Source organism: Oncorhynchus mykiss, chromosome 12, assembly GCF_013265735.2.
Source record: "Oncorhynchus mykiss isolate Arlee chromosome 12, USDA_OmykA_1.1, whole genome shotgun sequence".
NCBI classification, from domain to species: Eukaryota; Metazoa; Chordata; class Actinopteri; order Salmoniformes; family Salmonidae; genus Oncorhynchus; species Oncorhynchus mykiss.
Window position 1 is genome coordinate 67,813,744 of NC_048576.1, and position 127,337 is coordinate 67,941,080.

Below are 127,337 nucleotides of genomic sequence, written 5' to 3' on the forward strand. Positions count from 1 at the left end.
CTTTTATATAGACGCATAGAAAATGACTCAGGCTGTCACAATTGTAGTGTGCAAGGGAGTGTAAAGTGTGAGGGTGCTCCTCTCCTCTCTTTCTATCTTCTTTGTTTACCCCTTTCCCAACACAGAAATATATATTTGAAAAAACAAGTCAACTAAGTTTTTACGTCTTTTATGAAGCCGTAGGTCTGTGTTTCGGTAGGTAGATCATTTGATGACCCCTCTTGAACATCTAAGTCCCGTTTGAGCCAATGTAGGTATGATCTGAAGTCTAGTGTTGTGACACTGAATAGGCCTCAAGATGACTCGCCGACTGCCAGTTTTATTATTTATTTCACCTTTATTTAACCAGGTAGGCCAGTTGAGAAGAAGTTCTCATTTACAACTGCGACCTGGCCAAGATAAAGCAAAGCGGTGCGAAACAAACAACAACATAGAGTTACACATGGGATAAACAAGCGTACAGTCAACAACACAATAGAAAAAGTCTATATAGAGTGTACACAATATATATTTTTTAAAGTAGCAGTAGCAGTAACCCTATGGCGTGTGAGTATACAGATGTAAGATATTAATTTGAACCCTCTTTTGCTGCTGAGAATTTTCCTGCATAGAAGGAAATGCAGACTTGAATAAGTGTATTCAAGGATTAAAAAGGCTTCAAAAGTTTGCAATTTCCACTTTAAAATGTCAGACTTGGTTTGCAAAGGTTGAAAAATGTATCAACACTTACAAAAATTTGCCATGAATTATAATTCACATAATTCACATTTCCTGTTGTATAAAACTGGCTCAAATTAAGATCCTACACTTAGAAAAAAAGGTTTCCAAAAGGTTTCTTCAGCTGTCCCCATAGGAGAACCATTTTTGGTTCCAGGTAGAACCGTTTTGGTTCCAGGTTGAACTCTTTTGGTTTCCATGTAGAACCCTCTTTCTAAAGGGTTCTACATGGAACTCAAAAGGGATCTAACTGGAACCAAAAAAGGTTATTCAAAGGGTACCACTATAGGGACAGCCAAAGAACCATTTTAGATTCTATATAGCACCGGTAAAGAAAGATGAGAGTAATAAAGAGAGATGAGTAACAACTCGTTAGGCTACTCGAGCAGTATGTGTGAGTTTATTCACTGTTGAAGGACTCTGAATATGACTCATCTTAGCCGGGCTGAAATCATCAGATGCAATTCAAAACAGCAGAGCCATAACGATGGCACATTCTGTCTGTTCTTGCGACCGAGACAGAACATTTAGCAGCTCTCAACTAAATATGCAGCATCAGATAGACTTCTGGAGTGCATGTGTGGGTGGATGTGAAGGGATGGATGAAGGGGTGCGATGGGTGTTGAGAATGAAAAGTGAAAGCCCCGTATATCAGAGTGCTTGAAGGGGGAGTCTGCCTGTTTGAGGAGTTAAGGATCATCTTTTGTGGAACGGCCCCAGAGGGCCCCAGCCTCCCTCCTCCCAGATACCCAGAGGAGAGCCAGCTGATCTCCATCCTCAGACACACTCAGGTGACCGGCCTCATTTATCTCTCAGCGGGGCGTGGCTCCCTCCTGGCTTTGTTTGTGTGTGTAGCCCCTGGAGCCCTGAGGGGGAGGGGTGTGTGTGTGTGTGTGTGTGTGTGTAGCCCCTGAGGGGGGAGGGGTGTGTGTGTGTATTTCACTGTGTTACTGTATATTCTGTGTGTGTATATCACTGTGTTACTTAATGCTGGATGCAGTGTTTATCTACGACAGTATGTCCATGTCTGTCAAATTAAATCAAATTGTATTGGTCGCATACACATTCTTTCAAATCAAATGTTATTGTGTGCACTTGTCTATGTATGGTGTGTGTGTGTGTGTGTGTGTGTGTGTGTGTGTGTGGAGAAAGGGGTTCGCACATGGCATAAGGACAGCATTGTGCCAGCGGTATGGGGGATAGAGGGATGACGGCCGGCCGGACGGGGGGTGGAAAAGAGGACGGGGGATTGTCCAGATGAGTCATCGCAGATGTGCGCCTCCCTCCCTCCAACTATGTCCGCCCATCAGTAGAGCAGAGAGTGGAGTGGAGCGAGTGCGTTAGGCACGCTAGGTCATTTGTCATCTTGTTGGATGACACATTGTAGAGGAAAGGCACAGCACCGCTGAGACTCACATTCAATGCAGTCCCTGACTGATAGGGTCACGCAATCGCCACGGCAACATCTGTCCTGATGTTGTTCAGCCACAGGGAATATCAATTCAATATCTTTTCATGTCCTGAGGTACAAAGCAAATGTGCCACTATAACCACATTGGTTGAGACAACAACCAAGCAATTATGGATTCTAAGGGGATTCCAGTCATTAATACAAAACAGAATGATATAAATATTGATCCAGTTGAACACAAGTGATAGTTTGTTTTTAAATGTTTTTTTGACCACACCAAACAGACCATCCACAGTAAAGGACATTAGGTGGATCTCAAAACCTATAGTTCTGGCAACTGCGTGTCAATTAAAGTCTATATGTGACCCCCGTGACCTTGCTGACCTCAGCTCCATATAAAACCATTCACCATCGGAAGGGCAGTGCTCCCATAACAGCTAATCTGGTGATCATACTAGAACCTCCATGTGACATTTTCCACCAGTGTGTGGAAAGTGGAAATGACGGTTATGACCAGTAACCTCATGGTTGACCCGGCCCCTTTCCGCTCCTCTCCCTCCCAGCCTGTTCATTCACCTTTTAGCTCCTCTGTGCTTCCCTTAAAGACGTTTGATTGGTTTCCTCCATAGTACGGTAATAAAGTGTAAAGCACAAACGCTTACTTTTGGGAGTGCAGGGGATTCCTTCGTGGAAACACCCAGTGGTCTCACAGACCAGGCAGTTACAGAGAAAGCAGAAGTGGAGAAGGAGGATGGAGAGAAGAAACAGAAAGTCAGGGCCGAGGGGGATGTGAACGTACAGTAACATGATAACCGTATCCTCATTTAGTAGCATGGCAGACCTTGTGACTGAGGGCAATGCTTGCAATCACCACTACGCAACATAGCTCTGAGTCATAGATTTGTGGTCAAACCTTGTTTCCATAGTTACCAAGGGGAGTTATTGTTTGGTGGGATTTTTTTTAAATCAGGGTATTTCCAGAAATAGAGCAGTAAGAAAATGTATGTTGTTATTAAGAAAAGTCTTTCAAAAAACTTAGAGGAACAAATCCGGATGCGGCCAATCGTTCTCTTTCAAATAAAAGGCTGGAATTTCCCGATAGAATGCAAAACTCCAAGGTCAGTCAAGGTGAAGAGAGTCATTTTAGGTATCTGACAATATGTTACAGTTGACAGTATTGGTGTAACTTGAAGCTAGCTACCTTATACATTCCCTGAGCTATCCATTGCAGCCATACCTCTTTCAAGCACTCCTGAGGTATCAGATAACAACTTGAGCTGCACCTGCTAGCTAAATCGGTGGATTTTTGACAGCAGCAAAGTTTCTGGAGGGACAAGTTAGGAATTAGCCCACTGGGCACAGACGTCAATTCAACATCTATTCCACATTTGGTTCCACGTCATTTCATTGAAATTGCCCAGTGGGAGGTTACCTGTCATAGCCAGACAAATGTAAGGCAGCAAAGGGGGAACAGCAGTGCAGGCGGCGTAGGACAAGATGATGTGACATTTCCAGGCTATCTGGTTATTCAAGATCCGCACACCATTCACAGCGGTGGTTGTGAGGCTTTTGGTCAGCGATGATTCACTCTCTCTTTGCATCTTGTGAATAGTATTAAATGTTCGTGTGAATTAGAAACGTCCATGTATTCAGACTGGACCAGTGCATTAGTGACGCATCAATATGACGATTCAATACGACTTCAATAAAACTACACAACAGACTAGTATGAAACGTCCCACCTACACACTCTATGTACAATCAAAAGTATTGTGAAAAATGCACTTATATGTGAATTAAAGTAGTACAAAGTTAAGTATTTGGTCCCGTATTCATAGCACGCACTGAGTACATCAAGCTTGTGACTCTACAAACTTGTTGGATGCATTTGCTGTTTATTTTGGCTGTGTTTCAGGATACTTTGTGCCCAATAGAAATGAATGGTAAATAATGTATTGTCATTTTGGGAGTCACTTTTATGGTACATAAGAATAGAATATGTTTCTAAACACTTCTACATTAATGTGAATGCTACCATGATTACGTATATTTGTGAATGACTCGTGAATAGTGAGAAAGTTACAGATGCACAAATATCATACCCCACTCCACCTCCTGTGGAGAAGGAGGATGGAGAGAAGAAACAGAAAGCCAGGGCTGAATGGATGTGGAAGTCACAGGAGGTTGGTTGCACCTTAATTGGGGAGGATAGGCTCGTGGTAATGGCTGGAGCGGAACAGGTGGAATGGTATCAAATACATCAAATACAAATACAACACATGGTTTCCATGGTTTCCAGGTGTTTGATACTATTCCATTCGCTCTGTTCCACCCATTATTATGAGCCGTCCTCCTCTCAGCAGTGGAAGTACAGTACAGTATCATGAAAAAAACGTATCCTCATTAGGTAACATGACCTTGTGACTGAGGGCAATGCTTGTAATCACTACTACGCAACATAGCTCTGCATCATAGTTTTGTGGTCAGACCTAGTCTCCATAGTTGCCGACAGGAGTTATTGTTTGGTGTGAATCATTATTAATTCAGGGCATTTCTGGAAATAGAGAAGTAAGAAAATGTATGTGTTATTGAGAAAAGCCCCAAATAAACTTAGAGGAACAAAGTCTTAAAGAGGACGAGCCCGTCCTTCTCTTTTAAAGAAAAGACATGGAATTGTACGATAGAATGCAAAACTCCAAGGTCAGTCAATTGTGTCTATTCCACGATGGTTTAATGTAATTTCATTGAAATGACTTGGAAACTGTTGATTCAAACAGTATGTGCCCAGTTGAGAGAGAGAGAAGAGAGAGAGAGAAGAGAGAGAGAGAGAGAGAGAGAGAGAGAGAGAGAGAGAGAGAGAGAGAGAGAGAGAGAGAGAGAGAGAGAGAGAGAGAGAGAGAGAGAGAGAGAGAGAGAGAGAGAGAGAGAGAGAGAGAGAGAGAGAGAGAGAGAGAGAGAGAGAGAGAGAGAGAGAGAGAGAGAGAGAGAGAGAGAGAGAGAGAGAGAGAGAGAGAGAGAGAGAGAGAGAGAGTGTGTGTGAGTGTGTGAGTGAGTGAGTAGGGGACTCCACTCCTGTGTCAGTGATGTGAGGCGGAGGGGTTTCCCTGAGACAAGTCACACAGTACACATGTTCCCCATCCCTTCCCCCATCGACATCCCTACAGCTCTGGGACAGACGTCGCTGAGCCTGGCATATTGCCAGCGGTGACGGAAGGCTGTGGCCTCTGTGTGTAAGCGCTCCTGTCACTCGCAGACAGGAGCTAGGGAGCTAGTGCCTTGTGTCAATGGAGACAGCTAGTGGGGTTGCGCTGAAGGAACCAGAGACAAGGATGAGGTCATTCCTCAAGGAGACCAGACAATCAGAACTATTGTCTCAGGGGGCTTGCAAATCCATGCACGATCCCACAACTAAAAAAACTCAACTGCATTGTGGTTGGTTGTGTGCGAGGTAGGCTTCACTACTACTGCCAGGCACTGCTTGCCGTTCGCTGCAAAGAAATGAACTGATACGTTTGGCAGCTATTAAGATATTTCTACATTGCCTCAATGTCCAGGCAACAGCCTGAAGGAGTTAGTATGTAGTAGGTTGCGAGAGAAACGATGCCCCAAGTACATGTTATTGAGAAGAGAAGCCATGCTTTTCAATATCCCCCGCCATGAGTTCTCTTACTCTGACATGTGTTGTGTGGCACCTGTGTGCTCGCTGTTTGGAAAGACCTCTTGCATAGGCATGGAGCCTGATCAGTCAGCCGTGGGTGGCTGGAATCGGATCCCGCATTTTTACTCTGAAACGAAGTATTGAGTATGCGGCAGCTCAGAGTGAGTATACAGTTTCCTCCTGCAGTCGGGATGGTGACGAAACCATAAGCGACACCTGATAAGGTTCCATTTCATCATGAGTGCCTCGGCTGCCGGTTGCTGTTTAAGCCTCACGCTCTGTTGTTCTCTCTTCATAGCTCCACTCATTTTCCTATACAAACATGATTTAATAAGTTAATGTGTGGCATCGAATTGGCTACCACAATCAATATTACTCAAGTGGGAATTCCAAAAATACATCCTGAATGATTTTCAATCACCAGCCACAAGTCCTGGAGTGATGAAGTCACACGCAACACCAGTGGTAATCAATGGCACTACTACACAGGCCTACTACCACTGACCTTTATTTTCCAATCTTCTAGCGATCCTATGTTCTAGTAGAATCAATATAGTGCTTTCACTACTACTATTCAAAATGGCCGACGTAGGTTTAAACAAAGCAAATTCAATTTGAATGAAACTTAACTAAGAAAAGGCTATCTCTAAAATAAGGTCAAATAAATTGTGCTTAGATTAATAATTAATCCATCCCTGAGTTATTTATTCAATGAACTACTAAATCCAATAAGTGAATGGTGATTTTAATAATTGATTAATTGGCTTCCATCCAACCCCTGACTTCTTCACAAACAGTCTGTTAGGCAATGCTCTTTCTTTGACGCCTCAGCCCTTGCAATATGAATTTATTCAATTCATTCAATTCTTTAACATAACAGCATGTTTGTTATATAGACAGCACCCATCCACCCACAATTAACAATGGGCCATTTGAGCAAATAGGTATATCCACAACAAAATAGGAGATAGAGCAAGACGACAGCACAACTGACTTATTCAGAACTGTCTTGTTCTACAACTGACTTATAGAACTGTCTTGTTCTACAACTGACTTATAGAACTGTCTTGTTCTACAACTGACTTATAGAACTGTCTTGTTCTACAACTGACTTATAGAACTGTCTTGTTCTACAACTGACTTATAGAACTGTCTTGTTCTACAACTGACTTATAGAACTGTCTTGTTCTACAACTGACTTATAGAACTGTCTTGTTTTACAACTGACTTATAGAACTGTCTTGTTCTACAACTGACTTATAGAACTGTCTTGTTCTACAACTGACTTATAGAACTGTCTTGTTTTACAACTGACTTATAGAACTGTCTTGTTCTACAACTGACTTCTAGAACTGTCTTGTTCTACAACTGACTTATAGAACTGTCTTGTTCTACAACGGACTTATAGAACTGTCTTGTTCTACAACTGACTTATAGAACTGTCTTGTTTTACAACTGACTTATAGAACTGTCTTGTTCTACAACTGACTTCTAGAACTGTCTTGTTCTACAACTGACTTCTAGAACTGTCTTGTTCTACAACTGACTTATAGAACTGTCTTGTTCTACAACTGACTTATAGAACTGTCTTGTTCTACAACTGACTTCTAGAACTGTCTTGTTCTACAACTGACTTCTAGAACTGTCTTGTTCTACAACTGACTTATAGAACTGTCTTGTTCTACAACTGACTTATATAACTGTCTTGTTCTTGACCGGTGTGTATAAAGGGTTAACCTGCCACACACGTGTGTTTTCAGCAGGGCTCTAGCCTTTTGACCCTAGGGACCCTAGGGAAGATTTGATTTGAAGGCCCCCCTCAACTCATGGGCAAAACATTTTAGTGGCCCCCCTTTTGACGGCAGAGAGAAATAATTTACTGCAATTCTAGACATTTTGCCATGGGTGGAGAAGGTTTTTCAGTTTTAAAGCTAATACCATTCAATTCTACACATTTTGCCATGGGTGGAGAAGGTTTTTCAGTTTTAAAGCTAATACCATTCAATTCTACACATTTTGCCATGGGTGGAGAAGGTTTTTCAGTTTTAAAGCTAATACCATTCAATTCTACACATTTTGCCATGGGTGGAGAAGGTTTTTCAGTTTTAAAGCTAATACCATTCAATTCTACACATTTTGCCATGTTTGTTTAAAAAATATATTTTTGGTGCTTTTTTCACAAGTATGTGGTGAATTTTCAAAACTAAGTAGAAACTCTAAACCCTATCGTATGTTCCGAACCTTTGATTGAGCATTCATTGGATTTCACACATCGTTCATGTGAAATCAAAGTTGTCAGTAAAATACCATCAGAACATTTAGTGTAGTGACCCATACATCCAATCTTGGTGGGGCAAACTCCACAGAAATGTTTTATATGCATGCCAGCAAACCCACAACACAACATTAAACAATACATTAATTGCACTATAACGATGACAAACAATGACCACAAACTGTTAAAAACATAGCTGATATGGCAGACTTGCTTAAACAAATGTGGTTTCTACTGAAAATTGAGATGTACAAACAATGGCGTAAGGGACGACGAGCGGATAAGAGGCAATCCGTCATTCCGATTAAGACATTAACGAGCGAGCTAGCTAGCTTTTGAAATGTACAATGACAGAATTCAGAACATGGGCCGTTCTTACCCTGTACACCCAAGTCACCCTGTACACCCAAGTCACCCAAGTCAGAACCATATGATAAATAAAGGGGGCATATAAACAGACAATGAAAGCTCTTACAATATTTCTCTAAAACAGACTATAGGCTACATGTGCACCACCAAGTCAAAACAGTAGGCTAAGTTATGAGGGGGAAAGGGACCAAATTATTAGGGTAAGGCACACGGGCTACTAACGGCTTACTACACAACATACACTTAGTCTTACTTTCTTAGCTATAGTATATTTATCTCCCTGGCATAGTACATAATTTATGCAGCAGCATACAACACATTTTTGGACTCATCTTGTTGTGATGTGCTTACTTGAACTGGAAGGTGGGCAGCGGTCCTTCGTGGGCAAATTATGTCATCAAAGTCTGGCATTCTCAGGATTTATGGTGCTTTCAAGACAACTGGGAAATAGGAAAAAAACAAGGTTGAATCATGACGTCTGTGATCTTCAGGTCGGAGCTCTAAAAAGAGGCCAGAGTTCCAGAGTTGGAATTCACGAGTTAGAGGACTGTTCAAAATGTATTTTCCAAGTCAGAGCTCGTTTTTTGAGTTCCTAGTTGTCTTGAACTCAGTGAAGTCTGAGATTTTCCAGGCCCGAGTTTCCAGCAGAAGTCATGCTGGATTGACAGCATGGCCAATGTATTCAACCTTTTCTGGCTCATGGCATGTGAATATTTATCCATTAAAACTTAGAAAAGAGACCCATAAACACAGATTTGGACCACACATCCACTCCACTGAATAGCAGGCTAGTGATTGCTTTGCAACGCTTGCAGTTAGCCATTGATTCCTTCCAAACCACTCATTGTTATATTTGCGATTTCCAACTTGTACAATGTTTATGGCCAATGAGCACTGATACATTTTATCTGTAATTTCTCTTCATATGACAAGGATTGAAAATAATTTGCCAGCAGATTGTTGACTTGATGGCTGAGATTTTGAAAGTATAATGTTGACATGATCAGTCCAATCAAAGCTACAGTAGATATGTGATTTGACATAATTTTATCTGTGGCCAATGACCTTGAGCCTTCTTGGATTGGCACTTCCAATGTAACTATGGCAGCACCCAAGGGGCTTGAATTTTCTAGCACACCCTGTAGATTTTGCGGCCCATGAGTGACAGAACACAGAGCCAATCACGGCGCAACTAGAGCACATTACCAACCCCTATGCAATGTATTTTCAGCTTGCTGCCCCACCACCACAGAAAGCACTGAGCTAGACTGACACCTGCATGTTGGAGCTGCCTTACTCAAGAAAGCAAAAAAGAGATAATGTTTGTTTTTGACTTTGTTTGCAAACTGATATGTGACACGTATTAATGCCAAAATAACAATAATATATAGTTTTTTTTTGCTAAAAAGGTGGGCTCCTCCATTTAGTTATTTTAACAACCATTTAATCCAACAGTAAAAAATACAAGGTACATATTTCAAAGCATATTTTTTTTTAAGCACTGAATGGAACAAATAGAAGATGGTAAACATACACCGAGTATACAAAACATTAGGAACATCGTCCCAATATTGAGGTGCACCCCCTTTTGCCCTCCGAACAGCCTCAATTTGTCGGGGCATGGACTCTACAAGGTGTCGAAAGTGTTCCACAGGGACGCTGGCCCAAGTTGACTCCAATGCTTTCCACAGTTGTGTCAAGTTGGCTGGAATTCCTTTGGGTGGTGGACCATTCTTGATACACACGGGAAAATGTTGAGCGTGAAAATCGCAGCAGCGTTGCATTTCTTGACACACTCGGACGTGTGCTCCTGGCACCTACTACCATATCCTCTCGAAGGCACTTCAATATTTTCTTGCCCATTTACCCTCTGAGTGGCACACATACACAATCCATGTCTTAATTATTTTTTTTAAATCCTTCCTTAACCTGTCTCCTCCCAACTGTCTACACTAGTTATAGTGTATTTAACAGGTGACAACAATGAGGGATCCTAGCTTCCAACCAGATTCACCTGGTTAGTCTATTTCATGGAAAGAGCAGGTGTTCCTAATGATTTGTGCACTCAGTGTAATTTTCCATACAGTATTTGACTAACTTGACATGCACCATAAAACATTTTTTGTATCCAATGGCAGGTTGTGAGCATGTTGAGAAATATGTCAATCTTACAGTTCCATTGTCCTTATACAGTACGTAGGACAAATCATCAGAAATAGAGGTATTGTAAAGTAGCTATTGTAAAAATGTAGCACGGTATTGTTGTATGCCATTTCTGCTCCATGCGGCATTGTACAAGATCACCGTTTCTATGTGACTTGTCAACTGATACAGTATCACCTGTTTCTCTGCTTGAAAGTACACTTAGTGCCAGGTTGGTAATTCAGCCATGATTACTACAAGTTTAGATAGCTGTGTAAACTAACTTATCAATCAAAACATTTTTAGCTGACATGGGCTAATTTGAGTGATTGTCAGTGACTGACATAACTAGAGGAAGACTGCTGATGTACAACAACATTTCGAAATTGCCCCTTGTGTATATTACTATTCTAAAGCTAAACAGTAAGTTAAGACCCCCCTCCCCCAAAAAATGTACGTTTATTTTTGTTGGTCGTGTCCCCCTAGCGGCCGGTGGCATTAGGCGACCTCCTATATCGCTTATGCCTAGAGCCGGCCCTGGTGAGCAGCTGCCATTCAGCGGGCACTTAGGAGCACTGACGGTAACTGCAGATGAAGGAAGGGAGTGGGCCAGTTAATATAGCAGCGGTCCCTTATTCAGCACATACACACACCCGCGAAGAGTTTGAGTGAACGAGAGAGAGGGAGGGAGTGTGTGTTTGTCCACACAGAGCTCGAACAACTGCATTCAAACGGAGAAGGGGAGAGGGAAACGGCTGCTACTTATCTGAACAAGCTTCCACACATACGGAGGAGCCGAGGCCATTCCCACTGGCGATATTGCTGCAGTAGATTGCATTGACGCCAGCAGCAAGAGATACCTCATGCGGGCATAGACGCGTCGCATTTTGTCGGTGGTAAAAAGCTACTGGGGCGCCTATTTACCAACCCCCGCTGTTATCCTTATTTTGTTTCGGTTTATCTCATTGTACTCTGCTGAGAGTGTGTTTATTCGGCACCTTGCGTTCGTCATCCAGTGTATTTTGGCCGCTGCTTGAAACTGACAAACACTGTTCCTTGACGCGCCCGAAACGTCTGCAGAGGTGGAGGAGACGCCAGGGAGCGGTTGTTGTGGAGCAGGTTGGGATATTTTGCGATAAAAGCTACTCAACCAGAACGTGCAGTCGTGTGTGAGCACGCTTTCGCCCATGTCGATAGACTGCTGCTTCACAAATCTGATTTTTACACTGCTCTTTTAAAATCATGATTTGACAAATGGGTTAATTATCGCCATGCAAGAGTTTACTACGAAGACCGGTCAATAGAATTACGCATGGATGCTTGTATAATGTAGTCACAACGTTAGTTCCTGCAGAGGTATTCAGTTAATATCAATCACCATCGAAAAAAGCCTTATTGCGGTATTGTATCAAAATGCCTGCGGGAATGAAGCCCCTGGAAAAGTTTTTGAAGAAACAGACAACGGCGCTCACTCGAGCTGGTGGCTTTGGTGAGAAGGCGACTGGCACTGGCACTTCTCGGCGGCGAGCCAGCCTGTCTCGGGTAGTTCCGTTTTTCAGGGAAACTTCTCCAGAGAGCGGTCCGGCCAGGGAGGTGTTCAGCCCGGACACTGAGGAAGCACCGTGCTGGCCCTCGGCCACTGCGGACATTAGGAGCCCGTCGTTGTCTAGCGATGAGCAAAGCTCCGAGGCGAGTCTGGACACGAGCTGGACCCCGCTGCCTGCGGACACACCGGACAACCTGGCGCTGGCGCTCCTGGACAGTGTGGCGGGCAAACGATATGGCAACTGCACAGGTAAATTGACCTTGTCAGTCAACAGCATTTATACAACACAGTGCATCCACCTATTGGCCTGTGAATCATCACACTCAGTGGTTTGACTAATGCCTCAACTGTTTCACACCAAGTCATGGTGTTCTTGCGTTTCACTTTTGCAAATTAGCCAAGCAATTCACTTGTCAAATGAATGTAGCCCATCCAGGAACCCCAAACTACAATTTGGTCCTTGCTTAGGCTATATCCTAGTCTATAGGCCAACATATGCTATTGAAAATAACTACGATTTTGCCCATTTTCTAATTTTTCTCCAAACAATAACATAAACCCCAAATACTCAGTCAGTGATCTATTCCAGGCTGTAGAATTAGTGATTAGGCGGTGGTTCCGTCCCATCATTGCCTTGTTATATTATCTGATTCAATGGTTACATAAGAACGTCTGGCCTCATTAAGAAAAATAAAAGTATGTTATTAAAAGGCATGGTCCAGATGTTTCTCACACCTCAGAAAATAATACCTCGCCAAATGAATCATATTTACGCTTTACATTTGTGACACACCAAAAACGAAACTCGTCCAAATTCTAACGTATAGCCTCTAGGGTTCAGCTTATTCAACAAAAACATTTTGATTGAGCTCATTTGCACTTGCCCTTTACAGTAGCAGCATGTCTTTCGTATGAAAACTGGCTGCTTCACTATCAGTCATGGAGGAAAGCGATGGTCTTCGCACATTGGCTGCTGAGTTTGTGTACTTATTTATTTATTTCTAAAAACGAGGTCATGATTCTCATCCTAAAAGACAATGTTTCTGTTGGCAGCTAAAGAGCAGACGATACAATGTGTTTTATTCTGGAGTGGGCCTTGCGTGGAGCGTCTCAAATAGAAGCAAATTCTACTTTAGCGCTTGCCTACGCAGACGCTCGTTCACGCACGTGAGCTGTGTGGGTGAAATGATGAAATAACATGTATGTGTACATTTTTATTCTGCAACGCTCGCTCACGCAATGTAGCCAGTGAGGTTTGCATGTAATGCCTCTAAAGGGAAAAGTAATCTTAAACTGAGTCAGATTACGTTACTGAGTTTGGGTAATCCAAAATTTAGGATACAGATTACAATTTTGAACAGGTAACTGTAACGGATTACAATTAGAAAGCAACCTACAGCAACGCGGGAGCCCACATTTGTATACATTGTAATATAGCAACCATAAACATATGTATGTGAGGGAGCTGGTGATGGGTTCTTGGAATGGTGCCAGAGAAGATTCCCAAGCTGTTGATGCTGTTGAATTGAAGTAGGTTAGTGGTTATAATGTGATTTATTCCTATCCTGTGGGGGATGGTTGGTGAGTGATACACTGCATTAGATGACACCACCACTGTCAATATCTACCTTTTGAGCGAAGCCTCCAGTATGTCCATTTTTACTATGCATCTCATTGTGAGTTTTTTTCCCTCCACTGCTTATCTCAACAAGTCATGCAGTAACAGTATTTAACTGAGTTTTCCAAGGTAGATTGCCAAGGCTTCCTGTGTAACATGCAGATTTTCCTCTCGGCCAATCCTTGAATTCTGTTCAGTTTATCTGTTGTGTTGGTTGGTGCATGATGTGGGTTTCACACACTGTAACACGATTAACAGATCTCTCTGGAGAATCCAACAGATTTATGAAGTACGACTGTGATGTGCTGGTCAGGCGTTATTACAGGCAACAATGAACAGATCAATAGCATATGATCAGGAAACGTCTCAGAATGAACACCTGCAATTAACTGTGTGGAGGACACATTGAGACCTACTGTTTTAGTGATAATCCACATCAGTTCCTGTTGTTCTGTTGCAGGAGGAATCTGCTCTACCTAGGTTCATATAGTGCATAAGGGTTCATTGTACCTCCAGTAAATTATCTTAGAACTATTCTGCTTGCGGGCAACCATCCCCCATTATGCATTGCAAAGCCAGTGTATCTCCTGTCCTATGACCCCTTGACCTCGCTGACCTGCTCCCCGGGTCATCCTGTATGTTCCTGTTAAACTAACTGAGCATGCTTGAATTCCCCTCTCTCGCGCTGTTGTTTCTCTGTCAATTTCCCCCTACAGCATTTTACAGGAAAATACATATCTCCACTGCATCATTCCTAAGAAGAGAGAAGTGGCGTCGTAGTGCTAGAGATGGAATTGGCTCTGTATAGCAGCCAACAGTCATGTTTTAAACAGCAGATGTGATTCCAGAATGTATATCTGATTCCGAATGAATCAAAATGGGAGATTTTAGTGATACATGGGTTGATGTTAAACCTGATTTATGTATGCTTTTAGTTTGACAAATACACTGGGAAGTTGGTTGGCGTACGGCTGAAAAGGGTTCATGAGAGTTCATCTGGTCCATCCCAAAAGGTCACTATTCTGTTTGACTTTTATTTGTCCGACTCATTTTTGCTCTTTGACTTAATTCACTCCGGCGGACTGTGTTGGTGTTATAAACACTTAGTGAACTACAACCCAGATGGTTTAAATATGTTTAATCTCGTTTAACCTGTTTCTTGGAGGGCCAAGCTCGCTGCTGTTTGGATGGTGATGTTCTAGAATATGTCAAAAATGCGTGGCTAATCCAGGATTGGTTAACAAAAGCGGACCTGCCCACCCTTTCATGTGGAGCAGAAATTAATCTTTGGATTATGGATCTAGGTTGGATCTTGATCCTGCCTTTATAGTCAAAATATTTCTAATTAGGAAGTGTGTGTGTGTGTGTGTGTGTCTGTTGGATGCAAATGTGTTTATGTTGAAACAATGTCAACAAGGTCCACTACGACTTGAACACTGCATGCTCCCCGACCTTATGACCCCCTGTCTCACACACTCCTATATGACATTCTACCTGACAGACTTGAGTACACCACACCGTATAACATTTTACCACAGTGCTCTCACTGAGATACTATGCACCAGGCTGTCCATATCAGCAGTCCCAGATCAGTGTTGGCTGAGTGGCCCTCCAGATGAACACCATAAACCCTCTGAGTCACTGCCCTCTGCGTGTGTGTGTGTGTGTGTGTGTGTGAGAGAGAGAGAGACACAGTGCCGCAGGTAAAGAACAGATTATAAGCATTTTGACAGCCCCTAAAAAGTCCCGTCCTTTTCGAGGTCAACGGCAACGCTCTTATGTAACCCTGTTTACCTTGTGGTTTCATTTCTCGTCCACCCACGCTATTGGTTCTAGGACCATGCGTGTTGAGGCAAGGGTTAGGCCATTTTTAGCGGTGTACATGTCTCGCAGGGTTACAGTGGAAGTAAAGATGAAAACAGTCTGTTAATGAAGCCATGTCTGACTCGTAATGTGTGATACAACTTAGGAAACCACACGTCTACAGTCCATTCCCACTGTTATTGTCTGATAAATAGTCCAAATGAAAACAGATGGATAAGACCAGCATCATAATAACAAAGAGGGTCATTTGCCCCTCCCCACCCTGTGTATTTGGACAGTACACATTCTTAGTATACAATAGTATTACATGTAAAAGCACGGAACTAAACAAGTCGTAGAGGTTTAGACCAGTCACCCATGGGTACAATAATGGGTTAAAATAGCTATGGTCGATACAGACGAGGGTGTCAGGGCACTGGAGATGCTGCAGCAGTTGCTTACAGTGCAGAACAGTACATGGCTGGTTTGTCTTGCAGAGTGACGAGGACTTGGGGGTTTGATGTTGGCTTTTGAAACACTTGCAATGCAGAGGGGGGAACATGTCTCGTATCAAGCTCCACATCAGTTATTCACAAAGCCAAGCGGGATGTTATAAACTAGACTTTGGCTGTGCTTGACGCTCTCATTGCTTTGCATTCCACATCCAGCGATACACTCCTTAGGCGGCAGCTCTGAGACTCTGAGCCACGCAGCTGAAAAGTCTTGTGGAACGAAAGGGAGCGGGAGGAAAAGGGACAGAGTGCAGAGAGAAAATGTGATTTGCGTTGGGCTGTGTGGGAGGGATTCTGATGATTCTTTTATGGAAAGAAAGTGGGATTAAAAGAGATGAGGCTGCCTAGTGCCCACTCCTTTTGGATGCTTTTACATAAGGAGAGGAGGGACGGCGGACTCTCCCCTGCCTCCTTGCTCTCTACATGCCTGCACTCTCCTATCAAGCCCACGCACCTTGACCACTGAGGAGAGTAGAGCACGATGGGGCCCCCCAGGGATGATTGACTTGCCTTACTTACTGTGTGTGTGTGTTTGAATCTCTGTTATTTTTGCGTGTGCATGTGTGTGCGCTTGGATGCATGCGTTTGCATTTCTGTACTTTTTCACTTGGATGGATGTGTGCATTGATGTGATTGCATAAGAGTGTGTGCTTGGATGTGTGTGAGAGTGGGTTGGAGCCTGTCTATCTGTGGGCCCGGCGTGGAAAAGAGGCTCTCCAGCACAGCACCTGTTCACATGGCAACCAGCACTTCCAGGGAAGCAGCAGGAGGAGGAGTGGGGGGGAATAGAAACAGAGGGAATGCAGGAAGGAAGGAGATGACTGTTTGAGAACATGAGACTTGGGAGAGACTCAATAGAGGTTTCATAAACTATATGGACAGTGTGCCAGCCAGTGGGAGGAAGAGGGGGACGGAGAGACTGAGCAAAATACTCTTGTTAACTGGCTTCTCATCTAATCATCACTTCTTTTATCTACTAGCTTATCCAGGTGGCATGATGACAAGTAGATCAGTGCAGTGGCTTCTTTCTCTCAGTTGGCAGTTTGGTACCAACTAGTTTTGACCATCCAGAGGGAGTCGGGTTGCAGCAGCCTTGCCAGCCGGGTAGTGACTATGACTTACCCTGATGAACTCCTTCGCCACTTGACATCCTTTGATGTGACCGGAGCGGTGGTTCTTATCTCTGCCATGCTGTGTGCAACATTAGGCACACACGCTCGCGCACAGATGGCCCCGAGCACATTGGGGGAAACGCCGCTAGCCAGCGGCAGTAATATCAACCCTTCTTCCTCCCTTCCCCTGTAGAACTGAATACTGACCCAGGGATAGGCCTAATCGCAGGGGATGGTAGACCAATCAACTTGGCAGGCTTAGGAATCTGATTTGGGAACAGTTGTATGAGAGAGAGAGAATTGACTAGCATGGGAACTGTCAGGTTACATTTAAGGGACACACACTCAATCCAAGACCAAGAACCATACTCTCTCCAGAATGGTCCCCAGCATAAGGGCCAGAGGAAGATGTACATGCTACATGATGATAAACTGAGAGGGTTTGGAGAAGGCATGAAGCCACTATGGCAGGTGTATTGTTAATTCTTTTATTTTTGTCTATTTTATTTCACCTTTATTTAACCAGGTAGGCCAGTCGAGAACAAGTTCTCATTTACAAATGCGACTTGGCCAAGATATGGCAAAGCAGTGCGACACAAACAACAACACAGAGTTACACATGGAATAAACAAAGGTACAGTCAATAACACAATAGAAAAAGTCTATATACAGTGTGTGCAAATGGCATGAGGAGGTAAGGCAATAAGTAGGCCATAGTAGCGGAGTAATTGCAATTGAGCAAATTAACACTGGAGTGATAGACGTGCAGATGATGATGTGCAAGTAGAAATACTGGTGTGCAAAAAAGTAAATAAAATGGGGATGAGGTAGGTAGATTGGATGGGCTATTTACAGATGGGCTGTGTACATCTGCAGCGATCGGTTAGCTGCTCAGATAGCTGATGCTTGAAGTTAGTGATGGGTAATATAAGTCCCCAACTTCAGCTATTTTCTTTTCAATTCGTTCCAGTCATTGGCAGCAGAGCACTGGAAGGAAAGGTGGCCAAAGGAGGTGTTGGCTTTGGGGATGACCAGTGAGATATACCTGCTGGAGCGCGTGGAGCCAGTGGGTCTGGCGACGAATATGTAGCGAGGGCCAGCCGACGAGAGCATACAGGTCGCAGTGGTGGGTGGTATATGGGGCTTTGGTGACAAATCGGATGGCACTGTGATAGACTGCATCCAGTTTGCTAAGTAGAGTGTTGGAGGCTATTTTGTAAATGACATCGCCAAAGTCGAGGATTGGTAGGATAGTCAGTTTTACGAGGGTATGTTTGGCAGCGTGAGTAAAGGAGGCTTTGTTGCGAAATAGGACGCCAATTCCAGATTTTTATTTTGGATTGGAGATGTTTAATATGAGTCTGGAAGGAGAGTTTACAGTCTAGCCAGACACCTAGGTATTTGTAGTTGTCCACATATTCTAAGTCAGAACCGTCCAGAGTAGTGATGCTAGACGGGCGGGCGGATGCGGGCAGCGAACAGTTGAAAAGAATGCATTTATTTTGACTAGCGTTTAAGAGCAGTTGGAGGCCACAGAAGGAGTGTTGTATGGCATTGAAGCTCGTCTGGAGGTTTGTTAACAGTGTCCAAAGAAGGGCCAGATGTATACAGAATGGTGTCGTCTGCGTAGAGGTGGATCAGGGAATCAACCGCAGCAAGAGCGACATCGTTGATATATACAGAGAAAAGATTAGGCCCGGGAATTGAACCCTGTGGTACCCCATAGAGACTGCCAGAAGTCCGGACAACAGGCCCTCCAACTTGACACACTGAACTGTATCTGAGAAGTAGTTAGTGAACCAGGCGAGGCAGTCATTTGATAATTCAAGGCTGTTGAGTCTGCCGATAAGAATACAGTGATTGACAGAGTCGAAAGCCTTGGCCAGGTCGATGAAGACGGCTGCACAGTACTGTCTTTTATCGATGGCAGTTATGATATCGTTTAGTACATTGAGCGTGGCTGAGGTGCACCCGTGACCAGCTCAGAAACCGGATTGCACAGCAGAGAAGGTACGGTGAGATTCAAAATGGTCAGTGATCTGTTTGTTAATTTGGCTTTCCGAAGACTTTAGAAAGGCAGGGCAGGATGGATATAGGTCTATAACAGTTTGGTTCTAGAGTGTCAGCCACTTTGAAGAGGGAGATGACTGCGGCAGCTTTCCAATCTTTAAGGATCTCGGACAATACGAAAGAGAGGTTGAACAGACTGGTAATAGGGGTGGCAACAATGGCGGCAGATAATTTTAGAGGGCCCAGATTGTCTATCCCAGCTGATTTGTATGTGTCCAGGTTATGCAGCTCTTTCCGAACATCTGCTATCTGGATTTGGGTGAAGGAGAAGCTGGGGAGGCTTTGGCAAGTAGCTGAGAGTATGCTCTGACCACACAGTGTGTAGAGCAAACTGTTAGTAGTTCAACATTTCCAACAAAAGCGTTGTGCGGTTGGAGGAAGGGGGAAAGGCATATGTTTGCAGTAGCCAATCCCAACCTTCAGTTCCAACATGGTCTTTAAACGTGTGAAAAGCAGCCAAAAGGTCACAGCAGCTGCATTGAAGGGCAAAGACGAAAACTGAGGAAAAACATTGTCTTTTTCATTGTTGGTGTAGTCTGTTGATTTAAGGGTGTTTCCTGTGGCAGCCATGTGTGTTTGTACATGTGCACTTATTTTATAGCTCTGTCACAAGGGTGTACTAGAGAGAGAGATGCCATGCGGGCATATTGCTTTACGCCCCTTTGGGTCCCCGGGACCAGGATTGAGAACCAGTGGCTTAGACATCTGGGGTGTGACCCCTAGTGTTGTTTGGTGGGAGTGTCTAGTAAACATTGTGGACATATAATAAACATTTGAGCAGTGTTTCCAAATCCGGATATATATATACACACACAATTACCAGTCAAAAGTTTGGACACCTACTCATTTCAGGGTTTTTCTTTATTTGTACTATTTTCTACATTGTAGAATAATAGTGAAGACAAAACTATGAAATAACATATATAGAATCATGTAGTAACCAAAACAAATCAAAATATATTTGAGATTCTTCAAAGTAGCCACCCTTTGCCTTGATGACAGCGTTGCACACTCTTGGCATTCTCTCAACCAGCTTCATGAGGAATGCTTTTCCAACAGTCTTGAAGGAGTTCCCACATATGCTGAGCACTTGTTGGCTGCTTTTCCTACACTCTGCGGTCCGACTCATCCCAAACCATCTCATTTGGGTTGAGGTCGGGTAATTGTGGAGGTCAGGTCATCTGATGCAGCGCTCCATCACTCTCCTTCTTGGTCAAATAGTCCTTACACAGCCTGGAGGTGTGTTTAGGGTCATTGTCCTGTTGAAAAACTATTTGTAGTCCCACTAAGCGCAAACCAGATAGGATGGCGTATCACTGCAGAATGCTGTGGTAGCCATGCCTGATTCACGCAGTTTCCTCTGAATAGTTGATGTTGATGTGTCTGTTACTTGAACTCTGTGATGCATTTATTTGGGCTGCAATTTCTGAGGCTGGTAACTCTAATGAACTTGGGTCTTCCTTTCCTTTGGCAGTCTTCATGAGAGCCAGTTTCATCATTAGCGCTTGATGGTTTTTGCGACTGCATTTGAAGAAACTTTAAAAGTTCTTTATTTTCATAATTTACTGACCATGTCTTAAAATAATGATGGACTGTTGTTTCTCTTTGCTTATTTGAGCTGTTCTCGCCAGAATATGGACTTGGCCCTATTTGGTGAAATACCGTCTTCTATATGCCACCCCTACCTTGTCATAACACAACTGATGGATTGGCTCAAACGCATTAAGAAGGAAAGAAATTGCACAAATGAACTTTTAACAAAGTAACACTGGAATGAGTAGGTGTCCAAACTTTTGACTGGTACTGTATGAATGTGCCCTATAGCATTAGCCACTGGTGGGAAAGTCAAATCAAATCAAAGTTTATTTGTCACGTGCGGCAAATACAACAGTGAAATGCTTACTTACAGGCTCTAACCAACAGTGCAATTTCAACAACAAAAAGGTATTAGGTGACCAATAGTTAAGTCAAGAAATAAAAACAACAGTAAAAAGGTATTAGGTGACCAATAGTTAAGTCAAGAAATAAAAACAACAGTAAAAAGACAGTACAAAAAAAACACAATCTTCAAGTATGTGACTGGCAAAGGCATTGCCTCGACTTGGATGCCCTTGGGTGCATATTTGAGCCTTGCTGCAAGCTCACTGGAGCGAGTGGCCAGACAAGTCTCTCCACTGCCCAAAATGGAAGGTTGCGGTTGGGGAGGGAATGCCGCAGAGTAGCTACTGGGTGCAGTTTGAATTAGGTTACCATGAACAGCAGGGAACCACTGCTGTGTGTCTGTGTTTGTCACCATTTGGTTTCGGGTTACTTATAAAATCCAGATTGTCCATGCATATATGTGTGTGTGAGAATTTTTCCTCTGCCATATCGACACAGGATTGTGTATGTGTTTTTATATTTGCCCTGGTGTTCATTTGCATCTCAACGGCTGTGTGTTTTGGAGGTGGAGAATGGGAATTGGCGTGGAGAAGATGCACCAGATTAGTGGAACAAGCGCCAACAGGCAGATGCAGAGTACACACACTCGCCCACACACACTCTCTACCTCTCCATCTGACCGCTTCATGCTGAAACCCAAACACTTAAGAGAGAGCTGAGAGGGTGTGTGTTTTTGTATGCGCATAGTAAGGTAGAGTACAGTCAAAGAGATAAGGTCACCATAGAAACGGGATACGCATCACAGTTTATATAACTGCATACCAGACTAGTTCGGTTCGGCTGGTAGCTAGGGATGGGCTGAAATCTGCCTTTCTGTCTCTCCAATATCAAATTGATTTATAAAGCCTTTTTTTTTTTACATCAGCAGATGTCACGAAGTGCTGTACAGAAACCCAGCCTAAAACCCCAAACAGCAAGCCATACAGATGTAGAAGCACGGTGGCTAGGAAAAACTCTCTAGAACGGCTGGACCATAGGAAGAAACCTCGAGAGGAACCAGGCTCTGAGGGGGGGCCTGTCTTCTGGCTGTGCTGGGTGGAGATTGTAAGAGTACATGGGCCATTAAGGACAGATTGCTCATCAAGGTGTTCAAATGTTCATAGATGACTAGCAAGGGTCACAGTGGTTGTAGAGGCTTCTACCGGTCAGCACCTCGGGAGTAAATGTCTTTTTTTTTTTTTATCAGTCCCACTGGTTCAGATCCAAACCACATGTACAGCTTCTGCTTTATGAATGGTCTCCAGACCTTGTGTTGTCATGAGGCTGAATCTCCTCCCCCCTTCCACCCTGGTATAAGGTGGCCCACAGCTGTGACTTGAACCACAACCTCCTTCTATCTCTCCATCCTGCCATTTTCCACCCCTGAAGGTAGTGTGCACTCCTCTCCTCCCAGCCTTTATGCTTCCTGCAGGGAAAGAGAGAAAGGGGGATGAAGGACAGGGTGTACTTCAAGGCTGTATGCTTTGCCCACTTCACCCCCCCCCCCCCTCCTCCCACACACACACACACACACACATCACCACAGCCCTCTTGCCGTTTGGATTCAGGCACAGACCGTGGGAGGTGGGCAGTAGTGGGAGGTGGGCTTTGATCCTGAGATCAGGGGCATTGCAGGGAGGGAGTGTTTTGTTTGTTTTTCTATTCATGCACAAGTGTTTGAATGAGAGAGTCTGTCATCTGTAAATTAGTTGAGTTTGTGTAAGTGCCTGTATGTGTCGTGTCCATTTGGAATCATCTACCTCTGTATGAATGTGCACGCACGTTTATGTGTACATGTACAACGTGTGCGTGGGGGTGCACATGTTTGAGATTCTGGGGCGTATGTGTTTTGTGTCTGTGTTTATGTGGGAGTTGGATTTGTGCTCCTCTCTCCCACTCCTGTCATGTGGAGCGGTGTGCTCACTTCTAATCTGAGCCAGAGATTTTCTGCACTTTTAAGCTTCAGCATAATACGTGGCGGGAGGAGAGAAAGTGAGAGAACAGGCTTTGGAGAGAGGGAAACCATCTCCCCACCCTGTTACATGCACCGATCCATCTTCGTGACATGCTATTTTTCTCTCTTGTCGCGGGGGTTGGACACACTATTAGTTTGACAGTGGAGCAGGGAGATTATCAGTGGCCATCTCTCTCTGTTACCACTGTGTGGATCCAAGAGCCTGTCACAATGGGTCTTCCCCCACGTCTAGAAGGTGAATGACCTGAACAGACCTCACCAATGAAACACAGTGGCAACCTGCCCGAGAGCCCGGCAGCCATATTGGATGAGTCAAACAGGATGACTTCTCTCACATTCTAGTCTATGAGACTTTATTATGTAAGCTACACATGAAACAAACAGGGAATGTGTCCTCTCTATGCTATTAGTTTCTATGGTCTCCTTTGCCATACTGTACTTCATAGCTAGCTCTGTAGCGCCCTGCTGTTCCTTTGCAGGTATAGTTGAAAGGATGTGCTATTTTCCTGTGGTCACACACAGAGCTCCAGGGGAATAATGATGGGGAAGGTGATTGAGACCCGTGGCCTTCACCACTCTTCCTCGCCCACTCACTCACTTCTTTCTCTTATTCTCTCTTTCTCATGCACTCTCCTCTCTTTCCTCTGGTTCTCTCTCTTTTGCATCCCATTTGTTTCTCCCCCGCCACCCACGTTCTCGCTCTCTCTTTCCTCTCCTCTCTCTCTGTGCTTTGCCTGTCTTCTGACTTTCATACTCTTTCTTTTTTTTTATTGTTTTGTTTACTTCCTCTGCTCATCTTTTGCCGCTCTCTCTCTCGCTCTCTGGGCTCAGTCTCACTGCAGCCACTCAACGTGGCATCTCCCAGGCAACTGTGGGAAACCAGTACTGCCAAGAGGTCGACGATGCGTGGACTCACTCGCTGCAGCACGCAACGACTACAGATACCCACATTAGCCCACAAACGAGCACGTTTTAACACACACACAGCCACACACTAGCATGCACACAGTCGAACCTGCAAAATACCACACAAGCACACATATTTAAATGTCATCCACACACGGACACCGACAAATATATTACATTCATTGGAAGTGCCTAATTACCATATGTAGTGGATACTTTAGGAAGGGAGTGGATCAGAAGCCTCTATTACAATCAAGCAATAGAATCACATGCAGAGAATTGGTTCTGTAGTTTTCGCAGTATCCAATGTCACACAGTATTTGTCTTTCTTTCCTGTTGAAATATAGTTAGAGTAGCCAGGAAGACGAGCGGTCTGAACAGGTCTTAATCTAGTAGTGATTGAACAGCAACGCCTCCATGCTTTCTACGCTTTATGAATTCAGAGCAGGTATTGCCATTCCACTGTCCCAGCCCCGCTCCAACGTGTGCCAAATTCTGTCACACACACACACACACCCTCCCTCAGAGGTCAATGGATTCCGTTTGTGACGGTCTGTCTGGGATTGAGCATGGGGGCAGTTTGATTAGCACGGCTAGTGAGTGCTCTCTTAATGATGCACTCTGGGTAATGGAATGTGGGGCACCCCTTTTTGTGCCGCAGCTTCTAGTAATTTCCATCAAAACCTTTGTTTTTTTTGTTGTTGTTGTTACATATCCCGAACACACGTCTGCAGGCCTATATTGTCAACATCTTCACACCCCTAGTGTGCGCGTGGTGTCTTGTTGATGGTCAGTGTGTTAAAATCTGTCTGTAAAATACAACACTCTTTAACTCATATGTCTGACCCTGTGAGGTTAAGTATCCACTAGCCTGCTTATCCCCATAACACCAGCAGTAAACTAGGGAAAGTATATCCTGTCACCGGGAACAATCCCTCCACACTCCGTCTACTGCTTTTCCAGAATAACAACTTCCCCCTAACCAGAGAGGAAATAGGCCTACACTTTCCAATTTCATCCGTCTCGTTTGTTGCCATTTTGAAATAATAATAATAATAATAATAATAATAATAATAATAATAATAATAATAATAATAATAATAACAACACCGCACGAGTCATTGAAATCTCATCTGATTTAGTGGGATTGGAGCGATTTAACCGCAGTACAGCCGGTCCGAGACTCCTAGTCAGGGTTTATAAATATGCCTCCCCTCTGGTGTGTATAGCTATAGACTGCAGACTGAATTGGAGCACAGAGGACCAGGTGGCGGTTTCACTGAGACAGGATTTATCTTAGCCCAGTAGCAGAAGCCCCTGCGCTGCGCCAGGGCCAGGGATTTAACAGCAGACAAAGGTGACGTTAAGGGATTTCAGACACCCATTTTTTTTATCTCTCTCTGACACCATAATCAAATTTGAGCTTTTGGGGCACGACCGGTTGAACAAGTACAGTGGAGATACAGCTGCACCGGCTGTAGAAGCACAGCCATGCATAATTAACATGCTTTTCTCTCTCTCTCTCTCCCGCTCTCTCTTCCTCTCCTATCTCCCAATATCCCCTCTTCATAATCCCTTTTTCTTACACTCTTTTCCTGCCCATTTTCTTCTCCCTCTCCCTTTCCTCCATTCTCTATCCTTTCTCCCTCTGTCTCCCTCCCTCTTTCTCTCTCTCGTTTCCACAGAAACCCTCCTGGATGACTTCATGTTGACACACCCCATCTTCCTGGCCTCAGACAGGTTCCAGCAGGTCCTACTCCAGCAGTATCCTTTACCTTCCCTTTCCTTCCTGGCCTAGCCTGACCTGGGAGCCCCAATGTGTAAACATACACACACCTACACACCCTTCCCAGACATCCCCAGGAAGAATTGGGATGCAGGAAGGCTCGGTCCGAGCACTCCCATCCGCTGTGCAAGGCGAGGGTGGCCCACTTCTGGTTTCCTGTCCGAGTGCTCGTTAGCGCCAAGATAATGTTGTTTTGTTCAACGCCGCTACTTCGCTAGGCTAATATAAACAATGGCACTGAACTAGCCTTGACACCGAATTTGGACATGGACAATGTTTTTTTTTTTTTTTTTTGCTTTAGAAAAGGTTCTCTGTCTTTTTGGTGCAACATGTTAAGTAGCCTAGCATATGATGTCCGCTGTGTTAAAAGCAAGGGCTGTTTTTCATGGAACATGCACACAGTGTTCAAGTAAAAGCTCTTGCTTATTAGCCGATTTAAAAAAAAAAAATAAAAAAAAAAATAAATAAAAAAATTATAATAATAATAATAAAATTAAATTTTTATGAATATTTATATTTTCTACATTATCAAAGCTATATTAGGCTACTCAGTCAGGCCGGTGCTCAATTTGAGTAAGATTATCCAGTGCTGTTGCTCGTAACTTGGCAGGAGCGCTCGACCAAAGGTTTAAGAACCCAAAACTCCTTAGTAACAACAACGCCTCTGGCTCCCGTCTGCACCAAGCCAAGGAACGGTGTTTCTGTTTTGGCACCACCACAGGGGGTTCAGTAAAGTTGAGCAACATTCCCTGACGCAGAGCTGGGATTTGGGTCGCAGTAGTAGTGCATTCATTGGCAATGAGCCACACTGCTACTTAACGTCTGCCTCGTGGCTAACTCCCTTTCTCATATTATTACACTGCAGTTGACCAAGAGATAGGCAGAAGCCTCATATCATATCTAGAGTTAACATATTTATAGCAATGATATTATCCTGCCTACCTCTGGCTTTAGAATCATAATTTTCCTCCATTATGATAGCTTGCTTTTTTTAGTGATGAGACGGTATGTATTCCACTAGATATTATGTGTGTCTGTGTGCATTTGTGAGCCTGTCGGTGCATGTCTGTGTGTAAGGGATAGTGGTCTACGTTTGTGCGTTTGTCAGAGTCTGGACGGACACTACACCCCCTTTTCTCCCAGAACCCCCGTTCAGTGTGTCTGACCTCCATTCCCTCACTGAAGACCCTGGCTGTGTGTGTTTTAGAGGCCTGAGCGGCCCTCCAGACGACAATGGGACTCTCGACGGAGACTGCAACACAAAGGCATTCTGGGAAAGACCGTCCGCATGCCTCGCTGCCCCTAATGCAGCTTGTCTGGGCCCTAGTGAGACACCCCAGTGGGTGGGGGGGGGGGGGGGGGGTGTTCTTACACATGATCAATGATCCAGCCTGTTCTCCATTGTACCTCTTAACCCTTTCCCCTCTCCTCCTCCCTCCCGCTGTCTTTCTTTCCCACCTATTCTTTTTCTCTTCTCCCTCTCTCCATCCACACCTCTCCCTCAATCTCGCTGGCCCTAATCAAATCTTCTGTTGTGGAAACACGTTTGGCTTCCTTCTGGAAATGAAAACAAATGCTACCTCCCATTCCATTAGGAACACTGAGAATTCCTCCCTTTACGTCTCTCTCCCTGAGTAACTAATCCCAGACCCTTCACACACACACACACACACACACACACACACACACACTACACTTGTAGTGGCTGAGCGATCAAAGCCCAGAACCCCGGCTATGTTGAAGAGCTTTGGAGGGACTCCAAGCCACTGTGGAAGCTGGGGCCAAACTCTCACACCAGCAATGGAACTCAACCCAATAGAACAAAACCGAGAGAATGAGATACTGCAGTGCAATATAAACCCAGCAGCTGGCCTTAGGGTTAGGTTGCGGTTTCTGGAGCTGGGAGAAGCAGGTGAACAGGGGATCATAGCTATAGGATGACTAGATCTGGAATGTCATCCAAGGCATTGATAAATACTGTTCAGTGTGTGAGTTTGTAGGTCACAGGTCTGTGGTGGACTTGGATTGGGGTCTGAAATAGAGGAGGGTGTCAGGGATAGTCCCCTTCAGTGTAGCCGTGGAGTCCGGTGGGTAGTCCCTTCTTTATATTTAGGATAGGATGGCAGGTTTCCCCATGCGTGTCAGCATGCGTGCGCACGTATGACTCCTCTTTGGTGGCGAGTCCAACATAGACGCATGATGGTATACCTCAAGTCACCGGATGAAAAATATCCCAATATCACATAAATTCTGGTGCTGCACCGTGTAGAGCTCTTCAAACTCTTTACTTCTCTATTTGCTAAGATGCTCCCCTCTCTTCCTGCTGTGGCTGGGAGCTGGAGGGAAAAGGAGTGTGTGTGTGTGTGTGTGTGTGTGTGTGTGCGTGCAATGGATGGGTGTGTCTGAGCCTTCACCACACAGCTCTCTGCTCTCCTCTGGCTAAACTGTAATTACGAGTTGCTTGTTTGACTCTGAACACCGCACTGAAATACTGTGTTTTTCCATCTGCGTGTCTGGTGACCATGGTTCTACAGCTGTGTGTTTCAGTGAGTTTATTAGAGTTTCTACAGGGTGTTTTTGAGTGCCTGCATGTGCTTGTGTGAGTGGTAATTTAATGTGTGCCTTCTGTCAGTGTGGTGTGTGCGTGAAGGTACTCGTAACCAACGTTGTGCAACTATGATAGAATTACAAAGTGTGTGTGTATCCTTTGCTAGTGTGGCATATACATCATTTTGGTATGGATAGTAAACAAGTACTAGAAAATAGCTTTCTCCAAATGATTCCATATCTTCCCCAACTTCAATATTAATCTCCTCATGACAGTGATCAGTAGATATTCTCTCGGTCTCTGTGGCGTTTTTCCCCCTTGACTCTGGGTTCAGATTCGGTGTGGAGGGGAAGGCAGGGGAGGGCTGGCCCAGCTGGGACGGAGCAGAGAGGAAGCAGGCTGTGCTGAGTGTTGCTTTCCGCTACCTGGACACATACAGAGAACTGCTGCAGGAAGAGGGCGAGAGGTCCAACAGCTTCCCCAAGGTACTGGTCCAGCACACATTCATGGAGCACGCGCGCACATGTACATACGTGTGCGCACACACGCGCGCGCGCGCACATGTACATAGATGTGCGCACATACACACACGCGCACATACACACAGATACACCACGCACGCACGCACACACAAACAGACATCCAGCAGGACGATGGTGTGAGATCTAACAACTCGTCAGTGTTAAACACGCACTTTACAAGCACACACACACACACCTGCTCTTCCATCCAAGCAGCCTGGCATCAAGGCCGTGTGCTGTGGCGTTCTCTCTGGGTGGGAGCTGTGTGTGGAGTGTTGATTCTGGCAGCAGCCTGTTAGGGCCGCCCCGGTTGTCATGGTGACGGAAATGACTCAGCTGAACACACCTTGGGAAATGAGGCTTTTGGCCTCTTCGATCTTTCCTTCTATATTCACATTAAAAACACATCTGTCGGTTTCCTTCATGGCCTCTAACACTGCTCCGTTCTGTCGCCACTGTCGTCTACCTATCGCTCTGTAGTGTTCTGTCTCGCTTTCTTTTTCTCTCGCTCCTTTCTCTCAGAATACTGTAGATGCAGTCTGTCTAGCAGCACATCTTGTGACAAACTGCAACTGCCCACACAGTGCTGGTAGACACACAGACAGAGGCACAAAGTGCACTCGCTCTCTGAAAGTAATTTCTCTCCTCTGCCTCAGGAGCTATATTTGTGTGCAGTCCAACAACTCAGTCAGTTCCCTGAGCTCGTGGAAGACGTGCTGAAGCTTCAGCGCTGGACCGAGATCCTCCAATGCCCGTAAGTCACACATCCACCCCAGCCAGATACACACGCATTCACGCACGTATACACACACACACACCGAGCCCGCAGCCTCTTCTTTTAGCACTAGTCTGCTAGCGTTTCTGGTATTCTGGGGCTGTGAAAGACATTGCAGCGGGATGTTGCTGTGTCGCACCTCTTGGTTTAGTCAAAGCCTTTATTGCACAATCACTGTTAATTAGTGTAATAGGTTGTTTTGAATGGCCTTGGTTTCTCCTATAGCCTCCTAGCTCACACTGGCTTTTCTTGCACTGCAACTATTGTGGTGCCTTCCCCTATAAATAGGGCTAGGAGTTTACCTTGACCTTGTAAGGAAGAACTCTGGCCCCTATTAATTACAATCTACTTGCTTACAGGCGACGGTACATACAGACCTTTTGGATCCATCCCACTGTAGCACACAAGCCACCACAGCCAAATACAAACTAGCTGGCTTTGAAAGGATGCATAGACTGACAGACCGTCTACTGTGTTTTCCTAAGCAGCTCCGAGGAGGACAAGGAGATTCGGAAGAAGCAGGTGCGTCCTCTTTTCCGCCACTTCCGCCGCATCGACGCCTGTCTGCAGCCCAGAGAGGCCTTCCGGGGATCAGACGAGAGTGAGTGAGACAGGATGTGATGCAAAACGCATGACACTGTGACACTGTCTGTATTTTGAAAGTTCTATATCTTGAAAATGTAATTTCTCACATGCAAAAAAAAATTGGGACCGTATCAACAGTGGACAAAAACATTTTTTAAGCCAAAAATATTGTTTATTGAGTGGTATTTTCCTTTAAGGTCTCCAGATACAGGCCAACAGATATGAGGATATGGGACAGATGTTGTACACGCTAGAGCCATGTGGGTGAAGTTTTTAAAAGGGTGTGTGTGCGCACGCACAGTCTTTTGCAGGGTGTACACGCCGGACCACTCGTACGTGACGATCCGCAGCCGTCTGTCGTGCCGCGTGGGGGAGATCCTGGCGCTGGTCAGGGAGAAGCTGCAGTACAGCGAAGACCAGCCAACCCAACCTGGCAACCTGCTGCTGGTGGCTGTCACCTCCGCTGGGGGTAGGACCACACACACACACACACACACACACACACTGGCCCACACACACACAGATACTGTATACATTAAACCTACGATTACTTCTCGCCATGCCTACTGTTTGATTTGCGTTGTGCAGGGGAAAAACACTTCAACAACCAAAAGACCCAATCAGACAACGCAAGCTTTGACATGATTGTTTGAACAGCGACGCTTACGTCCACAAAGGAGGTTTAGATTTAAATCCACAAATGACTACCCACCACTGCTTGGAGCTAAGCTGCCAAAAGTGATTTGACTCTATGGAGATGAAAACAGTTTGTTGATGTTCTGGCATGTCTCTGTGTGCTTTTTGTTATGTGTTCGCTGGAATCTCTACTAATCCATTGCGTGTCTGCTGATGTGTGAGCTCATCTGTGTTGTTGTTGTTCTCAGAGAAGGCCGCTTTCCGGCCTAGCGACGAGGCCGTCTTCACCACCCTGGGAGTCAACACTCACCTGTTTGCCTGCGAGCCCTCCGAGCTGGAGAGCCTGGTGAGTCCTAGAGCACGAGTTATCACTTAACAATGGAGAGGAATGAAAAGCCCTGGCTGGTGGCCATTTTGGATAGCACTAAACATTGTTTACATTTGATTCATTTATAGTTCTCAAAGTTACCAATATAAAAAAATATGCCAAGAAGATGAAACAACAATGTTTTAGTCCAAAGCTTCTCTGTTAAGACGCCTCAATTTTGTTGTTTCTCTTTAGCTTCCCTTACCTGAGGAGATCCACTGGTCGCCCGGCGACAGTAAACTACATGACATGAGTGCTGAGGAGGTAGCCACTCAGCTGGTGGTGTTTGACTGGGAGCTCTTCAGCTGCGTGCATGAGGTCCGTGATTGGTGGAGCTGAGAGAACTGGGCAGAACCTCTGCTAAATAATTGCAACAAAAAGTTAGCAGCGACGAGAACTTTTTATGCCGTGTGTGTGTGGTCTACCTACATTTTCCATGCTCTAGACTTATTGTACGTTTCTACATTGTTATGTCCAGGTGGAGTTTGTGTGCTACGTGTTCCACGGCGAGCAGGCTCGCTGGCGCCCCCTCAACCTTGAGCTGGTACTGCAGCGATGCAGCGAGGTGCAGCATTGGGTCGCCACCGAGATCCTGCAGTGCCAGTCGCTGCCCAAGAGGGTGCAGCTCCTCCGCAAGTTCATCAAGATCGCAGCTCTGTGAGTTCCGGGTGTCTTGTCAGTCCTATTGAATTATGTGCCAATTTGATGATATATGTTTAAATAGTGTGTATGGCCACGACAATAGTTTAGATTAGTGCCAAGTAGTGTTATTTGGTCATTCCTAACAGTGTGTTTTATGGTGTTAGTTTATGGTGAAGTGTGTGTTATTGTCTAGTCATATCTAATGTGTGTGTGTATGTACTCCAGGTGTAAGCAGCAGCAGGACCTGCTGTCCTTCCTAGCTGTGGTCCTGGGGCTGGACAACCCTGCAGTCAGCCGCCTTCGCCTCACCTGGGAGGTAAAACACACACACACACACACACACACACCAGTGGAGGCTGCTGAGGGGAGGATGGCTCATAATAATGGCTGAAACGGAGTGAATGGAATGGCATCAACCACATGGCAACCATGTGTTTGATGTATTTGATACCATTCCACTGATTCTGCTCCTGCAATTACCACAAGCCCGTTCTCTCCAGTTACGGTGCCACCAACTTCCTGTGATACACACCACTCCATGCACACACAGTCAACATACACGTCAGCAAACACACTGGCGTAGGGATTTGTTTATAACTCTGGGGACTATTTGTCTGTGGTTTGTGGCAGGGCCTCCCTGGGAAGTTCAGGAAGCAGTTCCAGCAGTTTGAGAGCATTGCGGTGAGTGGCTGTTTGGGGTCTCCAAGGGGACAGTTAAGGGAGTCCTTATAATATGGGCTTACTGTGTATCAGGGTTGGGCTAAGTTCCATTTCAGTCAGTCAAGATTCATAAGAGGTCTTCTGACCTCAAAAAGTAAATTACCCCAATCTGTATGTGGCTATGGGTTCATTTATAAGGCACATTTAGTGAAGGGTGAGTGAGCGTGTTGTTGTTTTTCAGGATCCATCCAGGAACCACAAGTCCTACAGAGACCTGATGGGCAGCCTCCGACCCCCCCTCATCCCCTTCACACCACTGCTGCTCAAAGGTGACACACACACACACACACCAGTGGAGGCTGCTAAGGGGAGGATGGCTCATAATAATGTATTTTAAAATGGAATGGCATCAACCACATGGAAACCGTGTTTAATGGATTTGATACCATTCCACCAATTCCGTTCCAGCCAGTACCACGAGCCCGTCCTCCCCAATTAAGGTGCCACCAACCTCCTGTGACACACACTATACACACATCAAGTAAATACACACAAACACTGTAGTTCTCTCTCCACTACCCAAATGCATATGCCCCCCATCCACACAGGCTGCCATTGGCTCAAACCACAGACTAAATAAGTGACGTCGGGCCGCTACTCAAGGCCTCTCTCTGGCCATGGACACGCATACAAAAACACAGCTGAGGAAACACTACACTGTGTTGGTGTGTGGTGCTGAAAACAGGGGCACAAACATCTACACCCCCCCCCCCCCCCCCCCCCCAAACACAGCGCACCCCCCCAGATGTTGTCCAGATGTGAGCTCATAATATCTCCGAGACACACAAACACACACACGATGCTGTGTAGTGTGATTAGAAGGCAGCCGTTGAGCCCTGCCTTGCTAATTAACACCCATAGTTAATCTCTCCCTCAACCCTAGCCTGGGTACCAGTCTCTTTTAGCTAACGTTCAACTCCTTGCTACTCCTTGTCATTTGGAATGGCAGTGGAATGTTAGCCGAAGAGAATGGTACTCAGGCTACCTCAACCCTGCACAAACACAAAGCTCAGCATGCTGTCTCCCTGCTGGGCAAAACAAGTATGCGACGATCATACTTGTTTCATGTTAGATGCAGCCGATACTGGAGTCTACATGTAAACGTACTTCTACATCCTCTTGAGGAATGAATAAAGACTGCGGTACATTCACAGTCGTACACTTACATACACAGACATACAAAGACATCCAGCATATTCACACACATACACTCATGAGCACATACTTGAGGCACACATCGGCATTGAGGCACTTCATAACCTACCGCTCCGACTTAACAAAAGTCCCTCATTATCGAAGAAAGGCACGTTTTCTCTCGCTTTCGTTTCCTTTCTCTCCCGCTCTCACACCCTCTTAACTCAACATGGGACCCTGTCTATAAACATAACCATGTGACATTCATCTCTCTACTTTGAGAACACACACCTCCTCCACAGGTGATCAGCTCCATAATGAGCTCTACCCCACCCTGACCTCCCTCCCCCTCCACCCTGACCTCCCTCCTCCTCCACCCTGACCTCCCTCCTCCTCCACCCTGACCTCCCTCCCCCTCCACCCTGACCTCCCTCCCCCTCCACCCTGACCTCCCTCCCCATCCACCCTGACCTCCCTCCCCATCCACCCTGACCTCCCTCCCCCTCCACCCTGACCTCCCTCCTCCTCCACCCTGACCTCCCTCCTCCTCCACCCTGACCTCCCTCCCCCTCCACCCTGACCTCCCTCCCCCTCCACCCTGACCTCCCTCCCCATCCACCCTGACCTCCCTCCCCATCCACCCTGACCTCCCTCCCCCTCCACCCTGACCTCCCTCCCCCTCCACCCTGACCTCCCTCCCCCTCCACCCTGACCTCCCTCCTCCTCCACCCTGACCTCCCTCCTCCATTGCCACGTGCCCCGCTTTGTGTGTCAACTCTTTTCTCTCTCTCTCTCTCCATTCCTCACTCTTTCAAATCTAATCATTTCAAGGGAGTTCTCATATTTTTTTTTAGATCAACAAAGAATTGGATCTGTTCAGAAATTGGATCAACAAAATACCGCTGCCGTTATTCTACAGGCCAGCCTTATTCATCACTGTGATAATAGATTGGTTATAGACTACATACAATATATACTTACATTATTCTACACCATAACACTGTGTGTGCAACTTCCTTAATGTGTGGTATATTCCACTTAGTGTGTGCTTGTCTCGTTGTCGCTCCCTCTCGTTATCTCGCTCTCTTTGTCCATTTCTCCTCCCCCTTGGGTATGAAATCTCTTGTCAATGTCACTTAGACACCAAAAACGTGTGGAATGTTTTCCATTTGAAAGCTGTGTATACCAGGCTCTAATATAATGTACGTAGTCATTTAGCGCGTCTGCCAAATGACTAAAATGTTAATGCAAAATAGTAAGGCTTACAGTCAATAGTAAGCAACTTAGAGTCATGTGTGCGTACACTTTTTATGTTTGGGTGGTCCCGGGAATCGAACCCTCAACCAACTGAGCTACAAAGGACCATAAACTTAAACAGGACAAATGTTCAACACGATGTACATACTGTAAAAACCAACTCCTATGGGCTACCAGGTCGACTGCTTTCACAGCTAGATGCTTCCACTTTTTCATAATATGACCATAGAGAATGATAGAGGACTCATCTTTGTATCTGGCCCATTATGGCGTCTGTGAGCGCACGGGCAGCGCCATTGAGGCCGTCTCCATTTTGTTGTCGTCAATTTTCTTGTACTGTTTTCATGAGTTGGTAAACAAACTGAAAGGGTCCATACTCCCATCTGGAATGTGTTGTTTGAACAGGTATAAAACCAAGGTTGGCTTTTTATTGCCACCTGCAGTTATGGAATGTTTGCGCACAAGTATAATTAATTGGCTGATCCATCCTGATGACCTGGTGAGAATTATGGGTTCCTCCCTTAAAGGGATAGTTCACCCAAATAACACATTGGTTTCCTTTCCCTGTAAGCAAGGTACAGCAATCCATGAACTATCCCTCTAAACCATAGCAAGTCCCACCCAGTTGACTACAAAAAGGTGAAAGTCCCCAATGGCGCTGCCAATGCTAAAACAGGCTTTTGGGCACTAGAGTACTCCATCATTCTCTATGGATAGGACACATAACTGCTGGATAGCAGCTTAGCGTACTGCATAAGCATTGCTATTTGTATTGCTCAATGTTTCTCAATTGTGCAACATATAGGATAAAAAAAAAAAAAAATCTGCATCAGAAAATGTCCATAAAATGTCTGCAGCAATAGTGGAATGATTTGTGTTTCACAGTAACTTACCCACCAGTGTTGGGATTTTCTGTGATATTCATCTATTGATTTCTCCTGCAGGAGCTGCGTCTGTTGTCAAAACGGGAAAGGTTATTTTGGCTGTGTTTTATCTAGTGGAAACCAGGTCAAGTGGCCATGTAGAAATTGCTCTGTCATGTCCTGGTTAATAATATTCTACACTGTTCGCCCAATTTCAGTTTGAGAAAACAAGCGCTGAATACTGTAGGGAATCATTGTACTATCTAAATCGCTGTGAAAAATCTTTTCAATAATAAAAAACAGTTTTTACAGCTGTTTGAACCTGGTGGACCAAAACCAAAGTAAATGACTTTGGGGAGATTGGTTTTGAATGCAGCCTATTGCTGTTGCAATTCACCTAGCTTCCACATAGGGGAGACATTCTGCGGAATTCTAGGTGTACCACCTTTTAAATGTTTGTACAACCTCTCATCCGTCTCCGTGATATTTCACTCTGACCTGGGTGACAAGGTGAAGTATTTTCAAAATGTTATGGATGTTATGTTCTAGCAGGAGTGTATTATCGTGCGTAACCTAACAGCCCAGTTAGGGCTTCCTGGTACCCTGCTCGCTAGTTCCGAATGCTAGCCGTTAATCTCTGGTTAAATAACTGTTCAAGCAGGCGTGTGTGTGTGTGTTGAAGAGTAAGGTGCATCTGACTTCTCTGTGTGTGTGTGGGTGGTGGGGGAGTGCGGGATGAATATGCATACGCTTGCTGTGTGATAGAGAGTTGGTTAGCAAAGTGCATCTGCTCTGTGTGTGTGTGTTTAAATATGTGTGTCGGTTTGGAAGAGAAGGTGTGTGTGTTCGGGAAGAGAAGGTGTGCCTGCTGTCCAGTGTGCAGCTCATAAAGCTCCGCTCATAGCATCTTTAGTCCAGGGGTGAAAAAAGTCACATTAGCGTATCGCCTCACCTCCTCCCTCCCTCGCCCCCTCCTCCACACACCCTCCCTCCCCATGTCTAGCGCCATTAGCAGCATTCAGAACATTCCTCCTGACTCGATTAAACATGCCCCCCTCCCCTTCACCCGCAAATTCCAGTTCCTATTGAGGGATCACAGATGAACTCTTTGGCTCATCTCTCTCGGTCCTACCTCTCCTCCGTCTGTGGGCTAAAGCACCGGTAGACGGGGGCAGCCGCTGGGGCGAGTGTCGACAAGCCATTACTTAATTGTTCCCTGCCTTCACTGTGTTTACCTTTCTCTCTCTCTCTCTCGTTCTCTTTTTTAATTTTTTTTTTTATCTCTCAGATCTGACCTTCCTCCACGAGAGTTGCAAGTCGTTTCATGGGGAGCTTGTCAATTTTGAGAAGATGGTGAGTATACGTTCAGCCCCTGACAGAATAGCCAAAGAAATGCATGCATTTTCTATTTGGCACAATCAGCGTGATTCCCTGACTACTGTCTTACTACACGCGTCTCCTGTCTCTTCCAGCATAAAGTTGCGGAGATGGTGAGGAGCATCAGACGATACAGGAGCTCTCAACTGGGTAAACATTAATGGCCACACCTCCCTCCACAGGCACACCTGTCTGTTAAGAATAGTCTTGAAGGTGCCGAGCTCCACCCTGCCATCTGTTTAGAACAGCACAGCCCTCGGGGCCGTTCAATCACACAACCGCCATTCACTACCACCACACACACACACACAGGCATTCTCGACACGATAATGATATTACTGTCTGACAAACCACCTTGCGTGCTAACCACGCCATTATGTCGAGGTAAACACTTTAACATGATCATTCATTACATAGCCTAGTGTGCATAAACACCCAATAACATTATCACCACACAGAGTACAGCTCAAATCACTGTGATATGGTTATCACACAACCTAGCATGTTAAATGTTCAATGTCATTATTATCACGTAGCATGACATGCTAAACACTCGATAATGTTGGTATCGCATAGTCTATCTAGCATTACTTAACATAACTCACAGACTGGTCCACTATTTTTAGAGCCAGCATCCCCAAGAGTCAGTGTAATTAATTTGTATCGTGCTAGTGCACTACTCAGAAACATTTAGCAATCTGTGCCTTACGCTCATTAGTTTGAGTAAAGCGCGGCACTGTTAGACACACTAAGATCATTGATGTGTCGCACAAATCCAGCTAATGCTGTTACACAATCGACACACACAAGAGATTGCTGGCATAATATAAGACCCTACGCAAAGACACTCAGTAACCCAGTAGAACATCGGCCATCTCCACCCTCTTATTTCTGTATGTTTATTGACATGGGGCATAAGAGGTTTCACAGCACATGAACAACTTGGCCTATCTACATACACGACAACATATAGAGGTTTATACCTGCTGAGTATTCTTCATTTGTACAAGCATATTATATGTAGAAAGATGCTAATCTAGATATTTCCAAAAAAAATCTGAATGTTCCTCATGATAACACTACTGACACAGTGCGCTGGCTAATGACAAACACCACACAATGTTAAACACCACTAAAATAATTTACGGTACTGTACCTTATGTTATTTTTTACTGCTTATATTGATTAAAGCATTGTTGGGTTTGGAGCTTGCAAGACAGGGATTTCACTGTACTAGTGTACGTGACATTTAAAACTTGAAACATGAGACCAGAGCCTAAGCCAGGGCTGGGTTAATGTTTTTGTTGTTGTTGTATTTTTTTAAACTTTAGATCTAGTTACAACTTCTGTCTATTGGAGGACACGTTCATTCACCTGGCTTCCAAGGTTTAAGCTCCTTTGTGATGTAAAGAGCACAAACGAGACTTGACGTAACTGTGGTGTGTAGGACCCTGAAGTTGAATAGCTTTGACCCGAAAGCAGCAAAATAGTGTTTATTTTCACTCTGGGCTTCTCAAAATGGGGTTTATTATCACTGTGAAATATTCCATAGCCTTCATTCAGGATAGTCGGACCAGTTACAGGAAGTGCTGAAACCCTTTTTTAGGGCTGTATTATATTGCACACAGTGCTATAATGAATCTGGGCTTAGATGCGTAAATCCTAGAGGGTTTAGTTACAGCGGTACAGATTACGGATGGAGTATGGAGTGCTTCGTTGGGTGACCCAGGGGTCACTCTTTTGAATTACCCCGTCATTTCTATCCCTCTCTTTCTCCCCATCTTTCTTTTTTCTCTCTCTCTCTCCCCCTCTGTCCGTCATCTGATTCCATTAAGCATAGGTTACTTCTGCTTAGCGAGCTTAGAGCACACAGGGAGATGTTTAACCGTGTGTTCTCCGACAGCTATAGGCTACATTCAGGCATACACCACGTACACAAACCCATTGAACCCCCCCAAAGGAAATGGCTTCAAAATGGCCCTTTGGGCTCTGGAGTTAATGACCATCTAATCCTATAGATTGCTGCTGCTGTTGTGATGGTGGCACAGAGGAGGATAATGGCGCATCCAAGGAGGATTTTCTGCGCCCAGAATGGGAAAGGACAATTTGTGGCCATTGTTAGCCTGCCTGACAAAAAGTGTTTTGCTGTTGGTTAGAACTGAATCAAACCAGTTTCTTAGCCTGCTGTGTTGTGTGGGCTCGCTGTGAGCAGATGCTGCTGCGATCCTCTTGTTAGGTCAAGTGGAAATAGTAGGGTTGTCTGCCGCCATCCGCTGGTGAGATTAGGACATTGCACGCCACAGCAGCTTCTCTGGGGGTTAAACACTACAATCTAGCGCAGGGATCATCAACTAGATTCAGCCTTGGGCCTCATTTTTTTTTATTGAGCAAGTGGTCGGGAGGATGGAATATAATTACAAATAATATGTAGACTGCAAATTGACCTGAAGAATCCCAAACATAAATGTTTGACTAAAATCTTACCTTGATTTGAATACAATCATGTGCCTCTGTTATGAGTGGGAATACTTGGGAAAGGGTTGCTTAATTTAAAATAACTTGGAGCTGATTTCCTAGTGTTTTTAGACTTGTTATGTATGTATGTATGTATGTATGTATGTATGTATGTATGTATGTATGTGTGTGTGTGTGTCTAAAAACACCAGGAAATCAGCTCCAACCTATATATTTGTGCTAAGAAATTGGGGGTGTAAATAAAAACCACCTGCATGCCAAATTTCACCCAGGGGACCCTGATCTAGGGGGTGAATATGATTACTGCATAAATTGTTTTGTTGGGGGTAACTAATGAACTGACCTCTTTCTCTTTCGTAGCTCTGGATGCAGAGCCTTCCCCCTCTCACCTCCAGACCAAGGCCTACGTTCGCCAGCTGCAGGTCATCGACAATCAGAACCTGCTCTTTGAAATGTCCTGCAAGCTAGAGCCCAAAGACATGTGAGAGAAAGTGCGAATGAGTGGGAGAGGGACGAGAAAGGGGGAGATTGCCCCCATACCCACCTTTACCCCCTTTCTCCATTGCAACTCTGCCCTCAATGGTCTCAACCCTGATTGGCTGAATCAGCTAGCCATTTTTGTAACCTTGCTATGCTGGGTGTTTTCCTGGCTTCCTCCAGCCTCCTTCCTGGTCTGCTTGTCACGAGCCACTGCTGATTTTGTGTATAATACTCAGACTGCTGGAAACGGCTGAGAAAAATGACTGGAACTATTTTCTTTGAAGCCTTGTGCGTTTGACTTTGTGAGCATGTTGTGTGAGGAGGGCACAAGGTTTCAGGACTGACTCGACTAGCAGATTGGACAGCCATTTTGTACAGAAAATGAGGAGGAATGAATAGTAAACTTTTGTTTGATTTGTTTTTGTTTCCCCAACACCAAGTCATGCTTCTGCTTTCACGTCCAAGTGAAGCCTGTCCAGTTTGCACTGCCACCAAACCCCCTTCCCCAACAGGACCTTTCTGAACTTAACCAAACCAGGATGGTTAGCCCAAATGGGGAAAGGCCGGCTTTGTTTAACTAGACCTGATGAACTGAAGTCTGACATTTGACCCCCAGACAGACTGTGTTCCTGCTGTTGTCCCACCTTTTCTCTTTGAAGTACTCAGACGTGAGACAATCTAACCCCGTGACCTCTATCCTAACTCTTGACCCCTCCCCTCCAGCCAATATGGGCACTTACCACCGACAGCTCAGCGGCAGCCCTCAACGAGTCAGCGACAGTTGGATAATAGAAAATATACTCCTATGCTAGTTCATACTAGTACTTCTGGGCTAAAATAAACCCAGAGTTTATACCTCTGAACAAAAGCCTCCACCGTGTCACAAGAAGACGTGGTATTTCGGGTGATGGTGGAATGAAAAGTCTCTGAACCCCATGATGTGCTGCAGTCTTATTGGTTCCCCACGTCAAAGATCTCTCTCATTGGTTGAGTCAGTTGTTGATTGACAGCTCTTGATAATTCCACCCTTTTGGGGGGTTCAGACTGAGGCCGCAGGTTCACCATCACAAGACAAACCCTTCTTTATGTACAGATGATGGGAGGCCAACAAAATTTGTAACAACAAAGCACTTTTGCCTGACCTCAGGGCACATTTTCAGCATGAGAATTGTTTGTGATTGTATAAAATGTTCAGTATAGTTCAGTTCAATATCATTTTTATCGCAATTTAACAAAGCCATTGTCGCAGAACTCTCAACAAAAGAACCACGGCCCGTTTTATTCTATAGGCATGGTACCATCATCATGGCCACTTGTACTGCACCATAGTTTCTAATATGCTGATTGATGAATTGTCTCATAGAAAGTATATGGAGTTGAACAACTGGACCCAGTGACGTTGACGCCACTTGTTTGCCTGCAACTCTCTCAGGATCCCTGGGTCGCGACCTTCGCGGAGGGCTGCCTGGCAATGCCTGTACGATAAAGCTGTAATGTAAATATTCTATGTGTAAATAGCTAAATAATATGGAGACTCTATTTTGTGTAAAATGCAAGGAGATTATTTAATTTGTTTTGTAAATCTGAGAACGGGTGTAAATGGAGACAGAAATGGAGTCTGCTACTGTAGTTGAGATGAATTATACAGCATATTTCTTCTGTTTTATGTTTTGTTTTTCTTAAGTGACTGGGAGGCCTGGGGTGGGGGGGGGGATCTTGACTCGTGTGGGGTTTTGTTTTTGTACAGAAGTCCAGTGTTTACAGTCATCTCTCCTGAAACTCAGATGTGTCATTAGACGTAGCCCAAGGTTATATCCAAGCAGTTGTATCAAATCAACCCTTAACCCCGAGGCAATGTGTAGGTCTGGGAGATTTGGATAGGTGGTAAGGTAGTAAGACCTCCCCTTTGCCTTGTGATAGGCTAGATGGAAGTATCACTATATTGCTTGCACCTCTCACTTGTTTAGGAGGTAGGGGCTAAGGGTTTGGGAGTCGATCTGCTCTTTTTTACCATGGGGAGGAGGCCCTTCACTCTGGTCTCGGATACTACGCACCTAAATAAAGCCTCTTCTGATGACACCTGTGTGCTGTTGGGTTATTCTGTCATTTTAACCTTGGCTACTGCCTCTTTTCTTAATGTTTACTTAACATACAGTATTGGCTCACAGAGCTGCCACACATAGAATGATTGAGCTGTTCTTGGACTTAATATGGACTTATCCCTATTTGGTAAAATACCATCTTCTATATCCCACCCCTACCTTGTCACAATACAACCGATTTGTCTGAAACGCATGAAGGAGGAAAGAAATTCCACAAATTAACTTTTAACAATGCCATCCTAATTGAATGGAACACTTTTAAATGTGCCTTTAGGAGGAAATGCAATTCAATACTAATCTTTAAAACAAAAGCAATTTAGGTCAAAAGAGTTCATATTAACAAAGGAAATAGGACTAACAGTACAGATGGATAGCAACTCTACCATAGAGGCACAGAATATGTTAGAGGAAAACCTAAAAGATATGGACAAACTTATTCAAGAAAGATCAAGTGTAATATATTAAACAAAGTGAACCGGATAGAATATAGGGGAAATATATATTTTTTTCATCTTCAACATATAAATGCTACCAAAAAGAATTAACTGAAACTTGTTACAAATTATGAACAGTCATGATTCACCAAACCATATTTTGAAAGAGGAAGCAAAGTACTTTAAGCATACGTTTTCCTTTCAGTCTCTTCCATCTCCACTAACCAAAGATTATTTTATTTGTATTTATTTTTTTCGGGGGGGGGGGGGATCAGCTTTAATATTGTATGGATGTTTTTCTAATAATAATGTAAAATTAACATCTTTACAGAAAGACTCATGTGAAGGCCAAATTACAGAGGAGGAACTTGATGCAATTAAAGCCTTGAAGTCTGGGGAAAACTCCAGGGATGGATGGCATAGCAGTTGAGATATACCAAACCTTTTTTGATGTACTCAGTGAACCGTTATTAGTATGTTTTAATCTACCGTTTTTATAGGAGTGGTTATCAGATACTTAACAAGGTAGTCTGATTTCATTACTACTGAAACAGGACCCAAGTGGTAAAAATAAAGATGCAATCCATTGAAAAAAAGAGGCCCTTTACACTTCAGTGTTAGGATGCAAAAATTCTGTCAAAAATGCATAGTACATATAATTAATCATAATCAGACAGGTTTTTTTACATGGACGATATATTGGAGATAATATAAGCACTGGACACAACAGAACACCCTCCAACCTCTGGATAAGCCAGGCCTGGTATTCATAGCTGACTTTGAAAAGGCTTTTGATAATGTACGACGAATTTATTTAGAAATGCCTGGAACATCAATTTGAGAATTTCTTACACAATGGTTAAAGTTTAAAGTTATGTACAGTACCAGTCAACATGACACACCTATACATTCCAATGTTTTTGTTTATTTTGACTTTTCTTCATTGTAGAATAATAGTGAAGACCTAAACTATGAAATAACACATGGAATCATGTAGTAACCAAAAAAAGTGTTACATTGAAATTCTTCAAAGTAGCCACCCTTTGCCTTGACAGCTTTGCACACTCTTGGCATTCTCTCAACCAGCTTCATGATGTAGTTACCTGCAATGCATTTCAATTAACAGGTGTGCCTTGTTAAAAGTTCATTTGTGGAATTTCTTTCCTTCTCAATGCATTTGAGCCAATCAGTTGTGTTGTGACAAGGTAGGGGTGGTATACAGAAGATAGTCATATTTGATAAAAGACCGAGTCCATATTATGGCAAGAACAGCTCAAATAAGCAAAGAGAAACAGCAGAATATTAAGAACTTTGAACGTTTCTTCAAGTGCAGTCGCAAAAACCATCAAGCGCTATGATGAGCGCTGCAGAGGATAAGTTCATTAGAGTTAACTGCACCTCAGATTGCAGCCCAAATAAATGCTTTCCAGAGTTCAAGTCACAGACACAACTGTTCAGAGGAGACTGCGTGAATCAGGCCTTCATGGTTGAATCGCTGCAAAGAAACCACTATTAAAAGGACACCAATAAGAAGAGACTTGCTTGGGCCAAGAAACACGAGAAATGGACATTAGACCGGTGGAAATCTGTCCTTTGGTTTGATGAGTCCAAATGTTAGATTTTTGGTTCCAACCGCCGTGTCTTCGTGAGACGCAGAGTAGGTGAATGGACGATCTCCGCATGTGTGGTTCCCACCATGAAGCATGGAGGTGGTGACACTGATTTATTTAGAATTCAAGGTACACTTAACCAGCATGGTTCAGGGGGCAGAAATTATTACATATTTACATTTTAGACCTCTCACCAAAGGCTTCAGTCATAGAAAAGTTATAATTAAATCTGAACGGGTTCTCTAACAGATTAGTACGATGCCTCACCCCTTGTTCAATAATGGCCTTTTCCCCTTTATTCAGATTACAACCACTCACTTTCGGTTACTTGAAAATGTAATTATCTCCAAAATAACTGTAGAAAGTTGGTTGTAATTTCAGTTTAATCCAAGAGAAAAGACCAAACAAATAATACACCATTATGGCTAAACTCAAATATACTAATTGCATGGAGTTGTCACACATGCATCTAACAAAATGATATGGAAATGTCTGCTCTACCCAAAATTACAACCAACTAATTGCAGCATTATTGCAAAAATGGAAGAGGCAGGTGGAACTGGGAAAAAGGAACTTGTCTGTCGGCCCTGCATTAAAGACCAAAATTGGTTAAAGGAAATTGTGCTAAATAAAAAGTTTAATATAAGAAATCAAAAAAGTGACAACTGTGTCATATGGATTTTTAAAATAAGGCTTTAACCTAACAAAATGTGTAAAAAAGTCAAGGGGTCTGAATACTTTAAAATGCACTGTATATGGGGAATATAACCCTCCCAGCTCTGCAGATTTACTGTTTTGGTATTGTCCATATGTAGCTTGTTTCTGGACGCAGGTTACAGGAATAACTGAAGAACTGCAACATTTACCTGCAGGTAACTCTGCAAATAGCACTGATGGGTGACTTGAAAAGTCATAGTCAGTCAATCAATAATATAATACTTTTAGCCCCCCCAAAAAACTAAAAACAACCAGATAACTATTGTAAAATGCATTGTGTCCGTAAATTGTAAATACACTTCATGACCAAATGTATGTAGACACCAGCTTGTTGAACATCTCATTCCAAAATCATGGGCATTAATATGAAGTTGGGCCTCCTTTGCTGCTATAACAGCCTCTACTCTTCCGGGAAGACTTTCCATAAGATGTTGGAATAGTGCGGTGGGGACTTGCTTCCATTCAGCCACAAGAGCATTACTGAGGTCGGGCGCTGATGTTGGGTGATTAGGGTTGGGATATTAGGTGTTCAATGGGGTTGAGGTCAGGGCTCTGTGCAGGCCATACACGTTCTTCCACACCGATCTCGACAAACCATTTCTGTATGGACCTCGCTTTGTGCTCGGGGTCATTGTCATGCTGAAACAGTAAAGGGCCTTCCCCAAACTGTGGCCACAAAGTTGGAAGCACAGCGGTAAGATTTCCCTTCACTGGAACTAAGGGGCCTAGCCCGATCCATGAAAAACAGCCCCAGACCATTATTCCTCCTCCACCAAACTTTACAGTTGGCTCTATGCATTACTCCAGAGAACACGTTTCCACTGCTCCAGAGTCCACTGGCGGCAAGCTTTATACCACTCCAGCCGACACTTGGTATCGCGCATGGTGATCTTAGGCTTGTGTGAGGCTGCTCAGCAATGGAAACACATTTCATTAAGTTCCCGACGGGCAATTCTTGTGCTGACGTTGCTTCCAGAGGCAGTTCGGAACTCGGTAGTGAGTGTTGCAACCGAGTATAGACTATGTTTACGTGCTTCAGCAATCAGCGATCCCATTCTGTGAGCTTGTGGCCTACCACTTTGTTGGTAAGCCATTGTTGCTCCTATAAGTTTCCACTTCACAATAAACAGCACTTACAGTTGACCGGGGCAGCTCCAGCATGGCAGAAATTTGACAAACTAACTTGTTGGAAAGGTGGCATCCAATGACTGTGCCACGTTGAAAGTCAATGTTTGTCTATGGAGATTGCATGGCGGTGCGCTCGATTTTGGACACCCGTCAGCAACAGGTATAGCTGAAATAGCCAAATCCACTCATTTGAAGTGGTGTCCACATACTTGTGTATAAGATAAGTGTTGTTGTCCATTAGTTTACTCCAATTAGGGAAACTAAGAAAAATATATATATTTTTAAATGGATGCAGACAATTACATTGTAGCTTCCATCAAGCCATCTACCCCCTAAAATAAAATCTATGTAATTTTGTAATGTGGATGAACTATCCCTTTAACCAAAACCTGTGGCACATTATTACATAACGTCACTAATAACAGATGACAATGGACTGGACAGAGACAGGAAAAGTAGACTTTTTTTTTCCTCCATCACTGACATTTTAATTGAATTGGTACAACATGTCTGACGCAGAAGGGTGAAATGTACAGAAGGAACCAGGGCCTGGATTAAGCTAAGTATGAAAGTATGAAATGGGGGATGAGAAGAAGACACGAACAAGGAGGTTCTCTCAATGTGAGTACATACTGCTCCTGTTGAATGGCCACACAGGCCCTCTGTGACACAGAGAGGGAATATCTAAAAGGGGGACTGAAGGCAGATGACTAACAGTTTGTCGCTGGATTCTGACAAAAGCCTGCCGTTATCTATCCCCGTTTTATTCACTATATTACAAGCTTTGTACATATTAAAAGTAGAACAATAGCCATGACTACCGTATTACCCATATGAGGTATAAACTTAGATTAGCTTTGTTTTCTTTTTTTTTCTTCTTTTTTACAAATCCTGAATTGACCCCAACAGCGAATAATAAGGCAAAAGACCAGCAAAGGGTTGAAATAAAAAGTGAATAGTGAGTGACAGTTTAAGGGGGTTCGGTCACGGTGCAGGGCCGTTTTAAAATAAGGAACAAGACTAACCCCACACAACACATAAACAATAGGAACAAAATTACAGGTACCAGGCCTTAAAGATTCACCTCCCTGTATAACAACGTGCATTTGTTTCAGGCTTGTGGTCACAAGTGCATTAAGCAAAGAAATGTAAGGACTACATTAGATTTGTTCTTTCAAAGACAGAACGTAGACAACTATGATTGAGTTGAACAACATGGCCTTTGTCATTGGTTTGTCCATTCGACCCTCAGCAGAAGATCTCAAAATTGTTACACAGACAGACATACATACAGGTCTGTACTGCCCTCTCGCTCAACATTGGCCAAATCCATAATACAACTTTGTGTTTTAAAAAAAATATAAAGACAAATTGAAGGGGTACTGCATCACAAGCATATACTGTAGGTCCCATGTCTCCCTATGGAAAATCATCAAATACTGCCACCACGTGGCTATTGTGGGTATCAACAAACCTTATCCTGCCGAGTTCCAAGAAAAGGTTTGTATTTGCAAGCATACATTTACTTTCCCCTCAACATAATTTCTCTCTATCAATTTTGAACAATAAACTCTTGGATTGCTTCCAACTCATTGCCTGGGTTCGGGTTGAGTATTTTAGTGTCAATGTACTGGTTCAGCATCCTGTAGCATGCAATGCATTTGACAGGCTCGGTCATTAAACTAGAGAGGGTTGTAGTGTTCGTATGAGTTAGTTGTCGTGAAATGGTTTCAGTGGCCCAGACTAGTGTTAGAAGGCATAATAACTTTCTGCTGTGCATTTAGGACAACTAACAAGATCACCCTCATGCATTTTGTCAAGACAGACAAACTGAAAAGAAAGACAACATGCACCTATCTGGTTTGTCTTCTCTTCTGCGTAGAGGAAGGGAGGGAGAGATTGCTGCAAGATTCCATACATGTGCATCATCATTCTAAACAGGAAGACTTTTTCACAAACCAACGATCGCCACGGTCACAGGTGTTGATTACTGACAACAATCACAGAGAACGTATGAAACTATTGCTTTGATCAGTCCATTCCACCATTCATAAGGGAAACCACGACAGCCTTGCAGCAGGGAGAAAGGATGGGCGGGGGGGGGGGGGGGGGATATGTGCTGTTCCCAGTTCAGGTCCGACTCAGTTGGCACTTTTGGAGAATCTCTTATCTAATAATGCCTTTCCAATATCATCTTCGTCATCTCCAGTTCTCTGTTCCACAAAACGTATACCTGAGAGAACTTTCAAACAGTAGCAGTTCCCTACATCAGCAAGGGGTGCAGTGGTCCCAAAAAAGTCAATCACCTTCAGACACTTAGAGCCAGGCTGTACAGTCACTGGGTGTCACTCCCGTTTCATGGTGATGTGGGCTCTCACAGTGCATATACTCTGATGACGTGGAGAACATTTTCTTTTCTCCATTTTGACAAATCGCAACAGTCTGTGTGGTATGGGAGTGAATGTCTTTCATACCCGTGTCAAAGTGTTCCCCACCCACACACACACACGAGCCTGGAAACACCATCAATGGGTAAGTAATGCCTTTGTGACAAACCAGGGCAAGTTCACCCGCGCGGACACAGGCTGGTAATGGCATAAGTAAGCTGCCAACTCCACCTTCAAAATGGAGCATGACTGCCATTGCATAAATTCCTGGGCTATTCTCAAGGGCGAGCGTGTGAGTGAATGGTTATGGAGCTTAAGTGAAATGGAATGTAATCAAATGAGAAGCATGTCGGTATATGTTATATGCTGTAGGTTCTATGTGAGAAAGTAGTGTGTGTGTGTGTGTATAACCCTTGTCTCCTGTACAGTAGAAGTGGTCTCACAGTGTTCACCTTCCCACAGGCGGTGCAGGAGGAGCTCCCCTCATCACTGCCAAAGACACCGTCAAAACAATAAAAAGCTGTTACAATAAACTACAGGCCTATGGGAAAACATTACTATTCCTTTCATGTAAACATGTGTTGTACTCTGCACCAGAACATGTGTGTATATTATTTATTGGCATATTGTGTCACACTGATAAGTGAGACCTCACCTCTGTTGGCTTTGCTGGGGTAGATCTTGGTGAAGTGCCGGTACTCCTCTGGAGCAGGGAAGTCATCCAGAGGGTGGAAAGAATACTTGGACTCAAAGTCATCTGTAGGGAGAGAAGGTTCGGAAGATGACCGTTCAGGTCAGGGTTGGTGGTCAAGGCCATTGAAGGTCAAGAGGGAGGAGAGGACGGAAAGAACAGTAGGGAAGAGTGTGAAGTGATGATAGTTCAATCCTCTCTTTAGTACTGATCAAAGTCATCCAGCCGAAGGAGCCAATAAAAAATATATATTATATAACAAAACGAGAGGTGATTGTTAATGTAGAGGGAAACCGAATTTGAGGTCAGGTGATGCAGTATGAGGAAGACGACTCACCTACGAAGGAGCGGGAAATGGAGGTGTGTCCATTGCGGATAGGTGGGGGAGGGGGCGGGGGTCCGGCAGGGGTACGGGAGGGAGGAGGGGGGGGCTTGCCACGGCTATGAGGTTCTGAGGGGCTACCTCTGTAGGGGGGTGGTGGAGGGGGAGCATCCCGACCACCGTTTCGTTGAGTCGACCCAGGCGGGGGTGGAGCTGTACAGACAAACGATATGGTCATTAAGGAATAACAGAGCAGCCACACTGGCATTACAATACAACAGCAAGACAGGAACGCTAGAAAAACACTGTAGGCCTGTCATGACATGCCACCATACTGACTGTAGTGCCACGCCTTGCCACGGCTTTTTCCACACTCATTTCATTTGTACACTAATAAACAAATCCCTCTCCTCGCTTGCCTCACATTATGATAGGTGATTGACAAGAGGAGATAGAGGTTAAAAAACAAATATAGTGCGACACAGCACAGTGAGAATGTGACCGAATTATGTAACTGAACTATGCATAACACAAACAGTAGAACGCATTAAAGCTGGCCCTAACCCACAGCTCCATTACAGGTAGAGGAACAAGGAGAGCACTGGTAGGAACATACCTGCCCCTCTGCCGGGGGGCTCACGGACTGGAGGGGGGGGGGCGTCCGCCTGGCGGGGAGGGGGAGGGCGGCGGGGGTGGAGCTTGCCCCCGGGTTGGAGTGAGTCCAGGTCCGGGCGACGGCTTCTTGCTGAGGGAGTTGTGTCTCTGAGGTAGCTCCGGGGCGGCTTCGTTAACCGGGCTGGAGGGGCCGTTGGTCATGGGCTGGCGGTACGGGGGAGGAGGTGGACCCAGAGAGGAGGAAGAGGAGGAAGCTGAGGAGCCCCCTGACGTCGGGGGCCGCCGGTTGATGTTGGGAGAAGGAGGCAGAGGAGGGGCGCTGTTGCGGGCCGGCACCGGGGAAGTCCCCCTCTGTCCTGGCGTGGGAGGGAGGGGCTTCTCCCGGTTGTAGGAGGGGGCGGGTGGTGGCGCCTTCTGAGTTGGCGCAGGGGGTGCATTACCCCGGCGAGAAAAAGGGGGAGGAGGTGGAGGGGCGGAGGAGCTGTGCTTCATGCCACTGTTTGGGCTGCCTCCGCTGAGGGGGCGGGAGAGGTCGGGGAGGGAGGGCCTCTGGGATCGGGAGTGCTCCGGGGGAGAGGCCTGCTGGGCTGAGCATTCTGTGCTGTCCTGGCGAACAGGAGGACGAGGAGCAGCGGGGCGCGTGCCAGGAGGCGTCAGGGATGACCTGCCAACCGAACCATCTGCACCATAAAAAATGTCACGTCATCAGCAATTTACATGAAGATGAATTTATACATGAACAGAGAAACATGAGGACACGTCTCAGTGCAGAGTTACAACAGAACGGTAGTGTATTATTAGGTTATTTTAGTCATCATAATCCATTTTCTAATATTTTCTCCCTGACAGATGGTAAGGCACTGCCCTTCATATGATGAAATCTAAGACCAATGCAGACGTGCAGGTTAGGGAACTCATTATTGTGAATCAGCTAATCTCCTTCAGCAGTGCCTGTGTCAGATCTATTACAGCCCTGCCCTATGACAACACTGATACCTGACGGCCTGTTCTACCTACATAGTCAAAAACCAGTGCTCATTTTTCACCTATTGCAATCTTGCTTTGACGAACTAGCTTGCTCTCAAACTTGCCAGCAATAAATATAATGGAAGGGAATTAAATTGCTGTTCTAAACCCTCCCCCCAATATAAGTTTGACGGACAACTCCTTCAGCGGTCTAGATTTTTTGGAGAAATCTTTGTAAGTGACATCATAGCAGTTAGGATATTAAATACTTGCCTCCGACTGGTCGTAATTTAGGCACACCTGCCTGGAAAAGCCCTCCCATTGGCTGAATGGCCCCTGAAGAGCCTCCTCCACTACTACCACCACCACCACCACCTCCTTTAGGCTCTGGACAGGAAAAACAAGGTTAAATTACATACATTACAATAGTAACCTATTATATGCATAATTACCCTCATGGTCTCCCATTTCACTCCTGCGAAATAAACCTTGACCCCCAGTGAGTGTGCTCCATGCACTACCCTAGCCTCATCAGTTCTGTGCGTCTTACTTCCATCCAATCAGATTAGTCAGTAAAACACTACCAGAATAGTAGATCTGAGACACCAGGGTGAACCTTAGTGGTGCTGTGGCCTTACTTTCTAAGATAGGTGCGCTCCTGTCATTGACCACGCCAACCTTCTTCAGCTTGGCCCCTTTGTGGATGTCACCGAGCAGGGCTCCTCTGCCTTTGGCCTCATCTCGATTGAGCTTGGGTGGGGTGGTGTTGCCCTGCGAAGGAAGGAAGGAAGGAAGGAAAGAAAGAGAAAGAAGAGAGAGAGTCCTCTACTTAGCTCACCACAGCACACTTTATGCTACTGGAGAACAGACTGAGTACCTAACCTCATTTCTCGTGGACAGACAACATGAACGGTACAGTAGATCTGTTATGATACAACGGGATGCGTGAGATAACGAGACGCATTAGATCGGGTGCTTTGGACAAGTCATGATTTCACAGGTATCTTTCCAATTTGGGACTTGCCCGTAACTAACCGAGATTATACATAGTCTGACAGGTAGCAGCTTGCAGAAAGCCACGTCACAGTTGGTGCAGGGGCTACAGCACAATTCATTTGAATAAGATTACCATTTCGTGAGTCCTTCACATCAAGTTCATTAATTAGTTGTCCATTGCATAAATCCATAGCGTTATGCATCCCTGTCTGCATAGGCCTGGTTGGTCCACTGCTCATTATGTGAATTAGATGTTGAGGATGATTACTCGAGCGAGCAGCACTAATCACTTGACTAAACCAGAAAGGCTCTGCGTACATCCCAAATGGCACCCTATTTCTTATATAGTGTACTACTTTTGACCAGAGTCCTATGGGCCCTGGTCAAAAGCAGTGCACTATAAAAAGGGAATAGGGTTGCCATTTGTGACACATCCTCTGATTGGGCTTGGCAGGGAGAGGATAGCACGCAGAACCACAGGCCACGAGAACAGCTTTTTTCAGATTTCAGTAGTGCTCTCCGCACAAGGTGAAACAAATTCAGCTTCACAATACCAGTGAATATAAATCCTTTTGAAAACGGGACCTACGAGTTGTCAAGTTGGTTGGACAACTAATTCATATGAACTACACTGGAGCTAGGCCTACATCGTGGTTTGGAGCTAGGCCTACATCATGGTTTGGAGCTAGGCCTACATCATGGTTTGGAGCTAGGCCTACATCATGGTTTGGAGCTAGGCCTACATCATGGCTCAAGCCCATTAAATATGTCCCTATCATAGGTTTGATTGATACAGTTCTCTCTTAGAGCCACACAGTTGCACAGGAAATTGTTTTGCATCCAGGTGACACCTTCCATGCTTCAATAAGTTCTTACCTGGCTGAAGGTGGGGGGTGGAGGGGGGCCTCCAGGGGGTGGAGGGGGAGGAATTGGCATCTTGACCCACTGAACAAGTCTTGTGGATGGCCTGGGTTCTCAGATACAAACTGTCACCGCCTGCAATAACGCATTAAAACATGTTTCAGAGTCATCCAGTGACATTTCAGTCTCATCCATTGATAATGTTATCAAGCATGATTTTGTCAACTAGCACAGTTAGCTAAGTAGAGGTGGTCCCCTTTAATTTGACGGCTTCCCTTATTATTATTAATATATTTTAAACCACGTAACTAGATAACCTTCTGGGCTCATGTGACATTGTTATTGATGACGTCTTCATTTCATTAGCAAGTTGGCCTATCTAGCTCGCAGATATCTAACGTTTGGTCAGTGCTGCTGTGGAATGTAAATGAGCCGACTGTAGATAGCGCTAAGTAATCCAATAGTGTGAAATCTCCAAATAAACCTGGTCATCGGTAGCTAGGTCAGATTAGCCAATAGTTAGCATAACAATTATTTGACTAACGTTAGGTAAGTTAGCAAGCTGACAAACTAACGTTAGCTAGTTAACCAATTAACATACAAACTTGAAGCCATCGCGGCGGCCCTGCTGCAAAAGGATAACTAGCTAGCTCCATACACAACAGCTCAACTAGCTAGCATCTTGTAATAAAGCATGGCTACGATACATCATAAACGTAACGTTACGTAAACGTAACGTTAGCTATGAATCTCAGCTATATAAGTTACATACGAGTTCATCATGGCTATTATGTTCGGCTAATGTGTTAATGGCTGTCATATTAGCGATCGACAGGATCTGTAGCGAGCTAGCTGAGTTAACCTGCCAGAGTTGGCAACCCTTGCAAGTTAGCTTAATCAGGCTAGCTAGATTGCTTCACTTACTTGAGTTTCTTAGCAGCCCATTCGTTTGATATTTGACGTTTTAACTCATATTTGTTTCTTCGTTCTCGGTAGTTCCTTCATCTCAAGTGTATTATACATTTAAAGCTGGCCATTGCTATTTCACTCCTGCATTCACTCTCACAGCCTTCACTTGCAGCACAGATTTTCTGAAGCAATGAAGATGGAAGTGTGCAGATGGAAAATGTACACTGCAGTGTACCAGAGATGGTAAAGAAAGCGAGACACCCCACACCCTAATTTATTCGGGGCGGAGCCACTCTGGTCTACCTATTGCCCCCGCCCTGCGGAAGCGAAATATCTGCGGGGCAGGGAGAGCAGGGAGGGGACATAAGGCACCAACGAGTGGATCCAGGAAGTGAATTCCCAATACAATCACCCGTTGTGATAATCAATATTAGCGACAGCAATATTACCAAAGATGTTCTACTAAGATATACCACATCCTGTCGAAAACAAATCCTGTCGTTTCCAATGGGAGGAAAATGAGCCGAGTATGTGGGATCAAGTGTCGAGATGGGATTTTCAAAGTCGCGTTGATTTGGTCTATCAGATGTCAGTCAGATGGCTTCGTGGCGTCAATAAAATACGTCGTCATCATATTCAAATGCAGACGATCAAATCAAAGTTTATTTGTCACGTGCGCCGAATACAACAGGTACAGTGAAATGCTTACTTACAGGCTCTAACCAACAGTGCAAAAATGTACACAATAGGTAAGTAAAGAAATAAAAACAACAGTCAAAAAGACAGTCAAAAATAACAGTGGCGTTTTGGAGAAGAAGGACTTCATCAACACTTGATTTTTGCTTGGATGTAATTATGATGTTGATAAAATCCCAGTAAAATTGGCCACATTCCAGAAGCAGGCCCTTTTAGCTTGGATGTTAGCATTTAAACACATTTTTCCTTTCACAGATACTTTCTATGGAACAACAAAGATATACGATTTAAAAATAAGTCAATTTATTTCGTAACTGGTTTGAGAATAAAATGATTTTGGTTGGTCAGTTATTGAATGAGGATGGATATCTATTCTCATATGGGGAATTTCTTGACAAGTTTAGAATTCCAATAACCCCAAAATAATATGCAATTGTTTTTTTATGCGATTCCAAGGGGGGTTGTACTTTTTTTATTCCTCTGTGGTTGATGTAAGTAATATAGATTTACATGAAAATATATTCACTTGCAATATTAACATCGAAGATAAATGTAGTAATAAACAGATTAGAAATATTGTTTGTGATACTACAATTCCCTCAGCAAGATTGTTTTGATCGAATATCTATGGTGCTATACAGTGGGGGAAAGCAGGTAAAATTGCTAACAAATATTGTATCAGTAACAAGGTAAAGGAAGTTTAATTTAAAATGTTACATAGAATTTATCCTGTGAAACATGTTTTGGAAAGATTCAAGCTGAATATTGACTATAATTGTGATGTCTGTGGATTGGAAAAGAAGACCATTTTGCATTTGTTTTTTGCCTGTATTTATAGTAGAATTTTTGGGATTGACATACAGAACTTTGTTACAACAAAAAAAATAGCACCGTTGTACAATTTAATGGTTTTGATTAAATGATTTATTTCAGTAATTCTAACATTGATAAAGATGTAGTATATTTACCTGACTTTTTTCACTTATTTTTTTTTCAATTTAAAGTTTTATTAAGTGTTTTTCAATCAACCAACAAACCACATTCCACATTCACAGATGTGACAGACTTTATTTAAAAAATATATATACAAAAAATATTAAAAATATGTATATTTTTTTTTAAATGCTAAAATAAAAAACTAACAATAATAATGAAAATGAAAAAAAATATATAATAAAAAGAAGAATATAAAGAATAATTATTAAAAAAGAAAAAAGTAATATACAGTGCCTTGCGAAAGTATTCGGCCCCCTTGAACTTTGCGACCTTTTGCCACATTTCAGGCTTCAAACATAAAGATATAAAACTGTATTTTTTTGTGATGAATCAACAACAAGTGGGACACAATCATGAAGTGGAACGACATTTATTGGATATTTCAAACTTTTTTAACAAATCAAAAACTGAAAAATTGGGCGTGCAAAATTATTTTATTATATTATTATTATATATATATATTATATTATTATTATTCCTGCTGGGCATTAAGAAGATAGATACATGGGGTCATATCAAACTGTACATCTAGTATTTACTGTGCAGCAGTATGTATAGATTGCCAAAATCTGGCAATCTCTCTACAGCTCCAAAATACATGCATATACAGTGGGGCAAAAAAGTATTTAGTCAGCCACCAATTGTGCAAGTTCTCCCACTTAAAAAGATGAGAGAGGCCTGTAATTTTCATCATAGGTACACTTCAACTATGACAGACAAAATTAGAAAACAAATCCAGAAAATCACATTGTAGGATTTTTAATGAATTTATTGGCAAATTATGGTGGAAAATAAGTATTTGGTCAATAACAAAAGTTTATCTCAATACTTTGTTATATACCCTTTGTTGGCAATGACAGAGGTCAAATGTTTTCTGTAAGTCTTCACAAGGTTTGGTATTTTGGCCCATGCAGATCTCCTCTAGAGCAGTGATGTTTTGGGGCTGTTGCTGGGCAACACGGACTTTCAACTCCCTCCAAAGATTTTCTATGGGGTTGAGATCTGGAGACTGGCTAGGCCACTCCAGGACCTTGAAATGCTTCTTACGCAGCCACTCCTTTGTTGCCCGGGCGGTGTGTTTGGGATCATTGTCATGCTGAAAGACCCAGCCACGTTTCATCTTCAATGCCCTTGCTGATGGAAGGAGGTTTTCACTCAAAATCTCACGATACATTGCCCCATTCATTCTTTCCTTTATACGGATCAGTCGTCCTGGTCACTTTGCAGAAAAACAGCCCCAAAGCATGATGATTCCATCCCCATGCTTCACAGTAGGTATGGTGTTCTTTGGATGCGACTCAGCATTCTTTGTCCTCCAAACACGACGAGTTGAGTTTTTACCAAAAAGTTATATTTTGGTTTCATCTGACCATATGACATTCTCCCAATTTTCTTCTGGATCATCCAAATGCTCTCTAGCAAACTTCAGACGGGCCTGGACATGTACTGGCTTAAGCAGGGGGACACGTCTGGCACTGCAGGATTTGAGTCCCTGGCAGCGTAGTGTGTTACTGATGGTAGGCTTTTTTACTTTGGTCCCAGCTCTCTGCAGGTCATTCACTAGGTCCCCCCGTGTGGTTCTGGGATTTTTGCTCACCGTTCTTGTGATCATTTTGACCCCACGGGGTGAGATCTTGCGTGGAGCCCCAGATCGAGGGAGATTATCAGTGGTCTTGTATGTCTTCCATTTCCTAATAATTGCTCCCACAGTTGATTTCTTCAAACCAAGCTGCTTACCTATTGCAGATTCCATCTTCCCAGCCTGGTGCAGGTCTACAATTTTGTTTCTGGTGTCCTTTGACAGCTCTTTCATCTTGGCCATAGTGGAGTTTGGAGTGTGACTGTTTGAGGTTGTGGACAGGTGTATTTTATACTGATAACAAGTTCAAACAGGTGCCATTAATACAGGTAACGAGTGGAGGACAGAGGAGCCTCTTAAATAAGAAATTACAGGTCTGTGAGAGTCAGAAATCTTGCTTGTTTGTAGTGACCAAATACTTATTTTCCACCATAATTTGCAAATAAATTCATTAAAAATCCTACTATGTGATTTCTCATTTTGTCTGTCATAGTTGAAGTGCACCTATGATGAAAATTACAGGCCTCTCTCATCTTTTTAAGTGGGAGAACTTGCACAATTGGTGGCTGACTAAATACTTTTTTGCCCCACTGTAGGTTCCACATCTTTTACAAGTAGGATAAATGTCTGTTTTCATTCTATGGAGTCTCATTGGAGTGTAATAAAATTTGTACAACATTTGTAATTAGATTCTTTCATTTTTACATTAGTAGAGGAGCAGTATGCCCTGTCGCAAACCTCCGCCCATAACTCATCACTGATAGTCAGACCAAGGTCCTTTTCCCAGATTATTTTCAAAGGAGTAAAAGAGGAGCCTCCTTTCTCAGAAAGAAGTATAGATATAGGAGATTTTGCCTTTAATGGATTGTGCTGTGACAAGAAGGGTTTCAACAACATTCAGCTGAGCTCTAAACCTCCTCTTGGAAGTAAATGAGGAAATGACATGTCTAATTTGAAGATATCTTTTTTTTTAATGGGATCTTGGCACATTGAATTCACTGCAGAGCTCTTGAAAGGATTTCAGTGCAGTGGTTTTCTGATGAAATAGGTCTGAAAAGGTCCTGATTCCTAGAGTATGCCAAAGATTAAAGTTGGCATCACTCAGGGCTTTTGGCAAGTCTGGACAATTCTGTGAAGTGTCTTGTGCAAGTTTTAAATTGACACGATACCTGTTAGCAAAGGTGTCAGCTAGAGATGACACGCAGGAGCTTGCATGGATTTGTATACTACGTTGATAGTAATTAGCATTTTGGAATCTGAGAGTAAATAGAGCAGAAAATAATGATAAAAGTCACCTTGTCCGAGGTAAATTTATATGGTTATCAAAACGTCAGGCCAGGGTAAGCCTACATAAAACACAGCCCTTTTTTAAGTGTTTCTAAAATCCCCTATGGTAAAAATGTATGGTGGGAAAATGATTGGAATGATTGGAATCATGATTGGAATCACCTCCATTGGTGAACTGCCTGACTAAGACATCTTCATTTATCCACGATCTTGGAGTGTACATCAAAATGGAGGCCGGCTAGAAGAACGTCTCTGTAATGGTATCGAATGACGCTGTGTTTACATGAGGCAATTTATACATTCTTATGACAGCAACAATCATTCTGGCTGAAAATCTTGTTCTTGAATGCAAGGTTGAGGGAGGATTGGAAGAAACTATACCACACATCATCTAAGCATCGGCATTATGTGTAACTAAAACACTATCTTTAGTAAGCAAGAGGGCAACTTCTAGTTGTACCCATCTTCATATTCTGGGGTGCACTATAGAATTTTCCCTTCAATTTCATGCTTTCCAAATAGTGAAGGAGTCAGTTGTGAGATGGAAATGTCAGACACCCTGCCCAGCCGTGAACTACCACAACAACCACTTGGTGGCAGTATGCCTATACTGTATGAAGTCGACACACACGCACACAAACACACACAGACAGACTGCCTCCTTTCTCTTATGTTGTCCTGAAAATCCTATCACTGTAATCAATGCTGAATCTCTACCTTCTCTCTATACACTTTATTTCATACTGGTTCTCACTTGGCATGTGTGACGCACAGTAATGGAGGTTACCGTGGAGCCGTGACCCATTTCCGATTCAATGGCACCGTTTCCAGCCGTGGGTGAGTTTTATCCGGTACGATCTCCCTCTGTTACATGCACAGATGAATAGGGGTTGGTTATCAGTGTATTTATCATAAGCTTTGGGTTGTTATTACTATTCGAAACCCGAATGTGGTACTCTGAGAGGGCAGATATCCTGCCTTTTAGGGACACATGAGGGCGCTGTGAGACAGAGTTTCCTTTGGATTCTTCACCACCAGTATGCAATGGGTTTTATAGTCTGGGATTTGGACCTTGCTTGACTGACAGTGAGTGAAAGCAACAATGACCTCAGGGCTAAATAGGATCCAATTAGCCATACAAATACACAGGAGACAGGCTAGTTAATATAGTTTGTTTTATTTGAAAAAAAGTTTCAAACTAAAAATGTTCTGTAAAAATGCATATTCATAGTGTTAATTTCCCCTTCATTCGTATGGTACACTCCTCTCTTTATCAACATCATCCTTCTATCATCCCTCGTTTCCCTTGGCCTTTTCTATCGTTTGGAAGGTAGGAATGTGCAGCGGGGTCGCTATAGAACACACACTCTACAAACAGGACCACGATTACAGCTTCCCCCCACACAACCCCCCCACCCAATCAAAATAGAAAATAAACAGAAAGCTATATGATTATCATCGTCACAAAATAAATCTCTTTGGCATTCGTCCCCTGCCTCTTACCTCAGAACCCCCCCCCCCCCCCCAAATCAAGACATAAAAAAAACACCTCCTCCACAACGACCGTACGTACTTTGAGGAAACAGTTGTAGTAGCTGTAAAAGGGTGCGGGCCTGCCAGACATGACGTTTTGGATCATACACACATTTTATGTTGAAGAACAATGTATTAAACCGCGATGCATATGTATACTGTGTTGGTTGAGTGTCTATAACTGTTGGTGAGCAAGACCGGGTCCACAGGAAGAGAGGTGAACCAACCGCACCAGCTGAAGTTGTAGTTTAGTGTGCCTGGGAGACCACTCGGCTGGGAGAGAGTGGCTGTGTACACACATTCAGGGGAGAGGGTGCGTGTCTCGGAACCTCAGACCCAGCAGCAGTCTGGATCATAAACTGGACTGGACTGATAGACAGTTATAGGCAGCACAGGGACTGCTGCTGTTTCAATTAGCCACTGGTCTCATAACGTGGCGAACAGGACTTCTTGTCTGAACTCAATGTTACTGGTTATTGTTGAGGACTACTGTATGTGGCTCTGCATACCGCCATGTAAATTATACACATGAAGAAAAATAATAATAATCTGCAATGTAAATATGCAAGGAAACGCCTAAAACCAACACAGCATCTACAAGTTAAAGTTCAATTTCCCTCCACATTAACTGTAACAAAGCAACTTTTCATTTTGAGGAACACTAAATTCTTGTTATTGTTTTTTTTCTTTTCTTTTTCTTGTGTTTTCTGACAACAGCCCCTGATTGGCCAATGTCTCCCCATGAAATAGGAGTTTCCCTTTGTGGTGAAATCCTCTTTCAGCTGTCCCTCCATGGTGTTCACGCCAATTTCACCCTTTCCATTTCGTGCCTTCAATGGAAGAGGCAGTTATTTAGACATAATCCAATGTTTCATGTGGTCTTAAAATGTTGCAATTATGGTATGCTGAGTTATTCATTAGTGTACTATATAATATATATATATACTATATTAGTGTACTATATAACTACAGAGCTGTGCTTTTTTTTTTTACCCCTTTTTCTCCCCAATTTCGTGGTATCCAATTGTTTAGTAACTACTATCTTGTCTCATCGCTACAACTCCCATACGGGCTCGGGAGAGACGAAGGTTGAAAGTCATGCGTCCTCCGATACACAAACCAACCAAGCCGCACTGCTTCTTAACACAGCGCCATTCCAACACGGAAGCCAGCCGCACCAATGTGTCGGAGGAAATACCGTGCACCTGGCAACCTTGGTTAGCGGCCCGCCACAGGAGTCGCTGGTGCGCGATGAGACAAGGATTCCCCTACCGGCCAAACCCTCCCTAACCCGTACGACGCTAGGCCAATTATGCGTCGCCCCACGGACCTCCCGGTCGCGGCCGGTTACGACAGAGCCTGGGCGCGAACCCAGAGTCTCTGGTGGCGCAGCTTTCGCTGCAGTACAGCGCCTTTAACCACCGCGGGAGGCCCTACAGAGCTGTGTTTTACAGCCATTCTGGGCGTGTGAGTGTCTGTGTGTATGTGTGTACTGGGGGAAAGTACGGGCTGAGTCTGTGCATTAGAGGAGCTCTGTGTAGGTGTGTGTATGCATCTACATCACTGACCTGGCCCTGTGTGTTAAGGGGGGTTCTGGGTAGCATCTACATCACTGACCTGGCCCTGTGTATTACAGGGGGTTCTGGGTAGCATCTACATCACTGACCTGGCCCTGTGTGTTAAAGGGGTCTCTGGGTAGCATCTACATCACTGACCTGGCCCTGTGTGTTAAAGGGGGCTCTGGGTAGCATCTACATCACTGACCTGGCCCTGCGTGTTAAAGGGGCTCTGGGTAGCATCTACATCACTGACCTGGCCCTGTGTGTTAAAGGGGGTTGTGGGTAGCATCTACAGTGCCTTGCGAAAGTATTCGGCCCCCTTGAACTTTGCGACCTTTTGCCACATTTCAGGCTTCAAACATAAAGATATAAAACTGTATTTTTTTGTGAAGAATCAACAACAAGTGGGACACAATCATGAAGTGGAACGACATTTATTGGATATTTCAAACTTTTTTAACAAATAAAAACTGAAAAATTGGGCGTGCAAAATTATTCAGCCCCCTTAAGTTAATACTTTGTAGCGCCACCTTTTGCTGCGATTACAGCTGTAAGTCGCTTGGGGTATGTCTCTCTCAGTTTTGCACATCGAGAGACTGACATTTTTTCCCATTCCTCCTTGCAAAACAGCTCGAGCTCAGTGAGGTTGGATGGAGAGCATTTGTGAACAGCAGTTTTCAGTTCTTTCCACAGATTCTCGATTGGATTCAGGTCTGGACTTTGACTTGGCCATTCTAACACCTGGATATGTTTATTTTTGAACCATTCCATTGTAGATTTTGCTTTATGTTTTGGATCATTGTCTTGTTGGAAGACAAATCTCCGTCCCAGTCTCAGGTCTTTTGCAGACTCCATCAGGTTTTCTTCCAGAATGGTCCTGTATTTGGCTCCATCTATCTTCCCATCAATTTTAACCATCTTCCCTGTCCCTGCTGAAGAAAAGCTGGCCCAAACCATGATGCTGCCACCACCATGTTTGACAGTGGGGATGGTGTGTTCAGCTGTGTTGCTTTTACGCCAAACATAACGTTTTGCATTGTTGCCAAAAAGTTCAATTTTGGTTTCATCTGACCAGAGCACCTTCTTCCACATGTTTGGTGTGTCTCCCAGGTGGCTTGTGGCAAACTTTAAACAACACTTTTTATGGATATCTTTAAGAAATGGCTTTCTTCTTGCCACTCTTCCATAAAGGCCAGATTTGTGCAATATACGACTGATTGTTGTCCTATGGACAGAGTCTCCCAGCTCAGCTGTAGATCTCTGCAGTTCATCCAGAGTGATCATGGGCCTCTTGGCTGCATCTCTGATCAGTCTTCTCCTTGTATGAGCTGAAAGTTTAGAAGGACGGCCACGTCTTGGTAAATTTGCAGTGGTCTGATACTCCTTCCATTTCAATATTATCGCTTGCACAGTGCTCCTTGGGATGTTTAAAGCTTGGGAAATCTTTTTGTATCCAAATCCGGCTTTAAACTTCTTCACAACAGTATCTCGGACCTGCCTGGTGTGTTCCTTGTTCTTCATGATGCTCTCTGCGCTTTTAACGGACCTCTGAGACTATCACAGTGCAGGTGCATTTATACGGAGACTTGATTACACACAGGTGGATTGTATTTCATCATTAGTCATTTAGGTCAACATTGGATCATTCAGAGATCCTCACTGAACTTCTGGAGAGAGTTTGCTGCACTGAAAGTAAAGGGGCTGAATAATTTTGCACGCCCAATTTTTCAGTTTTTGATTTGTTAAAAAAGTTTGAAATATCCAATAAATGTCGTTCCACTTCATGATTGTGTCCCACTTGTTGTTGATTCTTCACAAAACAATACAGTTTTATATCTTTATGTTTGAAGCCTGAAATGTGGCAAAAGGTCGCAAAGTTCAAGGGGGCCGAATACTTTCGCAAGGCACTGTACATCACTGACCTGGCCCCGTGTGTTAAAGGGGGCTCTGGGTAGCATCTACATCACTGACCTGGCCCCGTGTGTTAAAGGGGGTTCTGGGTAGCATCTACATCACTGACCTGGCCCTGTGTGTTAAAGGGGGTTCTGGGTAGCATCTACATCACTGACCTGGCCCCGTGTGTTAAAGGGGGTTCTGGGTAGCATCTACATCACTGACCTGGCCCCGTGTGTTAAAGGGGGTTCTGGGTAGCATCTACATCACTGACCTGGCACCGTGTGTTAAAGGGGGTTCTGGGTAGCATCTACATCACTGACCTGGCCCTGTGTGTTAAAGGGGGTTCTGGGTAGCATCTACATCACTGACCTGGCCCTGTGTGTTAAAGGGGCTCTGGGTAGCATCTACATCACTGACCTGGCCCTGTGTGTTAAAGGGGGTTCTGGGTAGCATCTACATCACTGACCTGGCCCTGTGTGTTAAAAGGGGTTCTGGGTAGCATCTACATCACTGACGTGGCCAAGTATGTTAAAGGGGCTCTGGGTTGCATCTACATCACTGACCTGGCCCTGTGTGTTAGAGGGGCTCTGGGTAGGCCTGTCGGGGATCGTAGGCCATCTCAGGCATGTACTGCTCATGCATCTCTGCTTCCAGTGGCATCCCGCCCATGCCCAGGTCAGAGTAGCCATAGGGGGGGTAGCCTCCATCCAGCTCTGAGGGAAGGATGGACAGAGAGATGAGGAATAGAGAGGGAAAGAGAGAGAAATGAGAATACCCAGGCAATATAGAATACCTAGGCAAACAATATAGAATACCCAGGCAAACAATATAGAATACCCAGGCAAACAGAGAGGCAAGCTTATTTAGAGTATTGACACTGACAGACAGTTTGCAAGCATCCAAATTACTAGACAGGCAGACAGAAATGAGCTTTGCTCCCATCAGCAGACGTTTTCCTGTGACGGATGGAAAGAAGAACAGGAATAATCATCTCTTCACCTTCACCTCTATTCTATTCCATTAATGCTATTTCATACCCTGTTTAATAATGTGAGCACTGCGCTATGGATTAAGCGTCAGCATCGAAAGGACACACAGTGCTCTGGAAGGATGGTGACTAGTGTACCACACGCAGGCACACACACACACACGCGCACACACACACACACACACACACACACACACACACACACACACACACACACACACACACACACACACACACACACACACACACACACACACACACACACACACACACACACACACACACACACACACACACACAGGGGGATATATGAGGGATAGAGTTCAGAATTATAATTAAAGATATTGAAATGAGGAGGATTTACTGTATGCAGAGAGAGGGATGGACCAGAGGAGAGGAAGACAGAGTGGAGATTCACAACTAGGACATATGACCGAGACCTAAGATTAGCAAGAGAAAGACGCTGTATGACTGCAAAGAGACAGTAGTGACCGACAGAGCTAGGGGGGAAAAACAAAATATATATTCACCAGAGAGAGACAGAGAGAGTGCCAGTGTTTTCTATAGAGAAGTGTTACGCAATCACAGGAAGGAGCATTAGCCGTGCAGTGGAAAAGAGAGTGTGGGTGTCAACTCAGCAGCGTGTGTGTGTGTGAGTGAGAGAGAGAGCGGGATAGAGTGCGGGAGATCGCTTGACGACGATAGATGGCCAGTTAATGGAAATGTAAATGACATGGAAATTGTGACCAGAGGGGAAATAGACAGGTACCTCTGTGAATTTAATGACATCCCCGCTGACATCCTACAGTGTACCCCTCCTCCCCCCATTACCACGCCCCCTGACACCCTCCCCCCTCTCCAGGACATGGCGGGAACAGACACATCAGAGAGAAACACACACATGAACGCACATGAATGCACACACACCCACACACCCACACACAATCTCTGGAGTACGGCCAGAGGGCCGAGTGCATTATATAAACAGCAGGGGTCCCCCACACTCCCAGGGCCTGAAGGACTGCTGAGGGGGAAAAGGACGAGACCTGGCTCCGGCTTTCTATAGACACGTGCCTCTCCTATTCCTCCTCTTCTCTGATGCTCACTATTGTGTGTGTGTGTGTGCGTGTACATGAGAGAGAAACTCAATTATTTGCGATTTTTTTCTCCCAATCATGTACAAGTATGTGTGTGTGCGTGACTAGTGAGACAAGGGCAGACTTTGCTGTGACAATGCTTGCACGTTGATTTAATGATCACCCTCTGGTACACACAGTCCACTGTCACAGCCACTGACAGGAAACCAATCAAGTGGCACTTAACCTAAATGAGGTCTGACTCTGGTGTGTGTGTGGGTGTCAATCCATTTCAATCCGTGTGTGTCAAATCCTCTCTGCCTCTCTCTTCTGGTTCGTCGATCTATCTCTCTCTTGTCATTTTTTGGTGAAACGCAGTAGTGTAATGTAAGATGTTCGTTGCAGTAGTATATTTAAGCATTAAGGCCTGAGGAGGTGTGGTATATGGCTGATATACCATGGTGAAGGGCTGTTCTTACGGACGAGGCAACGAGGAGTACCTGGATACAGACCTTAGTCGTGGTGTATTGGCCATATACCGCACACCCCTGAGGTGCCTTACTGCTATTATAAACTGGTTTCAAACGCAATTAGACCAGTAAATAGTCATTTTTTGTTATACCCATGGTACACGGTCTGATATACCACGGCTTTCAGCCAATCAGCATTCAGGGCTTGAACCACCTGGTTTATCATCTAGCATAGAATACAAAAGTGGTGTTACGTTAGTGTACTGTATTGTAGGACAGGACTGGTCCACACTCACCATCCGCCAAGTATGCAGCTTGCATGGGTACAGCATTGTGGGCCTGGAGAGAAAGAGAGAGATTGAGAAATATTCAAGTAAAGATGTACCATTCTAACTTCAATACTATACTTTTATCGGATAAAGCCCTTCTAAAAAAACGACAGAGGCAGACGTTAACTTTACATCTGGTGCCAACGACGCCCAGTCAGTAAATCTATCCCTTTGGAGTTCAATACTTCCTCATGGTGGACGTAGTGTAAACAGTAGACCTGTCTGCTTTGGGCCTCCCTGTCTCTGTTCCCCTTGACAACCTGATGAGTCAGCAGGTTACCAGCTCGATGTGATTGATTAAAACCTATGCCAGATCTGCCACTAATCCAATCGGTGAGCCTCGATGGCGGTAATTATCCATTGAGCTTTGGAAGCCTGTGGCGATGTGTGGGGCTCGGAGATACTTAGCGTATTAGGCATGCAGGTTTTGAAATGATGTACAAACACTAGATAGAGTTAGTTATCGGGGATTCATTCTTATGGTAATGCGAGCAGGAAAGGTCAACATACAGATTGATTACTGAGTGGTATCGATTGTGTCGTGTCCACTTGTGTGTATTTGGATTTTGCTACAGTTCTCCCCTGAAGCAATGACTGATCTGAGAAATATGGGATTGGTTTAAAGCAATCCAAGGGTGTAAGCCAGTCAAGCCCTTATAGACAACTGAGATCAACCTTAAAGGTGTTCAAACAGGGCCAGCCACTACTGACTGATCCTTGTACTGATCGCTCCCAGGCTATAGGCGGCGTCAGAGGCAGAGGCTTACCATCTCCCAGGCTGCAGGGTCGTGTTTGAACAGTGAGTGGGTGAGCTCCACGGACACACGCTTCCTGTAGTCAGAACTCTTGTCCTCCGAGATACGGAAGAGAACGGCTGCTGCATAGGTGGCTGTGAGGGAGAGGTGTAGGGAGGGAGGGAGGGAGGGAGGGAGGTAGGGAGGGAGGGAGAGGTGTGGGGAGACATGGAAAGAGGGAGGGAGGGAGGGAGGGAGGGAGGGAGGGAGGGAGGGAGGGAGGGAGGGAGGGAGAGGTGTGGGGAGGGAGGGAAGGAGGGGTGTGGGGAGACATGGAAAGAGGGAGAGGGAGGGAGGGAGGGAGGGAGGGGTGTGGGGAGACATGGAAAGAGGGAGGGAGGGAGGGAGGGAGGGAGGGGTGTGGGGAGACATGGAAAGAGGGAGGGAGGGAGGGAGGGAGGGAGGGAGGGAGGGAGGGAGGGAGGGAGGGAGGGATATCAAGAGGTTGTTTGTCATTGCCTCTATGCTTTGACAGTTATGATGAGTACCCAAAATGCTAATGTGTACATAGGACAACATTGAGCAAGCAAGATGGGGAAAGAGAGATGGGAGGCAGAGATATCATGTTTGATTAGTCAGCACACATTATTAAAAGAAGATGGAGAGAGCCCAGGGAGAGATAGAGAAAGATGTCATATTTGATTGTGGTCTGTGTGCATATGCTTGTGTGTGTGAGAGAGAGAGAGAGAAAGAGAAGGGGGGAGGTGTGGAGGTTAGTGTGTACACTCTCTTAAAAAAAGGTTTCCATAAGGGTTCTTCGGCTGTCCCCATTGGAGATCCCTTTTTGGTTCCAGGTAGAACCCTCTGTGGAAAGGGTTCTACATGGAACCCAAAACGGTTCTACCTGGAACCAAAAGGGTTCTACCTAGTACCAAAAATGGTTCTACAAAGGGTTCTCCAATGGGGACAGCTGAAGAACCCTTTTAGGTTCTAGATAGCACCTTTTTTTCTAAGAGTGTAGGAGAGGCACGTGTGTGTGTGTGTGTGTCTATTTGTATGTGCAGTGCCTTTGGAAAATAATCAGACCCTTGACTTTTTCCAAATGTCATTACATTACAGCCTTATTCTAATATGGATTACATTTTTTTAAATTGTCAGCAGTCTACACACAATACCCCATGATGACAAATCAAAAAAAGGTTTTTAGACATTTTAGTAAATTTATTAACACTTAAAAAAACAGAAATACCTTATTTACATAAGTATTCAGACCCTTTGCTATGTGACTTGAAATTGAGCTCAGGTGCATCCTGTTTCCATTGATCATCCTTGAGATGTTTCTACAACTTGATTGGAGTCCACCTGTGGTAAATTCAATTGATTGGACATAATTTGTAAAGACACACACCTGTCTATTTAAGGTCCCACAGTTGACAGTGCATGTTAGAGCAAAAACCAAGCCATGAGGTCGAAGGAATTGTCAGTAGAGCTCCGAGACAGGATTGTGTTGAGGCACAGATCTGAGGGTACCAAAAAAATGTCTGCAGCATTGAAGGTCCCAAAGAACACAGTGGCCTCCATCATCCTTAAATGGAAGAAGTTTGGAACCACCAAGACTCTTCCTAGAGCTGGCCGCCGGCCAAACTGAGCAATCGGGGGAGAAGGGCCTTGTTCAGGGAGGTGACCAAGAACCCGATGGTCAGTCTGACAGAGCTCTAAAGGTTCTCTGTGGAGATGGAGAACCTTCCAGAAGGACAACCATCTCTGCAGCACTCCACCAATCAGGCCTTTAAGGTAGAGTGGCCAGACGGAAGCCACTCCTCAGTAAAATACACATTACAGCCCACTTAGAGTTTTCCAAAAGGCACATAATGACTCTCAGACTATGAGAAACAAGATTCTCTGGTCTGATGAAACCAAGATTGAACTCTTTGGCCTGAATGCCAAGCGTCAAGCATGGTGGTGGCAGCATCATGCTGTGGGGATGTTTTTCAGCGGCAGGGACTAGGAGACTAGTCAGGATCGAGGCAAAGATGAACGGAGCAAAATACAGAGAGATCCTGGATGAAAACCTGCTCCAGAATGCTCAGGACCTCAGACAACCCTAAGCACACAGCCAAGACAATGCAGGAGTGACTTCGGGACAAGTCTCTGAATGTCCTTGAGTGCTCAGCCAGAGCCCGGACTTGAACCTGATCGAACATCTCTGGAGAGACCTGAAAATACCTGTGCAGTGACGCTCCCCATCCAACCTGACAGAGCTTGAGAGGATCTGCAGAGAGGAATGGGAGAAACTCCCCAAATACAAGTGTGCCAAGCTTGTAGCGTCATACCCAAGAAGACTCAAGGCTTGAATCGCTTCCAAAGGTGCTTCATCAAAGTACTGAGTAAAGGGTCTGAATACTTATGTAAATGTCATATTTCCGTTTTTTATTTTGAATACATTTGCAAAAATGTCTAAAAACCTGTTTTTAGTTTGTCATTATGGGGTATTGCGTGTAGATTGATGTGGGAAATCTATTTATAAAAAAATTTATAAAAATTTATAAAAAATCAATTTATAAAAATCAATTTCAGAATAAAGCTGTAACGTAACAAAATGTGGAAAAAGTCAAGGGGTCTGAATACCTTCCGAATGCACCGTACATGGGACTGTTTTGATAGTCTTTGTTTAAAGAACAGATATATGAATGTTTGTTGAAAGCCCAAGTGTTTGTTTAAAAAAGAGAGCTGTATAAAATCCACTAAAGCGTAAGCTGCTGTTTATGAAGAGACTGACCGATGCCCTCGTTGTTGGAGTGCAGCAGCTCCATGAGCGGGGCGGAGGCTCCCTCTGCGTCGATCATCTCTGCAGACTGCTTGTCCAGGGCCAGCTCACACAGCACCCCCGCAGACACACGCTTCACGTTCTCCACATACGAGTACAACAGCTACGGACGGATGGAGAGAGGGAGGGAGAGCTCAGACACATCTGCTAAAATACACACACTCACTTATTTTCACAAATGTTTCCACTTCCTCTCTCTCACACAAGTGCATACAACACCAACAGAGTTGTGTTAGATGTATTAGACATTCATGTATTAGACCTGTACAAAGAGTGGGATGGTCTGCATGCTGGCGATCTCTCCCCTGTTGACGGGGTCTCTAGCCAGGATGTGCAGGGCTCCTGTACAGCCCTCCACTATCTCCTCCATACGAACACCATCCTGAGTGGAGAGTGGGGAAGAGAGTTAGGAACTGTGTATGTGTGTGACTTTGTGAAATCCTCTGTGACGATAAGTTGATATATGGGTTTGTTTTCATCATTTAACATTGCGCGTGTGTGTGTGTGTCTGATCTACTTCATGTAAGCTGGTTTGACAATCTTAACAATACAACTTTGACACTAAGAGAGCACTGTATCATACAGAGAACACTGTATCCCAAATAATTTGGCCAAGCTCCTCATGGCTTCAAAACCGCATAAAATTGAGAGGGTGTGTATGTCTCAAGTTTAAGTAACTATTTACAGACAACGAATCAGTGAAAGCCCACACTTCTTATTTCCCCTCAAACCACAGCTCTCTGTCTATACGTGTGCATATTGTTGTGCAGCTCAGAGTTCAAAGTGGGCCAGTGGACTGAAATGGATCTCTGTCACTGAGTCTCCCCATAGGCCGCTGGCCAACACTGGGTTGGAGAGTTCTGGGATGGGGGCGTGTGCTGGAGCTGGGGCATGGCGGTGACCACATGGACAATCCTGCTGGGACCCCTGTGTGACGCATTGCACCCCTTTACCGAGTCTGAAATACAACCTACTATTTCTACAGTGTGAGGAACTGTTTCAAACACAGAGAATGCAGCCTTGGGATGTTTGTGATTTGATGTGCAGAGTGTTGAAAGAATGTTGCCTTGGGGGGCTTCAGCGTATTTGAATTCTGCATTTGGCTGAGGTGATTGTGTGATATGGCTAGCAAGTAATGGAGTGGATTCATCCGTGGTATGTGGGTTGCAATGGCGGCGACTCACTCTGTGTATGTGCTGTAACTGTGAGTGACTTGCATATTTGTGGTGAAGGTGACATAACTTCTATCATTGTGGATTATGACAGTGTCATTCCTGTGATAGTGAGTCTTATGTGCTGAATGGTGTTGTGGCTGACCTGGTACGTCTGCTGAGAACTGGAGGCGTGTCTCTGGGTGTCCTGGTGAGCCTTCAGCAGCAGGTTGACCAATCGGGGGATGGCTCCAGCATCCCTCAGTGGGGCCTGATTGACTGGGCACAGCGCCAGGTTACGGATCAGACCAACCGTGGCCTATGGGAAAGAGAGGGGGCGGGTTGAACGTAGCTGTATGGAAAAAGCACCAATATTATCTCTGTTACTGCTACCTTATGCACAAATACATGATATACTGCATGATTATGAGAGTGCATGTATGAAAGCATATAGTACACATCTATTAAGGACTTGGCACTGCAGTGTGGAGCTCATGTGAAAGAACGCATACGCTAAGATATACACCTATTTGTGCGACTGTGCAAGTGATGCACGCTGCAGCAATGTAACTGCAATCACATTTAACAGAACATGAGATGCCATCTCCTGAAATGATGGTCTGGCTTACCATAACCCTGCCCTGTTACCTCCCATTTCCCATACACCGACCCCTAGCCCCAACAGGGGCCAATAACATCTTATATAGTCCCCTTTTAAAAACCTCATTCATTTCACATCATTAAATAACAACATCCCCTTTATTAAAAGAGCTCCGGCTGGATTGAGAATCCTCCACTGGCGTGTTCTGTGATGGAGGTCTGGTTGCCTAATCCTCCACACACGCCAATGCACACACACACACGCACACGCACACACACACACACACACAAATCCCCTGCTGTCTGTCAGTGAGGAGTGCAGATCAGGAGGAAAATGCAGGCATGGCCCGTTGCGTCTGCCTCCACACCGTGCAGAGAGAGAGAAAGGGAGAGGGCGGAACGATTGGCTAATTCAACCTGTAAATGAAAGATTAGATCCTGCTTGTGCACAGAACATGTATGTGTACGAGGTCACAGATGAACATAAACACGTGTACATTCCAGCATACATATTTATACTGCTCTCTCTGCTTATTCATTTGAGTTTGGATAGACAAGAAGACGCACACACACACGCGCGCACACACACACATACAGTATGAGGTTTAAATTCAGAAGGTGTAAATGAGTGATTAGGCACAGCTTGGTGCAGACAACCCTTTTGGCTGACGTAGAGCAGAAGGACGCAGAGATAGAGGAGGTGTGTGTGTGTGAGGGAGAGAGCAGTGTGTGTGTGTGTGTGTGTGTGTGTGTGTGTGTGTGTGTTTGTGTTTGTGTGTGTGTGTGTGTGTGTGTGGGGGGGGGGGGGGGGGGGGAACTAAATACAAGTCAATCAGAGATAATGAACTCAGAAAGCCTAATAGCCCCTAAATGGGAAGTATTGTATACATGTTCAAGTAATCAGCAACAAGCTTCCAAAACATGGGTAGCTGGCTGTCAATACATGGATAGCTGGCTGCCAATAGGCCTTAGAAAACCCAAACACCTTTCTGTCAGTTGAAGTAGAGGATGAGAGGTGTCAATGTTTACCTGCTGCTACAGATGGGGGACATGTGTCACTGGAGTCGTGAAGTCACACATGGCCACTTGCCAAGTGCACATGCATAGGCCTACACGCACACACAAAGCGGGTACAAATACTCTTAAATGGATGACTTTCCTCTGTCCTTCAAGACCAATGGCAGGTGAAAACACTAGATAGGTGCCTACCACACTGCCTTCACTCCCTCATCAAATACTTTCATATCAGAATTGAGGGAAAGGACACAAGGAAAGAACGCAGATGGACTATTGGGACACAAACACGACACACAGAGAGGCTAGTGCACATCGGGGTAAAAATAAAGGGCCATTCTTGTGGACCAGTGCCCATGGGAACGACAGAGCAGGACAGCAGGACACACACATACCCTCGACCATTGAAGTGTTCTGATCCGATTGGCATGAACTCAAGCGTGCTTCACGGATGCTGCTTGCTGGGAGCGAATCAGAGGAGATCAGAGACTGCAGCGCGGGGTTGGAGGGGGAAGGGAACGTAACCTTCCTTATCATACTAGTTGACTGTCGAGATCACAAGAGAGGAAAACTACCACTCATAAAGTAAAGATGGCATTAAAACAATGATAACGTACCACTGATATTACTAGTATCCAACTATTGCTATACTGTATTACTATTGATATTACTATTATGCCTACTATCATTGTACTATATCTACTCTATATCAACAGCATAGCTAATAATGTTAGACGTTGGTTTACCCTCATACTAGGCTGATGTTTTAGCTTGATTTATTTCATTGTGAGAGTGGTTATTCTGGCAAGTTGAGCATTTAACTCTCTTGCTATCCTTAAATCCACCTGCTGTCAAAGATGGGTGTGCACTATTCCCTGATGAAACAGACAACAATAACACATTGATATGAATGTACAAGGTAGCCACTGGATTCAGAGAAAAATCCAACCCATCTTGTTTTCATTGACAAAGAATGACATCGAAGGCCTTGCAAATCCCAGACGATGTTATCATTGTCCCACCGTGACGTTGTTGTGTGAAGCATGCTACACTTACTGCCTGTGAGCAGCCCCTTCTCTCTCTCTCACACCCAAATTAGCCATTTCTATTTAACTTAATCTTTGTGTATTTTCTCTCTCTCACTCCCTCCCTCCCTCGTTTTCTCCAAAACAAAAACAAAAAGCTAGAGAGGGGACAGTGGGAGCCAGCGGGTGTTGTCTGAGGCCGCCGAATGGTCTCCAGAGCAACCCAGCGGGATTATGGGAAGCACGTCCTGTGCCCTGCCACAGGGTACAGCCCAGTACCCTGCCTGCACTACATCTCGCATAGTGGACAACTTCTTCCCATATGCAAGTCCCACTTTCTCCAAAACATCCCCTCTGACCTGCTTTCATTTAAAAGTCCTCCTTTATTAAAGTACTACAATCGTCAAACAACAGCTACAACTAAATGAAGGGCTCAATAGAAATGTGAAGGTCATTTCCGATTGGACCGACATATGAAGTGTTTACTATGAATAAAGTCTCCACTAAAGCGGGAACATTCAATAACGCTGTAAACCTGAACTTCCTGCAATGCAAATGAAATAGAGCCCTATATAATACAGCCATGTTGTTTCCAATTCAAGTCAAAAAAAAAAAAAAAAAAATGTATTAATATGTACAGTGCATCACACATTGCAAAGAAGGGGACAATGAGTGGTGGCTGTATGTAATGATTTTAACCTCACTCAAGCACCCGTTAAATGAGGAATCATTACAATCTGACTGCAGCTGCTGGATATAGACACATAAATAAAATGGATGTACCACAACCGGTTATTTAGGTAAACAAAACAATCACAAAGACAAAACAGAAAGCCAAAGAAAACAACCGAACACTCAAGCCAGACAAAACAATAAACAAAAGATCAACTGGTCAGTCAAAACAACCACAACCAGCCTGCAAACTTCACTCTCTGATCTTTCACCCCTCACCTTCAACTTAACCAAAGTTCAGTAATGGAGCTACCAGCCAGACAAAACAACGAGACAGACAAAACAACGAGACAGACAAAACAACGAGACAGACAAAACAACGAGACAGACAAATCAACGAGACAGACAAATCAACGAGACAGACAAAACAACGAGACAGACAAAACAGCGAGACAGACAAAACAACGAGACAGACAAAACAAGCACAGTATACCTTTTTCTCACCTCTTCCCCACTCCCATCCCCTCCCCAACCAACTATCTCCCCCCTCACCTTCACCACAGGCCAGTAGTGGGGCTGCCCCAGCAGCTTGACAATGGCAGGAATACCATAATGCAGCCGCACAGCATTCTGGGCCAGCTCAGCGTCCTGGTGGCGTGACGTCAGGTGGCGCAGGGCGCAGACGGCGGGCTCAGCCACATCCTCCTTTTCTCCTGCCCGCAGCACGGCGTGGATGAGCGCCTCGACGCCGCCGCACTGCGTGACCAGGGTCTTGTTGCGGGAGTTGTTGCAGGTGAGGTTGGACAGGATCCCCGTGGCGCACGTCAGCATGTTGACGTCGTCCGAACCCAGCTGTCCCACTAACACCTGCAGCAGGCCGTCCAGACCCTCCTACAGACAGAGAGAGAGGCGGGTCGAGAATTCTTAATTTGTCCGTCCTTTGTTTGTTCATTATATGTTTTACTGTAGAACTCCAACTATGTTACTGTCTCTGTAGAACTCGATGGTACAGTCTTCATCAGGGGAGAACGACTGCCTCTTTGAAACCAAAGAATTTCAAGGCCGACCACGGGATTGTTAGCAGAAAACAGGATCTCCCATTATTGTGAATGGAAAAATGACCCTCCACATGGTCAATCTTCACATTTTTGAAGACAATCATGGCACCAATAGCTGCCTTTCTAATATACCAGATGTATGTCCTTGTACCAATTATCTTAAAATCGCACACAGAAGATAAGGATGGTTTAGTTGTGAATGGCAGCCAGCAGTACCCTGGTCGGCTTTCAACTGGAGTTACTCAATGAAATGGGGCAGCACTGAGCTTGCCTGCAACGTCACTTCCTGGAGGAGCTCAAACTGTGCATGATACGTCCCCGTAAGACGCCATCTTAACCAACTTAATTTGGCTTCAATGCAATATGGAGTCTTCACATAGGAATAAAGGGTGTCATGTAATCGATGACTTTGTTCATTCATACTGTATATACAGTCATTGGTCTTTATAGACTCTCTGTATTAGTCTATGGTACGGTCTATGCTGATTCAAAATGGACTCTGTGGTTTCCTGACCTGTTTAGTGGCAGCATCAGACAGGTTCCTTAGGGTCCAGAGGCAGTTCTGTGTGAGGCGCTGGCTGGAGCCAGTCAGGTGCTGTCCCAGGGCCTGCATGCCCCCTGGAAGGATGAAAGAGGAGGTTAAAGATGACTCCTTGATGGATAGGATGAGACAACACACACACACACAGACACACACATACGTACAGACACACACATAACACACACACCCACCCACCCCAAAAACACACACACACACTCACCAGCTTCCACTATGGCGGGCTTGTTGCTAGGGCACACAGAGAGAACTTTGAGCACACGGCTGGTGGTCCACAGCAGTTTCTCATAATTATAGTTCCTCATGATGAAGACCAGCCCCTCAGGGCCCCCGTTGGCTAGGATGATAAGCTGAGAGGAATAACAATGAAAAAAACACTGTCATATACAATGAAATATCATTACAGAGGTTGGACATTGCATTACATTGCATTATGAATTGTCTCAAATATGATTGTTTGAATAATAATAGCAGTATGTGTATTTGATTGAATTATATTCACTTAATATTCAGCATATTACTGATGTAATAGAGGGTATTAAAGACACTATTATTCTAACAATCATATTTGAGACAATTCATAATGCAATGTAATGTAATGTCCAAACTCTGTAGCAATGCAGCTGAAGGTAGCCAGTGGTAAGGCCATGTACAGTGTACGTGTCTGTGTTCATGCACACACGCACACACACACACACACACACACACACACACACACACACACACACACACACACACACACACACACACACACACACACACACACACACACACACACACACACACACACACACACACACAGTCACGTGCATATGCACCCTTGCTCCCCTGCAGTGCAGCTGCAGGTGGCACTAAAAGGGATCACGCATAATCCTGACCTGCAAGTACACACACACACATATATATACACACTCCCCCCCGACTGCAGTGAAGAGATGCAGGTAGACCGTGCCAATACCACTATGCCAAATATGATGTCTCAAGCATTATCCACATGCATACACGCCAAAACACACACACACACACCGTGCCAATACCACTATGCCAAATATGATGATCCCCATGCATACACGCCAAAGACCCCCCCCCCCCCCCCCCCCACCTCCCATCACACACCTTGCTCTCCTGGTTTCCATAGGAGAGCAGCTGCAGGCAGTCAGTGGTGATGGCCAGGAACTTGGGGTTGCTCTTTTTCAGCAGGGGCACCATCCTCTGCAGGCCGTCAGCCAGGCGCACCGCCATCTTGGCTCCCTCCTGGTGCAGTAGCAGGTTGTGGAGGGTGGTGATGGCATAGAACAGCACTGACTCCATGGGAGAACTGAGGGAAGAGGAAAGGGGAGGGGGGAAGGGGAGGGAAGCAGGGAGAGAGGGGAGAGGAAGGGAAATAGAGAGGCAGAGACCAGATGAAGAGAGGGAGGTATGAGAGAAATTAGCATGACCTTTCTTTTCCCAATTAGTTCCCTCTGAATTTCATTTGCTTTAATTTGTTTTTTAAAATTTGCCCTTGCTGCTCTTTGTATCATTAAAAACACATTTCTCTTTCATGAATCTGCATCTAAGTCCCTATTTGAAAGTCTTGTACAGGGAGGTTTTTCCATTTGTATTTATGTGAATTTTGTTTCTGAATTAATTAAATGTCTTAATTTAGTTTCTGTCTGATGCCCCCTAGACTGTTATACAGGGTTTATACTGTGTGAACAGAGATAAAGGGACGCTCTGCCTGAGAAATGTAAAATGGCCACCACTTATCGTGAGGTTAAAATGAGCCTGGTGGTCAGGTTGAAATGATGTGCAAACCAGTTTGGCCAAGTTAATGAGCACAGGATGACACCTCATTTCTGATGGGTAATAATGTGATATGCTAATATCTTAGCCTTCAGGCAGTAGTGGACATGGTGGATTGGATACACACACATAAGCATGTATGCACGCACGCACACACACACACTTACACACGCCCATGCTTGCACACACACACACGCCACACACACACACACACGCACACACAAATGAGCACACACAGCACGTACACAACTGCAGATGCAGAGACAGGCCAGAACAGTGTGTGCCTAAATCCCTTTATTTCTAACACTGAATTCTACCTTACAATTCTGAATTCCTCTCCTACCTGAGCATGCGGACCAGGGCGGGGATGCCCCCGGACTTGAAGATGGCGAGCAGGCCCTCTCTCTGGTGGGACAGGCTGTGGAGGACGCTGGCAGCACAACGGGCTGTCTCCATGTCTCCCGTGTTCTGCATGGCCCGCACCACCGCCGCCACCATCTGGGGGGACTGCATCAGCACCCGGCGAGACGCCTCTTTCCGTGTCAGCTGGTTCACGATCATGGCCGCCTTGTTGACCACCACCTGTGGGGAATGAGACGTTGCATATTTGTCCATTTCTGCGCATGCAAAATGGTGGCATTGGGTTGGGACCCATTATTAGGTCTGCACACTTCTTTAGGATTATGGCTTTTTTTAAACGTTGCCCTTCGGCAATTCATTGGTACATCGAACATGGTCATTGATAACAAGATTTAGGAACAGACCACGACTTGAGTTTGAATTGTGAGTAGAAGACAGAGCAGGACTGGGTCCATCATGACTTTCAATCGCAATCAGAACTGACCACATAGGCCTCAACTTATGCAATGTTGTACACTGAATCACTTCAGGACACCTGAAATGATGTTAAATGACAATATCAACCTAGAGAGGATTTGTAGTCCTAATCTGTGTCCAATCTAATGGGCTCAGTCACGACCTTGACAAGCACAGCCAGAGCCACAGAGAGCTAGGAGTGTCACGACTTCCGCCGAAGTTGGTGCCTCTCCTTGTTCGGGCGGCGTTCGGCGATCGTCGTCACCGGCTTTCTAGCTGCCACCAATCCACGTTTCTGTTTCCATTTGTTATGTCTTGATTGTACACACCTGGTTCCCATTACGTTACTATTATTTCCCTATTTAACCCTCTGGTTCTCATTATGTTTTGTAGGTGATTGTTCCTGGTTTTGTGTTAGTCTTTTGTGTTGGAGTTTGTTATCCCTGCGTGGATTTATTGGCTGTTTATTTTTCAGAGTAAAGTACGTTATTTTACTCAGTTCTGTGTCCTGTGCCTGACTCCGTCCTCGCCTCTGCACAACTGACACTTGACAAGGAGCTAGTCAAGCATGGAACTGGATCAATGCTAGTCAGCAGGACGGTGCTCAAGTGTGAGGAGGGACAGCACACAACAGTGACAGAGTCAATGTCACTATTGAGGACATAATAGTACTTCTATTGTACAAGAGACACAGTGCCTTCAGAAGGTATTAATACCAGTTATTATTCCACATTCCTTATTCCACATTGTGTTGTGTTATGGCCTGAAATAAACAGTGATTAAATAGACATTTTTATCACCGGGCTACACACAATACCCCTTAGTGACAAAGTGAAAATGTGTTTTTAGAAAGGTTTGCACATTTATCTAATTTACATACTTTCTAGACCCTTGGGAGCGATTACAGCTTTGAGTCTTTCTGGGTAAGTCTCTAAGAGCTTTCCACACCTGGAATGTGTAACATTTGCCCATTATTCCTTTCAAAATGATTCAAGCTCTGTGAAATTGGTTGTTGATCATTGCTAGACAACCATTTTCAGGTCTTGCCATAGATTTTCAAGTAGATTTAAGTCAAAACTGCAACTCGGCCACTCAGGAACATTCACTGTCTTCTTGGTAAGAAACTGCAGTGTAGATTTGGCCTTGTGTTTTAGGTTATTGTCCTGCTGAACTGTGAATTAATCTCTCAGTGTCTGGTGGAAGGCAGACTGAACCAGGTTTTCCTCTAGGATTTTGCCTGTGCCTAGCGACATTCCGTTTATTTTTTATCCTGAAAAACTCCCCAGTCCTAAACGATTACAAGCATACCCATAACATGATGCAGCCACCACTATGCTTGAAAATATGGAGATTGGTACTCAGTAATGTGTTGTATTGGATTTGCCCCAAACATAACACTTTGTATTCAGGACAAAAAGTGAATTGCGTTGACACATTTTTTGCAGTATTACTTTAATTCCCTTGTTGCATGTTTTGGATTCCCTTGTTGCATGTTATGTTTTGGAATACTTGTATTCTGTACAGGCTTCCTTCTTTTCACTTTGTCAGTTAGGTTAGTATTGTGGAGTAACTACAATGTTGTTGATCCACCCTCAGTTTTCTTTTATCACAGCCATTAAACCACCATTGGCCTCATTGTGAAATCCCTGAGTGGTGTCCTTCCTCTCTGACAACTGAGTTAGGAAGGACTTGGGCTGTTGCAGTGACCATATTACCGCCACACAGGCAGTCATGAGTCAAGACCGCAGTAAAATTCCATGTGACTGTTGAGTCACATTAATCTCCTTTTATGTACTCTGAACATGCTTTTGGTAGTACCCAATTTTGCCATCTACCATCAGGTCCTAATGGCCTAGTACTCAGGGCTCCATTGTCCCTCTAACCACTCAGACACCCATGAAAGTGCTTCGAAAAGCACATCAAACACTTATCATCAAAACAGTAGGCCTATCGTACTTTTAAAACTCACCCCACTGTGATGATCAATTTGAACTAAGAAGTTCAACAGCAGGTTGAAACAGTGTAAAACATGATTGTTGTGGATGTTGTTTGAAAGCCTAACACAACAAATTGGACAGCCTTTCTAAGGTGATGATTCATTCAAAACACGAATAGGTTATGAGCCCAAGCCCGAAAAAAATCTAATCCAATAAAAATGCTGATTGTGCCGTTATACAACACACAGCCTAGTGCACATTACGCATGGCAGAAAAACATTAAACAAACACTGATTTAAGATGTCTTGGTACATAATTGGCCTAGCTTATGCTCCAAAATTAAATTAATTTGAATAATCGCCTTTGAGTGTGGACCATATTATTATACATACTGGGTGGACTGGTTACCTTATGCTACTCTTCAAAATGTCTATCCATGAGTCTGGGAGAGAACATGTAGCCAGCCCTAGGTGATGCTCTTGGTTCATTGTTTGTGCAGGGCGGTTTACACTTAGCCTGATTTTTGAATAGCCTACTAATAGGGATTTAAAAAAAAATATTTTCATAATTAATTGAGAGTCACATTACCTTCAGCTATACAGAATATCTCACCATCATGCATTTCCATCTCCTCCACTCTCTCCTTTATTCCTTTCCTGAGCGCCCAGACGGGCTGTCAACAGTTTAGTGAAATATGTTTTGTTTGCGAAAACATGTTACTATTGATGTTCGGGAACAGATTTCACTTGGTTTCCCAAATTAAGCACTGGGTAGCTGCAGGAACAAGGTTTGAAAGCCAATGGGGTATAGCGTTTGGGCAGAATATCACCTGTCCGGGGCTGCGAGAGCACGCTCCTCGGTGGTTGATGGGTGGAGTGATCAGTGGTCGAATCTGTGTTTGAAATTCAACTGCTCTACTAAGGGACCTTACAGATAATTGTATGTGTAGGGGTACAGAGATGAGGTAGTCATTCACAAATCATGATCAACACGATTATTGCATACGGAGTGAGTCCATGCAACGTACGTGAGTTGTTAAGCAACGTTTTATTTACTACAGAAATGATTTAGGCTTGCCTTAACAAAGTGGTGGAATACTTATTGATTTAAGACGTTTCAGATGTTCATTTTCTAATTTGTTTGTACACATTTCTAAAAACATAATTCCACTGACATTACAAAACGTTGCAATTTAATCCATTTTAAGTAATGGGGTTTGAATACTTTCTGAAGGCACTGTACACAGTACACACTTTTCTCTTACAATAGTTACTGGCTGAATCATTTCCAAATCAGCCTATTTGTTTAAACAGTGTAATTGAGTTTGATCAAAGATTGCTCCCAGCAGGCAGGGAGGGGGGGAGGGGGGGGGGGGGGGGGGGGGACAAGGTCATCCATTGGAAGGTCTTTAATCTAGAAATCAAAGGCCATATTTTCAATTTGATTAGCTGCAGTGGTATAAAATACTTAAGTAAAAATACTTTAAAGTACTGCTTAAGTAGTTTTTGGGGGTATCTGTACTTTACTATTTATATTTTTGACAACTTTTTATTTTACTTCACTACATTCCTAAATAAAATTAGATACTTTTTACTCCATACATTTTCCCAGGAAATGGTCCAATTTGCACACGTAATCAAGAGAACATCCCTGGTCATCCCTACTGTCTCTGATCTGGCGGACTCACTAAACACAAATGCTTTGTTTGTAAATGATGTCTGATTGTTGGAGTGTGACCCTTGACTTACATTTTAGCAACTACATTTACTTTTGATACTTAAGTATATTTAAAACCAAATACGTGTAGACTTTTACTCAAGTAGTATTTTACTGGGTGACTTTTACTCAAGTAGTATTTTACTGGGTGACTTTTACTCAAGTAGTATTTTACTGGGTGACTTTTACTCAAGTAGTATTTTACTGGGCGACTTTTACTCAAGTAGTATTTTACTGGGTGACTTTTACTCAAGTAGTATTTTACTGGGTGACCCCCACTTTTACTTGAGTCATTTCCTATCAAGATATCTTGATAGAGAATTTTACTTGAGTACTTTTTCCACTTCTGATTAGCTGCATCACTAACCTCTTAATATTGATTGAAGGTTCAGATTGTTTTTAATAGGAGCACGTTGGATATAGTGTTGTTTAATGCATTCATGTGTTAACGTCTGTGCTTTGTGAAAATGGGATTTATAACAAAGTTCTTCTTTTTTTTTAACTCTTAGATGTTAGTTACCGCATCATCGTCAGCCAGCAGCTTGGTGAGCTCGGGCACGGCGCGAGTGGCCAGCTCGGCGTCATCCTGGTAGTTAATGAGGTGGACGATGGCGGTCTTGAGAAGCTGCGAGGGCTCAGCTAGCCGCTGGACGTTGGTCTGCTGACCCGGGTCAGTCTGAGTGGACAGCACCGCCTCACCCTCCACTAGGGTCTCTGGGAACATGGCCGCTCTCACCCGCTGGGCCCGCGTCAGGGTGTACTGGGCCTCCACCTCTGGAGGTAGAGAGGGATGAGAGAGGGATGAGAGAGGGAGGAGAGAGGGAGGAGAGAGGGAGAAGGGGGAGATCAACGGATACGTGGATAGATTTATCCATAGATAGTGTTTCAAACTAGTGATATTTTGAAAGAGGTTCTAGCCCCTAGTCAGTGAGTCCCTAGTTTTTCAGAAGAACCATGCCTATTTTAAGACATGAAGCCAGTCCAAACTGGCCCGTGTACGTATGTGACGGCCTGTGAGCGAGTGAGTGAATCACAGCATGATTATGACATTGAATGAGTAAGTGCTGACCTATTTGTACAGAAAGAGAAGGAGATGTAGAGAGACTGAAAGAGAAGTAGAGCGAGAGGGAACAATGGAATGAGAGAGAAGGGGGGGGTGGGAAGAGAGAGGGGGAAGTGGGAAAATGAGAGAAAGGGAGAGAGAGAGAGATAGAGAGAACTTATACCTGTAGGGTTTTCCACCAACGTGGTGGTGACGGCATACTTCTTGGCGCTGTATTCTGTGCCCTCGTCATCTCGCACGGTGGTGGCGCCTGATTGGATCCCGGAGTCGTGGGCGTAGTATGTCTGCTGCCACTCGGCCACCTTCACCGAGCCCTCTGCCTCGTTCACTGGGAGGAGAGGGAGAGAGAGAAGTGAGAGCGAAAGAAAGAGAGATGAGCGCGCAAAGAGAGGTAGAGAGAGAGGGAGAGAGAGGGAGAGAGAGGTAGAGAGAGATAGGTAGGTAGAGAGAGGGAGAGAGAGAGAGAGAGAGAGGGAGAGAGAGAGAGCAGAGAGAGAGAGAGAGAGAGAGAGAGATAGGTAGAGAGAGGGAGATCGAGTGAGCAGAGAGAGAGAGAGGTAGCGAGAGAGAGAGGTAGAGAGAGAGAGAGAGAGATAGGTAGGTAGAACGAGAGAGAGAGGTAGAGAGAGAGAGAGGTAGAGAGAGATAGGTAGGTAGAGAGAGAGAGAGAGAGGTAGAGAGAGAGAGAGGTAGAGAGAGAGAGAGAGGTAGAGAGAGAGAGAGAGAGGTAGAGAGAGAGAGAGAGAGAGAGAGAGAGAGAGAGAGAGAGAGAGGTAGAGAGAGAGAGAGAGAGAGAGGTAGGTAGGTAGAGAGAGGGAGAGAAAGAGAGCAGAGAGAGAGAGGGGTAGGTAGGTAGAGAGAGGGAGAGAGAGCAGAGAGAGAGAGGTAGGTAGGTAGAGAGAGGGAGAGAGAGAGAGAGCAGAGAGAGAGAGAGGTAGAGAGAGAGAGAGAGAGAGAGAGAGAGAGAGGTAGAGGTAGAGAGAGAGAGAGAGAGAGGTATTTAGGTAGAGAGAGGGAGAGAGAGAGAGAGAGAGAGAGGTAGGTAGGTAGGTAGAGAGAGGGAGAGAGAGAGCGCAGAGAGAGAGGGGACAGGTTGGAAGAGTGACACAGTGTCTAATTATCACTTTTCCCAATCCTCGACCCTGGATTGACTTTGTGACAGGGTGGATACGTAAAACGGGCCTAGAAATAGTGTGATTGATTGACTGAGAGCCAGTGGTCCGTTGTTTCCCTCAAGACACTATATTTATGCTCAGCCACTCTGCGGACGCTTGCCAGTGTGTTTCTAGGGTACAGCAGCACCCTGCTCCAAACTTTGGCTCATCAAGGACAGTTCTTTGCAGATTAAACGATGCCCGCGAGTCTTCAACAAAATACTTACTTTGCATGGACATCATCACTGTCCAGTCTCAAAACTGGCCTTTGGAGAGAACTTTCTGGAAGAGAGGAAAAAATAGAAAGAGAGAACATTAGGCCATGAATCATGGTCCTGTGTGGCACAGTTGGTAGAGCATGGCCCTTGCAGCCGCCCGGCGTTGTGGGTTGGTATTTTGGTATTCATTAGGATCTCCATTAGCCGCTGCAAAAGCATCAGCTACTCTTCCTGGGGGACCGGTACGAATAAACACGAAAATGTATGAAGTCACTACTGTAAGCCGCTCTGGATAAGAGCGTCTGCTAAATGACATGCATGGGAAAAACGACCATCGGAGAGCTAATAAATCTGAAGGAAAAAAAACAAAAACAAATGCATCCAGAGCAACTATACATTACAATGCCCTTATTCCTGCGGGATAACTCAAGGAAGAACAATGGAGCATCTACTGTATTAACTCATTGTATACCTAACTAGAATATGATCCGCTTGGTAACAACCGAAAAGTTCTAAAAACACCTTTGGCTGTTTATTTGTTTGTCCAATGCTTACATGAAAGAGACACAACGAGACACAACTAAACTATGACACTCCAAATGATGTAAAATGTCACAGTAATGTCGATATAATATGAAGTGTCCCCATAAAATCGAACTGGGTTTGTGCAGCACGACAGTAAGGACTGAGAGTGGCGTAAATGGGACAGGCTCCCTACAGCCCGACCCAAACTACTGCAGGGGGGGGGGACGGGACGGGGGGAGAGACGGTGACATTTAAGAAGTGGTAAGCGTCTCTCCCTCAAAAAAGGTTTCTACTTTCCGTTTGCCAAACAATGCTTAATTCATGACTATAATTAGGCCAATGGTGGAGATGAGTGACAGAGGGAGGAGGGTGGCGGTGGTATTGCAGAGAAATAATCCAAATGCATTATGGGAAAGAGCTTTGTCCCCTGCTGTTTGTGACAAAAACAGAGAGGTTTTCTGCGTGTTTGTTGCTGACGTAAATAGCTGCAAAGTACTTGCTGGAAGGAGCTAAATCAATTATTGACCCTAATTTTGGGAGGGAAATCTTTTTTGTTTGTTGCTCTCCTCTGGGCTAATCCATGTCTGAATTGGCCATTCTGCCAAATAGCTCAGATCTATTTGCTAACCACTTACTGAACAGCACATAAAACAAAGTGATAAATACATGATGAGGGATCTAGGCTACTTGGAATGTGTGGTTGTGTGGAGCGCAACATGAGTGTGTGTGTGTGTATGTCCACTGTCCATGTATCTGATGCTGATCTTGTTCAAAGCGAGGTATCTAAAACCCAAATATGCTAGCCTATATATAAACCACATTTTCTCCATACCGAATGAGAACTAGCTAAGAAATGATGACAAATACGACTCTTTAACTGAGCTTAAACTGACTGCAAGGCAGACGGAGAACAAAACAAATGAGCAAAGTGTAACTGCTTTTCTCCAGGCATGGGAAAACGGCTCATACATTTCATCATCACCCCCTTCACGACGTAATGAAGTGTTTCCGCGTGACTGACAGGTGGATGAAAGACCTCCAGTTTCCACACCAACCACACAATCTCCCATAGAGCCAATGCTACTGAGTGAGGGCCTCGATCCACACCCCCACTTACGAGACAATGAAGCCTGTCTGTCTGACACAAAATAGCAGGGTGACATGAAAACAGAAGCATAACTCATAAAAAAGCAGATTTGGACTTCTGGACTGTCATAACGGGCTTTCAGAGAGCCATTCGCTCAAGTTTACCGTTCAATGTTTACCTCAGCAGCACCTTGAGAGGAAAAACCGGAATGTGAGGACTCGATATGAAACATTTAGAAACCTCCACTGTCTAAGACAAACTGACAATTCTCTTTAGCACAAGGGTGTTTCTGGCAGAAGCCGTTTTTCCTGTCATTCTTAAGTTTGTTTCTGTAATCTCCACAGACACGCCTTTTTCTCGCAACCTCTTTTTCCCCATCTCTCATTCTATCCATCCCTCCTGTTTTCTCTCTGTGGACACCTAATCTCTTTGCTCATTTTTAGCCACACCATTAAACTCTCTATGTTGTGTTTTCTCAATCGTTCCTTCAACCCTCTGTACAAAAAATTGCTTTTCCACCAAATGCTTTTTCTCTTTTTCCTCTTTCCTAACCACTGTTCCTCTCTAAAGTATCTCTCTCTCTCTCTCTCTCTCTCTCTGTCCCCCCCCCCCCCTCTCGCTCCGTTTATTCTGGAAAAGATAAAAACCAACTCCACCACTCTCTCACTGTCGCTTGGGGACACACAAGGCTTCTGGGAAATTGCTTTTTTAATTGTTGTTGTTATGATGCCACACAGCCTGTTTTCCTCAAGTCATTAATCAAACTGGCCATGGAGGGTCTCATATCGACACACACACACACACACACACACACACACACACAGCTAACGGTGGCCAGGGATGGTATTTAGTTCGTTAAAAAGCACTTAAAAACGTGGTGGAATTCAAAATGTATTTTTACAGAACTGCCTTGACATAATGAAATAATACACAGTTAGCATATTACTCTTCTTCATTAACGAATAGGGTCTGTTTGTTCATTCAGTTTATCTGAAGGCTTCGGTTGGTTCAAAGGGAAAAAACCCGTCCACCTGAAACTCTTCTTCATTAACGAATAGGGTCTGTTTGTTCATTCAGTTTATCTGAAGGCTTCGGTTGGTTCAAAGGGAAAAAACCCGTCCACCTGAAACTCTTCTTCATTAACGAATAGGGTCTGTTTGTTCATTCAGTTTATCTGAAGGCTTCGGTTGGTTCAAAGGGAAAAACCTTGTCTGTTGCCCCTGCTCTGTGATTTAGAAAGAGAAGGAGATTTTTGTATTTCCTTTTACATTAGAATACAACTGTGATACTACTTAAAGTAGGCTATACACACCACGTACTGCTGGGTTTAATCTCGGTCAGTTGTTTTGAAGAGTATTAAGTGTGTGTGTGTGTGTGTGTGTGTGTATAGACGTGCATCCCCATAGGTCAAGGCCAGAAATAACCTGGGCAGGAAAGAGCAGAAGAGGGGAAATTCCTGTTTTCTGTCCATTGTCCCAGTGAAGGTCATGGTTTATATTCACGTAGTCTCTTTTTCTCCTTCCTTTTCTTTCCATCCCATTCTTTCTTTCACCTTTACAAGTCCCCCGCTTGCTGTATCAATAACTATTGGCTTCGCTCCCTGTATGTTTCTACTTCTCTCTTGTATTCATCTCTTGTATCCACTTCTCTCTTTCACTCACACACACAGTACATCAAGGCTGCTGTTGCCAGGGATCTGAGGCGCAGGGAGGTTGTTTTTGGACGACGCACAGCTGAACAACGCTACACCAGCAGATCTACCCTCTTCTATTCGACCTTAAGGGTCTGTGCAAGTTTGGCAGTGTGCGTTTGTGTGTGCGTTTGTCGATTGCAGGTCAACAGAGTGCGTGTGATGTGTTTGCATGTGTGTAAGACGTATTGATGTTGATGACACACAAATGTATTGACGGCTGACTCACGGGTCCTGGGTACTTATACTTCACTGTGGATGTGTGTGTGCGACTGACAGTGTGTGTGTGTGTGTGTGTGTGTGTGACTGACAGTGTGTGTGTGTGTGTGTGTGTGTGTGTGTGTGTGTGTGTGTGTGTGTGTGTGTGTGTGTGTGTAGACAAGGTCAACGGTCATCCCGTCTCTCCATGGCTGACTCATCTCCAGGATCTGATAATGAGATGACGGTCTCTCTCGTTCTCTCTCTCTAACCGCTATACACACCGGGCCATGCAGATGAAAGCAGCGGCCGTTTATTTGGCATCACAGTCGGCTGCAGATACGCCGTGTTTGCCAAACTCCTGGAGCGGATCTGATGACACTGTCACTCCCCCCCGGTCAGCCTCCAATTACAAACCCAGCCAGTGTTCCCAACTTTCCTTCCCCACATGCTGTGCTACTGATCTCAGAGCGGTGAAAAGCTTCTGCTGTTGCTGTTGTTAATTCTATTTCTATTGTTGTTGATCCCCAGGGCCGACCCTACCATTTTTTGGGCCCTAAGTGAAAATGTGTTGCCCCCCCCCACCCGCCTAGCAGGAAAACAATTTAGTGGCCCCACTCTTGAAGGTGCAGAGAAAAAAAAAAGTGAGTTCATTTCCTGCAATTCTACACATTGTGCTATGACTTAAGTTATGTTATGATATCTGAGAGAGAGTGACTAACTAAATCAATGGGGGCCCCCTGGAGGTCAGAGCCCCTGGGCATGTGCCCTACATGCCCAGTCGATAATTTGACCATGATTAGTACACATTTTTGATAGCTGGCTAGACTAACTTACCAATCTAAAAAATCTTTGCTGACATGGGCTAATTGAGTGACTGACATTACAAGAGAAAAACTGCTGATGCACAACCAAATTTATAAACTGCACCTTGTGTATTCTACTATTCAAACTCTCAAAAGTAAGTTGAGACCACGACTGAGTTCCCCCCCCCCCCCCCCAAAAAAAGTGTGTGGGACCCTGCTTATGTATAGGGCTGGCCCTGTTGTTCCCTACCTAATGCTCTCCCACTGTTTCTAGACCTGTGAAAAGTTGCTGCTGCTGTTATTCTAAACTCACTGACACTCTCCCACTGTTCTCAGACCTTTGAAAAGGTGCTAGTGCTGTTGTTGTCCCCTCCCTGTTGCTCTGTTCACCCTCTGTTCCTAGACCTGTGAGGAGCTGACTGCATGTTAGGAAGTGGTCCCTTGTTTGGTGACTGACAGTGCTGCTGTGATGTAGAGGTAGTAAGTTAGAGTAACATGCTGTACCTTGATGTCAGGCTGACCTAAGTATTCCAGTGGAGACACAACCACCACACTGAGCTCCAGAGAAACCATCACACTGAGCTCCAGAGAAACCATCAAACTGAGCTCCAGAGAAACCATCACACTGATCTGTAAATGAGTTTGGAGCGTGGATGCTGTGCAGAGTTTTGCTTTTGTCCTCTCTACCTAAATCATTCAGGTGTTTACAACACCCTTCTGTCACCATCACCCTGACAGCAGCTCAAATGTCACTTAAAGGGATAGTTCAGGTCAGATCTATATTTGGGTCGAATTACCCTTACCCGAGTTGTCTGAAGGCCATGGTGACAGAATCCACAAGAATCCATGATTTACTTCTGCACGGCGACGAGTTAGCATATAAGCATCGTCAAAATTCATGAATGTTAACAGTCAAAACAATGTTAGCAACCCTGCACTACAAGCCCTGACTTCCTCAAAAAACACTTCAAACTATTTGGCTCAGGTAATCAATCTGCGAGTGCCCAGTGGAATATAATGCAACTGTATTGTCCATTTTACAGCAAAAAGTTGCGGCTGTGAGACTACATGACAAAAAAGTTCCAGTTTAGAGTGACAAAATTCCAGCAAATATTTCACCATTATGCGTGGTAAAAAATATACTGAACATGTAAAATTAACATGTAAAATGTTGGTCCCATGTTCATCAGCTGTCCGGGTGGCTGGTCTCAGAGGATCTTGCAGGTGAAGGATCCGGACGTGGAGGTCCTGGGCTGGCGTGGTTATACGTGGTGTGTGGTTGTGAGGCCGGTCGGGCCTACTGTCAAATTCTCTAAAACGCCGTTGGAGGCGGCTTATGGTAGAGAAATTAACATTAAATTCTCTGGCAACAGCTCTGGTGGACATTCCTGCAGTCAGCATGCCAATTGCACACTCCATTAAAAATGTTGACATCTGTGGCATTGGTTTTTGTGACAATACTGCACATTTTTGAGTGGCCAGCACTCAGAATCAAATATTCTTCTCAAAAATAACATGTGGTAGAACGTTTATTTTGATTGGCAATTTTCTGTGTTTATCAAAGAGCCATCAGGTAGCCTGATTTCAGATGTACCCATGTAAACAGGATTATTAGAAAAATGGTTCTTCTTGCAGAGCATGTAAACATTTTAATTGATCTATTACATTAATCTATTCACAATAATACCAGTATTGTGTGCATGTAACCGTACTCAGAGAAGATATTGTGTATAAGGGATAAACGTATACAAGAAGCCTTTGATATGTAAAGCCTTTACAAGCAATATCTTCTCCCTCACATTCTTTCCCCAAATTATACAGAGGCAACTGAATGTTTTCCTTTTCTGACTTTACAGAATATTACCCACCTCTTTCTTTGCTCCAACCACCCTTTCTTAGTTCCCCCTCTCTCCCCATCCAATCCCATTTCTCAGTTCCCCCTCTCTCCCCATCCAACCCCATTTCTCAGTTCCCTCTCTCTCCCCATCCAACCCCATTTCTTAGTTCACCCTCTCTCCCCATCCAACCCCATTTCTCAGTTCCCCCTCTCTCCCCATCCAACCTCATTTCTCAGTTCCCCCTCTCTCCCCATCCAACCCCATTTCTCAGTTCCCCCTCTCCCCACCCAACCCCATTTCTCAGTTCCCCCCCTCTCCCCATCCAACCCCATTTCTCAGTTCCCCCTCTCTCCACATCCAACCCCATTTCTCAGTTCCCCCTCTTTCCCCATCCAACCCCATTTCTCAGTTCCCCCTCTCTCCACATCCAACCCCATTTCTCAGTTCCCCCTCTTTCCCCATCCAACCCCATTTCTCAGTTCACCCTCTCTCCCCATCCAACCCCATTTTTCAGTTCCCCCTCTCTCCCCATCTAACCCCATTACTCAGTTCCCCCTCTCTCCCCATCCAACCACCCTTTCTTAGTTCCCCCTCTCTCCCCATCCAACCCCATTTCTCAGTTCCCCCTCTCTCCCCATCCAACCCCATTTCTCAGTTCCCCCTCTCTCCCCATCCAACCCCATTACTCAGTTCCCCCTCTCTCCCCATCCAACCCCATTTCTCTCTGAGAATAGTATCTGCTGAGTCAAACTGCAAAACCTCTGCAGTATTTACTGTATCTCCCTCTCTCACAACTCTTTAATGCCGTCTGCTCCCCTCCTCTCCCCCGCGTACCTCTATAGACTCTATAACCAAGCAGCAGTCCCTTATCTTCCTATAAGGTATTTGCTGAGTCAGAGGGTATAGTATGTACGGGAGCTCAGGGATCTGAAGAGTCTTTAGTAAATCTGAGGTTACATACTGTGCTCAGCAGGAAGTGCCCTTTAGGTCCTATGGGAAATGATAGTTCACTAAGCCATGACAGGCACAGTTGCACAGGATGTAGGCCTAGACAGGTAGGGTAGCGGGAAACTATACATATGTGGGTCAAACTTCTGTTGAGTGGGGTGTATCACTCTAAACATTCAGGCTTCTGCTTATTAAAAATCCTAAATGACTTGGAATGATCATTTAGAGATATTCCTAGAGATTTACGCTACCTATTCAAGTGCACACAACATGTCTGGTTAAATCACATCATCCTCTGCAAGTGGCTACACTCCAGCAGTTAAACTCCACAGGGTAGCTGATCTAATATGAATACTCATCAATCAATACAGACTGATCACCGTAGGATGGCGGGTGATCATAAACGGAAATGATGTCACTAATGTACTTATGGAGATCGACGAGGGTGATTAAACATGGTGCACTCACAGAATAGGATAGGAGGATATTGGGAATTAGTAGATGTCAACGTCGCACCATCACTCATGGTTTCCCCATGTGAACGAGAGCAACATGGACTAGCATTCAAACTCAGAGGTAACAGCAGGGTTTCGGCTCATTTGTGCCGTAGTTCAGCCCTACGCGTTGTCTTTTTAAAGCGCAGCCAAGGGCCAGATGTCATAAGAAAGTCTCCAAATGAGTCGCAGAGGGTGACAAATGATTTGAGCATGACAAAAAAAAAACTATCCTCGCTAGTGGTGAACTTTCTATTGATTTCAATGGAATGATGTGACCGACCAGATAGAGAGGAATCGTGGTCTATTATATTAGACCAACTAACCAAGACGTTATTGCCAGTTACTTTTTGCTCTCACTTTAAAAAAAAAAGTTAGTTCAAAAGAACTGCCCTTCACACAAGCACGATAAAAGTGATGAGTTTGGTTTGTTCAAAGGAACTTTCGGAATACCTTTCTGTAATAATGAGTTGGCATAAGAACTTAGTGTGCTACAAACTACAAAGCTAGAGGATAAATGAAGCGGACCAAAAGGACAGCAAATGATTTCTTCCCCGTAATTACCGGAGACTTTGTTCCGGTAAGAGTAGTAGCGTTGCCTCACACGCCTCGGCTAATTATCTCATGTCTGCCACGTAAGTGGGCACAGCTCACAAGGAACCCGAGCACAAGGGAGAGGAGGATACAGGTCGAATCTGAGATCTGAAAACTGCTTTTTCGGGATCACAAAAGGGACATGCCTTACCTCACATGCCCCCAATGAGGAACAACTTATTTTCTCTCCCTCTCTCCTAATCTTAAATTGCACTGGCAAGCGCTGTGCCGACGCCAGAGATTCTACTAAAAAAGACACCATCGGGCCAAACGTTTCAAGGCCAGGTAACAAATGGGTCCTGTCACGACGGTGTCATGAATTCATTAGTTGGCCATTCTTTCGACTGCGCCCAGTTCCAGTTCCCAGCCAGACTCAGCCACTAGACTGAGGTGACATCAAGAGGAGACCTCTCTACTTTTCAATGAAGTCTGAAAAACAATTTCCGACTTTTTGTCAAGAATCGTAATATTCCCCTAATGGGCTACTTAAAGTAGGCAAAACAAACAACAACAACTGCAGCTTTCTGTTCTAAAGATGTCAAAAAGTCCTGAAGCTGGTGGCTCAATTCAAAGACACCAGACAGACAGACAGTGTGGCTTTAAGCAGTCGCATCGCTTCCCGCAACTTCAAACAGCCACCAAAGATTTGAGGAAAACAGAGCTACAGGGTGATGATCGAAAGTGAAAAATCCTATTATCACCCCCTTCTGAAAACCGTCATTTCATGACGGCTGGCGTCATTTCAACAGCGGTTTTAGAATCTAAATTTAGACAATAAAAATCCTTGGGAATCGGGATGCGTTTCTTTTGTGTGTGATGGTTGTGCCTTTGATGTTCCCTGGAAGCCTTGTTCGCTAATGAGGTGTGGGGAGGGGATGCTGAAAGAAAAGACCTCCTCTTATCTCCTGCATGTATCCCAGCACAGCAGTTTCAGTTCAACAGGACAACCAAGTCTGCCATGCACACACACACACACACACACACACACACACACACACACACACACACACACACACACACACACGTCTCTGTGGGGAATTGAAAGCCTTTTCATCTTCAGTCTTCAGTAATCCGCTGCTATTAGCAGTGCTGAGCGGAGGGAGGGAGTCGCGTAGCGGCCCTGGGATGACGGATATGTGCCAGCATGGCGGTGACTGGTGATCCTGAGAGGCGGCGAATAGAACAATCCCTCTCATCTTGACAAGTTCTGCACATGGGACACGGAGAGGGAATTAATCCCTAGGAAGCTCGCTAATTAACGAATGCAAAAACGTATTTGAGCCTAACGAGACTCCCGTCATCATTGTCTTATCAATGCCTCCCTCGCTCGTTATGAGTCTGCAAGCTAAGCTATTCATAGTTTCGAGAAATAGTCTACATGGGGGTGCTGAGAATCAGAGTATGGAAGAACGGATACTGAACGATATAGCCTGTGTTTGGTTTGGTAAACTGCCGTTGGACATGTAGTTCTGCAAAGGAAATGAGGTACACTCAACAGTAGCAAATGAAAGAGGGATAAACCTGCGCAACAGTGTGAAACATAAAATGCAAATTAAAGGGCATGAAAACTCTTTCTGGAATATATTCAGCCAAGCATGCTTTTGAAAACACAAGCCTCAGACTGTGCTGTCTGTTCAGCCAAGGCCAAAGCTATGGTCCACTGAAACAAGTTTATTGCGAAAAACGGAACCTCAAAAGTCAGATACAGGAATAAAATAAACACACTCGTCAATAACTTCATCCGTGTAGAATTCTGAGTGGGAGAATGTTGTTGGAGAGGAAATGGATTATTCTGAATGTTTCATGTTCAGTGGCGATTTTAGCATGTAAATCTTGGTGGGGCAAACCCCCCTCCACAAAAAAATTGGGATGCATGCCAGCAAAGCCACTACACAACACAACACTAAACAATACATGAATTGCACTATAAAGGTGACAAACGGGACCGACAAACTGTTAGGGCCTACATAAAGCTGTCCCAACAGCAGTCCTAACACCTTACCACTGCTACACCTGGCTATCAGCTGAGCCTTGTATGGCAGCGAAACAGTTCATTTCGTAGATTTGGCGGTGAGGTAGTGCCCCCATGTGTGACAGAACACTGAGCCAATCACGGTGCAATTAGAGAACATTAGCAACCCCTATGTAATGCGGTCTGTGTGTAGCTGGTTAGGAGTCAGGCGCAGGACAGCAGGTATGAGTAAATAAACGTACTTTACACAACATAAATCAAATGCAATACAAAAGAGAGCCCACATAAACAGACCTCACTACATACAAAACAATCACTCACAAAAAAACATGGGGGAACAGAGGGTTAAATAATGAACAAGTAATTGGGGGATTGAAACCAGGTGTGAAAAACAAGACAAAACAAATGGAAAATGAAAAGTGGATGAGCGATGGCTAGAAGGCCGGTGACGTCGAGCGCCGAACACCGAACACCGCCCGAACAAGGAGAGGGACCGACTTCGGCGGAAGTCGTGACACCGTATTTTCCACTGGCTGCCCCACCACCACAGAAAGCACTGAGCTAGGCTGAAACACCTGCATTTATGGAGCTGCCTTACTCAAGAGACCATGTTTGTATGCAGCTTTATTAATTCAAATATATATATTTTTTACATTGTTCTCAAACTGATATGTGACACATATATATTTTTTATGATATATTTTTTTCATTTCATTTGAGTACCCGAGTAAATGACAAGATTACTCAAACAGTCCAAAATGCCCATTGCTACATCAGACATCATTACGAATGCAAATACATTCATTTCAGAGTAAAAAAAAAAGTCTAATAACCTTCACAGTGAGCAGTCAAAATGTTTTTGTTTGTTGTAGGTGGTCTTTATTACAGGCCGAATGGCATCCTATTGAATCCATAAGACCCAGAAAGTGCTGCCTGCAGGTAAATCAATGGGAACGCAAGGCAGGGATCGATAGTGCTTCTGCTTTCTCTCTGGTGGATGGAGGCTGTCAGCCCACAGAACATCAGGACATCTGACGGCAGGAATGGGGATCCCGGGGAATGATGAGAGAACGATGAAACATAAACACGGGAGAAATCGAACCCCCTGCTAATATCCATGATGGATTCTGTGAGTGTCACGCTGGGGCGCTGTGGTGTCTGTTTGTGTGCGCAAGAGTAAGTGTGTGTGTTAGTGTGAATGTGTGTGTGTGTGTGTGTGTGAGAGATTGCGTATGTGTACAGTACACTGTGGTATGTCAACGTGCATGTAATTGACGCCCTGAGGGGGAGCAACACTTCCTGCATTTAAAGTAAACAAGGGAGGTTGAAGGTCGCGGAGTCTCGCTGTCATTTCTACTGGATCAGATCAGGCAGGGGATGACATTTACAGCACCATCCATATCCAATCCAATGTCTGGCTGTCTGTTCATTCGGGAAAAAACACTTTAAATGGTTGAGGCACGATCGTGGTTTTTGACCAAGACGTGATTCATTTGATCGACTTGCTTCTGACAAACCTGGAATTCTTTCTGTCCCGACTGCATAGTGACCATGCGGAGGTATCAGAGCCTGGTGAAATATGAAATTGCTGCATAAACACAGAGCGAGAGAGTGAGGAGAGTCACGTATTATTGAATTGCACAGAGGAGTCTATATCAGGAACACGTCTACAGCTGGTCACGAATCAACACCGTAAATAAAGGTGTCAGTCTACATAGTGAAAATGAAATGTACACATGGCCACACATTCATTCTCACGTGTGCTCCCACATACGGACACTGATAGAAGCGCACCCAATCACAGGCTAACTAAAGCCAAATGATTTAGCCTACATATCCAGTCAAGGATTCAAGAAGATGGGAAATATTCGACTAAACTCCTGCTCCTGTGTGTGCACCGCAGCAGCGTGCTGAAATGAAAACAGTGAGAGTGAGGAAGACCATGACGAAGCCCAATCAGACTATTAAGTGTAACACCAGTCTAGGTCCTCTGAAGCGGTTATTGTGTCTAAGTCTGTAAACGTTGACAAAGGGCTCTCTTATCCGATTATTTTTGGTTGTTGTTGTCGACATTGGAATGGATCCTCTGGACCTGGTTTCTGGATGTGATTTGCCAGTTCAATAGCTCATATCAAGTGCTCTTGGGAAGGTTGAGGGATGAAGGTTTCTCTATTGAGACTGAACGAGAGCCAATAGAAATAAACCCTTACAGTGATTAAGCTCTCCCTTTCAAAAGCGTCTCATTCAGCGGACCGTAAGCTGCACTATATGATTTGACAGGGAGCCTTAAACTCTCAAATAAAATCAAAAAATATTGAAAAATAAACATCCAGTTTAACTGCAAACACAACACATCTGCAGTCTGACTACAACCCTCATCCTACTATTCCACCACAGGTCTCTTCCCTTCTACCAAATGGGCAGTCATCTCAAAGACATACCAAACCATAACATACAGTACATAATGATCACATGTACTCCATCTTGGACTGTAGCTTATTCTGTAATAGTCTCCTGAACAAAACAAATATGTCATCTAATTTGTACCATACTATTCACATTGTCCTCTCATGCCTTCCTTCCCCAATGGGCTGACATTGCAGCTGTGGTATGGTGTGTTGTTGTGTTAAAAGTAGAGAGGAAGGAATTTCCCTCTGTTCTTAACCTCCCCCTCCCACCCGTCCCCTCTGCTCTGTCCCCTCTGTAGGATTTTAACTAAGCACAGTGTGAGTGGAAGAAGATGCTAACCTAACCACCATCATAAGTTCCAGTCTCTCTCTCTCTCTCTTTTTCTTTCTTTCTCTTTCTCTCTCTCTCCCTCTCTCTCTCTCGCTCTGTCATGCATTTATTAAGAGATGAGCATTATAGAATATCTCACACCGATATGGACAGAGTGAGTCATTAGCCACTAGCAGCAAGTTTGCTGACATAGTATAATTGCAAGCAATGAGTGGGCCTTGTCTGCAGCTCCCACGCTAGTCTATAGTCTGTGTGTGTGTGTGTGTGTGTGTGCGCGTGCGTGCGTGCGTATCGGCATCTATGTGTGTATCAGTCAATGCACTTGAGGATATGTCCGTGTGCATTTACAAGCCAGTTAATGAGAACGAGGGAGAAGCATGGTTTAAAGGCCCAGAAGGTTGGGCCCAAAGCTGACGGAGGGGAACGATCAAAGCATCAGGTCTTCAGAGAGAGGAACGCGGAGGGCTTGAGCTATCTTCACTCATCAGATCCCTTATCCGTTTTGGCATGCCTTCCTGTGCTACGAGTAAATGGGAAGAGATCCCCGAGCCAACGGAGGATGACTTTAAACAGTATGAGTGGGAGGGTTGTGTGTGGCTAGCTCACTGTAGGTTGATAAAAGCTGAGGAAATGAAAATGAAAAGCAGGGAGGGATGGACACAGACTAGAATTCAGGCCATTGTGGTACAGTGGAGCCAATGCTATATAGATAGTGTGGATGGCACCACTAGGGCTGACCCTCAAAGGTCAAGGTCAGTAGAGCAAAAGCCTGGACATGGCAGAAAGTGTCTATAGGGGTTCAAAGGTCACTGGTAGGAGAAACATCAGACTCTGCAGTACGAGAAGGAAAAAAAAGGCAAATGGATGAGGTTCGGGGTGAGAAAGCCAGGCTTTACAGTAAATCAAATAATCAAAATGCTCTATTGCATTTCCTCACAACAGTGCAGTGCCTGGAGGACTGTGGGGGGACAGGGTGGGGGACAGGTTGTGCCCTGGCCATAACCACTTATAGCAGCTCTATTTACTAATTATATCAGTAAATGGGTGCCAATTTGCCCGACATGTTTTATACCAGGTTTTAGCCACATCCTTCTCTCCACACAGGTTTTGAATACCTTTTATGGATAACTAGGATGCGAGAGTCCAGTACGCAACCAGAAATATGGCTTACAAATATAATTTTGTTGGCAAAATTGCACGCACCCCTGCTAGCATGCTCCAAATAACATGCCAAAATCAACTCAGTCATTTTAAAGTAGAAAGGGGAAAAGAACATTGTGAACATTGTGAGGAATGCGGTGTGGTGTGAGTTTCACAACGACCCTCCAAACAGGACTTTCAAGTTCCATCTCAAGCTCCATCCCCAGCTTTGTTTCGCTACTCCCCCCTGGTACCAACCACAGCTAGCCTCTTCTTTGATTGTGCGATATGGGGGGACGAGCGTTTTACCCAGCAGATAACATCCTTTTTTGTGGCAGAACCTTTTATCCACGCTCCACACTCGGATAAGACATCTATCCAGTCCTCCTTCATACAAGGAAAAAAAGCTTCAGGGATCGAGATGAGGCGGCCAAATGTTTGTTTTCTCCCACTCCAGGTTTCCCTTGAAGTGTTGTTTTTAGTTCCCCCATTCCCTGCATTTTACCCTCAGCCCCCTACCACAGCCCTGAGGAACAGATAAACGGATAGGACAAACCAATCCCTGCCAGGCTCGGCTAAGAGGGGGACGGACTCTGAAATTAGTACAGGAGGAGAGAGAGAGAGAAATGAAGAGAAGGATTGAGAAGTCCAAAGAAGAGAAGAAAAACAGAGTTCTGGCTCTTGGTGGGCCGGGTGAATTTGTGGCGATTACACACTAGGCGTTAAAATAAATCAGCCGAGCGTCTAAACGGCTCGCTTTGGAATTGTGCCCACGGGATGGAAAGCAGAGCCCAACCACAGAGACCTCAGATAGAGAGAGAGAAAGATGGGGGGGGGGGGGGGTGAGAGAGAGAGCGAGAGAGAGATGAGATGAGAGGAAGAAGGGGTGCATGAAATGGACAAATAAGCAGAAAAAGATATACACAGAGAAGATGAAATAGAAAGAATGAACTAGAGGGGAAAAGAACGAGAGAGGGAGGGGTGAAAGAGAGATGGAATGTGAAAATTGGAGATGAGGAAAGAGTGACAGAAAGAGAGTGAGAGTGACTGAGGAAGACAGAAATAGTAGGGAGAGGGAGGCAGAGGGCTAGAGCCTTCATTTACAGGCAACATTAATCCAATTTTCTATATCGGATGGATGTAGAATTTACTTTCCCTCTGTTTGAAGGGAGCAGAGGAAATCCCCAAAAATCCTTATTGAGCGTGTCTGGAAAATAATATAACATGCACAGGAGAAAACACTTGAAGATACTAGCTTGCCTTGCCAAAAGAAAATGGATCTCAAATATCATAGAGAGAGAGAGAGAGAGAGAGGGAGAGAGAGAGGCCTCCAAAAATGTGTGTCTTAGCTGCACAACAGAATTCAGGAAGCAACTTATTACTGCCAAAACTCACAGTTCTTCCTATAAAAGATGTAGGTTGGTTTTCCAAATGAACGAGCTTGGTTTGCTAACAGGGACTACTTAGCCCCTCATCCACTGGTGTGTGATGCCAGGAGGACATTATGCTGTCGCTGCACTGTGTGAAAACCCAGCCAGCTTCTCAGCTTTGCATACTGAAGCACTACATGATGTCGTAGCAATGCAGCCAATTCCAACTCTGCCACCGACAGACTGAGCAAAAGACAAGGCAACAGAGAGCGTATGAAAGTGGAAAGCGGTTCAAAGGAGGTGAGGACCGAGGGCAAGCGAGGTGAGATAGAGAGAGGAGAACTGGACAAATAAGAGGGATAGGGAGAACACAATGAGTAGAAAAATAAATAGGAGAAGGAGGGATATGGCGCAATAGAGGAATGAAAAAGTAAAAAGAAAGAGTGTTAGGCAGGAAAGGAAAATGGTAGAGAAAAGCAAAGGAGATAAGGAACAGGGAATGAAGAGAGGAGAGGAGGAGTTTGTGAAGAGGTGAGAAAGTGAAGGAGGTGGGGGGAGACAGTGATGGTAATTGGAGAAGACAGGGCTTTCAATATTCCGAGCGAGGCGTCAATTGAAAAGAGTCGTCGATTGAAAAGGAGTCGACGGGCTCACTGGAGGGGCCTGGCTTGGTACACATCCTCTCACTGGAGACACACGGGTTATAGACTACTGGGGCCTGCCTGAACACACACACACCATACACATGCGCTTATGCAAACACACATGTACACATGTACACACGCATGCACACGCTACTTTTCTTTCACAGCGACAAAGCAGTGATTCAAATGGTGCCTATCTAACTGCAATGCTCCCCACTGACATTTCATGCTACATTTTAGCACAAAACATTCTAGAAAAAAAATATATATATATTCTGAACAAAACATGTTTTCCTCCTTTTGCAACCACCTCATTTCTATTTCAACAAGTCTAAGTCCTCTCATCATCTCTACCTCCCGCTCTCTCTCTGTCCTGTCTAGATCTGTCTCTTTCTCCTCCTGTCTTCCTCTCTCCTCTACTCACCTCTCCCTTCTGCCCTCCTTTCTTCTTAGATCATGTGGGAGCTGTCCTTGACCAGAGAGAAACTGGCTCTGTCAGATAGAGATAAAAGTGTGTGTGTGTATATATATATGTGTGCGTGTGTGCGTGCGTGTGTGTGAGAGAGAGCGAGCCTCAGGGGGTGGCATTGTGGCCTGCAATACGTCACTCTTTCCTTCAAAAATCCCCGATAAGCACACAAAACACAGCACCGAATTATCTGAGGTCATGTCTCTTAACCACTGTCGCCACTGCTTTGTTCTCATGCGCACACACACACACACACACACACACACACACACACACACACACACACACACACACACACACACACACACACACACACACAATATGTTTTTTTTAATCAAAATGCCTTCTGGAACATGTGAACTTTCATGTGCCTTAATAACAAACTTGTATTTTATCTGTAAATACAAATAAAATTGTTCAATTACGGGCCTAGTAGGTTTAGCCACAGAAAAAGACAGGAACCTTCCCGCTAGCCATGATTGGCTGAGATAATGGATAGGCTGGGCATGCCGAGAGATGAGTTCAGATTAGTATGCCATGTAGCATGCTTCTGTCTATAACATGAGCTGCTCTGTATGTGTAGATAATCCTTTCTACCATGTCTTTTTTGAAAGATGTCATGAGGAACTGAAAAGGTGCTGTCCTGAATTTAACAGGCACTATCGACAAAGATCAGTGGGGAAAAGTTGTGATGGAATACTTTCTGAAGGACGATCGTGCCATGCTGACTCTCTCTGACTCTGAAAATGAATCAGACGATGAGGAAATCCCTGATTTAGGTAAAACACATTTTCGTTGAAGCAGTCGTTGTAGAGTCTTCTGGTGACAGTGATGGGGAAGAAGCGGCGATCAACAGCGTGGTTGTCATGGAAGAAGTTGACCGAGTTTTGAAATCAGTGGAACGCCCAGTGGAAGCAGAGAATAACAGCTAAGGAGACTGAGAAAATTCTGCCGTTTGATTGAAAATATGCAGAGGGAGTCGAAAAGAGAACACAGAAGGCTGTATAAAACACCTGTCTTCGGGTTACATCTTCAAACTAAGGGCAACCATGGCATCCATGACAGAGAGGGAGAAGCGTTCATCCGTCTAGTTAGGTACAATTTCAGATATTATACATGTTTAGTCAGAAAGTAATTTACCTTGCAAGTTAAAGCATACTGTTAGCTAGCTAACGTTAGCTGGCTGGCTTGCTAGCTAACGTTATATGTCAAATGTGTACTGTTGGGGGTACTGGAGGACCAGGAATGGGAAACACTGGATTAGGATATAAACCAAGGACTAGATCAAGTGTATTTTTGCTACTACTTTCACCTCTTTAAATTTTTGGTTGTTTACTACACTACCTTACTCACTCTGTTTAGCACATGGCCTCAAATGTGAATACTTAAAGAGATGGGTGGGGCTAAGGCTTAAGAGGGTGTGAATGATGTATGTAGACCAGTGGCGGTCGGTGCCGTTCAAGATGCAGCATATTGGATGGCTGTCATTCATATTCCATTCACCCAGCTCAATGTAACATTGATAGGTTTAGGCTATTACATGACAGTTGCATTTTCCCTGTACCCATCATGAGGTTGCTACAACATAGCTTATGACACATTCAATACCGCCTTGCACACTCTTGCCTGCATCTAGCCGATCTAGGGAGTAATCATTAGTCCAACAGTTGCAAATGTGAATTTTTATTGGACAAATTTAGGTATTTTTATCCCCGTTTCGTTCCGTTTGCTTCCATTTAACAAGTGTTTTTGAACAGAATCGGTGGAATGAATACACCCGTGATCACACGCAAACACAGTTCACTTTCATAGTATCCACATGAAAACAGCAACTATCTACGTGCTCTCCTCCTCGCACCTTTTTCCTTCGCTTGTGGGCATCAGTGCACAACACATCATCTGTCTGTGACCAGACGAAAAAACCTTTCCAAGCCAAACCTTCATATCATGACCACTATAACCACCACACACAGCCTGCATCGTTGTCACGCCATAGTCAACATAGCTACTATAACAAATGTGTTCGTAAACCCTCTACAATCATGCAGTACAGTGTACAGTCAGAAAGCGGTGGCAATAAATTAATAAAACCAAATGCTTACCTTGACTTGGAAGAATCCCAGTGTTGGATAGCCATAGCCAGCTAGTTAACATAGCATCCCTCACTGTTTGAGCTGAGTGTTTGAGTGGGCTAAACTAGCTAGCTGCATTCACTAGCTAAGTGAAAGTAAGAAAAAATACAACCAAATATAGCTAGCTCTAGCTCTCACTTCTCCTTAATTTTGGAAGAAATTAATTTGTTCAAAACTGTTCAACTATTGTCTTTCTCTCTCTTTGAGTCAACTACTCACCACATGTTACGCACTGCAGTGCTAGCTAGCTGTACATTTTGCTTTCAGTACTAGATTCATACTCTGATATTTTGATTGGGTGGAAAACATGTCAGTTCATGCTGCAAGAGCTCTGATAGGTTGGAGGACGTCTTCCGGAAGTTACTATGTCTATGGAAGGGGGTGAGAACCATGAGTGCCATGAACCAAAAAGTGCTACATAGGACCGCATTCGAGCTGGTCGGTCACATATGGACAAAGCCAGTGGGACAAGAGGCCATTCCTAGACTAAGGGTCAGTACAGATAAAGAGAGATAAGTAGACCTCTGAGAGAAACATTTTAAGACTGAGGGAGAAGCTGCGAAAAAGACAGGGAGAGAGAGATGGACAGGAAGACAAAAGGGAAGAGATAGGTAGAGTGCATCAGTGGGGGAAGGGGGTCATTGATGGTAAGATAAAGAAGAAAGAGTGAGAGATTGCGAGAGAGAAAGAGAGAGAGATAGAGAGACAGCGAGAGAAAGACAGAAAGAGAGAGAGAGAGAGAGAGAGAGAGAGAGAGATGCTTGTAGGCCAAAACCTGGGCCCTCCTACGCCCTCCAGTCATCCTGACTTCTGTATGGCTCAGCAGGCCTACACACACACACACACACACACACACACACACACACACACACACACACACACACACACACACACACACACACACATCGAGAACAGAAGTGGGTGCGGTAGACTACAAGACCAGTGTATGCAAAGGCCATTTGAATAAGACATTAACCTGAAAACAACAGACGCTGGCTGTAGTGGAGATGTAGCCGGTCTGGTCTGGCCTGTCGCGGGGAGACCTGGCAGAGACCTGACAGCCTGCAGATACCCTGCTTCACTCACCCTCCCTCCCACCCTCCGACCCAAGGGGTTGGCACGGTAACCGCAAGGCAACGTGGGCAGATCTGACAGACGGGGCTCTCCTCCCCCCCTCGGCCTCATGGGAGAAATAATCCGCACACTGAGTGAACTCTTCCTCCACACACAGACAGAGAGAAACAGGGAGAGAGAGAGAGAGAGAGAGAGAGAGAGAGGTCATGATCAGATGAGCTCCTGCATTTTTCCCCATGTTCTTAAAAAAATATAGATTTAGAGTTAGATAAACTTTGATTTTTTTGTCAGGAATATATACAGGATGCTACCCTCTACAGCTAACCTTCAATCCAAATCAAAACTCAAAACCTCCAACCTGATTTTGGACAGAATTACGTAATCACCTGGAAGGTTTACAACTCCCAAAGAGTATTATTCCAACGCTATACAGCAAGTGAGCTTGAAAATAACAGAAACCCGAAAACACCATACAACCTGCAACTGAGTGAGTAATGTTTAGTCTGAAGCTATATTTTATTTCCAAAAGCCAAGAAGAAAATACATGACTTTATGATTACTGAATGCTAAATTAAGGCTGCCAAGCTTGATACAACTTCAATTAGCACTGACGTGTCAAGTGAGAGGTGTCAAAGCCCTTTAGCCCAACAATGGCAGGAGAGTCACACAGTGTACTCCAACCAAATGGAGAGGCCTTAGAAGCGCCTCCCGCTGTTCAGAGGTAATTAAAATACAGTAACCTGTGTATGTAAAGAATGAAAAGGCAAGAAAAGATCACAAAATGAAGCTCCTTATGGAAAATCAAGAGTCACTTTTTTGCTGACAATTATAAAAATGGGAACATCCGCAACCTCATCTTCCACACAGACCATCCCCTGGCATGGCACAGTGCTATATTAGCCCACTACCCCTCTGTTAAGAGAGGGGGTGTTAACGAGGGGTGGAAACTCAGGATACTAGACACTAGACAAGGACTCTGAGGTTTACAACTACCAAAGAGTATTTGTAAATAATCCCCCCCCCCCCACGCCAAGAGGACCTACATCCAGACCACAACACCACCAGCCACATACACACACCCACCCCAACTAATCAATAACCCCAAAGTCAACCATGCCCACACCCCATTTAGGCCCCCTCAGATCAGATCTATGCCCCTCCTGCCCACCCCATGCACCGCACCCCTGCATGGAAGTCACACATATGTCCAGGCCGTGAGCGGGCAAACAGGCCCAACCCCCACTCTTACACTAGCCCAAGCCAATGGCATGTACCAGATGCTCAGCAGGCTCTGCTCACACTTACTGGCCTGAGGCCAAACCATACGACCAACAACATTGGACACTTTATGGAACACAAAGCCTTCACTATCTCATCCTGGAATATCCAAGGCCTGAGGTCATCTGCCTTTGGCCTAAAGAGCAGGAACCTGGACTTCATTAAAGAAATTGTAAATACAGACATTGTCAACCTACAAGAAACCTGGTATAGAGGAGACGGACCCACTGGTTGCCCTCTAGGTTACGGAGAGCTGGTAGTCCCATCCACCAAACTACCAGGTGTGAAACAGGGAAGGGACTCAGGGGGTATGCTAATTTGATATAGAGCAGACCTAACTCACTCCATTAAATTAATCAAAACAGGAACATTTTACATTTGGCTTGAAATTCAAAAGGAAATGATCTTAACAGAGAAAAATGTCCTCCTGCGTGCTACCTATATCCCCCCACTAGAATCCCCATATTTTAATGAAGACAGCTTCTCCATCCTGGAGGGGAAAATCAATCATTTCCAGGCCCAGGGACATGTACTAGTCTGTGGCGACCTAAATGCCAGAACCGGACAAGAACCTGACATCCTCAGCACACATGGGGACAAACACCTGCCTGGAGAAGACAGCCTTCCCTCCCCCATATGCCCCCCTAGGCACAACATAACCAACACAAACGGGGTCACAACTCCTGCAGCTCTGTCGCACGCTGGGTATGTACATGGTCAATGGTAGGCTTCGAGGGGACTCCTATGGTAGGTACAGCTATAGCTCATCTCTTGGCAGTAGTACTGTAGACTACTTTATCACTGACCTCAACCCAGAGTCTCTCAGAGCGTTCACAGTTAACCCACTCTGACACCCCTATCAGACCACAGCAAAAATTACAGTCTACTTGAACAGAGCAATACTCAATCATGAGGCATCAAAGCCAAAGGAACTCAGTAATATTAAGAAATGCTATAGATGGAAGGAATGTAGTTTGGAAACCTACCAAAAAACAATTACGAAACAACCAATTCAATCCCTTTTAGACAACTTCCTGGACAAAACATTCCACTGTAATAGTGAAGGTGTAAACTTGGCAGTAGAAAATCTTAACAGTATATTTGACCTTTCAGCTTCCGTATCAAATCTAAAAATCTCAAATAGAAAACTGAAGAAGATGAACAACAATGACAAATGGTTTGATGAAGAATGCAAAAATCTAAGAAAGAAATTGAGAAACCTGTCCAACCAAAAACATAGAGACCCGGAAAACCTGAGTCTACACCTTCACTATGGTGAATCACTAAAACAATACAGAAATACACTACGGGAAAAGAAGGAACTGTAAATCAGCTCAATGTAATTGAAGAATCCATAGACTAACCACTTCTGGGAAAATTGGAAAACAATAAACAATCAACACCACGAATAATTAGCTATCCAAAATGGAGATGTATGGGTAAACCACTTCTCCAATCTTTTTGGCTCTATAACAAAGAACATACAGCAAAAACATATACATGATGAAAATACAAATCTTAGAATCAACTATTAACTATTACCAGAACCCACTGGATCTCCAATTACCTTGGATGAACTACAGGACAAAATAAAAACCCTACAACCCAAAAAGGCCTGTGGCGTTGATGGCATCCTCAATGAAATTATCAAATATACAGACAACATTGGTAATTCAAGGCTAAAGTGGATTGTTTGCGAGCCATTTAGGATGACTCAGTCAATTTTGTTTCATGTTCCAATCGATGCACGTTGACTAGAGCGCCTCATTGTTCTGTTCCTTGAGCTACCGTCATTATACCACAATGTGCCAATTCAATTAGGTTGCCATCCCCTATAATTCAAATAAATGAAGGCTTATGTCAAAACAATCAATGTGTAAACACAAAGGAGGAAAGGTGGAGGGGAAGTCAAGAAATAAATTGAAAAGCATTCTTAGAAACAGGGGGAGGGAATTGGCTCAGTAAATTGTGTCGTAAATACAGAGGCTGAAATAATCAACCACATCTCTCCTTTAAAGATGAATTGAAGATGACTCTTGTTAAGGTGCCATTTGATGGTGTGTGAGTCCTGAAATTGCTTTTAACTATTGTGCGCAAAGCAGCATTTTCACTACTGCGTGCATTTCTTTCTAAACCATTTGGTGTTGTTTTGACTAGTGCGAGTCGTAGCAGTGTTTTGACTAGTGCGAGTCGTAGCAGTGTTTTGACTAGTGCGAGTCGTAGCAGTGTTTTGACTAGTGCGAGTCGTAGCAGTGTTTTGACTAGTGCGAGTCGTAGCAGTGTTTTGACTGCTGTCAGATGTCAAGTTGAGTGTCAAGAGTGTCATGTCTTCAGTATGATGCTGTGTGAAGTCTTCGCACTAGAACTACCTTGTGGTATTCAGAATAAAGGGTACAGTTACCTCTTAAGACCACTACGTAGTGCACTCTTTAAAGCAGAACTGAACTCAAAAAAACAACTTCTCTAGTTGAAAATGACATATGTGACATCGATATTAGTCCGAAACATTTATTCCAATGGCAAAATTGACTAGAAATTGGCAAGTAGTTACATTTTTGTCATAAGGTCAGTATAATCCAAAAGTGAGTTTTGTGAGATTTGTGTACATGAGTTAGTCGTGACTTACTTAACGGTTGGGTTTTGATCTCGACAATACCGACTTGCCGACTACCATGGGATAAACAGTTGCAGTGATTGTGGTCTATCCAATCGTACAGCTGCACACAGACAGTGAGACAGACTTGGCCAGCAGCACAGCAGATCAAACTTGGTTTACATAATTGGTTTACATTGACTTGAGAAATACTGCACCAAACACCTTAGCTAGTAAAATTGCTAACTAAAAGCTCCTCGGCAAAAACATCCAAATTAATTACAGATTGCTTGAGTTATCGTAGAATCATTCTGACTATTTTGAGGAAGTGATACTGGCTTTGTTCCTATGGTGTCCAATGAGGGGCAAACTTAAGTAACTGCCACATCGAACCACACCCCCAAGACTAAAATCTTAATGAGCAACAGAAAAACATGCAGAATCCGTGCGCTCAGTCACTCTTTAAATCACTGTGTATAGTGTTTGTATAGTGTTTAAACTATATGCAGAACAATGTTTAAAATATCAGGAGTGTTCAGACTATTGCAAAAAGACCTAGGTTTGGTATATAAAGTGCATAGTTAAGTGGTTATGCAAAACACTAGAATGTTCTACAAGGTATTTGAACAACAGTGTCGTTTTGAATACATAGAGTATTTGGGTCAGACTATCGAGGGCAGTGTAGTGTAGTGTTCCGACAACAGTAGATGTGGGACAATACTGCTCGGAGCACGGGGGAGAAATCCTGGTCGGGGGGAAGTATAGAAATACACCAAACTGACAGGTTGTATAATAATTAGGCCTTACATAACCATAGGGATAATACACCTGCTTTTGACAACAGTGGTCATTATCCAGTATCCACTGCCAGTTCTGTCACTGAGCAGCACATACACAAACGCATTGTAAAATACATGCACACATAATAACAGGCATGCAGAGCACATATACCTACCTAAATGTGTGCCCTCAAATGTGTGCCCTCTACAGACAAGGCCACACACACGAACATACACGCACACGCACACGCACACACACACACACACACACACACACACAGTGTGCATGGAAGAGGACCAGAGCAGACCTCACTCTCAGTAGGAGACTATAGGACTAGCTGTTCCAGGTGTAACCTGCCATCTCTCTCACAGGTCCCTGACAGATAGAGTACAAGCAGCAGGGCTGGAGGAGGGAGAGAGCTGGAGACAATGTGTGAGGGTAGAGAGGGTAGGCACTTCCAGCATGGTGAGGGATGGGTTGGATGGGTTGGAGCGGAGAGATGGAGTGAGAAAGAGAGAGTGAACGAGAGACAAAGAGAGAGTATGGACTTCCACTATGGCGGGGGGAATGAGATTAGCTAGGCTGACTGCCTCAAACCAGTCTCCTATGAAAGGACCAGACACTGCTGTCAGCCTGAGCCCTGCGGAACATCAAACCTTCGCCCAACACCCCTGACGGTTAGCACGGCATATTTAACAGACCCTGTCTATTATAAACCTCATCTTCCAGGCAAAGCAAAGCACTCTCCACTCACGTGCACACAAACCAGTTTCCTTTTCACCACCACTTACACCAACTGTAACACCTATCATACTGTCACTGTCATGGTCCAAACCTGACGACAAGAGGACACTTATTAAACCGACACTGTCATGAATCTGCCGCTCACGATTACACCCGCTTCACTCAGGGAGAGAATTGACATACTCCACAGATGAATCATGGAGAGTTTGGGGGCTTGTCAAGGGAGGTGAGGGCTTGGGTGAGGTGGGGGGGGGGGGGGGGGGGCGTGTTGGCAGGCAGTAGTGGGGCTGCAATATCCCTGAAGCTTCGCTGAGGGGTGTGTGAAGAATAAGGGGTTGGGGGGAGAAGGGAGTCGGCGATATCGCGACGTGAGCAGCTGGTAGGGGATAAGCAGAAAGGCTCCACAGGGGAAGCGCCTTTAGCATGTCAGGCTCCGTCTGCAGGTTTTCCCTGATGATATGGGCGAAAGAAACAGAAAGATAATGTTGGCTAGCGCTCTTACACTGCTGGCAGCAGTTGGATGGATAGTTGGAATGTGTGTAGGTAATGGGGAGAGTGACAGGAGGGGAGAGAAGGGGGGCTGTGTGTGTGAATTTGTTTGAAGGGTTTCACTTCTAAGCAATTCTGAGTGGTCCAATTTCAATCACATTCACTCACACCTGCGGCTGGAATGTGCTGAAATTCTCCATGGCAACCACTGACATAGTCCCTTTAAATCTGGGCTCGTGATTTCAGAGGTACCATAAGAGGAAGGGGCCTTCGTTTTCATCTTGAATGGCGGCTTACCTTAAAAGTGTCTGCAATGTATTTTTTTGTTGTTGATTAAGTATAGTCTTTCAGTTCTGGCACTGAGGCGCACGCAGAACTCGTCTCACACTGTGCCTTTCCTTCCCATTTGATGCAATTAGTATGCTCCTGACATTCAGCCGCTTTAAAGGCAAAGTGATCCTTAAATTGAGCAATACCCTAAGGACCATTGCAGAGCTGCACTTACAGGGCTAAAGCTGTGCTCATACGGACGTTATCTTCGCTTTGATGAGTTTGTTTTTTAATTGGGATGTTTTTTTTTTTTAATTGGAGGCCTTGGCGTTGTTTCTAGTTGAGTTCAACTTTGAACCTGACCTAGTGAATCTTCCTTGACCTTTGAGGGATGTTGTTGACAATTGCTTTGATGCTATTCCACCATCAGAAGACCCCAACAGCTATTGGAGAAATGAAAGAAGGGTCCATTGATTGAGGCCTAAGATCATTCTCCCACAAAGCTCCCACATGTTGAGGCGGCATAACACTTGGTCATGCCAAGTATATGTTGCGGGGAGAGATGAAGTGAAGGGGAGGAGCATGCTATTCCCACCATCCAACCACGTATCACAGGTCTCTAGTAATGAAGAAGCCTTGTATGAAACAATCCCTTTGCATAACCGAACAGATTTACCACTTGTACACACCCAGGCCAGAGATCACACCCACACAAATACTCAGTCACACCAAATCCACAGATGTAGCTTGTACACACTTGACGCCACACTCACCCACCTTTAAGCGCGTACGTACAACAGACACACACACCAGCCAAATATGCAGATACCACACACGGATGTGACAACATACTGTTGTTACTAGTATAATTCGAGTACTAACTAACAAACTAAACCACAACACGAGACAACTACCAACACGCCAGACGGACGGACGAACACACACACACACGTTTAGTTCTTCTATCCTCATGGGGACCTAAAATGTATTTACAGTGGGGCAAAAAAGTATTTAGTCAGCCACCATTTGTGCAAGTTCTCCTACTTAAAAAGACGAGAGAGGCCTGTCATTTTCATCATAGGTACACTTCAACTATGACAGACAAAATGAAGAAAGAAATTCCAGAAAATCACATTGTAGGATTTTTAATGAATTTTTTTGCAAATGATGGTGGAAAATAAGTATTTGGTCACCTACAAACAAGCAAGATGTCTGGCTCTCACAGACCTGTAACTTCTTCTTTAAGAGGCTCCTCTGTCCTCCTCTCGTTACCTGTATTAATGGCACCTGTTTGAACTTGTAATCAGTATAAAACACACCTGTCCACAACCTCAAACAGTCACACTCCAAACTCCACTATGGCCAAGACCAAAGAGCTGTCAAAGGACACCAGAAACAAAATTGTAGACCTGCACCAGGCTGGAAAGACTGAATCTGCAATAGGTAAGCAGCTTGGTTTGAAGAAATCAACCCCCCCCCCCCCCCCACACACACACACACACACGGACTCCTGCTCACTCAAATACCTTATTATAACTTTATCCCCTGACAGTCTCTGTGGACCTGTGTGAACCTGGGGCCCTGGCCCGACTTCCTCCTGGTCTCTGGCACATGGGCAAGACGCCACACCTCTCTGAAGAGAAGTGATTTTGATGGCCAGTTTCAACAACAGTGTCAACAAACACTGCAAGACAACTGTAAAAGTGCTGTAAGCAATTTGGTAACCACTGATCAAAGCTATACACAGACTCTGGCTGCATTTTACACTGAAATGGCGGAAGGCAATATGAAACTCCACTTAATAGAGTGCAAGATGGGACTATAGACATGTTTCTGATAGTTTCCCAGTAAATTAAGCCTTGATCAGCAGTGGAGAGAAATAGGAAGATGGACGGAATAGCTTATGCAACAAGATGCAGCCACTGCTTTAAAAGCTTTACGTTTGAACTTCCAGTTGGTTCAATTTTCCACCTGACAAACACATTATGTCAGTCACCTAGGTAAAAACCTGTATCCGGGCTTCAGTTGGCTCAGGTTGTCCCTAGATAACTAGGCTAATAATCCATCTTGTGATGTGGTAGGCTATATTGGACACTTCACATAAGCATTCAGCCATCTAGGTATTGAAATACGGACGACTGGATTCACCTGATAACCTGAAAACTATCATGGGTGTTGAGATCTGCCCAAGTTTGACGTCAGTTGCCAACCAACCAGTTAGAAATGAGATTTCATTAGCACCCATAGCAACCTGGCTTACTGTCTTCAAAGGCTACTGCCGACCAGGATGCACGTGAAGATGTAATAAGTGGGGAAAGGAGGAAAACCATTATGATAGTAATTCAAACGAGAGGAATAGTTTGCCACATGGAAATGTCTATGGGGAGAAGAAAAAAGAGGAGAGGGAAAAATGCTGTAGCCTATATATCACAGGCATAATATGAGGGGGGAAACGAGAGCTGCTGAATGAGCAACTGAATGACAGCAATTTTATAGCATTTGGACAAGAAAATGGCCATACCCTATTTTCACAAGGGGATAATTATTAACGACTAAAGTGGCCGTAGTAGGTCCGCGAGAGATGGAGTGAGCGATGGCAGTTGATAGGTACTTGATAGGGGCTTGTAGAAAGCAAAGCAGAGCATCCACTGTCACAAGCTCTTTTAGCAACTTGTTTTCCAGCCTGATCTCATAGACTAGATGTAATATAGTCAATGAAAATTGGCAGGTAGCCTAGTGGTTAGAGCATTGAGCCAGTAACCGAAAGGTTGCTGGATTGAATCCCGAGCTGATAATGTAAAAATCTGTTGTTTTTTCCCCTGAACAAGGCAGTTAACCCACTGTTCCCCGGTAGGCTGTCATTGTAAATAAGAATGTGTTCTTAACTGACTTTCCTAGTTAAATAAAGGTACTCAAATTAGTATGATATGTTACGTTTGGTATGGTTACACAAAACAGATGGAAAAGGGTGGTTGGCCAGGGTGTGTGGGTGTATAATGCAAACGTCTAGCAAGTAAAGTTTGCGAGTTTGAATCTTATCATGGACAACTTTAGCATTTTAGCAACTTTTCAAGTACTTACTACTTTTTAGCTACTTTGCATGTTCGCTAACCCTTCCCCTAACCCTAAACTTAACCCTTGTAGCTAACCCTTCCCTTAACCTAGGATTGGGGTGGTATCCAGACTATCATAGCATCATACCGTCCTTTTCTTATACTGGGATATATGGTATTACCGGCTTAGTACACAAGGGAGGCGCCTCTTGGTCATCTATTACCAGAAGGCTAACAAAATTAGCACAAATAATAGTGAATTTCCATGGAGGCTGATCGCTAAATATGCTAACGAGCACAAACGAAAATAAACAAATTGCAAAGACAGGCAATCCAGCTCATAAAGTTATACACACGGTAGGAGCTACCGAATGTAATTTTTGGTGAGTTTGGACATGTAAAAGCGAATGTGAACGAGACACGTGCAAATTAACAACGTTTTAACGCATGCTTGTCTGAAGGAAGAACAGTACTGGCTCTGGAGCAGCATGTGTACACCCTGCGTCTTTGTGGAATCTGGAGTCTCTAGGGCAACGGGCCTCCCTGCTCTGCTCAGAGAAGATAGGGAGGAGAAGAGGGGCCGAGAACGAAGAGGATATTTTTTTTTTTAAGAAAATCAAGATAGTGGCAGCTGTAGAAATAAATCATCAAATGGATTTGACTTCTGAAACTTAAATGAACTAGCAAGTTAAATATAGGGTTTGGGTTAACGCAAAATTCTGCGTTTTTCACACATTTTTTTTTATGCATATTTTGCGGGGTTTTGTAAATGCAGGCGTAAAATGCTTCTTATTGTAATTTCTGTTTGGCATCAGACTAATTTTCTGCTTCAGTTGCCCTTCTCCACTCGGATGAGAATTCACGAACAGGCATTCTATCAGCAGACAGCGCTATGACTGAAATGTAGCTACTTTTCTCCGGTACTTTCGCGGTGTAGCCAGACAACTTTTCTTGGATAAATGCAAGATTATCTTTAAGCAAAACATTAGAAAATGTAGCTGGCTACATTCTTTCTATGATAAACATTAGGAATATGATGGCTATGCATCGATTTTGCAAAAAACAACTTGCTTTTTCTTTGTAAGCTCATTTACTTGTGTGCCTACCAGCCGAATAGTGTTCCACTTCGGTTGCCATGTGATGAAAATGAAGCTATTTTCTGCCGAATGTGTTGCACTAATGTATTTTCTGTGAAGGAAAACTATAGTTGCAAGTCCCTGATCACTCTATTGAAGAGGGGAAAAAAACACTTGACTTTCATTATTAAACGCGACCTGTCACTACACAGCTTGACTCACCTGCTTCCGCTTTCTCCCCTGGTGCTATTTACAAACGAACACTCGACTGGCTCAACTGTTCTGGGGAACTACGTCATCTTCATAATGTAAAATAACGTGACAGGTGAAATGAAGTATGCAATCTGCTTTATCTCCCAAGGTATTGCACAAGTTGACTACAGGTATTTACTTAAGTCTCTACAAATCTTAAAATGTATTGAAAAACTTCAAAGGAATAGTTTCAACGCTAACCTTAACCCCTTACCCTAACTCCTAAACTGAACCCTAACCTTAACCCTAACCCCTAACGCTAACCCCTAGCCTAGTCAACATTAGCCAGCTATCTAAAGTTAGCCACCTAGCTAGAATTCGTAACATATCATATGTTTAGCTAATTCTTAACATATTGTACATTTTGCAAATTCGTAACATATAATACGAATTGTAATTAGTAACATTTGTAGCATACCATACGAAACGTAACACATCAAACTAAATGGAGTGTCTTGGATTTACACACAGAATAATATGAAATGATTTTAGACCAGGTTGTGTTTTCAGAATACACCAAAAATCCAATCCAATTCCATTCACTCCATATGCCCCGAACAGGGTTGCCAAGTCCGTAGTATTCCCTCAAATTGGGCTACTTTGAAAACGCTGTTGGGGATGAAAATGTATTGGTCGTAGGTTGCAGGATTTTGAGCTACTACTACATGCACGGTGGCCACCATGGCATTTCTCTTCAAAAAAATACAAATCTATTCATTGTGACCTGCTGCTGCTGACTATCAGGCAATGAAGCAGGGGTATGTGTGTGTTGAGAGAGCACTGCAGTATTTCGCTTAGTCCACTATTGGCTGAGTCATGTGAGTGAGAGGAGACAGCAGCACACCTGCACATCGTGACAACTTTTTACCAGTTATAGGTAGGCTCTTTAACTTGTCATTTATAGGTAAGTGGAAATTTGAAGTGGAAGTTATGGAACTCCCTGGTGTGCTTCTGTTATGGGGAAAAATCCTCAATGAAACTGACATTAAATGTGGAGAATGATACATTTGCATCTGTTGGCCATCAAGTAGCCTATTAATTTACATGCCATTGTAGGCTACTGCAGGCTACCATTGTGTAGCCTACCTGGAGCTGGCAAACAGATTTAATAAATAGCCTATAACTTCAGTGTATTGTTTTTGTAACCTTGTGTTATTATGCAATTATTAAATGGCCATGTTTAGTTCATTAACTTGGAAGTTATAAAAGCTCTATCGCAATTGCCGATCAGTTGTTAGAACACATTATATTGACCGTAACAGTCAGTCAGATTAGGCTACAGGTAAAAAAAAAAAAAAATACTGGCTGTTGTTGACATGCAGTTCAGATCATATACATATTATTAGTATTTAATTCAGTGATTGAAATTATGACTCCATTCTCAGTAGCCTGTTCCATCAGGCTATTGGGAAACACAGGCACTCCTTACTTCGAAATCGCCAAGCTATTAATGTTGAATAAATTAGTATGTTAATTTGAACTAAGCAAGCTGCTAAAATGTTCAATTTACATCTGAAATAATATGTAGGCCTGTCAGGGGCAATAGGCTAGCTGTATCTAAGCAAACCATGGCAAAGTTGAATTACAATCATAAACCCAGATTTTAGTCTGTAGCCTATGCCTATTGAAATGACAACAATTCAATCTCGTAAATGGGCCATTTATAACTGATGATAGGCTAAAGGCTGTATCCAGGCACTCTGTGTCGCATCGTGCTAAAGAACAGCCCTTACACGGAACCCAAACGGGCTGCGTAAGTACGCCATCGTGCATAAATTAATTGTGTCCCTCTACACCAAATGCGATCACGTCACGCAGGTTAAAATATCAAAACAAACTCTGAACCAATTACATTAATTTGGGGACTGGTCGAATAGCATTAAACATTTATGGCAATTTAGCTAGCTAGCTTGCACTTGCTAGCTAATTTGTCCTATTTAGCTAGATTGCTGTTGCTTGCTATTTTTTCCTGGGATATAAACATTGAGTTGTTATTTTACCTGAAATGCACAAGGTCCTCTACTCCGAAAATGAATCCACACATAAAACGGTCAACCGAATCGTTTCTAGTCATCTCTCCTCCTAGGCTTTTTCTTCTCTTGACTTTATATTGCGATTGGCAACTTTCATAAATTAGGTGCATTACCGCCACTGACCTCGTTCATCTTTCAGTCACCCACGTGGGTATAACCAATGAGCAGATGGGTGTACGCAACAACCCATCGGTGTCGGTGCTAGGAGAAACTTGACTGTTTATTGATAGCAACTCAGGAATAACGGTGCATGCACCTAGGTGCCTGCTTCTATAAACCAATGAGGAGATGGGAGAGGCAGGACTTGCAGCGGGATCTGCCTCACAAATAGAACTGACTTCTATTTTAGCCCTTGGCAACGCAGACACTCGTTGGCACGCGGGAGCAGTGTGGGTGCAATAATTGAATAATATAGATTTCTAAATGTATTTTGCAACGCGAGTTGTGTAGTCAGCCTGTTAGCCGTGGTATATTGGCCATATACCATACACCCTTGTGCAGTCAAACATACATAGCAGTCAAACAAGTTACATCGACATCCATTGATGGAAAATGATTTGGCTAGTTTAATAAGGGCAACTTATCTGTTCTCTTGCAACATATTGAATTCATTAATTACAATTGCAATAATTCTTGGTATGGTAAAAGGGTTTATTGTATAAATGTGGCAACTCCTGTCTTGCTCTGAAGAAAAATTTGCTAGTTTTCAGGCTTTTTCTGCGAGTTTTGATGGGTCATTGGGCTAGAAATGTTATTAAGACCTGGCAACCCTGACTCCGAAACAGAAAGTTAAACATCGATTTTCCCTAAGAGCAAGAACTCCAATCCCTTTTACACATAGCCTAGTCTACAATTTGGAAACATGACTGACGCTCACCATGAGTCCTCGTGTGAGATAATTTGATATAGGTGTGGCACTTATGCGACTCACTCACGTATCGATTTTCACAACAAACACCACTACAAAATAACTTCTACTGTAATTTCAATGACCCTGACGGCATCGTCAGGGTGGTCACGCACAACGCACATGAGGACACAACTGTAGCATACGGTAAGGTAAGACTGAGCATATTGCAATAACCACACAAATATTTGGTGAATTGACAACAGGGTGAGTTTCAGGTTTTAGAATGAGCTAAAACAATAGTCTCGGCTACTTATACCAAACTAGTCATGCCTAGGCTATTCTACTCGCATGCATCCGTATTTGGAGATAGAGGTGCATGCACCGTTATTCCTGAGTTGCTATCATTAACAGTCAAGTTTCTCCTAGCACCGACACCGATGGGTTGTTGCGTACACCCATGTCACAGCCAAAGAATGTTGATTCAAAAGCAACAGCAATATTGCATAAGTGTGAGACAATTCTGGTAACAATTATATAGCTCAATGTGTAGCCTATTCCACCGAAACAAAATGTACCACATCTGGCAAGACTGAAACGCTCATCTGCTACGTATCATAGGAATGAATGTCAGGAAGGTTGGCTGGCTACATTCACGGACACAATAAAAGATGCCAGACAAACACGACACAGAGGGAGCATATCAGTCTCAGTAGCTGGCAAGGAATGTCACGTGGTATTGATAATGCTATAAACTACATCTGATCAATAGGCTACCATACCTATTCACAACACATCACAGCATCTTGTTGGAGAAAACACTGTTGCTCGAATATCTTTGATCGGAAGAGAGAACATTCGCTTTCCGAACACTACAAAACATGACATTATCTCAAATATACTCCACTAGGTTACAGCATGCGTCTGAAGCGACGCCCCAGAACGCCAATGTGTTGACAGGTTGGTTACCTTCCGCAATTAAATCGCCGGTTTCAGGACCTTCTTGCGCGCAGCACTCCGAGCATAAACTTTTCTTAAACCCCGTGTTCGCCTGCTCGTTCTGGAGCCCTCTGTTCCAAGCAAGTCGGGAATGTGTTGAGCAACGGTTCAGTGACAACGTCAATTTCTTGGAGTCTCCACCCATGGCACAAAGAGAGACCCAATAGGCGGGTCGTTGAAACGGTCATTGGCTAAATCAACAAATAGAGTGTTATTACAAGGTAATTGAAAAGTATGCGCAATATCGGTAACAATTTTCAATTCGTTCTGGAGTGAGGAATAGCCTAAATATGTCCTCTCCTTTATGTTTCTCCCTGCGCAATTGTGATACATCATGAGGAATAACTACCATCAAGAGACATTCAAGAACAATTTAAAAACAGAATATCTAATATGAAATTCACCAAATGTAATAATTCCTGCTAGTTTTCAATCTAAGCAAAAAAGACAACATTGAAGTTTCTGCTTTCCTATCACCCATACATCTCCAGAACCTGCCACCATAATTACACCCAAATGAAACATGTGGGCAATATCATTTAGCTCTTCTTATGTAAATCTAATCTAATTAAACTTTCAGTGCCCTCATTAGAGTTATGCCCAAATAATCCCTCTTAACTACTATACTCAGCCAGCCTCTCCACTTGAAGATTGTGATGTATGATTGTCACTGAGGCAACAGAGAAGCATTGTGAAAGTAATGAATCAATGTTTGTCTTATACAGAATGTGCCTTAGAAATGTGTGTGAGGGCTTCTCGAGTGGCCCAGTGGTCTAAGGCACTGCATCACAGTGCTTGAGACGTCACCACAGACCCGGGTTCGTTCACAACCGGCCGTCACTGGGAGTCCCATAGGGCGGCGCACAATTGGCTCAGCGTTGTCCGGGTTAGGGGAGAGTTTGGCCTAGGGGGCATTACTTGGCTCCTCGTGCTCTAGCGACTCCTTGAGGCGGGCCGGGCGCCTACAGGCTGACTTCGGTTGTCAGTTGAACAGTGTTTCTTTCGACACGTTGGTGCGGCTGGCTTCCGGGTTAAGCTGGCGGGTGTTAAGCAGCGCGGTTTGGCGGGTCATGTTTCGGAGGACACATGACTCGACCTTCGCCTCTCCCGATCTCGTTGGGGAGTTGCAGCGACGAGAAAATATTGTAATTGGATATGAGGAAATTGGGGCGAAAAAGAGGGTAAAAAAATAAACCAATAAAAATAAGTGTTTGTGTAGTTGTGTACTTGCAAGTGTGTATATGTGCATGTGTGTGCGTAGGTTAAGAGAGCTCAGAGGGCAGACGGGTCAGTTTAGGCCAGGGACACCCAATGTCAGTCTAACCTGTCTTTCTGCACCCACCTTCATACTCCATATATGTGTTCCTGTCATGTGTTCCACTTCATTGACCAGAGAACATACTGTACACTGAAAAACACTTAGGGCTTAACCAACTGGACCACAAATCACCAGCTCACCACACAAGGCAGAATGTGTGAAAGAAAAACTCCAGTGACAAGTCTCTGTTCTCTATGATGGCTATATCTAAGAGGTTGGATTCAGTCCTCTCCTGACCTGACACTTCTTCACATGGTGTATGAGTAACCATTTTGGTTTGTCTATCAGGTATCTGTTATGATATTTGGACATATTTCTGAAAATATGACAACACATGTTTGAGATCTAGTCACAAAATGACCATGAATCAATCATTGTTTCCGACAACAGTCTTTCGTGTGGCTAATATGAAGAAGAATAGTTGAATTAGAAGAATAAAAGGTTTGCAGCTAGTGTGCTGGAAGAGAAATCCACAATCTGTGAGAACATATACTACATGACCAAATGTATGTGGACACCTGCTCGTCGAACAACTCATTCTAAAATCATGGGCATTAACATGGAGTTGGTTCCCTCTTTGCTGTTATAACAGCTTTCAGTATTCTGGGAAGGCTTTCCACTAGATGTTGGAACATTGCTGCAGGGACTTGCTTCCATTCAGCCACAAGATCATTAGGGAGGTCGGCACTGATGTTGGGCGATTAGACATTGCTCGCAGTCGGCGTTCCGATTCGATGGGGTTGAGTTCAGGGCTCTGTGCAGGCCAGTCAAGTTATTCCACACCGATCTCGACAAACCAATTCTGTATGGATCTCGCTTTGTGCATGGGGACATTGCCATGCTGAAACAGGAAAGGGCCTTCCCCAAATGGTTGCCACAAAGTTTGAAGCACATAATCATCTAGAATGTCATTGAATGCTGTAGCGTTAACATTTCCCTTCACTGGAACTAAGGGGACTAGCCCGAACCATGAAAAACTGCCCCAGGCCATTATTCCTCCTCCACCAAACTTTACAGTTGGCACTATGCATTCGGGCAGGTTGCTTTCTCCTGGCATCCTCCAAACCCAGATTCGTCCGTCGGACTGACAGATGGTGAATCTTGATTCATCACTCCAAGGAACGTATTTCCACTGCTACAAAGTCCAATGGAGGCGAGCTTTAATCCACTGCAGCCGACGCTTGGCATAGCGCATGGTGATCTTAGGTTTGTGTGTGGCTGCGCGGCCATGGAAACCCACTTCATGAAGATCCCGACGAACAGTTATTGTGCTGATGTTGCTTCCAGAGGCAGTTTGGAATTCGATAGTGAGTGTTGCAACCGAGGACAAACTATTTTTACTAATTACACGGTTCAGCACTTGACAGTCCCGTTCTGTGAGCTTGTGTGGCCTACCATTTTGTGTCTGAGCCGTTGTTGCTCCTACATGTTTCCCCTTGCATGGTGTCCACATACCTTTGAATATATAGTGTATTTGTGTGGGTTGGCCCATGACAGCAACTTGGATTGAGAAAATTATCTCAACCAATTTCACACTGGGGTGCCCATCTAAGAACTGTGCTCGACCTTGTGACTTCCTTCTCATTTAATTGCCAGTTATCTGCTGAGACATTGATTGTTTTGCTACTTGACATGTTTCTCTGAATAAATGAGAAAGGGATTTAAAGGGTAGATAGATGTCGAAAGGTGAGAGAAAAGCACACTTCATAATGGGTTCAAATAAACACAAACAATAGCACGATGGAGTGTCTCAGAAAACAAATGAGGCCATTCATATTGTCTTCATTATTTAGTGAACGTTCAAACCCATTTCCGTTCGTTTTAAGGGCCTTTAATGCCAAATGTGACAGTGTGGGTGAAGTTATGAGGATTTTCTTTGAGCTATCTGCTTAGGAATGGACATTCCTCTTACGTTGGCATCTAATTGTGGTCAAAGTTCAAAGCTTCTCACTGTTAGGGAAGTGATGGAAAGGCCATGTGAGATATGAATGAAGAAGAAAATTACTTTTTCAATTATCACAGAGACACTGAGATTGATCTCTTTCCTTTATCCTAAACCCTGTGAGACACATACACACACACACACACACACACACACAGAGAGAGAGGTTGGAGGGCAAGATCAGCAGCAGTGCAGTGTCCCTGCAAGGCTACTACTCTGGTAGTCAAATCAAAGTTTATTCATCATATATGCACTGGATACTGTGTGAACTGTGCAATGAAATGCATTGCAGTAAATACATCCTGAGTGGTAGTCCAATAGAAAGGCGATAAAGACGACACATTAACATTTTGGCTTGTGTTAGCTGTTAATTAAATACTGCGTTTATGGTAAGACCTAACCATTTTGCCTAAACCTCTGGGGTTGGGGTGAGGACAGGGATTTGTTCTACTTCTAGACCAGACTTCACAACAATACCCAGGGGCGGACTGGCCATCTGGCATTTCGGGCAAATGCCGGATGTGCTGGCACGGTTTTAGCCTCGTCTGCCTGTCTAAATATATCTTGTTTGTGTGTGTGCAAAATGATCATTATCTGGTTAATAATTGGGGACTCAATGAATGCAATGGTCCAATGTGTTAGAAATGACAGGGCCAATTTTGGTCCTAGTCCGCCCCTGACAATACCCAACAGTTGTGTGGATCTTGGTGAGCTCCCAGTCCCATTAGATTTACTGCCCTGTTTTTGGAACAGATTGAGCAATATCTTTCTGTCAGCAGCAGGGGCTTTACTTTAAAACCCAGTCGTGAATGAGTCTGTTCCCAAACTCATAATGCACCAGATAGTAGGAGACTAGCTGCCTCATTCAGCTTACACATGGAGGACTCGACACAATCATCTCTCCTGCCTGTACAAGTCATGTGACGGCACAAAATGACACAAAAAGCTGAATTTCCCTATGATTATTGAAGGTGCGGCGGAAGTTTCCCCAAGTTTCCCCAGATTACCATGGCTGGTTAAGCATGACGAAAGGCCTCCATTTTGTTGCCATGGTGAGGAATATTACTCCCTGCCTGTGAGGAGATAGCAGCTAGCGTTGCATGAAGACCTCTCTCTCTCTGTTTCTTTATGCTTTCAAAAGTAGCTTCATTTCCGGAGTGGGGCTATTCTGTTCGCTGTGTCTGCGGACAATTACTGTCTTAATTGTGTCCGGATTGGTTGGGCAGATGAGGCCTTTATACGTATCTATCACAGACACATTAGCCCCAGCAGGAGCACTCACCATTGTTGGAGATTGGCATTAGTTAATTAAATGTACCTTGGACAGTGTGAATGTACCTTGGTTGAATATGAGAGTGGAAGGACAGTGGATTGCGGGAGTTTTGAGGGGTGTTCAATAAGACTGTTTTCACAGAGAGAGGCTGAAGGAAGAGGCAACTTGGAACAGATTGTCTGAATGTGTGGTTGACGCAGTGCTGTAGCTGTGCCACTATTAGTCCACTGGCCAACTGTTGCTTCTCTTCCTGCTACAAACACAATAACTTATGTTGAAGACCAAAGAGTCTCCATTTGGGCTCCAGAGTGGTGCAGCGGTCTAAGGCACTGCATCTCAGTGCTAGAGGCGTCAGTACAGACCCTGGTTCGATCCCGGGCTGGATCCCAACCGGCCATGATCGGGAGTCCCATAGGGCGGCACACAATTGGCCGAGCGCCGTCCGGGTTAGGGGAGGGTTTGGCTTTGAACTATGGCCGTGATGTCATTGTAAAATAAGAATTTGTTCTTAACTTACTTGCCTAGTTAAATGAAGGTTACATTTGACAGTATTGGGTGTGTTACGACTAATGATTTGTCTAGCTATTCCAACCAGGTGGTGGATGGGGTCAGCTCCCCCATGTGATGTAAAGTGCTTTGGAGACCCAGTGGAAAGCGCTTGGCTATAAATGCTGTTAATCCATTATTATCACGCCCCCAGTCTAGACAGCGAGCAAACACCTCTGCTGCAATCACTGACTGAACTGGAGGCACACTCTGAAAGAAACTTCCACTCTGCATTAGAGAATAACAGGCAAAGCATCCATAATCACCATCACGGCATGCCTATGGGCTCCTGCCATCACAGCACTGGCTTGCAGTGCTATAGAGGGGAGCTGGGAGTGGCTGTCATCGCTGTTGCCAGTCTGTGAAAGCAGCATCTTTTTCGAGGCGGCGGCAATTTGCATGATTAATAAAAGTATTTTAATTAGGACTCATTCCTATCAATGCAACTGTTGTTCGCAGCAGAAAATAACAACAACAGCCACTATCAGGCTGTCCTCCCACGCCTGCTTCACGAAATGAAAAACTGAAATAAAAAACAGGCTGTGGTTTGGCAGCTGGCAGATAGGAGCCATTATCATTGTAATTAACATCCAGACACAGTGTAGCGCAGTGGAGGGAGACTCACACTCACTGTTGTTTTCTGCCCAAAAACCAATGGGAGGAGCAGGAGGCAAGAGCACATATTACCGCCATTATCCACATCTGAAAACACTGTGCATTAACACTGTTCCCGGTTCCCATACCCATGGGCTATTTTGTATGTATTGAAATGACTGTGCACTGCAACAGCTGTGTTGAATACACATTCATTGTTTTATAGTCAATTGTTCAAAATAAATTTTTCTGTTTTAGTTTTTTCTTTGGTTTGCTACTCCTGAATATAAAATAGCAGGGTGTACTGTTCTGACCATGCTTGTTCCACAGGAATGAGTGGACTGAAGAGTTCATTTGCACATCTGGAAACACGACCAGAAACTATTCAAGATATGTGTGTCTCAATGACACAGCAGTTCTCTATTTTTGAAGACTTGTGCAATGTTGCTACTGTAATTACAGCGTTACTACACAGGTATAGGGCAAGTTAGTGTAAAGTGTTACCGTCTTTGTTTTTGACGAGGACTCCTTCCTACCACACTAGAAGGCTTTCTAGTACCTCTTTATGCCTATAGTTACAGTTGAAGTCGGAAGCTTACACCTTAGCCAAATATATTTAAACTAAGTTTTTCACCATTTCTGACTTTTAATCCTAGTAAAAATTCCCTGTCTTAGGTCAGTTAGGATCACCACTTTATTGTAAGAATGTGAAGTGTCAGAATAATAGTAGAGAGAATGATTTAATTCAGCTTTTATTTATTTTATCACATTCCCAGTGGGTCAGAAGTTTGCATACACTCAATTAGTATTTGGTAGCATTGCCCTTAAATTGTTTAACTTGGGTCAAACGTTTCTGGTTAGCCTTCCACAAGCTTCCCACAATAAGTTGGGTGAATTTTGGCCCATTCCTCCTGACAGAGCTGGTGTAACCGAGTCAGGTTTGTAGACCTCCTTGCTCATACACGCTTTTTCAGTTCTGCCCACAAATTTTCTATAGGATTGAGGTCAGGGCTTTGTGATGGCCACTCCAATACCTTGACTTTGTTGTCCTTAAGCCATTTTGCCACAACTTTGGAAGTATGCTTGGGGTTATTGTCCATTTGGAAGACCCATTTGCGACCAAGCTTTAACTTCCTGATGTCTCATGATGTTGCTTCAATATATCCACATAATTTTCCTATTTTCCTATCTATTTTGTGAAGTGCACCAGTCCCTCCTGCAGCAAAGCACCCCCACAACATGATGCTGCCACCCCCGTGCTTCGCGGTTGGGATGGTGTTCTTCGGCTTGCAAGCCTCCCCCTTTTTCCTCCAAACATAACAAGGGTCATTATGGCCAAACAGTTCTATTATTGTTTCATCAGACCAGAGGACATTTCTCCAAAAAGTACGATCTTTGTCCCCATGTGCAGTTGCAAACTGTTGTCTGGCTTTTTTATGGCAGTTTTGGAGCAGTGGCTTCTTCCTTGCTGAGCGGCCTTTCAGGTTATGTCGATATAGGACTCGTTTTACTGTGGATATAGATACTTTTGTACCTGTTTCCTCCATCATCTTCACAAGGTCCTTTGATGTTGTTCTGGGATTGGTTTGCACTTTTCGGCCATTGAACATTCATCTCTCGGAGACCGAACGCGTCTCCTTCCTGAGCGGTATGATGGCTGCGTGGTCCCATGGTGTTTATACTTGCGTACTATTGTTTGTACAGATGAACATGGTACCTTCAGGCATTTGGAAATTTCTCCCAAGGATGAACCAGACTTGTGGAGGTCTACAATTGTTTTTCTGAGGTCTTGGCTGATTTCTTTTGATTTCCCCATGATGTCAAGCAAAGAGGCACTGAGTTTGAAGGTAGGCCTTGAAATACATCCACAGGTACACCTCAAATTAACTCAAATGATGTAAATGATTATATCAGGAGCTTCGAAAGCCATGACATAATTTTCTGGAATTTTCCAAGCTGTTTAAAAGCACAGTCAACTTAGTGTATGTAAACTTCTGACCCACTGGAATTGTGATACAGTGAATTGTAAGTGAAATAATCTGTCTGTTAACAATAGTTGGAAAAATTACTTGTGTCATGCACGAAGTAGATGTCCTAACCGACTTGCCAAAACTATAGTTTGTTAACAAGAAATTTGTGGAGTGGTTGAAAAACCAGTTTTAATGACTCCAACCTAAATGTATGTAAACTTCTGTCTTCCACTGTATATATTTACAAAAAATACAAATGGAGGATTGGAAATTATGCAGACAATTACATTGACAGAAGCTACAATCTATCTCCAATATATTAAAGCTGATCTACCCCTTCAAATTTGTATTTAAAAAAAATTACTTTAACTAAGATATGACCCAGATATTGTATGTTTGATCTTGAGTAACAGGAATACTGAACAAATACAATACAGTATATGAGGTTGCTCTAAGAGAGTACATACCACCCCCACTGTTGTCAGAGTATCTGTGGTTTACCTCCAATCAATTTTACTAAAGGTCATTCTGTAGGATCTCATTATCAAGCTGCACTCAAGGCCATTTTAAGAAACCACAGTTCACATCTCCTGAGTGTATCTTAAAACTGAAGGATTTCGGCCCCACTAAACTTTTAAATGTCCAATCAAGATGAATCAGAGTCTTGACTGGAGTAACCATGTGCTCCTGATGGCTCTTCAAAATACTAGGGGCCCACTAAAGCGTCTGGATTCAGGTCCTCTTGCCCCTTTAATGAGGAGCACTGTAAAAAAGAAAAACATAAGCAGAGTGATTATGTTTAAAGGGTTTAGGCAGTGTAACTAGAGTACTGAGTCAGTGCTGAGGGTAGAAAAAGTATCCTTCCCCTTTAAGGCTTTTCCACCTGT

General features: G+C 44.2%; 3 protein-coding genes across 8 annotated transcripts; 1 reads left to right on the forward strand and 2 right to left on the reverse strand.

Annotated features, from left to right (window-relative positions):
- Positions 1–11,058: 11,058 nt before the first annotated feature.
- LOC110538105 (rap guanine nucleotide exchange factor-like 1) lies at positions 11,059–42,279 on the forward strand. Of its 3 annotated transcripts, none has more exons than XM_021624698.2 (15): positions 11,059–12,367; positions 25,720–25,798; positions 28,703–28,853; positions 29,546–29,643; positions 30,150–30,265; positions 30,551–30,718; positions 31,134–31,231; positions 31,448–31,570; positions 31,731–31,909; positions 32,120–32,210; positions 32,525–32,575; positions 32,796–32,883; positions 37,157–37,221; positions 37,341–37,395; positions 40,081–42,279. In XM_021624698.2, the coding sequence occupies exons 1-15, from the start codon at positions 11,986–11,988 to the stop codon at positions 40,203–40,205; spliced, it is 1,869 nt and encodes a 622-aa protein (XP_021480373.1). In that variant the 5' UTR covers positions 11,059–11,985; the 3' UTR covers positions 40,206–42,279. The 3 variants fall into 3 exon arrangements, with proteins under 3 accessions (XP_021480373.1, XP_021480374.1, XP_021480378.1); XM_021624699.2 differs by having other exon boundaries at positions 11,061–12,367; positions 30,153–30,265; XM_021624703.2 differs by lacking the exon at positions 11,059–12,367 and adding an exon at positions 25,176–25,391.
- Positions 42,280–46,652: 4,373 nt separating this feature from the next.
- LOC110538106 (WAS/WASL-interacting protein family member 2) lies at positions 46,653–54,211 on the reverse strand. Its single transcript, XM_021624704.2, is given in 9 exon segments — positions 46,653–49,067; positions 49,234–49,335; positions 49,607–49,804; positions 50,208–50,257; positions 50,259–50,886; positions 51,446–51,559; positions 51,811–51,943; positions 53,045–53,164; positions 53,954–54,211. Coding segments are annotated over 8 exon segments (1,326 nt in total). The 5' UTR covers positions 53,105–53,164; positions 53,954–54,211; the 3' UTR covers positions 46,653–49,026.
- A 5,443-nt stretch (positions 54,212–59,654) lies between these two features.
- Positions 59,655–118,937, reverse strand: LOC110538107 (junction plakoglobin). 4 transcript variants are annotated; one of them, XM_036938138.1, is made up of 16 exons: positions 118,778–118,937; positions 84,683–84,737; positions 83,465–83,629; positions 82,759–83,012; positions 78,113–78,351; positions 77,101–77,302; positions 76,190–76,334; positions 75,943–76,046; positions 74,923–75,261; positions 71,226–71,378; positions 70,171–70,290; positions 69,861–70,011; positions 67,115–67,236; positions 66,315–66,357; positions 64,048–64,197; positions 59,655–60,859 (listed from the first exon to the last, which is right to left on the reverse strand). In XM_036938138.1, the coding sequence occupies exons 2-15, from the start codon at positions 84,696–84,698 to the stop codon at positions 64,061–64,063; spliced, it is 2,190 nt and encodes a 729-aa protein (XP_036794033.1). In that variant the 5' UTR covers positions 84,699–84,737; positions 118,778–118,937; the 3' UTR covers positions 59,655–60,859; positions 64,048–64,060. The 4 variants fall into 4 exon arrangements, with proteins under 4 accessions (XP_036794033.1, XP_036794036.1, XP_036794035.1 ...); XM_036938141.1 differs by lacking the exon at positions 118,778–118,937 and adding an exon at positions 118,591–118,615; XM_036938140.1 differs by lacking the exon at positions 118,778–118,937 and adding an exon at positions 108,298–108,321.
- Positions 118,938–127,337: the final 8,400 nt, after the last annotated feature.

Bases quoted from the DNA above. Each gene is read 5' to 3' on its own strand.
- LOC110538105 (XM_021624698.2), top strand. From the start codon at position 11,986: ATGCCTGCGGGAATGAAGCCCCTGGAAAAGTTTTTGAAGAAACAGACA. The intron at 31,571-31,730 runs GTCCGTGATTGG...TGTTATGTCCAG, and splicing joins TCTTCAGCTGCGTGCATGAG to GTGGAGTTTGTGTGCTACGT. The intron at 37,396-40,080 runs GTAAACATTAAT...TCTCTTTCGTAG, and splicing joins ATACAGGAGCTCTCAACTGG to CTCTGGATGCAGAGCCTTCC.
- LOC110538107 (XM_036938138.1), bottom strand. The intron at 78,352-82,758 runs GTAACTAACATC...CATTCCCCACAG, and splicing joins TGCTGGCTGACGATGATGCG to GTGGTGGTCAACAAGGCGGC. The intron at 76,047-76,189 runs GTGAGTGTGTGT...TCATCCTTCCAG, and splicing joins GCCCGCCATAGTGGAAGCTG to GGGGCATGCAGGCCCTGGGA.